This window comes from Panicum virgatum, chromosome 2N, assembly GCF_016808335.1.
Source record: "Panicum virgatum strain AP13 chromosome 2N, P.virgatum_v5, whole genome shotgun sequence".
NCBI classification, from domain to species: domain Eukaryota; kingdom Viridiplantae; phylum Streptophyta; class Magnoliopsida; order Poales; family Poaceae; genus Panicum; species Panicum virgatum.
This window is the reverse complement of record NC_053146.1, coordinates 51,945,565-52,075,143: the sequence shown is the minus strand read 5'-3', so window position 1 is coordinate 52,075,143 and position 129,579 is coordinate 51,945,565. Positions and strand designations below refer to the sequence as shown.

The 129,579-nt window shown below is 46.1% G+C and overlaps 11 protein-coding genes, 1 long non-coding RNA gene and 4 pseudogenes across 19 annotated transcripts; 11 read left to right on the top strand and 5 right to left on the bottom strand.

Annotated features, from left to right (window-relative positions):
• Positions 1–7,908: 7,908 nt before the first annotated feature.
• LOC120661145 (type I inositol polyphosphate 5-phosphatase 13-like) lies at positions 7,909–13,827 on the bottom strand. Its single transcript, XM_039939867.1, has 11 exons — positions 12,909–13,827; positions 12,520–12,772; positions 11,612–12,422; positions 11,001–11,125; positions 10,785–10,869; positions 10,196–10,349; positions 9,983–10,020; positions 9,637–9,904; positions 9,374–9,497; positions 8,930–9,290; positions 7,909–8,664 (listed from the first exon to the last, which is right to left on the bottom strand). Exons 1-11 carry the CDS (start codon positions 13,825–13,827, stop codon positions 8,245–8,247), a joined length of 3,558 nt encoding a protein of 1,185 aa, XP_039795801.1. The 3' UTR covers positions 7,909–8,244.
• A 2,585-nt stretch (positions 13,828–16,412) lies between these two features.
• On the top strand, positions 16,413–17,769 carry LOC120661144 (acetylajmalan esterase-like). Its single transcript, XM_039939866.1, has one exon. The coding sequence runs from the start codon at positions 16,444–16,446 to the stop codon at positions 17,653–17,655; it is 1,212 nt and encodes a 403-aa protein (XP_039795800.1). The 5' UTR covers positions 16,413–16,443; the 3' UTR covers positions 17,656–17,769.
• Positions 17,770–19,272: 1,503 nt separating this feature from the next.
• Positions 19,273–19,997, bottom strand: LOC120661143. Its single transcript, XM_039939864.1, is given in 3 exon segments — positions 19,273–19,551; positions 19,678–19,740; positions 19,743–19,997. Coding segments are annotated over 3 exon segments (312 nt in total). The 5' UTR covers positions 19,858–19,997; the 3' UTR covers positions 19,273–19,417.
• Positions 19,998–21,473: 1,476 nt separating this feature from the next.
• LOC120661142 (NADH dehydrogenase [ubiquinone] 1 alpha subcomplex assembly factor 2-like) lies at positions 21,474–25,103 on the top strand. The gene is made up of 8 exons (XM_039939863.1): positions 21,474–21,762; positions 21,920–21,979; positions 22,157–22,209; positions 22,345–22,396; positions 23,596–23,655; positions 24,033–24,083; positions 24,166–24,232; positions 24,772–25,103. The coding sequence occupies exons 1-8, from the start codon at positions 21,648–21,650 to the stop codon at positions 24,833–24,835; spliced, it is 522 nt and encodes a 173-aa protein (XP_039795797.1). The 5' UTR covers positions 21,474–21,647; the 3' UTR covers positions 24,836–25,103.
• Positions 25,104–25,895: 792 nt separating this feature from the next.
• LOC120661140 lies at positions 25,896–30,341 on the top strand. 7 transcript variants are annotated; one of them, XM_039939862.1, is made up of 4 exons: positions 25,896–26,241; positions 27,128–28,925; positions 29,046–29,202; positions 29,325–30,341. In XM_039939862.1, exons 2-4 carry the CDS (start codon positions 28,574–28,576, stop codon positions 29,614–29,616), a joined length of 801 nt encoding a protein of 266 aa, XP_039795796.1. In that variant the 5' UTR covers positions 25,896–26,241; positions 27,128–28,573; the 3' UTR covers positions 29,617–30,341. The 7 variants fall into 7 exon arrangements, 3 of the variants coding, with proteins under 3 accessions (XP_039795796.1, XP_039795795.1, XP_039795794.1); XM_039939861.1 differs by having other exon boundaries at positions 29,046–29,226; XM_039939860.1 differs by having other exon boundaries at positions 29,046–29,250.
• Positions 30,342–42,974: 12,633 nt separating this feature from the next.
• LOC120661139 (predicted GPI-anchored protein 58) lies at positions 42,975–43,826 on the bottom strand. Its single transcript, XM_039939859.1, has one exon. The coding sequence runs from the start codon at positions 43,680–43,682 to the stop codon at positions 43,326–43,328; it is 357 nt and encodes a 118-aa protein (XP_039795793.1). The 5' UTR covers positions 43,683–43,826; the 3' UTR covers positions 42,975–43,325.
• A 15,188-nt stretch (positions 43,827–59,014) lies between these two features.
• Positions 59,015–60,451, top strand: LOC120661138. The gene is made up of 2 exons (XM_039939858.1): positions 59,015–59,530; positions 59,795–60,451. Exons 1-2 carry the CDS (start codon positions 59,214–59,216, stop codon positions 60,237–60,239), a joined length of 762 nt encoding a protein of 253 aa, XP_039795792.1. The 5' UTR covers positions 59,015–59,213; the 3' UTR covers positions 60,240–60,451.
• Positions 60,452–65,949: 5,498 nt separating this feature from the next.
• Positions 65,950–66,618, bottom strand: LOC120662746. The gene has a single exon (XM_039941827.1). It carries the CDS (start codon positions 66,616–66,618, stop codon positions 65,950–65,952), a length of 669 nt encoding a protein of 222 aa, XP_039797761.1.
• A 433-nt stretch (positions 66,619–67,051) lies between these two features.
• Positions 67,052–67,324, bottom strand: LOC120662745. The gene has a single exon (XM_039941826.1). The coding sequence runs from the start codon at positions 67,307–67,309 to the stop codon at positions 67,052–67,054; it is 258 nt and encodes an 85-aa protein (XP_039797760.1). The 5' UTR covers positions 67,310–67,324.
• An 8,714-nt stretch (positions 67,325–76,038) lies between these two features.
• LOC120662744 lies at positions 76,039–76,734 on the top strand (annotated as a pseudogene).
• Positions 76,735–77,399: 665 nt separating this feature from the next.
• On the top strand, positions 77,400–80,263 carry LOC120658904 (annotated as a pseudogene).
• Positions 80,264–91,882: 11,619 nt separating this feature from the next.
• On the top strand, positions 91,883–94,142 carry LOC120661137. Its single transcript, XR_005669810.1, has 3 exons — positions 91,883–92,929; positions 93,067–93,104; positions 93,393–94,142. It is a non-coding gene; the product is annotated as an uncharacterized LOC120661137 (long non-coding RNA).
• Positions 94,143–96,954: 2,812 nt separating this feature from the next.
• On the top strand, positions 96,955–99,548 carry LOC120662743 (annotated as a pseudogene).
• A 2,289-nt stretch (positions 99,549–101,837) lies between these two features.
• Positions 101,838–109,884, top strand: LOC120661136 (centromere/kinetochore protein zw10 homolog). 2 transcript variants are annotated; one of them, XR_005669809.1, is made up of 14 exons: positions 101,838–102,465; positions 102,560–102,703; positions 103,812–103,985; positions 104,390–104,548; positions 105,428–105,658; positions 105,759–105,869; positions 106,121–106,213; positions 106,371–106,466; positions 107,888–108,016; positions 108,109–108,186; positions 108,753–108,907; positions 108,980–109,136; positions 109,245–109,327; positions 109,662–109,875. XR_005669809.1 is itself a non-coding variant. In XM_039939857.1 (14 exons), exons 1-14 carry the CDS (start codon positions 101,923–101,925, stop codon positions 109,743–109,745), a joined length of 2,241 nt encoding a protein of 746 aa, XP_039795791.1. In that variant the 5' UTR covers positions 101,849–101,922; the 3' UTR covers positions 109,746–109,884. The 2 variants fall into 2 exon arrangements, 1 of the variants encoding a protein (XP_039795791.1); XM_039939857.1 differs by having other exon boundaries at positions 101,849–102,465; positions 108,749–108,907; positions 109,662–109,884.
• Positions 109,885–112,404: 2,520 nt separating this feature from the next.
• LOC120661135 (protein MANNAN SYNTHESIS-RELATED 1-like) lies at positions 112,405–115,623 on the top strand. Its single transcript, XM_039939855.1, has 6 exons — positions 112,405–112,686; positions 113,506–113,650; positions 113,745–113,812; positions 113,936–114,021; positions 114,225–114,807; positions 115,070–115,623. The coding sequence occupies exons 1-6, from the start codon at positions 112,579–112,581 to the stop codon at positions 115,343–115,345; spliced, it is 1,266 nt and encodes a 421-aa protein (XP_039795789.1). The 5' UTR covers positions 112,405–112,578; the 3' UTR covers positions 115,346–115,623.
• Positions 115,624–118,466: 2,843 nt separating this feature from the next.
• Positions 118,467–123,707, top strand: LOC120662742 (annotated as a pseudogene).
• Positions 123,708–129,579: the final 5,872 nt, after the last annotated feature.

Here is a 129,579-nt window from a genome sequence, read left to right as displayed (position 1 = left end):
TCACCGGCCACATCATCATCCATGTCACTTGCCACATCATTGTCATTATCCACGTCACTAGCCATGTCAACATCCATGTCACTTATTGGTGATGTGGCTACTTTATCCATGACGAATATAATCTATATGGCAACCATTTGTGACGTTTATTTTTGTTATAAAAACTGGGCTTGGGCTGGACTTTGGGGGCCTGGGACATTTTATGACAATTTTAAAACGTCATAGATTAAGCTATTTGTGACGATTTTTTAAGAAACGTCACGATGTGTAATCTGTGACGCTCAATACATAACGAAATTTAATCGTCATGAATCAACAAATTTTTTGTAGTGGGAGGTATTCTCATTCCTAACCATATTTTTCAGCATGTGGCCCAGGTGGGACTCTCGCTAGATTACTTGGTTAAAGGAGTTACTAGCAACTCTTTCCGGACTCTCGCTAGATTACTTGTTTTGCATGCGAGATCCGATCTGAACCACGCCGGCGAGATTCGCTGCCGCCGGCCTGTCCTAAAATATGTAAATATTCAGCACATGGGCGTGAACTCTCCAGCTAGCTGACTAGCTCGATCCAGAGATCCAATCTTGACTCACATATGACCGGTGCCGTTGTTGTATTCGGCTAGCTATTTGCTGTGTTCGCTTAGCTGTGGCTAGTACTGATTTGTTATGAGAAAATAGTACTGCTGACTGGCTGGTAGCTGGTGGATGATGCTGATTTAGTATGAAAGAACAGTACTGCTGGCTGGTTGGCTGACAAGCCAAACATCTAGAGCGAATTCTCATTTCTACCTAGATTTTTTTTCTGCATGTGGATCGAAGGCCAACTCTTAAATGTAAGCTGAATTGAGAACCCACAACTGCAATCCCTCTGCTGCCGTTGTATTCACAGTTTTTTTAACAGTGTTGTATGCACAGTTCAGTGGAGCAAAAAAAAAAACCGTGGGCATGCATGAACCAAGTGCTGGCATGCAGCTGAGAGAGCAAGAAGGCACAATTTTGGTTACTGCTATATATGAAGTTTGCTAGCCTATGTTAATGGCCGATGTACTTGTGTGAATTTCTTGTCAGTCGCTATATTCGCCCAAGCTCTAAAAAAGAAACCCACAAAGTGCTTTAATAATAATTAGACCACAAGTGGAACCTGCTACTTAATTGTATGTTTAATTAAGTGGACAAAACAATTTGTCATCGTTCACCTTGTATACGCAAGATCCACCAATCTCGAACCAGTTCAATGAACCACACCGACGAGATTCACTCCAAGTCCTAAAATATAACATTCAGCACGTTGATTCCAACCTTTGGCATTCTGAGGGACTCTCTAGCTCCGATCCAGATCCTCTAGGATGATGTTTATATTCTACATCTTAGGTATAACAATTTATTCTACACCAATAACTAAAATAAGCAAAATTACTGAACAACTCAGTAATTCAATAATCGACGGGCAATTGCTAAATATTATTCAATGATTTGGTAAATTTGGTTCAGTATTTTGATGATTATTTTTTTTGCTAGTAATAGAAGGTGGATATATATGCTAAAGTTGAGCGCTAAACTTTAGCACTCATATACATGCTAAAGTTTTTAAGTTTTAGCTAAAGTTTAGCTCACCACATTAGCATTTCCATTTGGATGAGCTAGTGTTAAAATTTAGAATTTTCACCAATTAGCATTTGGATCCAAACGGAAGGTAGACAAGTGAATTTTATAGCAGTCGTCTGACAATGGATAGCCTTTTTTTCATTTGGCAAGGGGATATTAATAGACAAGCCTCCTCTGCCGTACTGCAAGTGAGTGGCACCGAGTCTCTAAGGAACCTTTTCCGATATTAACTATTCTTTTGAGATAAACACTTTGTTCGGGTGGCTTGTTAGCCAACCAGCCAGCAGTGTTTTTTTCTCATACTAAATCAGCACCAGCCACTAGCCAGCGAGCAATACTTTTCTCTTACAACAAACCAGCACTAGCCATCATCCACAGCCAGCCGAACAGAGCGAAAAATATTTAAGGATTTAACTTACCAATATGGAATGGTTCAAAAAAAATAAAAGATAGAAATAAATTGTCCATTGAAACAAATAGTCTCAAAATAACGATAGCACGGTGCCATAGTGAGCTCGTGGATATGAGGATGTGTGGATGTGCTAAAATAGGGTGCTAAAGTTTATCTCCAGATACACTAATGGAGCTAAACATTAGCTGATAAGAACTAATCACGGGCTAATGGATTGTAATAGCTAATTAGCCACCATCTGTGTGATTATGTTAACAATTAGCATATATTTAATTCTACTATTTGGCATGTAAATAAGTGGACTAAAGTTTAGCCTTTTGAATCCAAACACCCCCAAGCAGCAGTGGAAACCTTCCATTAAGATCTTTGGTTTTTGGGAAAAAAACAGCTCGCTATGAAAAACTTCGACGCTATAGGAGTGGCTGGTTGCTTACTTGTGTCTATGCAAACATGTTATGTTTGTTATTTATTCCCTTCAATGGGAAATAGTCATTTAAGAGATCTTATTAAAGTAACTTATTTTTCATAGATTTGACATAGTGTACAAGTTAACATTTTAATAATAATTTCTAAAAGATAATGATATCAAAATGGGAAAAAGCTTTACATTATGAAAATACTTTCAGTGAACCAAAGTGAAAAAAAAAGTTTGATGAGTAAGAATCTTACATGATTTTTATATCTACGACATCCGGACTGGGTGACGGCCCGGCCCAATTTGCTTCGGCTCGTACTTTCCTTGCAGAAAGGGTTGTTGCTGGCACAACACAGGAGTACGGCATGGAGCCCATTACTTCCTCAGTTTCATCTCCTCCGCTCGCGACTCTGGCCCTTGCTGCTTCTGTGGGTGCGGCCATCGACGTCGCGCCGCGGGAGCATGCCTTGTCGCCCAGCCTCAAGGATTGCACTAACACAGAGTTATCTGATCCGTACGCAACTCCGGCCCCCTGTGTCTTCTACGATAGCGGCTATCGACGCTGCGTCACGGGAGTATGATTTGCGGACCTGCTTCACCGAGGACTCTACTTCAGGAAATCCAGCTCCGTCCTCGGCTACTGCGGTCGTAGTCACGCCGCGGGAACCCGTTGTCGATGATGACACGGATGTTTCTCTTGCGCTGGCCCGCATGCTACTAGTCGCGGAGGATACGCCTCCGGCACCTACGACCACCGTTGATGGCATTCCCCCGACACCTGCGACCAGTTTGGCGGCGACCGCAGCGGCTGCTTCTTCCCCCGCTGCGGCGAAGACAACAACAGCACCGTCACGGGCGGCGATCACCACGGCCACCCTGGTCTGCTCTCCCCAAATGTTCTGGTGTCCTATGGTCGGCGCCAAAAGCAAACACACCCTGCTACTAACGCTGACGCTTCGCTGCCTGGGGACGCCATCTCACCAACACGCCCCAGCAGTCCCAATTCTGGCCAGAGGAAAAGAAGACAGCGAGGATCCTTCCTACGCCAAGTGTGAACAGGCTGCGTTCTCGCACTTGCGCTCCATGTGCTCCTCCGCGGCCTCCGCGGCGCAGCCGCCGCATTGCCGGCATGGAGCCGGACACTCCTGGTGGTGGTGCACCCTCAAGAACAAAAAAGAAGGTGATGCGAGCTCTGGGTATTATTGGGGAAACTGCTGGCATCGACCAGCACAGTTTGGAGGAGTACAGTAAGCTATTCACCGGTTCAGCAAGGCTCCCTGACTCTCAAGCTCTGGCGCTCTCAGCTCTCTTCGGTTGGGCTGCACCGGATGAGGAAGAATTGAGCAGGATTACTGGCTGTTGATCTGCTCTAGACAAGGTCGTACTTTTCTTCCTCTTTTAGTCATGAATCCCTCCAAGATACTCTGCTGGAACGTGCGTGGATTGAATTCCAAGGCACGCCAAGATATTGTAAGAACTTTGATCAACACTGGTCGTTTTGAGGTTGTTTGTTTACAAGAAACAAAAATGTCTGGGATTTCTCGTGGGTGCATTCTCTCTTTGCTGGGTTCAGATTTTTCTCACTGGGTGGAGCTACCAGCAATTGGCGCTAGTGGAGGTATACTGGTGGCTTGGCGGCAAGATTTGGGGCCGGCCACTGCCACTAGAATTGACACTTTCAGTGTGTCTGTACAATTCTCCCCAGCCAACTCGCATGCTTGGTGGCTCACATGTGTGTATGGTCCTCAAGGCAATGACAATAAAGTTCTGTTCATTCAAGAAATTAGGGATGTGAGAACTGCGTGTCCTGGACCATGGCTACTACTTGGGGATTTCAACTTAATAGAAAATTCTGAAGATAAGAATAGTGGGAATGTCAACAGAGCAATGTTGGGCAGATTCCGTCGCTTGATCAGCGACTTAGAACTAGAAGATTTGCCTCTGCTCGGTCGCAAATACATGTGGTCTAATCAGCAAGATTCGCCAATACTAGCCAAACTCGACAGAGTGCTTTGCTCATTGGAGTGGGAGCTTATGTTCCCTAACTGCCTTCTGCAGAGTTGTGCTACAGAAGGCTCGGACCATTGCCCTCTTCTCCTTGGCTTGAATGATGTCCATCCCGGAAAAGCTAGATTTCACTTTGAAGCTTTTTGGACCAGCATGGATGGCTTTCAAGAGGTAGTTGCAGCAGCTTGGACTTCTGAACCAGTTTCACACTGCCCCTTTGACACCCTAGCAAGAAAATTCAGAGCAACAGTTAGAAATCTTCAGAGCTGGAGTCAAAAGAAAGTTGGCCATGTTAACTCACAATTAGCACTAGCTAGGGAGGTCCTTCATCAATTAGAAATAGCACAAGACTTTTGTGGATTATCCAGGCTTGAATTATGGATAAAAAACAAACTCAAGCCGCATTGTTTGGCTCTCTCATCCCTACAGCGCACCATTGCCAGAAGTAGGTCTCGCATCAATTGGCTTAAGGAAGGTGATGCCAATACAGCCTTGTTTCATGCATAGGCTCGTCACGGTAAGAGGAAAAATTTTATTGCCAAGCTCACCACTGTTGATGGGACAATCCTCACCAAACATGAGGAAAAGGAGCAGAATATCTTTGAGTTCTACACCAACCTGTTGGGCAAGAACATTGATAGTGAAGTGACAGTTGATCTTTCAGAGCTAGGCATGCCATATATTGCCCTTCATGAGCTCGAGGCACCGTTTTCAGAAGAAGAAGTTTGGAAAACAATCAGGGCACTGCCTTCTGACAAAGCACCTGGTCCCGATGGTTTTACAGGCAAGTTTTATAAAGTTTGTTGGCAGATTATAAAGCTGGACATTATGGCTGCAATTTCTGCTGTGTGGAGTAGAAAGTTTGCCAATTTTGAGCTGTTAAACTCAGCTTTTGTCACTCTCTTGCCTAAGAAAGAAGATGCCTCAAATATCAAGGATTTCAGGCCCATTAGTTTGGTGCACTCTTTTGCCAAACTTGTAACAAAAATCCTTGCCAACAGACTGGCTGGTTTTCTAAATCAGTTGATTTCCCCTAATCAGAGCGCTTTCATCAAAGGTCGCTTCATTCTTGACAATTTCATGTTGGTTCACCAGACTACAAAATTCCTACACCAACAGAAACAGGCTCGTATTCTTCTCAAACTGGATATTAATAAGGCTTTTGACTCGGTTTCATGGCATTTTCTCTTGGAAGTATTGAAACAGTTGGGTTTTGGACCAATTTGGTGTGATATCATAAGTGGGCTGCTTCGAACATCCTCCACTCAAGTACTACTTAATGGATCTCCAGGAGAAAGGATACATCATCAGCGCGGCCTAAGACAAGGGGACCCATTGTTGCCCATGCTTTTCATCCTAGTCATGGATGTGCTTTGTCACTTAATAAGGAAAGCGGCAGATGAGCAGATGTTACAACCACTTGCTAGAAGGGCATTGAAACATAGGATCTCCTTATATGCAGATGATGTTGTGCTTTTCTTGAGGCCTTCGGCCAATGATATTGCAATTACTCTAGATATCCTACAGCTCTTTGGTAATGCTTCGGGGCTCACAACTAATCTCCAAAAAAGTAGTGTTCTCCCCATACAATGTACTGAAGATGACAATTCATTCTTACAAGAATCCCTGCCATGTCAGATCTCTGAATTCCCGTGTAAGTATCTGGGAGTTCCTCTCTCTCCTCACAAGATCACTAAAGCACAAGCACAGCCCATTGTGGAGAAAATAGCAGACAAACTCCCAAGTTGGAAGGCTGATTTGCTCACCAAAGCTGGTAGAATGATCTTGGTGCAGTATGTGCTCACTTCAATGCTCATCTACATTCTCTTGGCACTCGAGCTACCACCTTGTGTTTTAAAGGCAATCGACAAGATAAGAAGAGGTTTTTTGTGGAAGGGCAGAAAAGATGCTAGAGGAGGGGCACTGTCTGCTTGCTTGGCCAAAGGTCACAAGACCAATCTGTTTGGGAGGGCTTGGCATCTCTGATCTCCAAAAATTAGGGTCAGCCCTGAAACTCAGGTGGCTTTGGCTGCAGAAAACAGAGCCTGAAAAGGCATGGGCCTTCTTCCCCGTCCAAGCCCAGCCCCAGCTTCAAGCCTTCTTTGCAATGGTTGTTGAAACAATAATTGGAAATGGAAAAAATACTCGTTTCTGGTTGGATAGATGGTTGTTGGGGCAAAGCTTAAAACAGACCCTGCCACATTTGTTCAGTGCAATTGCAGTAAGAGCAAGGAGAACAGTCTATGATGCTATCTCTGGTAGAAGATGGATTTCAGATATTAAAGGAGCTTTGAATATGCAGGTTCTGATTGAATATCTCCACCTGTGGGACCTTCTTTCCAATATTGAACTACAGGCTGGGGTGGACGGCACACATATTTGGAGGTTCTCAACTACTGGGGTATACTCCACCAAATCAGCCTATGAGGCCTTATTCATTGGAGCCACTCAGTTTGGTTCATGGGAAAGAATTTGGAAGAGTTGGGCTCCAGGGAAATGCAAGTTCTTCATGTGGACTGTGGCCCATAATCGATGTTGGACAGCAGATAGACTTGCTAAAAGGGGCCTTAACCACCCACCGAAATGCCCACTCTGTGATCAGGTTGGAGAATCAATTGATCATTTGTAGGTCTCTTGTGTTTTCACCCGGCAATTTTGGTTCTGCATCCTGCAGCAGTTTGGGCTGCAAGCTGTTGCGCCACGGTTGGATGAACATTGTTTTATTGATTGGTGGGCAAGAGCAAGCAGCAGGTTTTCTGGTCAGGTTAAAGAGGGAGTTGATTCTATCATCATCCTAGGATCTTGGTTAGTGTGGAAACACCGTAACTACTGTGTGTTTGATGGGGGAACCCCTAGTTTATCCCGGGTCATGACAACTTTTAGAGAAGATGTTCAGCAGTGGTCTGTAGCTGGGGCTCGAGGAGTTTCTTATCTCCTTGCCCTACCTCCTACCTCCTAGATGCCCTGGGCAGGTGGTGTGTGGTCTGGTCTTATAGTAGTTAGTGTGTTGAGAGAGTTTATTTTCTTTTAGGGTGTGTTACAGACCCTCTATCCCTGTAACATTTTTTGTGTTTCGGGAGGCTCTTTCCCTCCTTTTTATCTTCTTAATATATTGATGCGCAGCTCTCCTGCGCGTTCGAGGAAAAAAAAAGAGGGAGTATATGATTAAATTGCAATTAGATGCATAAGATAAAATTAGGGATGCTAATTCATATAATATAGTTTGAAATTTACCTCCCTTTTTTTTCATTTGGCAAGAGAGCATCAAGCATCAGGTAGATGTTGTTTAAAAAGGGATATGCATACTGTTGTCCCAACAGGACATTCAGATATATTGACCCCCAATAAAACTAAACCAAAACCATAACATAGTAATTACCAGATGATTCAAAGGAATGAAGAAGTGGTCTCTTATTAACAAAGGCAATAGTCAAGTACAAGATCATTAGAACTGATGAGTAAAAAGATAACAAACCTAAGGTAATTCTATGGAGCATATTACATCCAGAATTGTGTTCGGACATCAACTATCTAGAGATCACCCCTTAAGAAACAAGAATAAAACAAAAAAAAAGTTATTAGCACGGTTATCTCATGACTCTAGACTCCTTGCTTGGGCTACATGAAAGAATGGCAGCTGATAGAGGTAAGTGATGCATATGTACAGAACCGGAGCAACTCCTCCCAGGCTTTTTTTTTTCTTTTGCGGGGTAACACCTCCTGGGCTTGATGTGAGAAACCTAAGACTTGCAATTCCCACCTCCTAGACAGAACTTCAGTATCCACATTCCTTTGTACATGTCTCATGGGCACCGCATACGGCACAGGTCGTGCACCTCCGAGCTCCCAAACTGTGGGTAATCCTGCTGCTGCTGCTGCTGTTCCCGGTGCTTGGACTGGCTTTTCTTGGAGGAGCGCTTCGAGTGCCCCTCACTGGCCAGGACGTTGTTCGGTGGCACGGGGGCAGCCGGCTGGTTCATTATTGCCGGAGGCGCCGCTGATGGTGGACAGCGATGTTGGACGTTGATGGTGTGCGTCTTGGTTTCGGTTGAGCTGCTGCCTGTTATGTTTATTCTGAGAACGGCTTCCTTGTCCCTGGTATCTTCGCACCACCAGTTCTGTGGTATTCCATCCACGAATTCTTCCTGCGTGTAGAAGTCTTCGTGATGGAGTGTAATCTCCACCGTTTCACCTGGTTTTATAAGACCGATCGCTGGTTGCACCTGTGTGATTATAGTAAATCAGCAACTGAAAAAAAATGATACAACAAAAGAACCTATGACAGACAGTAGATCAACTGTTTCCTGACACCAGAAAATACTGTGTCATATTCAGTCGTAAATTCTGGTCATATTGGCACATGCAGACAGAATGCAATATCTTCACTCGGTGGCTATGAATTAATCATAAATGAATCATAAGTTCTAGGTGTTGCCTTGTGTAATCCAGACTAGAGCTCTAATAACAAGAGTTCACAGCAGCGCTTACCTCAAGCCAAAGTGGAAAGCCAAATGATGCCCTTGGAAGAAGCTCTGATTTAGTTCCATCCTCCTTCTTGATTGTCTGCCCGTCACACAGGATTTCGAAAGCTGCTTTGCTTGTTTCACATTTATTGGTAATTTGGAAGACAATATTCTCCTGATTCTCCAGCGTGATTTCACTTGTACTAACTGTAGTTTCTGGAACAAAACAAGCTTCTTGGAGCAAAGAACGTACTTTCTCATTCGATTCGATTATTTCTCCATACTCCTGCCTTCTTATTAACTCATCTACTCTTGCAATATCAACGCTGAATGTACACCTCACGGGTTTATGGTCACTCTCTGTGACATCCATGCATGCCACATACCTATCAAGAAAGAAAAAATCAGTATGGGTCAAAGGAACTATTGATCATCTGAAGGATAAAGAAGAATCGTAATAGTATCTCACGATGTAATTGAAGCAACTACAGGGCACTCTAATGAGCATTCAGCTACTGATACAGAACGGCTGTCACGGTATAGCACTCTATCGCACCAAGCAGGTATCCGCTTCTTCTCACCCGAATCATACCCTACATGGCAGTTGATAATCAGTCTTCAGCAATATGCAGAACAATAAACAGAACTTACTACATTAGTCAGGAGCAAAATTAGATCATCAGATGATTAGGAAAAAGAAATAGAAACATGCAAGCAGCATCAGGTACATACCTCCGAGACCTGGCTGGTGCTTTTGGAACTTGTATGTTGGAGGAAATTTGATTATACCTTCACGCATTCCTTGAAACACCTTTCCAGCTTTCATTTCTGCTCGAAGCTGGTCCTTCTCTCTTAGCCAATCGAAGCTTCTTTGTGAAACCATGTCCCTTGCTTCATCATATGTGATACTGTAAAGCCGGTAGTTGAAATCACCGAGAAATACAACCATATCAGCTTCAGCCAGATCAGGCCTTACTTCTTCAACCTGATTTCCATTGACCTGACATCACCAGAACATCTGGACATCAGTATAATTTATAGGCATATATCAATAGTTTAAACGTTAGATTACACATACATTTACTGTTCTGTGCAACTGGACAGATGTAGCAGAAGCTGCATCACAACAAAACCAAAGGGTTATGACTCAACAAACGAAAGGATTATGACTTAGGGAATAGCTGAGGAATTAAAACAGTGTTTGCAACACCTAATGTTGAATTGAGAAAATACATAAATCCTAAAGCTCACTGACAAAAAAAAACTCTTCATAAAACGTGAAAAGACGAACATGTGGATCCATGTGGCTTGTTGAAAGCCATAGTCCGGTAAATGTGGTCAAAGTCAGCATTTCGTCGGCTCACAGCTTCCAGATGTGCAGCAAAATGATTGCTCACGAAACACATTTTCCGATCATATACCCTTATTCTTAATCCTACACCACCCTGCAGGAAAATGAAATGCCATCACATCAAGAAAAAAAAGAGAACTGGGAAGTATGACTAAAAACATGGAACAAAATATAAAACAGATTACTAATAACTACTATGTATCGCTGCTACATGCAGATTTTCTTTCTCTATTTCAGAGAGCCATTATGTAACCATCATTAGAATAAGTTCTCAACACAAGATATGCAGAAACCCTAAAGTATTGAGGGCAGAGGAGCCCAAATATTTTCTAGAGAAGTGACTATGGTGGCTTCAACTTTCAATTTGCCATGTTTGGTTAACTCGTCTATTTTATCTTTAGGAACTAATTCATCAATTTTAATCCTCTTAACTGAACAATTACCAGCAGCTGTAGATAAGATAATACCATTAGAAAATGGAAAAGCCAGAAGGGGAAGTGAATGCATGTACATCTATATGATAATATACCTTATTGCCGATAGCACGTCCAAGACCACATGGCACAGCAGCAGCGTCAACATCACCAACATATGGCTTAAGGCTCTTTCTTGCCCTTGAAAAGTTAATATTTTTCTATGTTATGTATATGACATGAGAATGGTAATTGAACAAACAGTTCATGAACAACTTATCATTATGTGAAAAGAAATTTGTGGTTTAATTCTTAAGGTGACAAGCTAATACCATGCAGCAATAAGCAATGCAGCCAACTGTCGAGAACCAACTCGGTGGAAAGATGTCCCCTCATCAAGCGCTTTGCCAATATTGTCTATCCACCATTGCCCATTCGCACTGCCCTCAAGTCCTACCTAGAACCATGAAAAAAGAAATGTTGAATCGAATTTTGATGTACAGTACTTAAATACAACACTTGCAATGACAGAAGACTATGTGATAGAGTTGATTTCTGAATTACACCACAGAAGGAAAAGAGGAATGAAATGTGTTCGTCTCTAACAAAAATAAAATTCTTATCTGTAACGTCAATAGCTCAGCAGCTATTTATTTAGTTTTATCACTCATATAACAGATATAATGACAACTTGCAACTTGCAAGTCACATTTCTCTCAAAAGTTGCATAATAAAATATTCATTAAATTTGAAAATGTATATAGTTAAGTCATAAGAAACAGTAGGGTATAATCATAGTGCAGTATTGACTGGCTACCAAAATACTAATTTCTGGAGAAAATGAAAAAGGAACAAACGTAGTGAATAGATATAGGTTTAAAGCAACAACCAAATGACTGACTGAATTGAATGCAACAGCTGGCGGTGAGATTAAGCATCTTACAGTTTCTTTTGCTGCAGAAATGGCAAGAAATCCTGCACCCATCTCAACCTCTTGTAATCCAACAACAACCAACCCTACATCGGATGATACACTACCCAACCATGATCTAAGTGATTCAGCTGATGCTTTCCCTTGTGCTACATTCCAACTTCCCACCATTATGTTTATCTTCTCCATTCTAGTGTATGACAGCTCTCTGTTAGACAATTCAGTACGGATAATATCATCAAGAGGTCCAGGAGAATTCAGTGGCCATCCCCGAATACCACCATGATGCGCCAATGTGTAAATGTAAGAACCACCAATAGCCATCCTTATGACTGGACAACTATGCCCGGTCCATCCTGCAAGAATGTTACCTTCGGCATCCATGACTTGAATCGTGCCACTGGCATAGCCCACCCACACCCTTTCTCCGAGTGCCTTTATACACTGCACTGAAGATGTATGGTGCTGGAATTCTTGCACTCGATTCCCATTCCCATCCCACTGAATAATGGAGCCATTCGTGCATCCTGACCAGATTGTGCCGTCCATTACTTGAGCCACTGCTCCTGTTCTACGGTTGTCTTCAACAAACGTTCCCTTTGTTGCAACCCTGCGCACCGCATCGGCTGCTCCTATTAACGCATTCCTAGATTTCTGGAAGAAGTTCAAAGAACCTTGCGACTTGTCCTTTTTTGAAGGTTTTGCTTTAGGGTTAACTTCTTCCTCCATAGGTTGTTCTGTCATGGCTGGTGTCTCTAGCTTCGCTGACTCAACTTGGCCATCCATCCCAAATACTTTAAGCAACTCCCTTGTACGCGCATCCCTGCAGCAATTTGTTCAATAGCATTGATAGGTTAAATCAACTACTGAGCAGAAATGACAATCTAACTAACATTTCATCTATGTTTGTGAAGGCATACCAGAGAGCAAATGTCATGCTTGTCACAGTCCAAACTTTAGCCCGGGAATGATCAGCTAGCATGTGTTTCACATCAGAAGCAGGCAAGGAGCAAACATTACCAACCGTGCAGTGGTTTCTGAGGTCAATGTAAGCTCTCTCAACCAACAAAGCAGCCATATGTCTCTCTTCTGGTGATAATGATAAGGACTTGGCAATTGCATCATATGGCCACGCCTTTATGACCCCACCCTCGGAACCCGACCATATCTCACCTGATAATTTCAAAAGATGCATACATTTTTGTCAGAACTCTTGAATTCGTAGTTGACATGCAGTGATGGCAATTGTGAGTTTGTGACAACAGCAATGCATCGTCATTGCATTGAAGATCGAAGATGGCATGCTCACCATAGGAAGTGACGACCATGGAGAGCACGGGCGTCCGGCCATAGGCCTGCCACGTGAGGGCTTCCCTGAACACTGGCGCGTTGTTGTTTCCCCCGGTGTGACTGCTCCCCCCAACGCTCCCGCCGGCGTCGCCTGCACCAGCAGCCGGGGGTGCAGGCGCCGTGGCAGCCACGTCGAGGTCCATGCGCCACGATCGGATCCTCCCGTCCTTGTGCCCCGTCCACAGCAGGCGGTTGGCCCTGTCGACGGCGACGCAGAGCGCTGGCGGCGCGGGCACGCTCTCGCGGAAGGGCGCGCTCTCCTCGTCGCCGCGGCGCGCGCCGGCGCCCCACTCGGCGAACACCTCCTCGAGCGCCCAGACCCTGATCCCGGACTCGGCCCCGGCCCAGAGCTGGCGGCGCTGCGGCTCGGCGGCGAGCGTGCGGAGGAAGGACCCCGCCTGCGTCTCGCGGAGCGGGTGGGGCCGCACCTCGAGCGGGGGCGGGCGGCCCGGGTGCATGGCGGCGCGGAGCGGGACGCGGAAGATGCCCTTGCCGCCGCCCGCGCCGACGAACTCCGGGAGGGTGCCGCTGCCGCCGCCGTACTCGGACATGGCGCGCTCGAGCGTCATGGAGCCCTCGCTGGCGCCGCCGCCGCCGGAGCGGCGGGAGCCGGCGGAGTAGGAGGCGCTGGGGTGGTGCTGGTGCGGCGGGAGCGGCGGGTGGTAGCCCGCGTGCGGGCCGCCGGCGGTGGGGTCGTGGTGGAGCGGGTAGTTGAGGGAGTGGGAGACGGGGAGGATGTGCTCGTCGTCGAGGCTGTGGTTCCGCAGCGCGGCGCGGCGCGCGGACGCGACGTCCCGCGACAGCGGCTGGCTGTAGGAGATCCCGCGGCGCTGCAGCGGCGGGGCCCGCGACACCGGCGCGTCGTCGTCCGGCTCCATGGCGATCGCGCGCGCTGCCCCGGCGATCGGCCGGCCGGTGCGGTTGCGGGTGCCTGCCTGCTGCGGCGTACGCGTGCCTCGTCGCGCGCGGGCTGCGGGTTTTTTGGCGTTCGGCCTGGGCGTGGAAAGGGGAGCGAGAGGGATAAGACAGCCAGAACCGGTCAAGATGGGGAGGGAGAAGAGCGCGGCGAGTTCGGCGCGGGAGTGAGAGGTCGGGGTCGGAGGGAGGGAGGAGCCGAGGTTGGCGGGCCGCGAAGAGAGAGAGGAGCGGGTGGGTCGTGTCGTGTCTCTCGCGCTGCGGATGGTCGCATGGACCGGGCCCGGAGCCAACGGCTACGACGACTATTATGACGTCACGTCACCGCGGTACACAGGTCACATTTGTGATTTGTTAGTGCAGGTCATGCTGGGCCGTTCGATCGATACAGTACAGGACCGGGCAGCAATCCTGATCGTTTGTTAAGTTTCCTGTTTATAGTTGATAGCGTAATGATGTCTCATTTGTTGTTGAATTTGAAAAAAAAAAATCTAAAGTGTTGTTTGGTTTGAGAAATGGTGAGCCTTGTATAGATCTCAAAATTTTACACCAAAAAAATGTCACATCGAATATTTGGACACATGCATAAAGTACTAAATAAAATCTATTTGTAAAATTTTTTGCACGGATGGGTTGTAAATCGCGAGATGAATCTAATGAGTCTACTTAATTCATGATTTGCAACATTGATGCTACAGTAACCATCCACTAATTATGAATTAATCATGGATTAATTAGGCTCATTAGATTCGTCTCGCGATTTACAACCCATCAGTACAAAAAAATTTATAAATAGACTTTAATTAGTGCTCCGAAATAATAAAATTCTCTTTCAAAAATTTACGCCAAAAAAATCTAAACACACCCACGAAAATCAAACAGAGCTGTATTTGTTTGTTCCGCCTCTTTCTCTCCTCTCTCTCCACCTCTCCCAGTTTTTCCCCCACCACATAGGAAAATTACGAGGCGCATGAAACAAACGTGTTTAATAGGAGATTAGATTGCACCACAATTTTTTTGAACGGTAGTGCTAGATAGATGAAGATCTAAGAGCAACTCCAACATCTGTAAAAATATATGGATCGGTAAATTTGAGGAAAAAAACAAAGAAACGGTGATCCAACAGCCTCTCCATCGATGTTGCCCAGCTATCCCGCTCGCAATCCCCTCCCGCTCGCTCGGCACAAGTAGCTAGGCGCTCCGCCTCGCCATCTCGTGGGTCCCACCTCGCCCCTCCCTCCAGTGCCGCTCCTCGCTCCCTCTCCATCCAGTGCACAAACCATCCAGAATTTCATCATTAGGCAGTAGGCACATCAGTGATTACCTTTTGAATTCATACAAATACTTCTTCTTAAATTTATTTTCAATAACCATTCCACAAAAGTATTTAAATATCTTCTGAGAAAAGATTTAATTTTCGGAGAACTTTCTCGTCAAATGCGCACCACTAAGTCCGGCATCCTGACCGCCATGTCACGGTAACGCCGCTGGAGCAGCCGTCCAACTCCTAGTCTCCTACCACTCACAAAGGCAGGATCAAACAGTAGTAGTATGCACCGGCTAGAGTTCGCCTGATGACCAAACCATGAACTGCTAGGTTATTCAGCACAATGTTAGCAAAATGACTCAATTTATGGGCGAGCTGAGAAACCAACGATTGAAATAGCAGAGCACAAAGCGTCTTGGACAAGTTTCATCACGAAACACTGTCATGATATCTTAACATCTTAATCTAAGAAAATGATACTGAAACCAAGGCTCCCGGTGCAAGGCCCCTGAACATCTATCTAACCTAAGGGTGTGTTTAGCTCGCGAATTTTTTGGATTCGGCTACCGTAGCACTTTCGTTTTTATTTAGTAATTAGTGTCCAATTATTGACTAATTATGCTCAAAAAATTCATCTCATCATTTACAGCTAAACTGTGCAATTGATTATTTTTTTAAACTACATTTAATATTTCATACATGTGTCTAAATATTAATATTCGATGTGACAGAGAATCTTGAAATTTTTTGGAAACTAAACATGGCCTAAACGTGGAGAGTTTTGCTCAAAAAAAAACGTGGAGGGAACCTTCGCCTCGATGTATGTCATAATAGCCACGATGTAGGTGGTGCCCAGCTCAAGGCGTTCCAGCAATGTCGCAGTCGCAGTCTCAAGGACATAGCATGCTAGTTCCAGAAGACCAGAAGGCTCTTCGCAGGGTAGGAGCCGGCGATCTGCACACGCTTGAGCCTGTCATGGCGATGTTCCGGGACCAGCTGCGAAGGATCTCCGGAGAACAAGCCATGCTCCACGCGCACGTGCAGGTACACTCGTTTGCTCCAGTTTCCCCCACGCTTTGGTGATTCGCGCAGCAAGTCGTGGGAGGGGGTTGACTCGGTCGGCGCGCTCAACTCCGCTCGCCGCCGGTCTCCGAGTCGGACACGCTCCGCCCTCGGCGATAAAATATCCGTTTCCTAATCCGAACTGCTCGCCGAGGAAGCGGCTCGCGCGCAAATAAAAGGCGCCTGCCAGCCTCCAACTTCTCCGCAGGCCAAGAACGAACCAACACCGCGTTCCAGTGCGCGACGCGACATGATGACGTCCATGGCTCGCGTCCTGCTCGCCGCGTTACTGGCGTTGCTCCTCGTCGTCTGCCCGTGCCACGCACGGCCGGCGCCGCAGCACGCGGCCAAGCAGCTGGCGGCGGTGGACGGCATCACGGCCATCTACAACTTCGGGGACTCCCTGTCGGACACCGGGAACCTGCTCCGCGAAGGCGGCGCCACCGGCATGCTGCAGCACACCACGAGCCTTCCCTACGGCTCCGCCATCGGCGGCGCCACGGGACGGTGCTCCGACGGGTACCTCATGATAGACTTCCTCGCCAAGGATCTCGGCCTGCCGCTGCTCAGCCCGTACCTCGACATGGGCGCCGACTTCACCCACGGCGTCAACTTCGCCGTCGCCGGCGCCACGGCCCTCGACGCGGCGTCGCTCGCGAGCAGGGGGGTCTCTGTCCCCCACACCAACAGCTCCCTGGCCGTCCAGCTGCAGCGGTTCAAGGACTTCATGAGCGCCACCACGCGGTCACCGCAGGAAGTCCGCGAGAAGCTTGCCCGCTCGCTCGTCCTGGTCGGCGAGATCGGCGGCAACGACTACAACTACGCCTTCTCGGAGAACAGGCCGGCGTCCGGCGGCGCGCGCAACCTCTACAACTTCGGCCGCGTGGCGACCGGCGTGGTGGAGGCGATGGCGCTGGTCCCGGACGTGGTGCGCTCCATCACCGGCGCGGCCAGGGAGCTGCTGGACATGGGCGCGGCGCGGGTGGTGATCCCGGGCAACCTCCCGCTGGGGTGCGTGCCGAGCTACCTGGCCGCGGCGAACGAGACGGACCCGGCGGCGTACGACGCCACCGGCTGCCTCGCGGCCCTGAACCTCTTCTCCCAGATGCACAACGTGCTGCAGCAGCAGGGCATCCAGGAGCTGCGCCGGTCGTACCCGGGCGCCACGGTCGCCTACGACGACTACTTCTACGCGTACGTGCGGATGCTGCGGGACGCCGGCGAGGCGGGGTTCGACGAGGGGGCGCGGACCAGGGCGTGCTGCGGCGCCGGCGGCGTCGCGTACAACTTCGACATGGACCGGATGTGCGGCGCGCCGGGCACGTCGGTGTGCGCGAGGCCCGACGAGCGCATCAGCTGGGACGGCGTGCACCTGACGCAGCACGCCTACAGGGTCATGACCGACTTGCTCTACCACAAGGGATTCGCGTCCCCCGCGCCGGTAGAGTTCCAGCGTCCTTGAAGGAAGATCGGCACCGCGTCCTCCGTTTAGAGTCTGGCTATAGCTGGTGTCTTGAATTTTATGTTCTAGAAGCCATTATAAAAACCTGTGTATAACTCGAGCTTAATATTATTAGTTCTAAGTTTTAGGTAGTATGCGATTTTCACATTTGCTTCACATTTGTTGTTGGGCATAACTTTGTTACCAAAAAGAAAATCTGAAGAGTAAATTTACAGAATTTGTATCCATCGCCGGTTTTTTTTTTTTTTTGCATTGTTCACGTGATTTTCTATGGTGGTGATGCCTTGGAGATTTGTGCAGCTCTTTGTTGGCTTTTTGTATGGCTGTTTTTTTTTCTTTCTATCGAGATGAAAAGAGCTGACGATGTAACTTGAAATTGCAAGACCAATGCCTTCAAGCCAATACCTGCTGCGATATCAGAATGTGATGAACTTTTTCACCAAGCCCAGAGTTTCCTTTCTGAAGTTTGGTTAGGATGGAATGTTCAATGGTGGAATAATAGGAGAGCTGTTCAATGGTGGAACTATACAAGCCCATTCTTTGAGCAGAAAAGCAAAAAATACATGTTTCAGAGAGTAGCATTCTATCTCAGGTGCTCTACATGGAGAGCACCACAACACTGCATTTGTTCCGGATAAAGATTTTGACGGCGCCCATACAGCAACATAAAGCTGTGTAGCAAATATCTCCAGAGGCCGCTACCTGTGATGCCTGTTCATTCAGACTTCGCAGTTGTATTATTGTGGGATAATGAAATGTGCTAGACAATAAGGGTATCACGCCCTCAAAAAAGAAAAAAGAATAAGGGTATCACGCCCTAAAAAAAAAAGGGTACCACAACAATGGAATGAGCTAGACACTAAGGGTATCATAACCACATTCGTATTAATTTGTCAACAGAAGGTAATTTTGTTTTTCCATGTCAAAAAATACTTTGGAGATTTCCTTCCAACATTTCAGGTTCCTGCAGCCTTTGAAATAAATCTGATGTTTTCATGCTGTCTTGAATGACAGAGACAGCACCATCAGAACACCGCATGGGTGACAGAGCTTAAGATGACAGAGCTTAAGGAAATGTCACAAGGTTGTCTACCATAAAGAAGAAAGTTCCTTTGACGCGGTGACATAAACTTCATACGTTCTGTAAAGAAATGGCTAGAACTATCACTTTTCCTTTGTCGACAGACACAAGGGTGTGTCCTGTCGCATGAAACGCCAGATAACAAACTGTTAATATCAATGTACTATATCAATGTAGTATGTATGAGCTATGGAAGTGAAAATGGTAACAAACAGAAGGGTAGTATCTGTGCTAGAATGCAACTCCATTCTGCTGTTCAAGCGGCCGATGTAAGAACCACCACACATCTTCTGACTACCAGGCAACAAGTATAGATAATTTTTAGTTTGCATTAATCCACAACATCATGCGCTGATGGCTGACGATGCAAATGTACAAATTGCACAACAATCTTCTTCCTGGCCGAACTGCTAATATACTAACATAAAGAAGAATTCCACTGTTGTCGTAACAAACTAACAATCCAACCAGGCAGCATCAAAGAGGGCAAATGACTTGTTGCTCAAATCGAAATTAGTTTGAATACTGGTTGTAAGTAGTCATGGTGCACTAAAAAAAGTAACATCTTCATCATTTATAAGTGTATCGAATCAGTCAAACAAGCAAGCACTCTGAGATACAAGAAGAGCTAACTAATCAGGAAATCAGCTAGTAATGGTATGTTTCTGACGATGCCCAGTCTCAAGGAGCAGTTGCAGATTGATTCTCGGTAAGCCAAAACAGAGAAACACTATCGATCCACACACTCACTAAATACCGGCCGTCACACCTCCATTGGGGAAGAAGCAGATCAGAATCAGATGAGCCCCTTGTTCCTGCAACAAGATCGCGCCGCGGGTCATCAGGGAACGCGAGCGCCGTGGATCTCACGCAAGTGGCCGCCGCCCACTCGGGGTAGATAGATGCGCGGGGAGGGAGAGAGAGAGGCAGAGCGAGCACACCTACGTCTGCTTGGAGAAGGACGAGGGCCCGGCGGCGGAGGCGGCGGCGGAGGAGGACGGCGAGCGCTTGCTGCGGAAGATCATGTACGCCAGCGGCAGCACCACGCCGGCCATCATGATCGCCGCCCCCAGCAGGTACCTCGCCGGCGAAGGCGCGCCCACCCCCGCCTCCAGCTCCATCTCGATCTCCTCCTCGGCTCGTGCTAGAGCCTAGAGGTGGGTTTGGATCTGGGGCGGTGGTGAACCGGTTGGGTGAAGAAACCAGATGAGACGAGACGACCAACTAGAGTGCGATGCGGTGCGGCACTGCGGCCCAGCCCGCTGGGCGGGTCAGCCGGTCAGGTGGGTGTGGCCACCTAGACTCTGCACGTGTGCGCAAAACGAAGGCGAAGACGGCATACCAGCATTTTACGCTTGCTGTGAGCCCTTAGCGTAAAGGCGATAAGACGCTTTCTAAGGGGACTTTGTATCCACAACCCCTAATTTTCCTCTATTCCCTATCATACCACTCACTCTTGTTATGAGGGCGAACCCTGCTCGTATGGGTGTATCATTACGTTTCTGGTATTCTCCCTCTCGAGAGGAACCATAATTGTTGTGGTCACATGTAAAACGTTAGGAATCTTTGTAAAAAAAAAGTCCCATACATACATTTTTATGAAAAAAAAAGTATTTACAGAAACTATCTTATAGGACAACGTATGCTATGGAAATATGAAAAAAAAAGTATTTACAGAAACTATCTTATAGGACAACGTATGCTATGGAAAACAGCTTGCTGTGAAAACCCATACAAATCACAATCAAAAGTCATCTAAATTTACCATAAAATTACACAAGCAGATGATATGATGATACACAGCCTTGTAAAATATCTTGTCCAAACTCGACTTCGTTTGTAAGATATAAAAATAACAATGTTATTTTTATATCTTACAAACGAAGTCGAGTTTGGACAAGATATTTTACAAGATTGTGTATCATCATATTATCTGCATGTGTGATTTCTTTGGTAAATTTAGATAATTTTTTTGCCGTGGTTTGCACAAATTTTCACAATAGACTAGTTTCCATAGCATACGTTGTCATCTCGTAGACACACTTGGAGATACTCTGAGCCACGAAACTACTAGTGTTTCATTGGACCTGCCTAAGGCTAGCCCCAACCCAAGACACTACTAGTAATTTCTATACTTGTCATGTCATATAGACACCACATATAGAAATTATATCTCCAACGCATGATTTCTTCATAATAAATTGCTATATAATTATATCTCTTCTCTCCCTTCAATCCTCTTTTTATTTGTCTTTGGTTTTCGTATAGACATGATTTCTTGCATGATACATGATTTCTTTTAGTTTATCTTTCTCTCCTTATTAATTTTCTTGCCATATCAGTTTTTTGCTTACATGGCGTCTGTTTAATGGTATGAAAACTAGCTGACTGAGGAGGGTTAGTACTGCTCTAAGAAAACTACCTGATTAAACATTTTATGGCAAAGATAAAAATAAGTCTACAAGGACCAATAGCAAGGATACCGCAGGCTTGGATTCGATGCAGGCGAAGACGCCGCCACCGCGATCGCTGTCGCTGCCGCCGCCACCGCCGCCGCATGGCCTCGAGAATCTCCATGGCACGATCCTTCCGACGCCCGGGCATCACTATCCGCAAATCTCCGGGAACTCGCTCGTCGTCGCCGTCCCACGATATGGGATCGGGCTGCAAGGCCTGTCCTGAAACGGCCCAAATATGGCCCAGCCTGATATTTTACCCACAGCTGAGCGACCCTGTCGTCGTGGGCTGTCTGCCTGTCTGTGGGTCAGTCACTGACACGCAGGCCGGCGGCCATCGGAGGCGGGGGCGGGGGCGGGTGGTGGAGACCGATTCCGGCGAACCGCAGGCGGCGAAGAGGGGGAAGCAGCGACCTGTTCCAGCGAGCAGGCGCTGGGCGGAGTCGGAAGCGGCGATGTCAAAGCGGCTGGTGTCGCGGTTGCTGGGGATGTTCCAGTCGCGGACGCAGGTCGGCGTAGACAAGGCCGGCAACCGCTACTTCACCCGCGTCGAGGAGGTCGACGGCGCAAGTACGTGTCCCCGTCCCCCCACCCTTCTGCCTCGAATTTGCTTCTAGTTTCTCCACTCTTGATCTCCTCTGAGGGGATTTGAATGCTGGCTAAGCAAATCTGGGTGCTGTTGTTGCTTCCTCTTCATGTCATTCTCGACGGCGGAATATGGGAAAAGTGAAGGAGAGGCGGTGGGTGGAGTTCAAGGGCGCCGACCAGGACTCGACCACCGTTCCAGGTTACCTACCTCCCCTCCTGCTTCATTAGTCCGGTGAGGATTTTGCGGTGTGACTGAAAATTCCCAATTAACTGCTATGCCACTACGTTTTTGCAGGCATGTATGGATTGTGTCCTTGATTCTAAATTCTATCGTTGAGTGTGTACACAGCATCTCATAGCTAAGTCGTGATTGTAGTCGAGTGGATTTGCTGGTTGAATGGCCAAAGGAAGAAAGCTCCAACACCAGAGGTAGGAACAAAGAGCATGACACCATGCACTGTTCTTCAATTTGTGATTTTACTCTTCTATTTCGAACTATGGGAGGAGAGAAAATTGACCATTGCATCTGACACTGATGTGTCGCTGCACCATTTACCTATTTAGGAATTGGCTGAGCTGGAGGCAAGGCGTGAACGTGTCAGGCAAAACATTGAACGTATGTATCTGATGTTTCGTACTTGTAAAATCACCTATGCTTTCATTAGTAAGCTTCACTGTACATTATACATGCCATTGAGCACTCTGACGTGTTTTAGAAGGTTTTTCATCTTACTGTGCAAGTTTTCAGTTATAACTGTGGTGTTATGCATATATTGCTGATTTAAATCAGCGGGGAAATTACTTCACTGCAAAAATTTGCAATCCATAAGGGGTTTTGAGAAATTGCAATGGCAACAAAGGACTTTATCCTATGATATCTGGCTGTGACACCATTTTTATTTTATCTAGGGTAAAACATAACATTTGATAAATCTATGTTACTTTTTCGGTGACTACTTCTGAATTATGATCTGAAAAAATATTCCCATTTGTCTAGTAGATATATGCTTGTTTTTCGTTTGGCTCGCTTCGTATATGATGGCATTAGCCATTTTTATGGTAGCCCATAGTTATGCTAATATGCACTCTGTGCTAAAAGTTTCTATTATATGCAATATGTCAGTGAAATGGAGAAAATTATTCAGATGCACTTATTCTTCGCTTTGGTAGTAAGATTTACTTGTCTTATTTCATAAATGGAAACTGTATCATATTTTGTACAAAGAGACCATCACACGAGACTGGATGGACATGTCACCTACGGACTTTGAATCCCTATTGCAAGCATTACATCAACAAATTAAAATGTTATGGTGATCCAGTTACCTTAGGGTGTAACTGGTTATCAGGAAAGTAATTAGCAATACCATGTCCCTTTTGAACTAGCGTGAACTTAAAGTTTAGCCTGCTAATCTCATGAACCTAATCTTGATGAAGCCTGATTCATACAGTTATATGGACAACATGTTGGGAGTACAATTCGTTTTGGCATATTTTGCCATTGGTTTATGGGCTTAACTTTTGTTTAAAAATCAGTTATTACAATATAAAATTTATTTACTGGATACATATGCATTTGTGAATTTTTCATTCTAGTTGCGCTGCAGTTTAAGATCTTATTTGTACCGGCATATGTTTCCTGGTGTTATGGTGTCACAGTCTCTTTACTGAAGTGTTGTTTCTTCAAGAATCAAGACCCAGCATTTTTATTCTACATTAGTTTTAGTTATTCATGAGTTCATCTTGTTGTTTACTTAATGATGGCAATAACTTGTGCATTTCTCCACTAATATATTTAATATGTGTTCTATCAAGTTCTCAAAAAGAAAGAAGAAGAGGAAAGAAAGGCTGGTGTCCGACCAGTCAAGAAAATTGGTATGTTCTTTGGTAATTGTTACTTCAATCCTTGTTTATCTGCACTTTTTGCTTTCTGTGGATTTTTCTCCACTGTATTTTTAGCATTCTTCCTGCACTGCAACAGGCAACACCACTTTTAGAACAATGCTGTGTTTCATTTACCCTTTTGCGTTGCTTAGTTTTTAATCTTGCCAATAGGAACTTGAAGAAAGGAAATCCAATATTTCATATCATTTGGCACCCTTTCATGATATTTGATAGTTATCCAATTTTATTATCATTATGTTTTCCTATGTAGTTTCACCCTGTGATGTTGGTGAAGGGGGGGCAATCTCATATGGTCGTTTCCTTTTTCGCCAATGATTTTTTGAAAACTAATATTCCTCTAAATGCAGGGAAATCTGAATCTCCAAATCTCCAAAGTTTTGTGAAGCAGCAGTTCCCAGGTATCAATTTGTGATGTTCTGTCTGGGATACAAATGCGGCTACTTTTGACATGCATGTTGACATTTCTGTCCACATTTTAAGGGCCTGAGGAGGTACCTAGGCCTAAGGATGCAACTGATACAGAGGATTCTACTGCAGATACTGACAGGTGAATTTCAGCTCTTCTCTGTGAATGCTGTAATTTGTGGTGACATGCTTTACTCCGATCCCTTCTTGAAGTCAATAGAGCCAACAAATGCCTAGTTTATTTTCTTCTCCCTTCTTTTTTGGTGGGAAGTGCCTGCTTTTTGCTATATCTTCCCTCAAGCATTCGGCATGGTGTTGCAATTTTCTGGGATCAAACAATTATGCTGTTCATTTATGTGCAAAATAGAGCATACTTTTTTTTCAAGGAACATGTAATGTAAAGTAAACTCAATTCAGAGATGGAAACGGAGTTCAACTTCTGGGGTGTTTGAAACTGAAGTTGGATATCATAAAATCATGGTAATCTGATACTGGATATGACCATATCTTATGGACACCTAGGTCAAATCTTCCCAACTTCTCCTGGGTATTGCAGAAGTAGAGGAAGTGCACTGACTTATGCATTGCTCTAGCTGATCTAGGAGCTAAATGAGAAGCAATGAACTGCTATTGTCTTCATCTGATTGCATGGATTGATCTTCCTTTTTTTTCTCTCAACAGGTCTTCCGAACCAACAGGAATTGGTGCCACTTTTAAGCCAGGGACTTGGCAGCCCCCAACCTGAATATCAGCAGATGGTGGTGCTATACCTGAGCATTTTTTTCTTTCACCTATTTATGTAACACTTTAACCTTTGCTCTGGAACTGGAAGAAACAGTCACTTGAATTTCTTCTTCAGCTGCTCAAGCATCCGTGGGAGTCGTTGGTTATCAGGACGCCATGTTGCCCCTGTATTTTTGCCGATTTCTCCTCTGTAATTTGGTGGGCCGTTGTAGCAACTACAATGAACTTTAAGCAAAGTTTGAATCATGGCTCTGTTATGCTTCCTTCTATGGTGGCTCTATCTGGTCCATTGGCCTGCGTATCCACGCAAATATTTTAGCAATGGTTCGGCGATTGCCCTTGCCATGGAACAAGTCCGTATTTTAATTTAACCTCACAATGTTATTAAAAATCTATATTCGCCTTCAACAGTTAACCTTTGTTTTGCCGCTACACAAGTTTTGCTCTTTTCAAAACCTTAACAGAAATTTAAAATTTTGCTATACGGCCTTCTAAGAAAAGAAGTTATATTTTATGGTATATTTTACAAGCTCCTCATCATTATGTTTTTCCATTCGACAGCCACTAGCAACTTGCATTTTTTTCATCCTCCCTACCATCACCCATGAGAAGCTCCCTCTCAATACCCTCGATATATTGTTCACACAATCACACCTAAACGCAACTCACTGATTGTAGACTGTTGTTCATCAGTGACACTTCCTTGATGTCACCATCCGCGGGCAACATTCCTCTTCGGTTGGCTGACAAGCCAATCAGCCAGCAGTCCAAATCAACACCAGCCGCCAGCCAACCAGCAATACTTTTTTCTCATAATAAATTAACATCAGCCACAACTAAGCGGACACAGTGATGCCTCTCTCTAGCGAAAACACCTCACTCCAAACTCTAAATTTAAACCAACTCATTGGAGGTTCATAAGAGTGGGACTGTTGGAGAGAGATGATCGCTATGAGCCAACTTTAAATTCGGTTGTTCGATGACCCCAAAACACTTGAACATTCACAACATTTACCTTTTCCGTTATACAAATGAGGAAGCGGAAATACTTGAAACCGTTTCCGCCCCGATCCTCGTCACGACTCACGACATCGGTAAAAGCCCCCCGAATGGAAACCGCCGTGACTGCAGCGGTAGCGGCGCCGGCGGTACCCGCCGGATTCCACACAAAAACTTTGCCCCTCTCTGCCGGTTGCCGCCACCCAGCGGCACCGTGACTCCGGCGACCGCAAACCCAACCGCACCGGCACCGCTGTGGATGGCTTCCGGTTTCTCGGCTGACTCCTCCCAGCTTCGCACCGGTTTCCCCCTCTCCCACCAGATCTGCCGCCTGGGGGAGCCCGGCACGAAGTAGGGCATTCGACCTCGACGGCCTCGACGGCTCGACCATTTGATTGCGGGAGAGAGGTGAGAAGTGTTCTCCAGTGTTCGATTCAGGTGCTTCCCAGTTTCTTATGTAGTACTTTGCCAAAAAGAAAACTGTTCGAGTTCGTAGTTTGGACTGGATTTAGTCGAAACCGGCCGGTTTTTATCCGTTCTATTAGTCATGTATCGCCGGTTACCATGCGGATTGCTTGCAAGCTCAGACGATCAGACCTTTTCCGTGCTCCAGAAGCCATGGAGTCATGGACTGTAATCTCGGCTGCATAACTGCATTGCTGGTTATTGGTCCTCGTTGGTTATTTGTCCTCGTTACAATGAAGAGCCTAAACCATCAATAATCAATTTGCCCCTTTTTTCCTTTTTTATCCTGACCTAGTAATAAAAGACGCATTGTCAACTGCGCAACCAAAAATCTGCACGATTTTGTGGGGCTCAAGATTTTGATTTTTATCCTGCATGCTAAGGTTGTGCAATATAACTGTAGAGAAGTCTTGTTTGCTTGCATCATCTGACTTTTGAGTAAAGTTTGAACCATAGTCACAAAGATTCGGGGTCGATGGGGTCGAGGGACGAGAAACGGTCCTCGTGACTCGTGAGAGGTTTTTACAAGACGGGAACAAAAACGACCCCGCATTTCCGGGACGGGATCGGTGTTTCCGGGTCGAGGAACGGTACCCTCGACCCCGAATCCTGTGACTATGGTTTGAACAAATATGCAGTAAAACCATGCGCAAGAACAAGTTCGAAATTTATTTGCTGTATGTACTTTAATGGAATTAACATGCTATGAAAAGTGTCGTGCTTTTGCAATTTCATTGATTATTCATGGAACAAAAGTATGATGATACACAATTTGTATTTGGTATAATACTTCTGGTAACAGTTTTTGTTGTTGTTGTCTCTGTATTAGTATTAGAACTGAGGTAGCTGGTGCTACTGCTGCATCAACAGGAGGCGTCTCCATGGCATCACCTTCATCTTCCTCAAGACCACTGGATCCTGCTTGGGTTCATGCAAAAGTGGATGCTGCTTCAAGAAATGCCATTATATGTCTTCATTGTGGCAAAAAGATTAGCAGGGGGCACATTACTCGCTTTAAACATCATCTTGCTGGAATTCCTGGGCAAGTTGAATCTTGCAAGAAGGTGCCCAATTATGTGAAGCGTCAGATAATACAACAAATTGATGACAAGTGGAAAAGTGAAGAGAGAAGGTATGAGATTAGAGAGGTCTGCGATTCACATGTCGAAGATTCTTCACATGCTATTTTCTCAACTGAAGGAGGCTCTGGAAGCCAATTAAGACCACCGAGGAAGCGAAAAACAGGGTACTTTCCTCCGCAAGCTGCCACAGGCTCAGAGCCTAGCAGTGGTGCATTTATGGCTTCAGAAGACATGGTTCAGCATGGCATGGGTGGTGGTGCAGAAGCTCCAAATGATCTGTCACACGAAGCTAGAATTGCTATGGCTAGATGGTGGTATGATGCAGATGTACCCTTTAGTGCGGCTAAATCTCCTTTCTATCAGCCTATGCTAGAAACCATAGTATCTGCTGGGCTTGGCTTCAAGGGACCATCTTATCATGACCTACGTAAGCCACTATTGAAACATATTGCTGAAGACATTCATGAATATCTTGATGATCTGAAGAGAGAATGGAGTATACGTGGTTGCTCAATTATTGCTGACAGACAAAAGAGTGATGGAGAGGGTTCCATAATCAGTTTTCTTGTATACTGTCCACGCGGTACTATGTTTTTGAAGTCCGTAGATACTTCAACAGAGAGAGCAGATTTACTTGCAATATTTGATCAGGTTATTAGAGAAGTTGGACCTAAAAACGTTGTTCAGTTTATTACTGATATAGACCCAAGATATAAGGCTACTGTTAAGATTCTGGAGGAAAGATATGGCACATTTGTTTGGTCTCCGTGTGCAGTACATTGCATCGACTTAATGTTGGAGAATTTTGCAGATCCTAGATATTTTCCTAAGATCGATGAAACCTTAGGTAAAGCCAGAAAGATAACAAAGTTTATATACAATCATGCTTGGGCTTTGTCTTTAATGAGGACAGAATTCACAAATGGTAGAGATCTGTGTCGTCCTTCCATCTCGAGATTTGCTACTCATTTTCTTAGTCTCCAATGCATTGCTAAGTTTGAAAAAGAGCTCCGCCAAATGGTTACCAGCAACAAATGGGTGAAATCAACTTATGCTAAAGGCAGTGTTGGAAAAGGTGTCGCATCTATTATTTGGAAAGATGTTGACTTCTGGGCCCAGTGCAAACATGTTGTTAAGGTTACAGAGCCGCTGTTGTGCATCCTGCGCTTGGTGTATAGTAATGAAAACCCTTCATGGGCTACCTTTTTGATGCAATGGAAAAGGCAAAGGAGTCAATAAGGGCAAGGATGATGCACAAGGCTTGTCTATATGAACCATATGTTCGAGGAATCGATGCAAGGATGGAGAAGCAACTTCATAGTCCGTTGCATGCAGCAGGATGCTTCTTCAACCCTGGTATTTTCTTCAGCCCCTCTTTTAAGATGCAAAGCTATGCATTTAGAGGGCTTATGAAGACAATAGCAAGTTTAGTCCCTGATGGTGAGGTCCAAGATAAGATATTTCTGCAGCTTGAGGAGTACAAGAAATCAACAGGTGACTTTGGCCCTCCGATTGCAATTCGTCAAAGACAGAAACTTAATCCAGGTAGGAATGACTTCCATGTTATGACTCAATGTGGCAGTATCTGAGGGTTTTAATTTTGCATAATTTTTACATCGTGATGTTTGCCTTTCTACCACACAATGTGACATCGTTGTTTATTAGTTGCATGGTGGGACAACTTTGGTAATGGAACCCTGGAGCTTCAAAGTCTTGCAGTCCGAGTCCTCAGCCAATGTTGTAGTGCGACAGGGTGTGAAAGGAATTGGGATCTCCTCAAATATCTCCATTCCACGAAGCTAAGCAGGCTTGAACGTTCAAGGTTCAATGATATCATATTTGTTCGGTACAATTTGAAGCTTCGAGAAAGGCATAAAAACTAAAATCATTTCATTTGTAATTCCCACCCTGAGTTTCTACTTACAGTTCACTACTGTCATGTAGGAACCTGCATAAGCTTAAGGACACCATCGATCCTATCAGCCTGGACAACATCAATGTTTTGGATGAATGGGTCAGGGAACATCCTAGCCTTCTCTGTATGGATGACCTGAACTGGGAGAACGTAGATGCACCATTTGCCGAACCAACTTCTGACAATGAAGAGCTCGTTGCTCTTGACGGCGACGAGGATGACCCAATGGCAGTACATTCCTTGTCGGCAGAAGATGATTTGTACTGCCCGCAACCAGATCAAGACCCCTACCTGTATGTCACCCAAGACGGCGAACCTTAACCTGTCCCATTAGACCAAGTATAAGGGTGTCAGTGGCAAGCCTTACCCTTGCCTGTGCAATAATGCGAGGAGACCACGACTCAAACCTGGGACCTTCCGGTCACAGGCGGTAAGACTTCAAGATGAGAATGGGCCGGGTCGACCCATTGGATCGCTGGCCCGACCCACAATAGCAATGCCAATGGGCCATCGGGTCGGCCTCAAACGAGAAATAGTCCATTTAGAGGCGAACCTGTTGAGCTGATGGGTAGATAGGATCGACTCGTGGCGTGACACTTCCCCCACGCGACACCATCCATAAGTGCGATCCATAAGTGCGCCGACAGGCTCCTCCGCTTTGGCATGAAGGCGAGTGAGCAGGCGGCAGCGGGCGCGCCATCCTCCCCTCGACAGCGGCGACTCGACAGCTCGCCCTCCTCTTCGGCGAATCTCCTCTTTGATAAGCTTCTCGTCTCTGCTTTCTTTCCCACACGATTTCTCTTGTCAGATCCATGCTTACTTGAACACGAGAGCTCGTCCGCCGTTCCAAGCCTGAATCTCAAGAGCTCGTATTGGCCTTATCAAGCCAACGTCTAATTGTTCTTTTTCTGTAGCTAGGATTTCTTGTTTCTTCTCAGATCTACTGTGATTTGTTCTAATTCAGCGGAAAAAACTTTTTAATATTTCTTTTAACTGTAATAACATAGCAACAACGATGCAATAACATATAGTGGGGTTATATAGCAGCAAAGTCTTCAGAGAAAAAAAAAAGAATTAATCTTTGCTGTTGTTGTAATGACCTTTTAACTTTGGAGATTTATAAATGTAATCGCTCTGTTCAGCTAACTTGTTAATCAGTCAGCAGTATTTTTCTCTCACAATAAATCAGCAGTCAGCCAGCAGTACTTTTCTCTTACAATAAATTAGCACCAGCTACCAGCCACGGCCAGGCTAGTCTAACGTTTGCTAACTGTAGAGATATCTATTATATAATGATGTCTGAAATGATTGCATATGCATAGGTTTGATTGGACTAACCCATGATGCCCATTGGACCATTAAGACCATAGTCAAAATGTTGATTTGGGTTGGCCCATGATCTTAGAAGTTGGCCTTGAGGCCAGGGGGCTAGGTTTGGGCCGGCCCATTCTCATCATGTGTAAGACTCTACGGCTTGCAATAGGCCCGCCCTTCTTGCACCTGGATCGTAAAGAGAGAGAAAAATTTGATCCAACTCAACATTGCCTAGAGCCTGTATGTCAAGCTAGGATGCATTCAATGCGCTGTGGAAGAACCATGAAAAGTGCTTCCAAATTCTACCGGGGCACCAGTCAATTGCAACATAAAACTGCAAAGAACTACGTGAACACTTCAAGCGTTGAGTCCCTTGATGGCGTGACTATTGCTGTCTAAAAGCAGCAGTTACTAATGCAGCTAAACAACAGTGGAAATAAAACAAAATCCCCGGTGCTAACATTTTACTCCCTCCGTCCCAGTATATTAGCATTTAGAGCATTCAAATTTTTTCTCAAAATGTAAGCATTTCTGCAGCTGTTGGGTCCCACACTTTGATTCCCCCGCACCCTCACCCAGGCAAAGCCACTGCGGATGAAAAAATTTCCCCACTCGGACTCCCTGCAGAGTGCAGACTGCACCGCTGCAGCACGCCTCCCCTCCCCTGTCGGACGACTCCGCTGTGCTGCTGTACTATCTGTTCGGAGAATGCAATATTTTATTTGCTCTTGTGTACCGCATCATCTCATTTCAAGGGCACATGCGTCATTTCATAACTCTACTATTTTTTCAATTTGAATGCTTGGAATGCTAATATACTGGGACGGAGGGAGTACATAAATCCTCCTTCTCCCGTCCTCGTCGCCGCCCGAGCGCGTAGCTAAAAGTCCAGAGTAGGCGAGGAAGACGGCGGCGGGGCTCTCTCTCCCTCTCCGGCCGTCCTCTCTCCCTCCCGTTGCGACCACTCGGCGGCGGCAGTCGGCCGGCTTCAGGGTGGCAGATCCGCCCCCTTCCGACATGCTCGCGGTCGGATCTGACCGCCAGTGGTCCGATTCAGGGGACATCAGCGACGAGCGTGCGGTCCGCGTAGGGGCGCCTCGGTGTGCATCGACGTGGTGCCATGAGGGGTCATCGCGGTTGGTGGCTGGCGTCGGCAAGCGTGCGAGCAGTCAGGCGTCGCGGCCGGTTGCGAGGACGGCGGATCCAGTTTCGCCACGGCCGGATCTGCGTGCTGCGGCGGTGCTCGGCGGCGGTCGTCGATGGCGTCGGCGGGCCACAGCGTCAGGCGTCAGCAGTCCTGTTTGGTGGCGATAATTAGGGTCGCCCGGGGCTTGCTGCCCGTCTTGCCCGGCGATCTCGCGTTGGCGGCTGTGTCGAGATCTGGTGCCTCCGTGTGCGGATCTGGCGCCGCAATGAGTGGATCCATCGTTCCCTGGTCGGGCTCCCGCTGCTTTCCATCGGGCGGGCTTCCAGCTTCGGCGACGCAGGGGCTAGCTCCGAGTTTTCTTCGTCTGGTTCAGCGGTCGCAACTACTTCTGGCGACGACATTTTAAGTTTCGTCCGTGTCTTCCATATTGTTCCAGAGACTTCAGTCACCTTGGCTTCAATTCGCGGAATCTCTTACTCTGGAGACGCATTTCATTTGTACATGGATCTGGTGGACTATGTAGGTGTACCAATTGGCTACTTTGCAGCATGGTCATCACGGGAGACAGGGCTACAGATGGTTTACAAGGCATGGAGTTCGTGGCCGATCGAAGTTGGCCAAGTCTGGCCTCTATGGTAGCATTGGACTGGTAAGAAGGGGGAAGCAACATTGAGTGACTTCATCTTTGTTGTACCAGGTTCGGTACTGATTCCTCGACTTCGGGGAGAAATTCTTAGGTTTGACCTTAGCTGGTTGTACCTGGCAATAGCCTTGCTGAAGGCATTGTTTGGATTCCGGAGAATTGCTCTCTTTGGGGTGAAAACCTATGATCTGGTCTTAATTGGTTGGATCACTGCAATGACGATACGTGTGCATGCCATTTCCTCGTTGGAGATGTTGTCTTTGGGAGCCTTGTTCGCAGTCCAGGTGTTGCTATAGGTGTGAAGAGACTAAAAATAATGTCGCATATTGTAGTTTGCCGCGTCATGATTTTTTTTGTCATAGCTTTCTTTGTTTGCTTTAATTTTTAAAGGCTGTGTGCATCCTAGTTATGCAGAGACCGGATTGGATCTTAGTATGATTGTATCACCTTGATGTAATTATCTAAGATTAATAAAACTTCCCATTACCAAAAAAACATAAATCCTAACTCAGACTGCAGTCCTCGTACAGTTGACACAGCGCTAGGGGTGTCTCGTCATTCCTCACGAGCGCTCATCTTTCATCTATGCCAATACTGCCCCGCCCTCACGAATGATCTGCCCTCAAGGCTCAAGCATGGTAAGCACAAAGCCAGTGATAACAAGAGAGAAATGAGAGCACCAGTCTCCTTTTTTGCAACACATCTCGACACATCTGTGATGTTTCATTTGTCCTTTTGATGCCAATGTATCAGACTAGAGCGAGTACTAGACTGATGCCAGGCACTGCATATGTGACCTGTCAGCTAGAATTCGCCCCGTCAGCTAGAATTCACCAGGCACTGCATATGTGACCTGCCTGCCAACACTCTGAGGCCGTTTAGATGTTTTGAAAAAAAAATTGCGATGAAATCTTGCTAATTTAAATTACTAAATGAAGTCTATTTATAAAATTTTTTACACAGATGGGTTGTAAATCGCGAGACGAATCTAATGATGCTAATTAATCCATGATTAATTAATAATTAGCGGATGGTTACTGTAGCATCACTGTTGCAAATGATGGATGAGGAATGTTGAGTACTCTATCCTACTTGTGATGAGTAAATTGTCAACCGTGCGGTGTGATCGTGCGCTTGGTCTTTGGATTGCAGGTACACAGGCGTCAAGTGTCGACGGGGAGCTGCCGTGGAGGTGCTGTGGCCGATGGACTGTGCGGTGGACGGCGGTGAAGGGCAGCCGGGACCGGAGCTCCAAAACCGCGGACTGGATCTTCATCAAGACGGCGGCATCGTGGAGAAGACTTCGTTCCGAAGAAAGAACCTCGGCCGTCGGATGAGATCGTGTACAGGGGGTGCTGCAGCCCAACCGGTCTGACCGGTCCCGCGGGTATAAATACCCCTTCACTTGTGTTAGGTCAAGTGCGGCTTTTGTATTGTGTCCGTGAATTGTTCTGTTCTCCAGGCCGTCGCCCCTGTGTTCCTCTCCCCCTGTTCATCTCTTTAGGGTAGATTTGAATGTTGTTTGTGTGAGAACTCTTGTGGATTTGATTGGGAAAGGAGGCCCTAACCTCCTCGTGCCCTCTGGGCGGTTTGAATCAATCCATCTCCTCGTTTTGTGCCTTGTTTGATGAAATTTTGATTTCGTTTTTGGTGCACTTGATTGCGAGGAGTCCACGAGTTCTTTGCTGTGATTCCCATGCCTCTACTTTGTTCTTGAACCCAAGGGAATCACTAGCTCGTTCAAATTCGATCTCTTGGAGACTTGAGAAAACCCCACCCCCTTTGATCTTATCCCGAAATTCTCGTGCTATGGATATCTTTAGGGTGAGATTTCTTAGGGATATACTCTTGGGGTAGGAACGAAGCTATCCTCCAAGTTTCATCCAATTTGGACGTGATTTGCTCTCGATTCACGGTTTTGGAACTGAATTTTCGGGGTTTTCTGGACGCTACCGGTCAGACCGGTTGGCGTGACCGGTCAGACCGGTCTGCCTGTGTTTGAACTGCTTGACCGGTCAGACCGGTCTTCTATACCGGTCAGACCGGTCTGTGCCTGAGCAGATTCGATTTGAGAAGTTCCTCTCGCTTTTGCTTCCGCTTTGCGACTCGGGTCTTTTGCTTCGAGATAGCTCGTTCATAGTTATTCTCGCTGACCTAGGTTCGAGGGTCTGCGATGGTTTTGGGATATAGGCCGACAATTCGATTTTCGACGAAATTTTGATCGGCTCCCATTCACCCCCCTCTGGTCGCCGGCTTCGGTCCCACAATGGATTAAATAGGCTCATTAGATTCGTCTCGCGATTTACAGCCCATCCATGCAAAAAGTTTTATAAATAGACTTCATTTAGTACTCCATCTATGCGTCAAAATGACGTTTTTTTTTTGTGTTTACGGATTTACGAGATGTGAACTAAACAGTGCCTGAAATTGATGGGCAGATGCTACGCGCCTATGCCTAATGCCCCCCTCTGTCGTCCCAATGCAATGGGCCAGTACTGTTGAGTGCTCAGCTAGTCTGAAGCACTGCGACTAGCAGCCCTGCATGGCAAGCTGCCGGTGTCCGGACCAGAGCTGAAAAATAGAATGCAGCAGTTGGTTGCTCGGTTGTTCAATCCACCGGAGACCTCTGGTCTGCCTGTGGTTTGTCTAGCCTTTCTAGTTTCTACTAGTTGATTGAAGTGTAGAGGCTCAAGTGTAGTCCCGGACGGACCAAGGAATGATTCACTACAAGAAAATGACTCATTCGTCCCCGCATTTAGTACCGGGCACATTTTTGTTCGGTACTAACATTGCCCCGGGGTCATTTTAGTACCGGGTCAAAATTTAAAGGTCACCTGAGCCATTTTAGTACCGGCCCAAGACACCAGCCAGTACTAAATGTCATCCTTTAGTACCGGCCAGTGTCTTGGGCCGGTACTAAATGGTCGCATTTTAGTACCGGTCCAAGACACCGGCCGGTACTAAAAGACGACATTTAGTACCGGCCGGTGTCTTGGGCCGGTACTAAATGACTCTCTACGGGTTATTTCAAAAGGAATGCATCTTTTACCCAATCACATGTGCATAGGTGGGATGGTAAGAAAGCTATGCGCGAGGCTGGAGGTTATGAGTTCGAATCCTCGCGACCGCGCACGGGCATTTACGTGTGAAAAATCCGCGCGACTTGTGACTAAACTTGAGTCCCGGGTGTTCGTCAATTTTTTTCTTTATTTTTTGAGTGGAAAACCATTTAAAATCAGTCCGTATTACCGACTGGAACTAAACTTCCACTTTAGTACCAGGCGTTTTGACCGGTACTAAATGACACCCATTTAGTACCGGCCAGTCGGTACCGGTCAGCCGCCCGGTACCAAAGGGGCTTGCTGACCGGTACTAACGTTGATTTTTCTAGGAGTGATTGAGCCGGCGTGTCAAAGGCTCATGAGTGCAGTGGCTGCTGCGAGTAACAATCATGCCGGCGTGAGCTTAGCCAGAATACGCAATTTGGCCATCGTGATGGTAGATACGGGATACGACCTCTTTCTTGTAAAAGCCTTGTCGATATCGTCGGATCGGATGCGTAGTCTTCACGGCTGCCGTACGGCCGGGGTTGCCCGTCGTCGACACGCCAGAGTCCTTTGCTCTCCATGCCGTTGCCAACACGAGACTTTATGCAGAAGGAAAAGGGTGTCCAAGTCCGGTGCACGCATGCTGTGTTCTCGAGTAGACATGCTTCAGGACGTCCAACTTCAGGCCGGGCTTCGTTCAACCAGCCGCATCAGGCAGGCTACGTCTTCAGACTTGAGGCCACGGTAGCTGCACACTGCACTCTGGTCGCAGCACACCGATCGAGCACGTACGCGCTCATCGTCCTTTGCACGGTTATCGCCTCTTGACTCCCCCGCCCGCCGGCCGCTCGCCCCGCTTCGTTTCCTTCTCTCGATCGATCTCGCCGCTCTGTCGGGCACTCGCACACACACGCCCCGGCGAGGCAGAGCATGGTGCACGACGACGGCGTCCGTCCAGAGGCGCGTGCGCCACGGACGCGCGCGCGGATCTCGCCGGGCACTCGCACACACACGGGGAACGCGGTCGCGCGCGGCGGCACGGCCACGCATATTCAAGGCGGCGCCCGGCCGGGCCTCGCTCGCGCGCGGGCGGGCACGCACGGTCACCCGGGTGATCTGCTAGCTAGCTCTTCGTCGTCCCATCACTCGCGCGAGATCATCGCGGGCCGTGCTGCGCGACGGCGGACATGCACGCGCGGCCGGTACTGGCCGGCCGGCGGCGAGGCGTGCACGCAGTGTTCGGCTTCGGCACGAGACGGCCGCCCGGCCGGTCTCTTCCGGCGTCAGCTATAGTTGGAGAAGGAAAAATTGCCATGGGTATCATCGTGGCCCTCAATGCATTGGCGAGGTGCGGGCCCCCAACGTAGGGTTTTTTTGAGAGAAACTACGGCAATCCAAGGATTGCCTGAACTTTATTGCATTATATAGACAAAATTACAGATTTCATTACACAGCTATCAAGCTGAAAGGAGAAAAAGGAAAGAAGAAACAAGGGAAAACAAGAAGACCTGCTTACAAGTAATTAGACAGGGAAAAAGTTACTCCACTCTACTAATCTCATTTTTCCAACGGAAGAAGAGCACCGGTGTGACCATAAGACAAGATCTTCGTGGCATCTTCTCGAAAGCTGAAGGTTACTCTCATCATCATGTCTGAAAACTTTCGCATTTCTGCATTTTCAAATGTTCCAAAGGACACAAGTGAGGATTGTGCTGGCAACTCTGCGATCATTTTCCTGGAAGCCCCAACGTAGGGTAGATAGGGGACGCCGCGCCCATGCGGAAAGCAGAATCTGTCGTCATCGCTTCGTCGCGAGTGCATGATCGGTCGATCGATCCACTCCAGCTCTAGCGTCGCGTCGGCATCCTGGCTACAATATTCCTACTAGGATCGGCTTCCTTGCTGTGGACAAAAGGCCTTCGAGCTGGTAGAGCGGTCAAAAGCCTAAAGGGCGAGCAGCATCACACACACGTTGCTTGCATGGCAAGGCTCGCACTTGCTTTTGCTGCGATCATCATGCGGCATGCATTCTCGTTGCTCAGGTTGTTGGACAAAATGGAAATCGATCGAGAATCCGGTTCGTATATAGCACACGAATGATGATGCATGCATCTATCTCCGTGCTTTACGCTTTCCTCTATCCAGTAGCATCCTATCACTATATACATTCACAAAAAAAATTGTAATAAAAAAACTTGTGCTGGTATCTTACCTCTTGAATCAATGGTTTAGCTGGTTGTGGCTAGTGGCTGGTGCTAATTTATTGTGAGAGAAAAAATATCGCTGGCTAACTGGTGCTGATTTAGTATGAGAGGAAAAACACTGCTGACTGGTTGGATGGACCAGGCAGGCGAACAGAGCGGAACCATTTCTCTTTCGTATTTTAGACCCTATTTAGTTGCCCGAACAGAGAGAAAAATACCACTTGCTAGCCAGTGCTGAGGGTCTGTTTAGTTGGTGAAAAAGTTTAGATTTTGGTACTGTATTATATTTCGTTGTTACTTGACAAATAATGTCCAATTAAAGAGTAATTAGACTTAAAAGATTCAGCTCGTGCTAATCAGTTAGAATGTATAATTAATTATTTTTTCAACTGCATTTAATGCTTCATATATGTGTCCGAAGATTCAATGTCTGTGCAAAAAAATTAGAAACTAAATAGGGCCTAATTACTGTACTAGTAAAATTAGCCCTGACAGAATCAGCTCCGTACGTTCCGATCTGTCGTCTTGGCAGATCGCATTGAGCGGCATCCGAAGCTAAGCCGTGTTTGGTTTGGGGTGTAAAAATTTTCGCGAAACTTTTTTGGCCCTTTAACCAATAATTTAAAATATTAAATAAAGTCTAATTACAAAACCACTTCCACAACCCTCTGTGTAAATCTCGTGGCGAATCTAATGAGGTCTTTGACCGCGTGATTATAGGATGGTTACTGTAGTATCACTGTAGCAATGATCGATTAATTACCATCATTAGATTCGTCTCGAAAAATTACACCCATCCCTGAAATTTTTTTGCAAATAGACTTCATTTAGTACTCCATGCATGCGAGATTCTCTTCTCGAAAAACATGCATGAAAAATTCAATGTAGAAACCAAACACCGCCTAGAAGAAAGGAATGGAAGCCTGACGCGCAGAGCCCAGAAAGCGACTGCCGCTCCCCGCTCGTGGATCTAGCTGATGTCTGTTTCGCTCGTCCCAGCCGGACCCGGGCCTGCTGTGAAGAAAGCACGGACGACTCGCAGCTTAGCTGCTAGTGCGCGCCATTTGGAGGAGCCCTGTTAGTTGTTGGCACCCTGCAGTTGATGACACAAAAGTTAATTAGGCGTCAGTGAGCATCACAAATATACAACAATAAATAACCTTCACCTCGACTTTCAAACTCAAATCTGAACTCCTTTGAAAGATGTAGTACAGTGCCAAACAATTTATCCCAAATCCTTTCACTGCACTCAGTCACTATATTAATTAATAGACTGGACAAGCACAAGCCAGGTATGAACAAATACTGAATTTGCAAGTAGTTTGTAGTGACCAATACATGCCCTCCATGCAGGGGAGGGTTGTCGTTACATTCCTTGCCCCCACAGCTACTGGTTCGTCCTAGCCGGCCACTTGGGCAGGGAAGGGTGGTGGTTACTGAAAATCAATAGAGCTTGTACTAAAGCAGCAGCAGTCAGCAGGGTTAGTCCTGGCCGTACCATCGCGGAGGACTGGTTGGTGCGGCAGGGGCGGCAGGGTTAAAGCGGCCATTTGGATCTGAAACTGGCAGTACCAGGTTACAACAAGCCGTGTCTGATCCACCCAAATCTTTGTTGGGAGGAGGAGTAGTCTTCATGTGAGCCTACAGTGCAGCTGCATTCATGCTCTCCTGCCGCAAGCAGCTGCTCTGCTGCCCAAAGCAAACCGGAAGGGAAAAGCCGTCGTCCTCGAGGATCCGGAATTAACTGTGCTGTTCCCTTTCTTTTCTGAAACGAAAACAGAGCATTGGTGGGAAGCAAATGCATGTCGACCCCCGGAAACGGCAGCGAGCGAGAGCGATCCCAGAACGATTCCGACAGAAGAAGGTGATGTTGTTTCCATTCCATTGATGATTGCCGCGCGCCCGCTGTGACGGTAGTTTCGGCACGGTTTGGGATGAATTTGGATTTTGATTTTTGAAATTTGGTTTTGGAGGGAGCTTTTCTGATGATGGAGCGAGCATAATTGGGCAAGTGGACACGCTGGCGGTGGCAGGACTGAGTGACTGGCAGCGCGCACATTTCTGCCAGGACCAATTTTTTTTTAAAAAAAAACTAGGATGATCTGAACAGATTTGATACGTACTACTGCATTTAAAGTTATTACTTTTTTACATTTCGTGCGTGTATTAAAGATTCCAGTTTTCAAGAATAATTACTAGAAAATTAGCGTCAGGGGCTGACTACCTGTGTGCAATGATAATTGGCATGGAAAACATACCATCTTGATCTTACAAATAAGTATAGTTCAAATCTACCTCCCTTACAAGTCAGTGCAAATACTCTATCCCACATCGTGCTGTCTTCTCTGCAGGGTCTACTTCATAGGTGCATGAAAGCAACTGCATTCAATTTTATGTTAAGTATTTCCAATTTTCCATCTGACTAAGTGTAACAAGTAATGACACTACAAAGTAAAATCTCACTCTCATATTTCATAGTTCTCACAATCACAAATTAATTAATTCGTGTAGTTCACACAATCACATGAGAATAAGATAAACATTAGAATGACATGTTTATTAGGTCACGATACTTTTGTTTCGGTCAAGGTCAATGGGTGGACTCATTCCCATACCCTCGCCTGCCGGTCAAAATTCATGCTCATATCCTCGCTCGTCAGGTAAAATCATCATTCCTAATCAAAATCCTATTTATAAATAATTACTACAAAGTTAGCTTCAGAGTCCGTCTCCCTCTGTGCAATGATAAATTAGATCACCTTGCCAATAAGTGAAAGGGGCAATGAGCTCCTTTTCAATTCTCTGAGCCAGCAGCTGCACTGACATGGCACGAGATGGAATTTAGAAGAAGAAAAATCGCAGGAAATATAATTGTGACATGGAAAACATAGCAAAAGTTGGGTAGATAAATGATTTGAATAGGGCTCGTACTACTGCATTTAAATATTTTTTACATTTCGCGCGTGTTCAAAAACCTATTTTTAAAAGCAATCACCGGAAAGTTAGCTTCGGAGGCTGTCTGCCTTTGTGCAATGATAAACTAAGATCATCTTTTCAATAATGCCGTGAAAGAGTCAATGAGCTCATCTTCCTTTTCAATTCATGGAGCCTGCAGATGCACTGGCATGGCACGGGATGGAAATTATAAAAAAGGCAGGGAAAATAATTGCCATGGAAAACTTAGCAGGCATTAGTTGGGTAAATAAATGGCATGGAAAAATAAACACGAGTCCTCCACACATTTACCTCGCCGCCAGTACACTACTAGCCTTGGATCCTGCTGTTACCTGGAGAGAAAAATGTTGAGAGCCAACAACGGTTGGGAGGTGAATTTACTCGCTGCAAGAATTTACCTACCGCTATCCGTTGAGAAGCCAGCCATGCAGGAAAACATTTACCGCTGGCGAAAGAATCCTAGGTTTGCATGCGTACGTGCTTTGCCGCTTGACATCACAGCCTCGCATTTACGTTTTACTTCTTTTTTAGGAGTACTGGAAATGCAGGTGTGTGTGCACACCGAGTTTCAGAGCCCAACGTGGCCATCACCCTAGCCATTCATATACCATTTTGCCAGTTGCTATTGTCTGGGCCCACATTCAAGTGACAGAGTCTAGTGCCTAACTAGGGTCCAAAATTAACCATCAAATCTGGAAAAAGCGGTATCTTTCCCGGGTTTAGTATCAGCTAGCCGGGACAATTTTTTACACTCGTGAAAAATAGTGGGTAGGTTTGGAGACATTCCTTGTGCCGCTGGTCGCAGATTCTACTGCAGGTTAAAAACTGAAGACGCAGCCATGCAGGAGTAACAGAAAGGGCTTTCCGAGCCCTGATCCCTCGCGTCATCCTGGGATAAAGTGCTCGGGTGACCTGTTCCTGAGGCAACAACACTGACCGTAACTGCAAGTAACAGCCCATGTGAGCCGTGAGGGGGCTTTTCCAGTTCCTCAGCTTCCTCTCCCTCTTCTTCAGGGCATCATCCTAGACTTTTCCCATCATAATCTTCTACAGACAATGGCCATGCTAGGTGAGCTGAACTGAACTTTCCTGTGGTAACTGCAAGAGCTTTAGATCCTGAAAAATAGTGTGCATGCAAAAGGGTTTAACCAATGTGATTAGAAGCATATATGTAGCTCGAGTTTTAGGCCCCCTTTCGCATAGCTTCTTGGATGGCTTCGCGGAGAGCTTCACTTGAAACTGTGCCAAACGGATATGCCAAACGGTTATTAATGCAACAGCTTCATCCATATAATTCCATAAAGCACCTTGTGAAGACGGAAACAGCTTACACTATTTAGGAGGAACCAAAAATACGAGCTTCACTGGCTTCCCTCTTCTATCTACTAATGAAGAATATGAATAAGCTGTTTCACCAAATATTTTTCTAAAATAGCTTCAGTTGCACCAGCCATTTTAGGAGAAGCCGAAGCCATGCCAAAATATGTTTTACAGCTAAAATCCATATGGGAGTTCTCAGTTTTCATCAGGATAGGACACTTTGAGTGTTTGCTACCTGAATTGTGGGTCTGGCAGTCGATGTATGTGTACATGGCTGAACTGTGGTACTACTTGTGAGCTAGATGTGGACTGACTGACCAATGTAGCACAAGACAAAAGACCCTGAGAGGAAAACTTGTTGCCTGGCCTTTTTCCCTGTCATGATCCATCCGCTGCATGTTCTTGAAACTTGGAAGCTTGGATTCTTCTCAGACTTTAAGTGGTGTCTCGGCTGTGAAGATGTGATACGACAGTTAATTTTACAGAGGTAGTAAAAGAATTACAAAAAAACTTCAGATGAGATAGAGTGATAGAAAGAGCTCAAACGACCTGTTTAATTGGTGTTTATAGGTAGAGAGTAGAGGGAGAGATCGGGAAATTCGGCGTTCGGAGAGGCTTTTACCCTGCAAAGATAGATGGAAATTGAGCTAGAGAAACAGAAAAATCATGTCGTGTCCTGATCAATGGAAGATTCGCTCTGTCTGTTCTCTCTCTTGCATTCGGACAAACACAACCAAAAGTACACTCACCATCAGAGCCATTTTCTTTTGCCGAATTGATTTGATGGGCAGGGTATCTAATCCGTCCACTGCCGGGAGCATTCAGTAAAGTAAGTTCGAAAAAATTCAAACTTGTCACAGGATTATCACACAATTAATAATTCTGTTCTGCCTTGTAAGAAATGGTGGATCTACCCAAATGAGCAGTTTGTCACCGTGCTCATGGCTTCATGTGCCCTGGTTTTTCCATATCCACTGAATTATGATCGACAATTAATGGCTGAATTTCCGAATTCTTTGCAGATTCAGCATCAAGCAAAACTGAGGCCATGATAAATAATTCAGGCAGGTATCATAATTAGCAGGATCAGTGTGAATTTTTCTTACAAGTTTTTTTTTGAACTGCTTCCATTCAGTAACAGAAATATCTTCATCTCTAGAGCTACAAATTCTCCTCACGCAAACACAACTAAAAAGAAGAAAAAGAAAAACACGCAGAAAATTAATAGCACGTTATTTATACGGCGAATTATAATTTATACCATGGCCGTGGGTACCAGTAACCCAAGGGGCAAAAAAAAAAGAAGAAGAAAGAAGAAGAAAAGCCAATAACTCGGAAGAATTCTCCAAGAAATCGACCAAGCCTGGGAGCCGGTGGTGAATTATGGCCAGATCGGAGCATCACGACACCCGGATCCGCTTCTTGGGCGGCAGCGACCGGAAGACGGTGGAGAGGTCGCGCGGGACGGCGACGAACACCCGCGCGGGCGAGGGCAGCGGCGGCTTCCGCTTCACCGGCATCCGCGGCGCCGGCGGCTTCCTTGGGGCCGGCGGGCACAACACGGCCGGCCGCAGCCTGCTCTCCTCCGACGTCGGCGTCGACGGCTCACGATCCTCCTCAGCCGCCGCCTTCGCGCCGTCCCCAGCCGGCGGCGTGGCCGACGGAGACGCTGAGGCCGAGGCCCAAGGCGGGGGCGGCAAAGGCGCCGTCTTGATGGGCGGCAGCTCCGGGAGAGCCTCGTCGGCGGGAGACGCCATTGCTGCCCCCTCCCCTCACTCCAATTACCGACGACGACCTCGCGCGGTGAATTGGGATCGAATTCTCCTCGGCCCTGTGGGAGGGGGGGGGGGGGTGCAATTGCAAGAACAAGAGGTGGGTAGAGAGAGAGAGAATAAGGTTGAACCGGTAGCGCGAAGGCTGTTAAATAGCGGTGCCCTTTCAATGGAGAGAGAGAGAGAGAGGCGCAACGGGAAGGGAAGAGGATTACTAGGGGCGTAATGGTAACTGCTGGGCTTTACCAGTAATTATTAATTGCTGGTGGGCGGTAATGCTGTTTACGTGGGTAATAAACCTCTCACAAAATCTACTTTAAAAGCAGGTTGAGGCGAGCGAGTAGCTGCATTCTAGCATTAGTATACATGCGCATCCCCAACTTGCTGATTGGATATAGGCGTCCGCCTATCTTTCTGTGCTCCGAAGAAGCTCCGGTAATCATGGTCCCAACCAGCTCGCAGCCCTCTGCCTCTAAAAATTTTACCACTTGGTATAGTAGTAGGAGCTTCTTGAGATAGTACTCCTAGTCCTTTGTTATGCACGTCCACCCTACCACATGTAAGTTAAAGCTCTGGCGCAAGGGATGGTTTTGCAGGAGCTCTATTTTTTATATCGAGATTATGCTGGCCACTATGTCCCATATATGGCTGAAATGAACATAGAAAAAAAAAATCCGGCACAGCACGTACAGCTGACATGTGGGGCCAGTGAGCACGACACGTACAACTGGCACATAAGAATCTGGAAGCGTTTTTTCGTATTCCAAATAAGGCCTGATAACGCAATTCGTTTGTAACTAGAGACAAGAAGTCCAGAACACGGCGGTGAGAAAGAAAAAAAAGAGAGAGAGAATGATTATGCAGGGGGCTAGAGGAGCTAAGGCACCGTTTAGTTCCCAAAATAAAGTTTTTGATTGTCAAATCGATTGTTTGACCAGATGTGGAAGGATTTTTTTGACACTAATATAAAAACTAATTTCAGAACCCGCTTGGAAACCGCGAGACGAATCTTTTGAGGCATTTGACCGCACCATTAGCACATGTGGGTTACTGTAGCACTTATGGCTAATCATGTACTAGTTAGGCTCAAAAGACTCGTCTCGTCGTGTACATCCAAACTGTGTAATTAATTTTGTCATTTACCTACATTTAATACTCCATTCATATGTCCAAAAAAAGAAGCAAAAAATTTTGGCAAAAAAATTTGGGAACTAAACGGCCCCTTAATTACTAGTTGCCTCAGCCTCAGCTTGCATGCAGTTAGTTAGCCCCTTCCAGCAGGTACGGTACAGAAAGCTGGCTGGGGGAGCATGCCTCTGCATGATGGAAGGCCGCCTTGTGCTCTCTGGCCAGCAGCTGGGCGAGCGGCAGCGTCGAGCAGTTTTGTTACAGCGCCGGGCCGGGCTAGAGAACAAGGAGGAAACGAACAACGCGGGGTGGCTTTTTGCTGCGCTTCTAGTTCTGAGAACCTGAAGCTCTCAGCCGCTGCAGTCGTCAGTCGCGCGGCGGTCGGCGGCACCCACCACCACTTTCCCTGGTCTGGGTGGCCTGCCTCATCACCCACAGTCACAGCGCTGTCGCGCCCATGGGCATGGTGCGGCCGGCCGTGCACACCGGCCCCTGTGGACCAGAGCCGGGCTGCATGCGTGGCCAGGTTCCGGCAGGACTTCATCGCGAGGAAACTTTTGGGGGGGTCATCGCCATGCCGTGGAGCAAATTTGCCTTAGTTTTTCTTTTCTTGGTTAGGGTATTTTTGGAATTTCCTCTAGATCTTCAGAGAAAGCATATTGGGGACATCGACTGCCCTGTTCCATGTGCAAGTTAAATAGTGTGTTTCTCAAATGAGGGTTTACCATTGCGTGAGGAGAATAAATCGCATACCGTTTTGATCCTGAAGAGCTAGAGGGCGAACAATGCCTGAACACGTTGTGAGACCAGAAGAGGAAGGACGCTGAGGGCGAACCAAAGGAAGTTATGAAGTCGATAGTGAACAATCAAGTTAAATTATGAGGTCGATATAGGGAGGACAGCAAGGACAGACGGCCCGCGCCACTGACAAAAAGGCGCGCGACACGCTTTGGCCGGTTGGGCCAATGCATTTTTAAGAAAAATGCGCGGGGGTCTTTTTTTTTAATTTCTAGCAACCTTTAAATAGGTGCAGGACTAGTACATAGAAGGAACTTAATTTCATTTGCAGCTGTCGTAATATCAAAACCAACAGAAAAAGGCAACTCATAAAATCGTGGCAAACCGAGACATTATTGCGTGCAAGAAACAGCATTGACGCTTCATTTTCACTATTGATGGTGCCTCGCCCGTGCAGTTTGCTCCCTTTCTTGTTGGGTTTTTTCAAGTGTGCATGTGTGTGGCGGTGAAGATAAAAGTAGCCTTCAATTATGGGAGAAATACTGAAGCTGCCACTGGCTTGCAGGGGAAGAACGGCCGGGGGGGTCCGGGTCAGTGGAAGAAGAGAGACGAGACGACCAGATCTCGCCTCCCGCCCCCACCGGATCACAAAGGTGGCTGGCACCAAGAAAAGCTGGTGCCGCCAGCCCACATGGGTCCTGCTGGGTTGGAAGGGTTTAGCCCTCCTAATCCCCTGTTTTTTTACCACTTTATTCCCATCCAAGATTAACTGGCTTGCACATTCTTTACATTGCAGCCATGCATGAGGATCGCCAGTGCACGCTGCCCAACACAAAATCTATCCCTTGTCATCCTGCAGAAGATTTTTTAACTCTTCTCGCGGATAATTCTACTGCAGTAGCTATCTAGCTGAAGAAAAGCATGCATGTCACATTGTCTATTTCTGCTAGTAGAGCTCAAACTATTGTTGGTGAGATTATAAATGGGCCTGAGAAAAAAATATCCAAGTTGAACAATAATAGCTTGAGCTCAAGCTATTATTATTTTTTCGTTTAAAAATAAATAAATAAATAGCTTGAGCTCTACTGCGGATACAAGTGTAGTAAGGATATGCATGGTTTTCGTATGTGCGCAGTAATAATATATGAAGTATGGGTGCAATTAATGCAAGTTGGTAGATAAGTGCCCACATATATAAATCGATGTAACTGAGCTGTGTATGGCCCCATACACGGTTACATACAACAATTCTAGTCACAAAACATCAAAATATCAGGAAATGCGCATCCATGCTGATCTATACGGACCTACAGAGACAGCGTGTGTGTATTTCCAAACAGGAGAGAGGGATTGATCCTAAATTAAGTTTACGCCGCCACATACACGGATCTAAACCATTTGTTAAAAAGATACACGCGCAGGCGGATCTACCAACTTGCGCCGCCCCGCGTACGTACGTAGCTAGTCTTTTTTTTTGTGACTCGTACGTAGCTAGTCTACAGCTTCATCCTACTCCGATCCTACCCTACCATGAGACGGCGATGATCCAAGAGGTGTACTACGTACGATTAGTCTATGCGCATAGGGTGGTGGGGTCAGTGGAAGAAGGATGCGGTGGGGCTTGGAAGCATTGCGTTGCATCGCACGGACGACGCGCGCGCATCACCACCGTCCTCGAGCCCGATCGAGCGAGCGCAGAGGGAGAGGCGAGGCACCTCGCGCGCTAATCATGGGGGCCATGTGCCTGGGTGTGCGATCGCCACGCATGTGTGGCCCGCGGCCCGCATGCGCGCCTGCTCGCTTCCGATGCAAGGATCCAAGGATCCGAGGCGCGCGCTTCGTTCTTCCATTCTAGTATGCCCATGTTGGATACGTGGATTACTTTTTTTTTCTATAAAGAAAAGTTGGATCGAGAGCTATCTGATCTGATGACGAGCTGAGCCAGCCAGAGCCAATATAGAAATGTGCTCGATCGCCATGTACACTGATCACGAACAGCGCCGCCGATGCGCGCCACGTGGAGCCGCGTGCGGCAGCCCCTGCGCGGTGATCCCACGGCACATAGAATCTGACTGCCGGATGCTGGTTGGAGCGAAGCTGCCCTGACGCAGTCTGGATGTCTGGGCAAAAGTTTTTTTTTTTGAAATCCCGATGTCTAGGGATCGAGGCACGGCACCTCTGCGAGCTCGGATTTTTTTTGAATAAAAAAACACGTGGCCGCTGCTGATTGGTCTGTTTAATTCGTTGGCATTGGCGAAACAAGGCATGGACTGTTTAATTCGAGGTCATCGATCGTCCTGCGTAAATTCCAAAGTTTAACAGCTCGCATGAGCTGAGGCTTTTTATCCGGATCCACGAAAGCCACAAGCAAGGGCATGCATCGCAGATTCGCAGGCGAGGACGTGCTCTGTAGATTTGCAGGGAGGGGCATCTTTTCTTTCCCTTCACTGTTGCTCTCGATAGGAGAAACCTAAAAAAGGGTCCAGTGGCCTGTGCCGCACACATGCATGGCCTTCGCCGCGCACAGTGGCGCACGCCTTTCATCCCGCTCTCTGGGCGACCGTGGCAGCGTGCACGACGCGTGATTCGCCGTCTCGCTAGTCGCCACTGCCCAATGATCGATGGTGCATGCAACGGCGGCTTCAATTCAGCCGACGTGTTTGCCGGCGCGGCGTGTATGTATATGTGTTGGATTGATCTCTTTCGTAATAGACCCAACGGTCTATTAGGACCTTCATTTGCGCCCTGATCGGGGGCGCCCAACCTTAATGGTTGGTGGGCCCCCGCTGCACAGCGCTAAATAAAGAGGGGTGAAGGGGCCGGGGCACCGGGACCGAAGTTCATCGCGCCGCCAGTACCCTCTCCCACATTCTAAACCCTAGCCGACCTAGAGGGTGCGCTGGAGCAGCGGGAAGCTACACCACCGCCTCCACCGACGTTGATCAGCGACACCACTGCCCTGCTCGTCGCTGCCTTAGAGCAGATCGTCATCAGCGAACCGGAGATGGCCGCCGGATCGAGCTCAAACGCTGGTGGTGATGGTCTCTCCCTCTACTGTCTCACTGCGTTCCTTCATATATCGTTTATGCAATAGATCTAGAGTCTTTTGTTCTTGATGTAAAGAAAAGGAAAGAAATCCTACTCGGTTTATGCACTGTGTCGATCCTAGAGGTCTTTCATTGGTATCAGACGCCTACACTAAGTGTAGATCGAGATGGGAAGTGTAGATTCGGTCACGGATCAAAGAATCAAAAGACAGCAAAGGCAAATCGGAGAAAAGAAAAGAAAAGTCGAAACCCTAACCCTAACCCTAAGGGAAAAAGGGTGGCGGGACCTTACCTGGGTCCAACCGCCGGCTCCACCGACGGCCACCGGCCGCGTGGGAGCCCAACAGAGGGCTGGCTCGCCGGCACACAGATCGGAGCCGCCGCTCGTGGACTCGGGACACCTTCTCCACGCGCGGGCTCGGACAGGGCACCACCACCGAGCCGCTCGACGGCGGCGTGCTCCCACACGGGGGAGCACGCGCGCCGGCGAGAGGGCCGGCGGCGGCGCCGCAGCTACCTTCCCCGGCGTTCACCTCGTGGCTGCCGCGTTTTTTCGTGGAGAGAGAAGACGGGGAGGGAGCGAATGAAACTAGGGTTCGGGGGCAGCCGGCGCTCGCCGGTTTTGATCCGCCGTGAAGGGCGGAGGGCCGTCGGATTCGATCCGACGGCTCACAGCGCTCGCGAGCGAGCAGGCCGGTTTAGGCCCAGGAGGGTGCCTCGCCCAGGCCGATTAGGCGGCCCAGGCCCACGCTGCGGCCTGTGCGCGGGGCGCCGCGCGTGTGCAGGCAGGCCGGGCGCCTGCTGGGCCGCAGTGGCGTGCTGCCGCCGGCCCAAAAAGGTAAATGCGCGCACAGTGTGGACATCGGGCCAATTTCTGGTCTGGGCCGTTTAAATAGTGACAGATTCAATTGTTTTTCGATTTTTCAGAAGCCCTTTTATAGTTTAATCTCTATTCAATTTTGCACCAACGTGTTTATTGTTTAGAGATAAAAGTTTACAGTTTTGCTTCTGGAAATAGAAATTACTACATGTTTCCGCTGCTAAGATTATATAGTTGCTTTTATACTTTAATTCGAACCAACGAAACAATTAAAGTTTAAGAGCATGGTTAAAAGCTTATTTTAAGGATTATGGTATTGTTAATTTTCTGACCAACGTTGTTAATTACAATACTGTAATTTCATAGTTTTTGTGCATTTATTTCTATTTCTGCCCAACGGTGATATAGATTTAATTGCATAAATAGTTGTATGTTCTATTTTGACCAACGTTGGAATTTTACATGCAATTATTGTTATTATGTTCTCACTATTTTTTGAAATTTTCAGCGGGGATGAACTTGATGGGATTCATCAGTCACATCCCGACTCTAAAAGGAGACAACTATGGCGAATGGATCAAGAAGGTTGATCTTGCTTTCGTCTGTGGAGAAGTGGATGAGATAATCACCACTCCAAAGCCCACTGAGCCACCGGCTCCAGTGAGAGGGGAATCTGACACTGATGCTGAGTGGCAGAAAAAGCAAAGGGACTATGCTCCCTTAAAGATGGCTTATGATCTCGAAAAGACAAAGTGGAATAACGCCAACAAGAAATATGTGGCAGTTATAAAGAACACAATTGATCCTAACATTTTGGGTTCAATTGGAGAGTGTGATTCAGCTGCAGAATACCTTGCAAAGATAAAGAATCAGTTTACTGGTTCTTCAAAGACTTATGCCACACAGATCATAGAGCAGTTGGTCACAAAAAGGTACTATGGCAATGCCGGTACGATAAGAGATCATATCATAGGGATGTGTGCTTTGAACTCCAAGCTCAAACCAATGGACTTGGATCTCAAAGAAGAGTTTATGGTGCACCTGGTGTTCGCCTCTCTGCCAAAAGAGTTTGCAACGTTTGTTGTAAACTATAACTCACAGCCAGAGAAGTGGAACATGGAAAAAGCAATTGCAATGTGTGCACAAGAGGAAGATAGACTCAAGAAACAGAATGGTGGGTCTGTCAATTTTGTGCATAATAACAAGAAAAGGCCTTTCCAAGCTGCTTCTTCCTCTAAAGCTAAAGACAAAGCCCCTATGCCACAAAAGTATCAGCAACAGCGTCAGCAACAGCGCACTCCAGCTCAAGATGAGTGCTTCCACTGTTTTGACAAGGGGCATCGCAAAGCAGATTGTCCCGCTTATTTAAAGATGATAATGGCAAAGAATGGTGAGAATGTAATTTCATTTGTTAATGAATCCCTGTATTTAAAGTTTTCTAAATTACTTGGTGGCAGAGGTGGTCGCTGTCCTCGTCGTCAGACAATGTGTTGGGCACGATAGAGATCGAGATGGGCAGATGGGGACGACGACGGCGATGGTCGGAGGAGGTGGCCTGGCCACTGGCGGCCAGCTGCAGATCGATCGGCTGCGCGCGGAGACAATCGGTGCCAGAGGACCACCTGGGGAAAGGCGACGCTTGCAGCTACCTGCTCCTCCTTTCCCCCCGGCGCGGCCTTGCTAGCTCCCGCGGCACTGTGCTGCCATGCATGCGCGCACGCAGAGGCGCAGCGGCGGTGGCAGCGCGTTCCTGGGCCGGCCGCGCTCTGCACAGTGACGGCGCAGTGCAGGGAAGGGATCGGTCGGGGCTCGGGCGATCAGCGCGGGAAAGCGAGGGCCTGCCAGTACTGTGAGGCCCTCCCTGCCATGTGCGACTGCGACTGCGAGAAAGGCGTCGATCGTCGAGGCTTGCGATCGATGGGTGAGGATCGATCTCTCAATTGCCGAGCGCGTGCCGTGCTTCGGAGATCGGCGTGGCGATGCAGCGACGACATGCCCGCATGCAGCTAGCTAGCGGCGGCCGGCGCCTGCAAAGCTGCCTGCTGCTGGCAAACTGCAGCGCTTGGGCCCTCCATTTCTCCGGTCGTCAGAGCTCGGCAGAAGCCGGCCGGTCAATCAGTGCTGACTGCTGAGGCTTCGTTTTGCAGCTAAACTCCTGACTTGCTTTGTGAGTAAGGAGCCAGTAAATGCCGGCTTGATCGACCCGCTCTGCAGTGAAAGGTCGCCGGTGCCGGTACATGTCACTGCCTGGGTGGTGAGGTTCTCCCGGAAGAATTACTTCTTGGAAGCTTGTTTGTTCCGGTGACTATCAACTGGCAATGGCCGCATCTGCAGCGGCAGGCCGGCAGCAAAAGGCTTCCTCAATCCAGCACAGAGTCTCGTTTCAGTAGTGAGTGCTCCGCATCTCATGTCTCGCGCCTGTCTGGAAGGGAAGGAGCAGGAACATGTTCCTGGCTTCCTGCCACGGAACAAGTGTTGGGCCGTCACGTGAGAAGTCGGGCCGGGTTTGCAGGAAGAATCAGGCCTAGGCGCATCCGGTTGAAAGAGAAGCATACCGCCTTTTTTTCATTTTTATATTTTTTTAAAAATAAAATTTCAAAATTATATGACCGTTTCAAGAAATTTCAAAAATGACCCATGTGGCCCATGTGGAGGGCGACAGGCCCCCTGTCGCCCAGGCAGGGGGGCGACAGGCCTTTTTTGTAAAAAAAAATTTACAAACCGGTCCTCGGTCAGCGCGGCGCAGGGGCTCGGCAGCGGGGGGCGGTCGCCCCCCCCACGGGAGACAGGGGTCTGTCGCCCCCCCCCCCTCGGGCGACAAGGTCCCCTCCTCTATATAAGCCCCCCACCCTCATTTCCTCCTCATTTGAGCCCAAAAATTTCACAAAAAATCCAGAAAAAAAGAGAGGAACATCCACCAAAAATCCTTAAAAAAAAGATAGGGGTGAGGAGAAGGGAAGCGGCGAAGCCCTGCCGGATTACGCACTTGTGATCTGCAGATAATTATATTTGAATCATTGATATTGTATAGCAATTTAATATAATTAATGCTATAGTAGAACAATTTAAGTACGAGTTCGAGGATATAATTAATTTTTGGATAGTGAAATATAGAATTGTAAATTTATAATGACAGTACCTTATTGATATTACAGCATAAGGCAATGTCTGCATCCAATTCTGGAGGATTTTCATGGACCGAAAAATCTAGTATAATACTTGATATCATGACACTTCTTTTAATCAATAAGAAGTTGGATCCATTAGCGGATGGTACGATAGAGATGGTGTTGTCCAAAATAGTACAATTTAAAGATTTCACAATGTTTCGAGGTATTACAACGCAAGGTGTAAAGGGACACCTGCTAGAACGTCGGAATATATACATGAGAGTATGTGAACTAGCGAATCATCCTAATGTCATTGGATTCTTACAAAGTTCTTGTAAGATATGGATGCGGCCAGAGGTGTATGAGATGCACATTAAGGTAACTCTTATTCAGTTCTAATTCCGTCCGTCATTTGGAATCTATATTTATGAAATAGTAAAATTGTTGTTTAATTATATGCTAGGATTACCCCGAGGACACGGAGTTGATTAACAAATCGATACCAATTTTCCGTAAATTGGTATGTATCTTCGGTGGACTTATGTCGCAAACTAGGCGAAGGAGGTGGAGAAGATCTTCGGGTGATAGTACTTGGCCTGTGGTCCGATGTTTTGGTTCTCTATCTCTTCTGACCCATCTTGTCCTCACTCCTCTTCTGAATCCGGTAGGTCTTCGCCGCTTCCCTTGTCCTCACTCTTTTCTTTTTTTCTGGATTTTTAGTGGAATTTTTGGCCTCAAATGAGGAGAGAATGGGGGTGGAGGGCTTATATAGAGGGGGCCTGTCGCCCAAGGGGGCGACAGGCCCCTGTCGCCCAAGGGGGGCGACAGGCCCCTGTCGCCCTTTGGGGGACGACCGCCCCCCTCCCCCGCCGCCGCCGAGCCCCCGCGCCGCGCTGACCGAGGTCCGGTTTGTAATTTTTTTTTAAAAAAAGCCTGTCAACCCCTGCCTGGGCGATAGGGGCCTTTCGCCCTCCCCATGGGCGATAGGGGCTTATTTTTTAAATTTTTTGGAACGGTCATATATTTTTGAAATTCTTTTTAAAATATAAAAATGAAAAAAAAGGCGAAGCATACCTGTCTAGGCGATTGGGAGATTATAGCAGCAAGCAACCCAACAACCAAACGAAAAGAGAGAGGTCTCTGAAGCCCGGCCCTAACAATGGTTGCAGCCCTGTTCTGCGGGTCTCGCGCCACGCGACCCCTCAAAAAAAAAAACGAGAGAGGATCACCGACCCGGCCCGTGAGGGGGGAAGGCTAAGTGGTGTACAGAAACTGCTAGGATTAGGAAGACGACTGGCCCGTGATGTCTCCCTCCATCGAGGCCAATCACAGCGGTGGCCAAGTCAAAGGCGGTGAGGCCTAGTAACGCGTGGTCCACCCGTCCGCGGTCCACGCAGGAACACTCACTTGGAAGTTGGATCATCAGGTGAGGAACGGGACCTTCCTTTTTCACCGCCAGGGGGGTATGGTCAAAGGAATTCGAGACGTGCTGCATTCGTCTGAATAACTCTGAAGCACCGTGAGCAGGAGTAGCATGCTTGGACGAAGGTCAGCAGCACAGCGCGAGGGGCAAAGTTAGAGCTGAATCGAAGGAGGTGCGTTAGAGCATTTCCAAGAAACTCTCTATATTTTTCCTAGTTTACAAGAATAGAGATTTTTGGTGGAAAAATATCTTTCAATAGTCTCTTCAATTGGATATCTAAATATAGACATGCTCTATTCCGGATTTCTCTCTAGCCAAAGATGGAGAGCAAAAATGATTCTTTAGACTAGACACAAGATATAGAAAAGTTGTTGGAAAGTACAAAGATATAAAAAATGATTTTTATTCAAATGACTCTCTAAATGATGTCTCTAAATGATGATTTAGAGAATAGATTTTAGAAAAGCACTTGGAGATGCTCTTTTCTATGGTCTACTGCTAACTTTTTAATTTATAAAATGAAAATTTGATAATTAATATTAAGTTTTCATTTCAGCACGGGTGTTCGGGCACCCTCCGAAGCCTACATAGCTCCGCGCTGAGTGGCCGGCTGGCGTGTGGTTCTTTTGTCCTTGCTCTAGGGCCTATGCCCATTTTTTTCAGCCGGGTGAACAACGCTAGGGAAATATCCTTCCTAGCTATAGTAGCATCTCCAAAGCGCACTAGTACCACGCAAAAGAGGTAAGACTATCCATGCATCCATGACTACTCCAAGAAATGCCTCATGATGCAGGCCAATATATATATTTATATATTCCCTAATGACCCAACGGCCTAACCTCTGCGCACGGCCCGTGTCTGTTTTATATGGAGTAGTTGTATACACGCTTTGGAGTTCAGACAAGATCATTGGGTGTGTTTAGTTGGTGAAAAAGTTTAGATTTTGGTACTGCAGCACATTTCGTTGTTACTTGACAAATAATATCATATTATAGATTAATTAGACTTAAAAGATTCAGTTCGTGCTAATTAGTTAGACTGTGTAATTAGTTATTTTTTTCAATTGCATTTAATACTCCATACATGTGTTCGAAAATTCGATTTGATAAGTACTGAGTAAATTTTTTTAGAAACTAAACAGGGGCTGAGTGTAGCGCACGTATAATACAAGAGCCGTACTTGCCGGCCTCTGCCTCCTAGTCAAGGCTTCTCACGAAGGACTCTCTCTCTAATTTTATCGTGGAAACAAACGCTTTGTATGTTTGGGCAAACCAGCTAGCAGTATTGTATTCTCATACTAAATTAATACCAATCACCAATTATCAGCCAGTCAGTAGTACTGTTTTCTCATAAAAAATTAGCATCAGTCATCAGTCATAGTCAAGCGAACACAGGAAAAAAAGAAACACAAAGCAGGATATCTCTCTGCCTGTGCCAGGAGGCTGGGACCAGGACTAACCGCGACAGCCACGCAGCAGGCACACGTGAAGACTTGTCTCTCCACCACTCCTCTCCCAGCAGCGGCAACGAAGCATCCAATGTCACGTCTCGTCCGGCGTCCACGCTCCTCCCATGCCCCCGTACTCGCGTGAAAGCTCCTGCTGGTCTGCTCGTACCCGGCCTACGCGGCCACGCCCCCGCCGGACACCGCGCCTGCCGCGCCGTGGCCCGTGGGCACGCCGACGATCAGCCCGGGTTACTCAAGTAGCATGAGTAGCGTAAATTTTGATTAAGAATTAGAGGTATTAAATAAAAATAGTTTACAAAATTAACTTCACAATTTCTGCGCTACTTCGCGAGACGAATCTAATGAGATCTTTGACCACACGATTAGAGATTGGTTACTGTAGTATCACTGTGACTAATTATCAATTAATTACCGTCATTAGATTCATCATGAAAAGTTACACCCGTCTGTAAAATTTTTTTGTAAATACTTCGTTTAGTGTTTCATGCAGGCAAAATTTCTTTTTGTGCTACTCATGCTATTGTCATCCAAAAGGGGCACCGGAGCTCGCCGCCATGCCACTGCCAGTAAGATGCTTGGCTGGCGTTGTCGATCATACGGGCCGGCTCGCTTGGACTCCGGCCCGGCCGGCCGGATGCACGCGGCGTGGCTGGCGGCGACCGGCAACCTCGGGCCGACCCCACCCGCCACCACGCGCGGGCTGTCAGGCGGGGGTAGGAACGTGTCCGGAGTCCGGATGCCTCACCACTCAATCTGCTAGTGGTTTGGCATCCCCAAACCATTACTCAACCGAACCATTTCATAATATATATTATAACACCCCAAATCACCCCACCTCACTATCTTCCAAAATTAAATTAAACCAAACTACATATAACATCTCAACCAAATTGGACCAGCCCACCTCCGAACCCACAGTTTCAACCAACCTCCAAACCCACAGTTTCAACCCACCTCAACCAAGCTTGAGGATGTTCCGATGCCGGACCTTGCCGACGATGGCCATCTCCGCCTCCATCACCCGTGCCGCATTGCCCTTCCACAGCAGCTTCACGGCCACCACGCCGCCGCGGCCCTTGAGCTCCAGCCGGTCCATGTGCCCCGTGCCGCCGGACCCGATCAGGCTCTCCTCCCCAACGCCGCAGATCTCGTCGGCGTCCAGCTCCAGCGGGTGGAACGACTCCAGCTTTCACTGCCCGCAGCCGCCGCGCACCAGGTTGCGACTCCTGAGCTCCTCCAACTTGAAGCTCCTGTAGCTCACCAATAGGATGCTGGCCACGAGCAGCAGCGTCGCGCCGTCGCGGCCATGAGGACCGGCATGAGCACGGCCAACCTCCTGGCGAGGCCGTCCTTGTGGCCGCCGTCCAGGTTGCAGACGCCGCCGAGCTTGGACCTGCCGTCCACGCAGAGCCCGGGGTTCCCCGCGAACGCCTGATCGCCGGTGATCACCAGTAGCCCCGGCGGCATGTTCCCGGTCAGCCGGTTCGAGAAGTCGAAGGAGCTGAGCTTGAGCGCCTGGAGGCTCGTCGGGATCGCTTTAATCCATGCTATTCATCATCATGCACTGCAAATCACAAGCTCCAGTCGCAACTTTCCCCAGCCGCTTCTTGTCCTCCTCCTTGCCGGCGCTGGTCCTGCCGCCTCCGCCCCTGCCCGCGGGGACCCGTTCGCCGCGCTCCTCTCCTCCGACCCTCCGCCGCCGGAGCCTCTCTGCTTGGTGCTCGCCGCGGGCGACGTCCGCTCCGCGCTCCGCAGCCTCCCGAGCCTCGTGCGCTAGCTCTTCTGGTGGGGCGGAGGCCACGAGCCAGACCACCGCCTGGTGGTCCCGCCCTAGCTCTTCCAGCGCACAGCCCATGAGCGGATAAGGGCGTCAGGGACGGATCATGGGGATCCATGGGCCAGACAAGATTGATCCATCTAAATTGGCAGTCTAAACCGAACCAACCCACTAGCTATTCTAGCCCGGTTACCACCAAATCATATTGGCCCAAACACAAAACCAGACCACAAAAACTGGTTTGAGCCCAAACCACTAGCAGATTCACTCACCACCTCGTCAGCGACCTGATCCGCTTCGCCGCAGGAGGAGGAGGAGGCGTGGGGGCCCCGGGTGCCAGCGAGAGCGGGGGGGCAGCTGGTGCGGGTGCGGCTCTAACAGTAACGGATAGGGTCGGCCTGCCGGAGGAGGGTGGAGGGCTTGGCTCGTCGGCTCGGACTCCCCGAGCCCACAGGAAGACGACGGGGGGCGGGGAAACCGCGGGTGGGCGCGGTCCCCTCGCCCACGCAAAGAGGGACGGGGACTCGGGGAGGCTCATCCGCTCGGCCACGGGACACCCGGTGGGGCTCGGATCCTCTGCGCGCCGGCAAAGACCGAGAGAGCCCGGCTGTGGCTGGAGATCCATGATTGATTACGTTGTCACGATGCTTTTGCACTCCAGTCACGGGGAAAACCGGAAAAGGACACGTAAAGCCCGCAAGAAAAACACAATGAAGTTCTTTGTTTATATATATCTATTTATCCGTTCAAAAAATACGTTAATTTCTCACTGGAAACTTGAAAAGAGTAGGTGGTTTAGATATTACGACAGCACAAAAATCATGAATATATGTTCTAAATTTGTAGGACCATCTAGTAAGTTTTTTATGGTTCCAAGACACATAGGTTTAATTTACAAGCTAAAGGTCCGTAAAATTCTATGTGGTAGAATCTGGTAAAATTACCTTATTTCTCATTACTATTTAAATGTAGTTCTTTGGAGACAATGCCAACATTCATGTGAGCATTAATACTATGTATATAATGAGATATAGGTCCAATACTCCAATTATATCGGTGCAATATATGTAGGAGTAACATGGTAAAATGATCTAAGATAATTTTCCAACTATGTATTTCTGATGCACAAAGATTATATACACTATTGTAGTATAGAAATATAAACTTAGATTTCCACCAGAGATATATCAAGATGTGCCAATTGACACGATATAATTATTATTGCCATATGTTATCTCCTAATTTGTAGGTTATAAATATGTTATCTCCTAATTTGTAGGTTATAAATGGAATGTGGTAAAGATATCGAAGAGATACATGCAAACGAACGTAAACACGAATTATGGCTTCCTTTCCTTTTTGACATGCTATATTTATTCCAAGATAAGGTGAGATACGACGATAGACTTCCACGGCTGATTAAGGCCAAGTTTTATTGCACAGTTTTTAAAAACAAAGAACTAGGTAATCATGTCAGGTGAGTTTTATGGGGATGAAATTTTTCTCTCATCTCATAAAACTCCCTCTCATCTCTCCTCATAATAATCATGCTAAGTCATCAAAAATACTGATTTATCATATAAAATTTAATGTATGAAACTCTCTGTGAAACTTCCACTAGCCTAATATGATGCGATAGATAGGAGATAGGTGCCGGATCACCAAGCCAATTGGCGTGCGTTTGACATGCAATCAATTTTGCCCAGTAGCACATGCAAGCCAATTGTGCTTCGTTGCAGAGGATCCCGGGCCTTGCGGCCTCCTTCAGCCTACAAAGACCCCGCGCACTCAAGTTGGCTCCTGGTCCTTGCTCTTATCCTATCCTGCGTTTCGCTTCTTCTTCTTTCCCCCATCTCTCTCTCTCTCTCTCTCTCTCTCTCTCAAGTTGTTGAGTTCCTGTCCCTGTTCTTGGACGGACACATATCCAATCCACCCGAGATTTGCTCAATCGCTCTGAGCGCACACTGGCACCGCCCGGGCCGTCTGATCTCGAGGTGCAGGCGACATGTCGACGGCGGTGGCGGAGGTGCGGCCGGCCTACGGGTTCCCCGGATCCGGGAAGAGGAGCGCCGGCGAGCAGGCGGCCGTGCTGGCGGCCGGGAAGAGGAGGAGCGACGGGTTCTTCATAGAGGAGGACGAGGCGGAGGAGGTGCTGACCGATACCTCGTCGATCGGGGCGCCGTCGCCGTCGGGCTCCTCGATTGGGGAGAACTCCTCGTCGGAGGCCGGCGAAGAGGATGGAGAGGAGGAGGTTGAAAGCAAGCTCAAGGAGGGTGATGCGCTCGGCTGCTTGGACGCCCTCGAGGACTCCTTGCCCATCAAGTGAGTGAATGAAGCTTTCATTTTTATCGTCTTGGCTTGTCCGTGCTTGTTTTACTTCTGCAAATCGATAACTTTTCCCGAAAGGAAATTTTTTTTGGAACCTTTGCTATGTTGATAAGCTTAGTCCTGGATCGCGCGAATGATGTGGGAAATTGCAATTTATGGATTTGCCCACTTTGTAACAGAAATAAAAATAGGAGCTTTGACCGTAAATCGCCTCAGATAGCTCACGGAATTAACTCGAGTTTAATTTGCTGTGATCAGGAAGGGTCTCTCTAGCTTCTACTCCGGCAAGTCTAAGTCGTTCACCAGCCTCGCCGAGGCCACGTCGACGGTGGCGGCGGCCAAGGAGCTGGCCAAGCCAGAGAACCCCTTCAACAAGCGCCGCCGCATCCTGGCCAACTGGTCCCGGCGAGCCTCCTGCAGCTCGCTCGCCACGGCCACCTACCTGCCCCCTCTCCTGGCCCCGGACCACGCCGTCGCCGAGGGGGACGAGGGCGAAGAGGACGACTCCGACGACGAGGAGGAGGAATGCAACCAGCTGCCGCACCGCGGCAAGAACGTCCGGAACGCGCTGGCATTGCCGTTGCCTCCCCCTAGGCTCCTCGGTGTTGGCATGCAGAGGAGGAATGGCCTTGGGAGCTTCAGATCTCCAAGGTCCTTCTCACTGTCCGATCTGCAAAATAGCAGGACTGATGGTAGTAATTAGCAGCTGCAAATTTGCTTCCGGCTTTGGCCCTTCTTTGGCCAGTAGAGATGTAGTAGCCACTTGCTATATAATTCCAGTGTATAAGATCCAACAGGTCTGTTGTGTTCATCCTGGCTTTCTTTGACCTTGTGTACTCCTATGAACTGACCTAACCTGGTATCATTAACTAATGATCATCGTGGTGGTTAGCTGCCTTTGATCCATTTGATTAATCTGCTGCTGTGCCATGATTTGCTTGATAAGGTATCCCATGATTGTACTATGCCGCCAGCTAACTAATCGGTCATCAGGCCATGCCCAATGTTTGTTTGTCGATCAGATGAAATCAAAGTCTGATCTGATCCCAAGAACGAAAGTCACTTTGCAGTTAGCTAACTTTGTTTTGAAAAAGCAGCAAATGGATCCATCCATCCCTGTTCCCCTCATCATTCTGCGTGGTGCGTAGATCGACAACAATGTGAAAAGTTTTTTTTATATAAAAAACCACCCTCTGTTTTAACCAAACATGGGGAGAACAGCAACGGGTTGCCACATAAACAAATTGAAATGCACTACAGAGAATAAAAGTGGTATGAAAGTGAAACTGTTTCGTTTTCTTGGGAAAGTGGTGGGTGAGGTAAAAGGGTGGTAAATCAACATCTTTCTCGACGGCTCTGCCACATCGTTTTCATACACAAAACACAGCACCAGGGCGTCGCATGGGGTCGTGACCTTTCTGATTGCTCATTCTTGTATATTTTTTTGGGTTTCCCTTGGCGAGTACTCCAGTTTTGAGTCAGAGAGGGGACAGACAAGGGGTGGTGATGAGGAATCCTATGCAGATTGGACTGGGATAATCCGCGACCCATCGCGCGTACGATGAAGTTCAGTCTCTCCTCAAAATCTGTAAATATTATTTTTGGACAGCAGTACATGGACTACATGAAGCTCTAACAACTTTTTTAACATTAAATTTTGTTCAAAAAATATTTTATCTCCCTCTTACAGGCTTCGTTTTGAATACCGATTGCACCGTTGTGTTCTACGTGATGAGACGAACAAAACTAGATCACACTTACATATATTTTGAAGATGTTTTAGGTTAGTGGCAACTTATGTGTAATTTTAAGTTTCATATTATTGAATGAGTTGCTACAATATGCATATATATTGTCGAAGGAGTATATACAATCTACATATATAAGTTGCTAGTGTGCCTATAATATCAGCTTACATAAAAATTATACAAATGAGTTGTCACAAACACAAAAATATCAATAAAAGTTGGCACCCATGTAAACCAAAAGTTGCCACAAAAACAAAATTCATTATACACATGAGTTGTCGCACGTTGTTACAGTTATAAGATAAAATTTGTCAAAACAAATATTTATAAATTGTCATAAGAATAATATTGCCACAAAGCATAATGTGCTATAAACACAAGTTGTCACAACAACAATATGTCACATGCATAAGTTTTTAAAAACACAAACATATAAGTAGTAGAAAAGGAGTAAGTTTTGGTACACATAGGTTTATATACACATTGTCATAAAAATAAAAGTTGTTACAAATGTAAAATAAAAGCAGCCAAAAGTTGTCACACATAAAAGGTGTGTGGTAAGTATATTTGCATTTTATATTTGTAACAACTTATATATGTGACAACTTATACCTTATTTGTATGGAAACTTATGTATATTAACCCTTCCGTTTGTGGTAACTTATTCAATAATATCTAATTTAAATTTACATATAAGTTGCTACTAGTGAAAAACATCGTAAAACATATACAAGTAGGGGGTCTAGTTTTGTTCACCTCATCGTGTAGAATACAATGGTGCAATCGGTTCTTGAAACAGAGGTAATATAGAGCAGGTAAAATATTTTTTAGAAGCTTTATAAAAATAATAATATCTATTAGTATGGATGGGAGACGGTACATAAATGCATATACATACAGGAGGGTAAAGCGTGAGCTGATTCGGTATCTCATGCGTGGATTGTTGGGCTGCAAGTGCTGGACAAGCCGGGGAGGAGGGGGGACGTGGGAGGAGCGGCAGGACGGGCCGGGCCGAGACGCGGGAGCAAGCGTCGGTCATTAGCTTTTTCCATGTAGATTGGTTATCCCTAATTGCTCTTTGATTGATGCACTAATCCTTACACTTGCCCCTCCGGTGTGAGCAATGTGTGATTGATAATTATATTAGGTTTGGTGGGTTAGGGAGGGGTGTGTGGGGCCGGGGTGACTGTGCATGTGCTATGTGATCTTATCCTGTTGCACAATTGGCATTGAAATAAAAAATTCTGCGTTCGTACGACGGATTAGCTTATCTTGTAGCATGCTTTGCTTGGACATTTTAATGCCTGGGCGCCTGGTAGTTGGGGGCCTGTCTTTCCAACCAGGGGATCGGAAAAGTTAGGTCAGCTCCAGCCTCCAATGGGACTAGCTGGAAGATTGGAAGAACCATACTGCTAGTAGATTTTTCTCCTTCTCCTTTTAATATAAAAAGGTTGCTTCTTCTTCTTTTTTTTCAGTTGTTATTATTAGCATGGTGGGTTGGCATAAAAGTGGATTCATCACAGGTATAGTCTTCCACAGAAAGTGTAACAATTTGTCGTTTTAATATCAAGGAAAGGCAAAACCTCTTCGTGTGCAAAACGAATGCTTAGATAAGCCTTGCAGCCACAAGGCGAATTTTTACATCCTTTTAATCTCCGTGAAACATCGAATCACCTTTGTCGAGGAAATGACGTTGCTGCTACTACACTGATAAAACAAAATATAAATATAATTTTGCGCATCATGCAAGCATGAGTGTAGCAATGGATAGGCCAGAAGCCAAATGCGTGGCTCATATTTGGACATGTGATCCATGTCTTCTAGATGCTAGAGACTAGGGCGATCCGTTGGGACGAGTACATCAGCATTCGTGATTAAAAAAAAAAGGAAACCGACGCTGAAAAGAAAGGCAACCCGCATCGGTTCACCATATGATCTTACGACCATATTTCCCCTCGAAATCAAGCTTGGTCACTGCTGACGGCGAAATCACAGGTCACGCCATCACTTTTTTTTTTGAGAATCGCTAGAAGCGAGCTTTATTGATTGAGGATAGTTACATCATTAGCTAAAGTATGAATAATAAAACTAGGGGGATCATCGTCCCAAATACAATTCTTCTTTGTGATCATAGCTCGTCTAGCTAATTCATGCGCTACTTGATTAGCTTCTCTGTTCAGATGTTCCATCGAAACCTCCTGAAAGCCACTCCAAATAATATAGCATTCATCATATATTGGTGCTGCTGAGTTGGCTGTAAATCCCCCCTTCATAATATCAACAACTTCCATGCAGTCAGACTGGACGATCAGGCGATTGGCTCCAATATGTTGTGCTAGCATAAGCCCCTCCTTCAGCGCATAGGCTTCCGCCATCGGTGCATCCACCAATTGAGATATGTGTGAACACGATGCCGCAACCATACCCCCCATGCCATCTCTTAAAATCGCACCACAACTTCCACATCCATTATCATCATCATATGAAGCATCAACGTTCAGTATCAAATACCTTTCAGGTGGTTTCTTCCAACCACGTCTAAGCTTAACTTCAGGTTTAGCCGCCAATTTGTAATTCTTGGCTAGGGAAACAATAAACAGACCTGATCTAGATGGAACTTGGACACTCTCCCCATGTGAGATCTGCCTTCTTTCCCACCAAAGAAACCATCCTCCAGTCAACACCAGCTCGGCCAGACCCAAACCAAGCTCCTGGATTTCTTCGCCTCTTCTAATGATTTCTTCTAGAATTGCAGACCCAAAACGGTCTGAATTCAGTAAATTGCTGATCTTATCCCAAATGCCTAGTGACCTCCATACTGCTTTGGCTCTATCACACAAGAATATTAAGTGTTTGATATCTTCAGCACCGGATGGACATACTTGACAGCCCCCTTCTGGAATAATGTCTGTTTGCCAAAATTGCTCTGCATGGCAACAGACCTTTGATTAATCTCCACCCAAATATTTTGATCTTCCCTGGGACATCAAGTTTCCAATGATTCTTCCACACCTTTTGATCACTAGGTCCACTTCCCTGAGGCCGCATGATCTTTGCCTCAAATTTTTCCTTCCATTGCCCATGGTAAGCTGATTTTACTGAGAACAGTCCATTCCTATTGTAGTGCCAAGCTACACAGTTCTCTCTCCCTAGAGTAATTGGGATCTGCAGAATACGATTAACATCAACACCCCAAAAAAATTGACTGAATCAGATCAACATCCCAGGTAAAGTCCACAGGATTGATAAGTTCATCCACCCTTGAAACTAGATTGTTTCCTCTTCGGGTCTGGACTTTCAGATTATGACTACCTGGGATCCAATTATCCTCCCATATTTTAATTTGTGTGCCATCCCCTACTCGCCATATATAACCAAGGTTAAAACAGTCGAGCCCAGCCAAGTGTAAGAACTCCCACTTTTCGCCCTTGCAGATAAAAGTTTCCCGTCTGGATAATACCGGGCTCTTAGAACTCTAGCACATAATGACTCTGGTTCCCTCAATAGTCTCCAAACCTGCTTTGCTAGCATAGCCAAATTAAATGATTGGAAATCTCTAAATCCCATACCTCCTTTGCCCTTGGGCATACACATCTTCCACCACTCCTGCCAATGGATTCTCTTATGGTCATCATCATCACCCCACCAGTAATTTGAGATGGCATTTGTTATTCCTTTGCAGATGTTATTAGGAATTTTAAACACCATCATCGCATATACTAGTATAGCTTGAGCAATAGACTTAATAAGAATCTCCTTACCTCCAAAGCTTAACAGCTTCTCCTTCCACCCATTAATTCCTACAGTTCACCCGATCAATCAGATGACAGAAACAGTCACTCCGGTCAACTCCCACCATCGCCGGTAAACCCAAGTAGTTATCATTAAGAGCTTCATTCAAGATATTCAGAGTTTCACATACTTCTGTCTTGACATGTACCTCTGTGTTAGCAGAAAAATGGATGCTAGATTCTGCCACACTAATTCTCTGCCCTGAGTTTTCACAGTATCGATGCAGAATAATCGCTAGGCAATCAGCATTCTTCTTATCCGCATGCATCAGTACAAGAGAATCATCTGCAAAAAACAAATGAGAAATTACTGGAGCTTCTCTACAAACTTTGAGTCCCTCTAACTCCCCCTTCTCCTCCGCTCCCTTGATCATACAAGACAGGCCTTCAGCTACCAATAAAAAAAGATACGGCGACAGCGGGTCACCCTGTCTCAGTCCCCTCGTTGGTACTATAATATCGGTTTCTGTAGAGTTGAACCGCACTCTATATTTAACTGAAGAAACACAGGCCATAATAATTTTCACCCATCTTTGATCAAAACCAAGCTTCAACATAATTTTTTTCCAGAAAGATCCACTCCACTCTATCATAAGCTTTCTGCATATCAAGTTTTCCTGCACAGAGACCCCTTTTCCCCTTCTTTTTCTTCATAGTATGGATACATTCATATGCTAACAGAATATTATCAGTTATTAATCTCCCTGGCACAAACGCACTTTGGTGGTGGCTAATTATATCTGGTAAGATCAGTTTTAATCTACTCGATAAAACCTTGGAAATTACCTTGTAAATCACATTGCATAATGAGATAGGCTGGAATTGAGCCACATTATCTGGATTAGCCACCTTCAGAATTAATACTATTGTCGTATCATTCCACCCTTTCTGGTATAACTGAATTATTGATTGCATATAGAACTTCATTTATCAATTCATCTTCCAATAATTGCCAGAATCGTTTAAAGAAGATAGCATGTAGCCCATCAGGACGTGGGGCTTTAAGATCACCAATGCTGGATAGAGCTTTTTTCACCTCCTCCCTAGAGAAGGGAGCTAATAAAAGTTGGTTCATGTTGGGAGTAACTCTACGGTCTACATCTGTCAATACTTCCTGGTCCACTACCTGCACTTCTGATGTGAACAGATTTGTATAGAAATCTCGTACAATATCCTTCATCGTCCCCAAATCCTCATGTTTCACTCCTTGATCATCCACTAACCCCTTGATCATATTTTTTGTTCTGCGAGCTGAAGCAAACTGATGAAAGAACTTAGTATTGCGGTCCCCATGCTTAAGCCAGTTTGCTCTTGCCCTTTGGACCCATTCCAATTCCTCCTGCTCCAGGAGTAACTCTATGCGGAGCAGAATCTCCTTTTGAGCTGCAGTCGATTCCTCAGAAATAGGACCACGCCTCAGATGCTCCAACTCCCTCTTTAATTTCTTTATTCTCTGGACCGGTCTCTTCAGAACTTCCTGATCCCAAACATGCAAATCCTCATGAACCTCCGTAACTTTCCTCATCAAGGGGTCCTGACCCATTGCCGAGGCACGAGCCACTACTGGAAAACCGGCCTTTAGAACCGGTTGAAAACGCCCATAGATACCGGTTTTCCAACCGGTACCCGCAAACCAAGACCAATGGCCTCGCTCTAGGACACCGGGTTTTTCACCCGGTGCCTTAGGAATCCATTGGTACCGGTTGGAAAGACCAACCGGTACCAAAGCATTTTTGGCAAACAAAAATAAACCCGTTCCCTCCCATCCCCTCTCGTTCCCCTCGCATCGCTCACCAGTAATGCCAAATCATTTGAAGAATCAACGAAAGTATATGAATCGATTGATGCAAAATCCATAGATCCCACAAATCATTCAAAGAATCAATCACAAGATAGATACAAGCCATACAATCCCACATGCATCTCTATATCAGAAAACTAAGAAAAAAAGTTGTTGTTGTTGGCCATTCAAAGAATCATGCGAGGAAGAAGAAGCGCTTGTTGTTGTTGGCCCGGGCAATGGAGTCGACAGCGTCGAGGTTCTTGGCGATGAGCTTATGTGCCTGGCGGCTGCGGATCTCCACTCGCATGCTGTCCGTCTTCTCCACCTTGTCATAGCCTGCCGCCGACGCCGATGCCTTCCTTACTGAGGTGCCACTGCCGCCCCTCTTCCCGGCACGCAGCCTCGACTTGATGCCGTCCACCAGCCGCCCCAGCTGCCCCATCATCACCATCGTCTCGGTCTCTCGCGGCTCGTGCTCTTCCTCCGCCAACAACCCTACGGAACAGCGAGAGGGAGAGACATCGAAATCAAGCACCGCATAATTAAACAACTTCAGTCTTCCAGGGACCGCTAGCTATGCAAATGGAGGCATGACCATGGGTGCGTAGCTGGAATGGAATCGGGTCGGGCATGTACCTTGGCAGGAAGAGGAAGTAGAATGGGGAGCCGGAGCCGAAGCGAAGGCAAGTGCCAGAAGAGACCGGCACACAGGACGACTCAAGGGCGGCTCCCGCGGCGGCGGCCGGCTGCGGCCCGCGCGACTCCGCAGCGGCGGCCGGTGGCAGCCCGCGGCCAGCTGCCTGCGAGCTCCCCCAACTGCCGCCAGGCTCGCCGGATCTAAGGGCCCCGCCGCCGGATCGAGGGGCCTCGACGAGGCACGACGACGGTGGGTCGGGCGAGTGTAGCGAAAATGGCCTCTCATGCCATATTTCAATATAATGTTTTGGTGATTGATATAGACAACACAACACTTGGACTAATATGATTGTTAAGATGACCATTCTCAGGCTTTTAGGTTCAAGTGATGACAAAGAGAAGATAGGCGTAGCTAGGCCCGAAGGAAAATTGTACTCACCGGTGCAACAGACTCAGAGAAGGCCAAATCAGTAGAGTACACCGGTTGAACCGACGTTGGTTTCTGGAGCGTCGATGCAGTTGTCCAGAGACTCCATTTTGGGGGTTTCTGAGATTACATGCACCGGTTGAACCGACGTTAGTTTTGAGAGCGTCGGTCGATTGATCAAAGTAGCCGTTGGAAGCTATAACGGCTAGAAGAAGGGAAAGTACACTCACCGGTTGAACCGGTGTTGGCAAACCTGGAGCGTCGGTTTAACCGACGTTAAGAAATTTTGTCAGCCTTTCCCAACGGCTCTTTTGGGGTGTGTGGCCTATATATACCCCCAAGGCCGGGTCATTTGAGAGTTCTGGAGTTGCTGAAGCCTGCTACACTTGAAGAACACCTCCAACCACCTTAGAGCTTCATTGTACATCATATAGGCTTAAGCACACTTGTGAGAGTGCTTAGTGCTTGATTAGGCTTAGTTCTTGAGAGAACTAGCTTGAGTGAAAGTCTTGCTGCGGCAAGCATCTTGTGTACTCGTCGTGTGACCCTCCGACTTGGTGTGGAGAGGCAACGACACTTTGTGCGGGGAAGGAGACCCTTCTTGGTGAGAATCTCCGATAGTGAAGACGGTGCCGTGGGTGACGCTTCGAGAGAGACGGTGGTGGTGGCCTTGTCTTGGTGACTTGGGGTCACTTAGCTTTTGCTTGCCGGGAGCCTTGGTGGCGAACGCAAGACGGTGATCAAGCGGAGAGACTCGGCATCACACTTGTTCGTATTGGACAAGTGGCCGTGGACGTAGGAGGGACTTGGTGTCCTAACCGAATCACGTTAAATCGTGTGTCTTGGTTTCTTCACGGGAGTTTGCATATTCTCTCCTTTACCTCTTTACTTACCGTATTACGTTTCCGCATTTACTCTATCTTGCGTGCCTTTACTTTCCTAGATAGTTTGATTAGGATTGGCTATAGGTTGCAAGTCTTTTAGGGGTAAGTAGAGAGTAGCATAGATAAACCTTAGTCATAACTAGCATGTGTAGGACGTGTTAGGTTTATCTTATGCAAATAGATTGAGCCCTAGGATAGAAAGCGATTAGCGACCCTATTCACCCCCTCCCCCTCTAGGGTCGGACACCCCGGTGATCCTTACAGCGAGGCACGGCGGCTCCCACGGCCAGCTCCTGCAGCGGCCGGCTCCCACGGCCAGCTCCCACGGCGGCGACGTCCCGCGCACCCTATGGCAGCGGCCGCCGGCTGCCCGCGCGCTTGCGTCCCACGGCCGGCGCCCGCAGCGGCCAGCTCCCACGGCCGGCTCCCGCAGACCTGCAGCGGTGGCGACCTGCGCGTCCCACGCCGGCGGCCGGCTGCCCGCGCGCCTGCGCCCCCCCAGCCGGATCCCGCAGCGACCGGCTGCCCTCGCGCTGCAGAGATAAGAGAGATGAGAGGAGGGTAAGAGAGATAAGAGAGAGGAGCCGTGGCCAGGACTTAAAATATCGAGGAGGGAGATCAGGCCGGCCATCTTTGGCACCGGGTGCTCATTTCAACCGGTGCCATTGTCCGCTCATTAGGCACCGGTTGGTGCCACCAATCGGTACCTATTCCTCTTTGTTCTTTTTCTACCGATTGGTGGCACTAACCGGTGCCTATACTGGGGTTTTGATGCCGGGTGATGTTTTAACCCGGTACCAAACCCCTTATCTTTGAGTGCCGCTGGCCAAAGATACCAGCAGCTGATATTGCAGCCGATACTGATTGCAGCCGGTACTGATGCGTGGCATCAGTACCGGCTGCAATAGCAGCTGGTACCTTTGGCCAGGACTTTGGGCCCATTTTCTAGTAGTGAGCCCAGGCAACCTGAACAATCTCTCCCACCGTCTCTTCCTTTAGCCATCTAGCTTCAAATCTTCTAGTCCTTTTCTCCACCTGAATATTGACCCTAAGTCCCATCTGTCTCTACCACTAATGGCCGGTGGTCCGATTTCACCATCTCCCCATTTTTTAGCTGGGCGCTTGGGAATAACAGGTTCCATTGAGTATTTGCAACACCACGATCTAGTCGTTCTCTGATCCACCCTCTTTGCCATGTAAAATTATCTCCTATAAACCCAATATCAACTAGACCACAATCCATTAAAGAATTCTGAAAAGCTTGGAGTTGAGCTTGCGATCTTGCTCTACCACCTTCTTTCTCACGATGAAACAAAATCTCATTAAAATCACCAAGCATCAGCCAAGGAAGATCGGAGCCAGAATGCAGGGAACGCATAGCCTCATACGTCAAGTGTTTATGCTCCCATCTCGGCTCCCCATAGATAACCGTTAATCTCCATTCCTCCTCCTCCTCTTTAGTCACATCAACATAGTAACGTGACACACCCTGACATTGAACAGATACTTCCTTCTTCCAAATCAGCAAAAGACCTCCGCTACAACCATCACTTTCATGAATGATGAGATGGTCGTAACCCAACCTCCTCTTGAGTTTCTCTGCCGTAGCTTTATCCAAATGTGTCTCAGACAGAAAAAACACTTCTGGTTTCTCCCGCCTCTGAATTTCCAGAAGCGCGCGCACTGCCCGGGCACTAGCAAGGTCCTGGCAGTTCCAAGCTAGGATTTTCATTGTGCCCGGTCACTCCCCTCAAAGGAGAGCGCCGATCTTGCATTAGATTTTGTTACCTCATTATCATCTCCATCACTCCTCCTTGGTCTTTTCTTCACCTGCTCCTGAAGAGGGCTTACGGCTGATCCCTGCTGGGTTGAGTTTTCCAGAATATTTTCCAGAATATTAACCTACATCGCCACTCTTCCCATGCCATCTCCCACCGTAGCACCAAGCTCCTCCTGCGCCAGTTCCATATCTACAGCTTCGTCATAATCGAAGCCATCACCACGGCCTCCTCCTCTTCCTCTCCCTCTATGTAACATCCCGAAAATCCACCCAAATAAACTACTCGCTAAAAATATTTTTCAAAATTTTTTCGTCGTTGAGCTCAAATCGTTTGAAAATCTTTTCTATCCGAGACCAATCTCCTGAAATCATTTTCCGATGATCCACCGTCCCGACACCAGTACCAATCATCATCCCGTCTATCTGTTCTTCCTCGATCCGCGTGCATCGCTTTCCGACCAAACGCCGCAGCTCACGCGCGTGGCCGACCGCCGCCGCGAATCCCGCCGGCATCCCCTTTTTCTCTTTTTCCCTTCTCTCCTTTTCTTTTTCTCCTTTTCCTTTTCCTTTTTCCCTTCTCCTTTCTTCCTTCTTCTCTTCTTCTCTTCCTCTCCCTGCTCACGCACAGCCCCTGCCCGAGCTATCACATCGCCCTGTGCCGCCTCGCCACTCGCACCGCCGCTCCGCGATGACAAACGCCATTAATGGCCGCCGGGAAGCTCGCCGGCCGCCGTCCGCCGTGTCCCGCCCGCTCCACCGCCTCTCCTCGCCTATAAATAGGCCCTCCACCACGCCATCCACCTCCACAACGCTGGCCACCCCCACTCGGCCCCTCTCCATGCCCACAGAACCGCCGCCACGGCCATAGCCGGCCACCTCCGCTCGCCGCAGTAGCCCGCCCTCCACACTCTGCCCCAGCCCGAGGTAAGGAGGGGAATCGATTTCCCTTGGCCTCCTCTCCGTTTCCCCCACTTCCCGGCCTCCCTCGCACCCAGGGCCGCCGGCCCCAAGGCCGCCTGCGCCCCCCTACGCCCCTCCCCTGTTCTGCCGATGGGAGGAAGAAGAAAGGGGCGACTTTTCCCAGAACCCCCTCTCGTCTTTCCTTTTTATTTAAGAGCCCTCCCACTCTCTCTAGTTCCTTTTAAAAGAAACCCCCTCCGTCTTTAATTCTTCCAAATAGACCCCTCCACTATACAAATATAATCACATCTAGATCCCTGTCCTTTCCAGAGTAGCCCAGATATTTTCCCGAAATTCTAATCAAGTCCTTTTCTCCCACAGATAATTACAAACAAGCCCCTGAACTCCCGTTTAGCCCTAACCACCTCTTTACCATATCATTTCATGCGCCAAACATCCTCCGTTTGCCCCGAAACTCGACCACGCCATTTCTAACATGATTTCAGCCGTGCCATTAGAAAACCACCCAAAAATATTACTCCTATCTCCATATCTTAATTTTTCCTGATTCGAGCTCAACAGTAAAATCTTTATTTTCTTTTTCTTTGTTGTGTGCTTGTTTGTGTGCACTGTAGACCACGGTGTGAACGAGGAAGAATCCATCGACGAGCAGTACCGCAAGCAAGTGTGCGAGGACCAGTACTGCGACCCTGAACCCGAAGGACAATACCTCGATCAGGACTTCCCGGAAGGCTTTGTGAACGACAAGTTCAATCTCATCTTTTGATGTATATTTTGTCCCAGTTTTATAAACACAACATATTGTCCTGTTTTCAAAATTGCATATTGTTTTGCTGCTAAAACCCGGTTGGATAGCCACTCCTTGATTGCTTTGACCATTCCTTGATAACCTGGGTTTGTCTCTGAATATGAGTTACTCTGTTTGGATGATAAACCTTGCTAGAACGCTTAGGACCCGGCTACTCATTGCACTTCAAATATTATTATAAAATACTTTCAAAACAAAGAGAGGTGTGAGTATCAAAATGGGAAAAATAGGATTTTTGGAAAATAAACGAAAGACATGCTTAGATGAGATGGATGGTGATTCCTGTGTGGGACGCCAAATGGTGTTCTCGTACCTGTGTGGTTGAGCAAGGTTGGGAGATATCCATATTTTCACAATTAAGGACCGAGTTGATGTGTCATCTTGCCTAACTCAACTATCGTGCAAACCACTCGACTGTTGTATGTGGCAACGGCTTAGCATAGACCCCACTAGTTAGTCTGATAGCCATCAGGAGAGCTGAGAGCAATGGGTGATCAAGGAGAAGGGATAAGGTCGTGGTGACTTATGCCCCGGTTAAACCTCGGTAATAGGTCAATGACCCCTTGGTGGATTCCATGGTGGCTAGTCAGGTCTAGCTAAGGTGGGTAATGGCTTTGTTGGGATCTACACCGACACTAAAGTGATCGTGCTATGGTACCCCGCTTGTGGGTAAAGTTGCACACCTCTGCGGAGTATAAAATCTATTCGAATAGCCGTGCCCACGGTACTGGGCGAGTTACGGTTTGGTCACACAACTAGTACTCTTCTGGGAATGAATGGGTTGGCGTGAGTTATTTTGGAAAAGTGTCCGGCAGCTGTGCCGTGTGCTACGGCGGATGAGGAGTCTGGTAGCAATTTAAAACTTGGATCCTTTGTATAGGATCAACCTCACTCAGTTGCTAAAGATTTGCTTTAAGAAAAACACAGATTCAAAATAAACCCCTGCATAAAAGTTAGCTTTCCGCAAATTAAACCCTAGTCTTATCCTTGATTTATCCTATGCATATATTCTGTTTACACCCCCTCTGTGGGTGTGGTTGGACTTGCTGAGTACGTTTGTACCCACCCTTGCTTAATTTTTACAGAGGAAGATCCAGACTTTATTCCCGATGACGTTGAGTAGGGGTTCCGTTCTGCACCCAACCTTGCCTGTGGATAGGGTCACCCGCAGGAAGCTTCGTATGGCGCAAAACTCTGATGACCTCTTCGTGGTTCACGTTCTTGTTTGGGTTTTAGTTGTTGTCCTCGCGATAGTGGCGCTTCATTGCCGATTACCGCGTAGAGTTGTACGGTGATGTACCATCTGATGTAATAAATGTGTTATCAGCCTCCTGGGACTGATATTTGTATCACATTTGAGTCACCTCTTATGAGGGGACGCTTCACTCTACCACGTCCCCTGCCCCTTCCTATTCGTGCTTCTTCCCTGCCAGGTGTTGCCAAGAAAGGAACTCTCAGCCAGTCACCCCATCCACAACTCTCCTTACTATGGATTCCATCGCCGCACTCTGTGACTTCGTGACCCAAACAACCACAAAAGAAACAAAAGGCAGGCAGCTTCTCATATTGGACAAGGAATTTCATTTTTTTTCTTTGAGTGTAACTGGCACCATACACACCAAAGGTTTCCGGAGCTCAACCCAAACCCTAGCTCGCAGATATGGAGTAGGATTAATTCTCCCGTCGTTTACCACCACAGTGATGGGCTCTCCCACCTTCTTCGCAACCCTTTCTGCCAAATCCTTCTTCTTCATGAACCCCTCTGGAGCCCCTTGAATTCTTACCCAAACTGGAATTCTGTCCAGCTTATACGTGTGTATATTAGAGAAGCCATCATATTCTTCCATCACAATTGCCGATCCCCTGAATAACCAAGGACTTCCTTCCATTACTCTCAACCAATCACTGAGACAGTGGAGTTGCACCAAGAACAGATTAGGTTCCAAAACCTTGAACGTCACTTCTTTCGCCGCCGCCCATGCGTTCCTCAAGGCGCTAAACAACGCAGCATGGCTGAAGGGTTTTGACGTATGAACCCTAAATATGGCTAGCCATCTGATCTCCTTCGCAAGCTCCTCAATTTCGCCCGACAAATCAAGTTCCTCCTCTTCTTCCCCTTGGAGCTTCAGATTCCCCAGCCGTTCCTCCAAATTGGGTGACCTTCCTTCCTCTTCCATGGCCTTCCCCTTCCCCTTCGAAGACTCCTGTTGTGCCGCCATGCAGGACCCCAGAGAGCCCGGAGCCTTGCGGAGGCAAAGATGTGGCACGATCTCAAGATTATTGGGGGGGAGATCACGCTGATCTCACCCTTTGACTGGTGGACTCCGGCGCCGCCGCCAGAGGAAAAAGAAACCCTAAAATAGGGGACGCTCTTTTGGTCACGCCATCACATTGTTAGCAACTCTCACTCTCGTGTGGCTGTACTGTACGTGTAAACCTAGGCTTAAGCCAAGACATTCATCAGCGATGTTATGGGCTACATAGGCCGAGAACTCCTCGATGGACAAAGGAGGAGAGCTCATTTTGCTGACTGTTTGGATGAGTGGGCCGAATAGAAGGCCCATTTCGCGGACTGGGAACATGATATCGCTATAATATGGGGAAATTTGATGTTAGGCCCTCAAACAAATGACATTTTCTCCTATGGTCCTGAAAAGTTGAAATTCTCTTCTTTCATTTTTTTTACAGAAAAATTCTTTCATTTTTTATCTTTCATCCCTTTCCACAGTTCCATGAGTCCGTGACCCTGCCGTTAAGATGGAAATACCCCTTATCCGACATGCATAACAGACGCTTAGCTCTGTTCCCATTGTTTCTTCCCCAAAAAGGTCGATTCATGCATCTACTGCTCAAACAGGAAACTAATTACTGTCGAAAGACAAAGAGGAGAAGTACTACCCATGCATGCAAAGATTTTGTGATCTATGTCCATTCAGGACATGCATGGATTACTTTTACTATAAACAACTTCCATTCCTGTTTTTGTTTTCTGGCCAGCCTTTTCCTGCAATGTTACCACTTCCTCATCAGTACACACCCATTCTCTTTTTCGGCCGAAAAATTTCATTGAAATTTTAACTATTATTTGACATCTGGAAACAGTTGAAATTAAAGTGTGGTTTTCTCATCTAAATAAGTAATCTTGCTCGATCTAGAACTTAATTAGTACAAACTAGCTTTAATTTTCTGATACAATCCTTGTGATAAATCTTACAGCCAAACCACTTTTTCTATGAATTAGTACATCCAACCATGTTTGGACGTATGACTAAAGAGATAAAAATGTTAGGCACAATACATAAAGGTCATTTATTTTTTTGCCAGAGAACTAATACAGAAAGATATTTGAGGCAAAGTAGTAGCACCGCATTTCTCTCACTCTCTCTCTCTCGGAAAACAAAAATCCACAACAGATGCAGCTCGAGCCCACTAAGAAATTATTAATTAGACGTGCGTGTGTTTCGGCCCGTACTAAACTGAGCCCAACTACCCAGTTGAACTGACCTTGTGCTGTTGGTTGGCAGGTACTTGGCGGCGAAGAGCGAGGCGGACCACTACAACCGCGAGCTGCAGCGCGAGCAGGAGGAGATCGACACCGTCCCCGACGTCGGTAAGCCACCGCCGGCCGGCGAGCTCCGCACAATCTCACGGCAATGCGCCATGACCATGGTTCCCTGACCGCCTCGTCGATCTCTTGTCAATCTCTCGCAGAGGCCGCCGAGTCGCCGAGATCGCCGACATTCTGTCGCAGTATGGGCTGGGCCCCGCAGAGTACGGCCCCGTGGTGGCCTCCCTCCGCGGCAACCCCGCGGTGTGGCTCGAGTTCATGATGAGGTTCGAGCTGGGGCTGTAGCGGCCCGAGCCCCGGCGCGCGCTGGTGAGCGCCGCCACCATCGCGCTCTCCTACGTCGCCGGCGGGCTGGTGCCGCTGCTCCCCTACGTGTTCGTGCCGCGCGCCAGCCGCGCCATGGCCGTCTCCGTCGCTGTCACGCTCGCCGCGCTGCTCTTCTTCGGCTTCGTCAAGGGCCGCTTCACCGGCGACCGCCCCTTCCTCAGCGCCGTCCAGACCACCATCGTCGGCGCGCTCGCCTCCGCCGCCGCCTACGCCATGGCCAGGGCCGTGCAGTCCATATGATCACCCATCATTATCGGCAAACAAGAGCAAGCCTGGCTACCACGCACCTATGTATGCGCAGCAAGGAAAATAAGTGCAGCAATGTACATGTGGCTATATACGGTCACTGCTGGTCAGCTGGTATGCAGACGGCACCGTCTAGTGTAACTCAGTAACTGTACTACTACTGGTAGTGTATTTTGTTTACTGGTTGCGTGTAGTGATTGCTAGTGTTCTGTTTGTGAGGAGGTGTGGATTATACTATATTTAGGGGCGAAATCAAGTGTGGCCTGCTGGGCTTTTGGATGGATTGTCAGCAAATGCATGACTGAAGTGGGCTGCATTAATTTGGCAAGCGGAGGCCCAAATTCAAATTTATCTGGGCCTTCTTCTCTCTATTTTTTTCTTATCCTAAAACAATATCTAAAAATGATTCCTGCAGATAATAATCTCTAAAAATGGTCCTCGCAGGAGGCCCGCGAGAGGCTGGCCCGGTCGCTGGTCATGGTGGTTGGCGAGATCGGCGGCAACTTTACTGTACTGAATCTCCATGGGGCCGACATCTTCGGCAAATCCACACGCTAACCGATATAGATCAGGATAGTTGTTGTAACTAGTTAGATTTGATGTACATATCTTTGTTTTAGATGTCCACGACAGATCCTCATGCTATATAGATGCAACTCGTGCGCCATATTCTGTGAGCCATCTAACAAAAAAAAAATGTGGCCGGAGGGGTGAACGGACCCCACCGTTTTTCATTAGGAGGAACCAACACGATTTCTCCCGGCCGCAGAAAAATCCCCGAACCCTAGCCCATGCCGGCGAGCACAACGAGGAGATTTTTTTACCCATGGGCGAAAATTCGTCTTAACTGGGATTTGAACTCGCGACCTCGTGGGGACGACCATATCTCAGCTCCTCTAACCAACTAGACTAGAGGAGCTTTGGTGTGAGCCATCAACAAGAAGCCGACTTAGATCGATGTCGTCGCGAACCCAGCATGTCCCTCTCGCCGTCCTCGTCCTCCTCGTCGCTGCCGCTCCTTTACTCGCCGGGGCGCAGCCGGCGTCGCCGGGCCCCGGCGACCGACGCCTGCGCCAACCCCTCCGTGGACGGCGCGTGCCACAACGTCCTCAAGGCGCTGCGCCTCCTGAAGCTGATCGCCATCCCGACGATCCTGGTGGCCAGCGTGATCGGCGTGTGCCTGCCGCTCTTCTCCCGCTCCGTCCCCGCGCTCCGGCCCGACCGCAACCTCTTCGTCATCGTCAAGGCCTTCGCGTCGGGGGTCATCCTCGCCACGGGGTACATGCATGTGCTCCCGGACTCCTTGAACAACCTCACCTCGCCGTGCCTGCCAAAGAAGCCCTGGGGTGACTTCTCCTTCACGGCGTTCGTCGCCATGCTCGCCGCCCTGTTCACGCTCATGGTGGACTCGCTCACGCTCACCTTCTACAACCGGAAGAGGAGCGGCAGCACCTCCGGCCAGCGCGCCGGCGCCGCGGTCGCCGACCAAGAGAGCACGGCGCACGGGCACTGGCACAGCCACGGACACGGACACGGGGACATCGCCGCGCGGCCGCGGCGGCCGCCAAGCCCGAGGACGACGAGGCCAGCAAGGTGCTGCTGCACCGGAACCGCGTCGTCGTTCAGGTAATCGTGTTGCCATCTCCACACTCCGGTAGTATATATGCATCTTCTTGCTTTGTTGGCCGCAGGCGATTGGCCTTGCAGTTCGTATATATAAGATAACAGAAACAAAATTGTCAAATGTCAAATCAACTACTCCGCGTCCGTACCTGGTTACGCATCTCAAGGACTATCGCCGTACGCGTACGTCCGCAGCTAGATTATGTTGTAACAAAGTCATCGCGATTTTTTCTTTCTTTTTTTTGCGAGATGGTCTTCTCAATTGGTTTATTTAGAGCCATCAATGCATCTCACAAGTCACAAGTACATCAACTATGATGCCATTGCTCTTATTTTATTTTATTTTCCAAATATGACAATGCTTTTTTGATATATGACATAGGACTGCATGAGAAAATGACACAAGTAGAATAGCAGCTAGTCTCTTTAAATTACCATTTTAAATATATAACACCGCACACAGCCAAACTCGAACCGTAAATTTGCCATATATAACATTGTTTGTTAGAGAAATTATCCAAGTTCTATAGTCATAGAAAAATACTTTCAAAAAAATCCAACAATATTATTGTTGTTTCAAATATATGCATATCATTAGACTAACATCTATTGTTGATAAAAAAAATCTGTACGCGATCTATATAAAAGGAACAGATGCATATAAATCAGTTAAATCATCTACCATATTTTTATGTATTGTTTTCTTCATCTACAGTTTATGATATGCACACATTTCTAAAGTCAAACACCTTAAGATTTTGACAAACAACAATTAGGCTAACTAATAAACATGAACTTAGTTACTCCCTCCGTTTCAAATTATAAGTCATTCCAAGAATCTTGGAGAGTCAAACCATTTCAAAGTTTGACCAAAATTATAAAGAGAAATATAAAGATTTATGACATCAAGTAGGTATATTATAAAAATATAACTAACAAAGAATCTAATGATACTTAATTGGTATCATAGATGTTACTATCTTGTTGTATAAACTTGGTCAAACTTAGAAAATTTTGACTCTCCAAGATTCTTGGAATGACTTATAATTTGGAACGGATGGAGTATAATTTATAAAGTAGTACAATTAGATTTGTAATTAATTCAATAATAGTGGAAATTTCAATGGCAATAGTTCCGTCCGTCCCAAAAGGAAGTAAATCATTCTGCGATTCAAATTTTGTCTTGTTATGTAATTTTTTTGCTAATGCATCAATAGTACGTTCAGCAGCTTGAGCCGGTCAAAGGTTTTTGGGGTCTTGGAAAATAGAACTGACATAATACAACACAATTGTCAATTAAGCGACGTGTTCCCGTGTTTGACTTATTTAATTAAACAAAGGATATATATGGATAATATGAGGTGTCCGCTAGGTGATGTGTGCGCATAGTTAACAAGTTTTTTGACTTATCAAACATGTCGGACACTCGACTTTGCTAAGTGCTAACCATGCGCCATCACTATCAGATTGAAATCCATGACTGATGCTCATGCTAAAATTTGTTTTATTTTCTGCTGGAAACTGGAAACGCCAATAATTAAAACATGGTCGCATATGCACTGCAGGTCCTTGAGATGGGCATCATCGTGCACTCGGTGGTGATCGGCCTGGGCATTGGCGCGTCGCCGAGCGTGTGCACGATCCGGCCGCTGGTGGCGGCCATGTGCTTCCACCAGCTGTTCGAGGGGATGGGGCTCGGCGGCTGCATCCTGCAGGCGGAGTACGGCCTCAAGATGAGGGCCGGGCTGGTGTTCTTCTTCTCGACGACGACGCCGTTCGGGATCGCGCTGGGGCTGGCGCTCACCAAGGTGTACCGGGAGAACAGCCCCACGGCGCTGGTCGTGGCCGGCCTGCTGAACGCCACCTCCGCGGGGCTGCTCCACTACATGGCGCTGGTGGAGCTCCTCGCAGCAGACTTCATGGGGCCCAGGCTGCAGGGCAGCGTCAGGCTCTAGCTCCGCTCCTTCGCCGCCGTCCTCCTCGGCGCTGGCGGCATGTCCCTCATGGCCAAGTGGGCGTGATTGACGTCTAGCTCGATCTTTATTCTGTACTAGGTTAATGCCCGTCGTTGCTATGGATGCTATGAGCGGTAAAAGATTTTTAGCACAATATATTAAATTGTTGGCAACATTGTTCATCTTAGCAACTCAATATTTTGAGGCAAGTTGAGATTCGGGAATATCAATTTTTTACTTAATAGTGTCATAGCAAGCATCAAATTCCTTAGATTTTTTTTGAGATCAAATTTCTTAGATAATTGTGTCAAACAAGCATCAACTTCAATGCATAGAAGAACCATTAAAAGCAATGGTGTTTTGCGATCATCGATCACTACGGCCACTTTCGTGTAATACAAACTAGCAAGGTGGCCCGCGCTAATAGCGCGGGTAGCTAGTATTTTTTAACAACTTTGTTTTAGTTTTTTAAGTTTACCGAAGAGATGTATTTCACATTTCATTTATCTTTGCTTCGCTCTCATAGAGTACTACCTGTAGCTTTCTATGTATAGGCGATCATATCAACCATCAATTTTAAAGTTGCTTTGTTTCATACCATGTTGACATATTTTAATACTTTAGCTTATGATATCTAAAGTTGAGGATTGAATTGAATATTAGGTCACCATAAATATAGATGCATATTGTATCACATAATACTAAATTTGATGATTAATAGTAATATATGGTCACCTTGAATACACGTTTGTTTTTTTTCTAATTTTTTATGTAGTTATTAGATACATTTATATATGTGTGTTAGTGTTATTTCCGAAGCCTACAACTTGTAACTTAGATGGTGGACTTCGTTTTGTGCCTTGCAATAATTTGATTTTTACTAAAGTCCCGTTTAGTTCCCAAATTTTTTTACACGCTATAGTAACTTCAAACGTTTAACCACTAATTAGGAGTATTAAATATGGATAACTGACAGAACTCATTCCATAACCCTCGGGTGAAATCGCGAGACGAATTTAATGAACCTAATTATGCAATTATTAGATAATGTCATGCTACAGTAAACAACATCTAATGATGGATTAATTAGGCTTAATAGATTCACCTCGCGATTTCCCGTCCATCATTGTAATTAGTTTTATAATTAATCTAAATTTAATACTCGTAATTAGTGTTGGAAAAGGTGCCAAAAATTTTTGCCCAAAAAAATTTTGGTATCTAAACGACGCCTAAGCGAAAGTATCTGCAACCTAGTTGGTCTAGTTTTTAGATAGCATCCAACAGATCTAGATTTCACTCCTCGTTACAGTGAATTAAAAATAGGCATAGATTAAATAAAAATTTATATTAAAAAATAAGTTGAGGCTCTCAAAAAATATTTTAGTTATTTATTTTCACCTACCGTAGCAAAACTTATATATAATAAATATGCTACATCAATATATATTAGTTTTTTATTTGGTCCAACCTGCTGGTATTTTTTATACTTTGGTTAATGTACATTTTTGGTATTTCGCCCATCTAACTACAGAAATTGTCTCACTTCAAAGTTGTGTCATATCGGCAATGGATAGTTCCACACATGTCTTTGTTGTTATCTCTAACTCTTTTCTTGACTTCCATTTTCTCTAGCTATTTTTGCCAATTTCACTCCCTACCATTTTCTTCCTCCACACATTTGAAATCGGTTAGTGTGTTTTGTGTCTGATACATCTAATAGAAAATTTTCCTGTGGAGTTCGACTCAGTTGGTGAGCTTAGATTGTGCGTCAGAGCTCTTTTTCTGAGCTCTTTATTATATTTATAGTGTATTTTGGATAATAATTTAGGAGAAAATTAAATGTTTTTATGGAAACACGGGATATTTAATGGAAGTAACTAAATATTTATATCTTTATTTGATATTAAATATTATCCTTTTAGAAAATACTTGCAATGTATATTTTTTCTTGAGTGTTCTAGTTATTGGACATGATAAACAAATTATCCCTAGACTTGAAGATGATTTAGTTAATTGATTCAATACATATACCACACCATAAGTATAATTTACTTATTTTTATTATCCTCCAACCACTCATTGATATAGCTTTGTGATGCATGTTCTCATATTGTCTTAGGCATAGCTATATATCTCCAGCCATTATGCTCCCAAAAATCTTTTCACGTTATACCACGATAACCACGATAATCGAAGACGCGTCATTGATAGCACACGACTGCACGTCATTATCTTTTGTTGAACACTACCTGTGGCATGCAATGGATGGGTGTGCATGTCAAATATCAATTTGCAAGTTGATTTGTTCTAGATCTCGCATAGCACTCCACCACAATGGTTGTCATCTATCTTTTTTTTCACTTGTAAAATTTTTTAGCTCTCGGTCATCAACAAATGACAAAGCTATATAGTTGTTTCATGTAAGTTGTTGCTATTATGTGGTGCTTCTCCATGATGGCCTAGCAATGTTGTTATACCTCCAAAAAAAATTCATAACACACTTTGTCCAACTTGGCAAATGTTTTCTTCCATTGCGCATCCACACTACAATGAGCTTACTAATATGCAAGGGCGGACGAGCTAGTTCACTCCCGTATTACTAAATTAGTTTGAAAATTTTAATTTAAAGTTATGGTAATGAACACATATTTACAATATTTAACCCTTAATTCTAAAATGTAGCAGCCCTTAATGAGATGTGCTCCCTCTAAATTTTAACCTAGGTCAGTGGCGACTTACTAATGTGTAAGGATGATGAAGTCTGCAATTAAATCTTCTTTATTATTGGAAATATATATGCTTATATCATTATTTAAGGTTAGAACTCGAGTATGTGACAATCATTACACAATGGTGATCTACACTGTAGCTATGTATATAATCAGTTAGTTTGTACATTGCACACTGGTAAGTAGGACTTGTGTTTATGGGTGGTAAGGTATCATAGTCCTAGTGGTCTCTTCACAATCTAACATGGCTCTTATATTTTGAGCTCAAATTATATAAGATAAGAGCTCGGCTCTTTTTGAGCCTGACATCTAGATTATCTAGATTAAATTGAGGCTATCTACCACCCTTACTTGTGATACCTTCCATGAGAATATGCTCTATGATAAAAATGGCTGGAGGTCGTCCTGGAGACAGGTTTTCTCTCAACCAATGGAGGTTTGGTTGAGGATAGCTATGTAGGTCAGTATTGCCAGCCAAGTCCTGCAAATGCATTCTAGTACCATATTGTTGCTGGCCTAACAAAATTATTATGGTAAATCATTAGCGGATAATTCAATAAATTATTATGGTAAACCATTAGTTGATAATTCAACTTTTGCCAAATTATGTTTTCAAGAAAGCATATAAAAATCTGAGACTATAGTGGTAGTAACTTCTTGCTTGAGGTGTGAGCCATCACAGTGGCACGTGAGTTTGGAATTTTGATCCTTCAAACAAATTGGCTGCAAGACCTGAGTTCAACTATCTAATGGGGTTTGTTTTCGCAATCAAATGCATGTACTTATTCTCTTGCCTGATTCTTCTTTCTTCTTGTAATTTCCGATTAGTGCAGTGGATGATGGCCACCATACAAATCACAGTTTATTCATCATAATTCCGTTTTCAACTATGCTCCAATATTTCTTTAGCATATAGCTTTGTTGGGACAGAGCACATGATAGCGTGATACTTTCCTCCTCAATAGTTTTCTGTCATGATTCACCGTTTCCGATTAGCGGCTGCACTCGGGCACATTGAATATTAATTCAGCATGTAGCTTGTTAAATAGCACACCCCTATATATTTTATTCAGCAGAGTTCATTGGTTTTTTTTTCACTTTGATTACTATACTTTTCTTATTTATTTTTAGCCCATTTGATTGACCGCATAAATTGGTCCACTTCAGACTTTTGTCTCATCGATGTATAGTTCCAGGCATATCTTTGCCGTTGTTTCCAACTCTTTTCTTTTACTTCATTTTCTTGAGCTATTGCGGCCAATTTCTGCATCTTCAATTTTTTTCCTCCATACATTTAAAATCGATTAGTGTGTTTCACGTCCGATGCACCTAATGGATAAATTCCCTATTTATTTCAACTCAGTTGCTGAGTTTAGATTGTGCCTCAAAGCTTGCTATTTTTTGTGAGCGAAGAGGAACAACAACAACGACTGATTTGAATAATTTGTTATGTACCGTAGATTCGTAGGCTATCGACTTAGGGCTATTTTGGCAGAGCTCCAGCTATGGCTGTAACAACTTTGGTTGTATATAATTTGCATATGAAGTAACAAAGTAATTAATATAATTATAGAGTAAATATTTATTTATTGATGAGAGTGAGCATATTTGTGTCCGGTGTTGGTTATGGATCAAAACTGATCGACCTGACCTTGATTTGCTAAAAAAAACAGGCATATCCTTTTTTATATTTCCTCTTTTATTTGAACCTAATTAGCAACGATTCGGATATGTTTTAAGATGTCAACTTTTCTTTTTTTTCTTTAAACCTGATCGGAGACATGATTACGGAAGATGGAGTCCGAGTCCTTTTCACATTAGAAAAAACTAATAATGTCTAATTCTAAAAGTAAATACCAATAATATGATGTACTCTTTCGAGTAATATAGACCATTAGATTTTCATAAAATCCTACGGTGCAAATTCTTTTCTTTTTTAAATTAATGTGGGAATTTCTTCGCCCTTTCAGCGAACGTGGTGACTTCTTCTAACACTCATATATATATATATATAGAATTGCTCGTGCTTGCCTCAGTCCTCACTGGAGTGAGCTGCAAGCAAATCTCTGAGGCCTCAAGGTCTCAGCTCCCACTGTCAACAAGGGGCAGAGAGGAGACATGAGCGAACAGCTGTCCAAGCCACCAAACTCGCCGGCCGGTGACCCACCGGCGGCCCGGCCCTCCCCGTCCTCACCGGCCGGCGACCTGCTGCCGGTGAGTGCCTGTGCGTCGGGGGAGGCCCTGGACCTGCATTACTGCTCTGCATCGGAGGACGAGGAGGATGACCTGCAGCTTGCGGGTCATGCATTCAAGACTGCTGGGGGTTCTGCGCCTACTGGATCCAAGGTTGGGTCGCCTCGGATGCCAAAGGAAGACGGAGGTAATGGCCGGCAGCTCCGTTCGGTCGTTGTCAAGCCTGCGGCACATCATGTCTCCTACAAGGATGCTCTGGTTGGGGTTCGTACTTTCCGGCCGCGCTTCAATGCGGCTGCGAAAGATGCAGATGGCTGGAGTGTTCAGCGGAGAAAGGCGAGGACTTCGCGGTCCACTGTTTGGGACCGGATGCAGCCCATGCACAGGAGCATTCATGGTCGCTTGGGAGGGAAGGTGAGCATTCATGGTCGCTTGGGAGGGAAGGTGAGCATTCATGATCGTCTAGGCGGGAAGGTGGGCATTCATGAGCAGTCCTCCACGAGTCTTGCCCTGCTTCTTAAGGCCACGGCGGCGAACCGGTGCTTCAACTGCCTTGCTCGTGACCACCGCATCGCCGACTGTAGAGACCCACCTCGCTGCATTCTGTGTTCCAAATCTGGTCACAAGGCTCGGTACTGCAAGGTCATTGATCGGACCAGCAGGGTTGTGTGGAGGGAGAAGGAGTCCAGGAGGAAAGAGAAGTATTCTCCTGCTGCGATGGAGTTCGTCCCGGGAGATCTTGATCTTCGGCCGTCGCGGGTGACGGCCTGCGCGGGCCGCACGGGGCTCCTCCGGGAGGCCGAGAGGGATCTGGAGCTGCACTCCCTCGTTGGTGTGCAGGTGGATGGCCGAAGGTGGCTCACCTATGACCAGGTTCATCGTGAAGCCCTGCGGCAGCTCCGCATCCCCGGCTATGCGCTGCGGGTCACGATGTTGAAGCCTGCGACCTTTCTTCTCCGTTTCGAGCAGCCGGCGCAGCGCAATGCTGCGCTCGGCCGCGGGCCTATCTCTGCTGGGGGCACCCGCCTCCACCTCATGCCCTGGACGCGCCAGTTCGGGGTTGCAGCTGCCAGCAAGCTTAACTTCCGGGTGCGTGTTTGCATTGAGGGCATTCCTGGCCATGCCGCTGCTGATCTTGTTGCCATTGGCAAGCTGTTCTCGTCCACAACCATTGTGGACCGGGTTGATCAAGAGTTGAGAAAGGAAGAGGAAGCTGCGTGTGTCTGCGTCTGGGTTACGACTCTGGATCCCGACACCATCGCCATTGCCGGGACTTTGAGGCTGGAGGAGCCAGTTCAGTTCTCTGAGGAAGAATATCATGACTTCTGTACTAGGATGGGGAATATGGAGCTCCCTGAGGTTCGTCCTGGGGCTGCCAGTCTGTTGGACTTTGACGTCCTGCTTCACATCGACGAGGTTATCGACTTCTCACCACTCACAAGTAGCCCTTCATGGAAGAGCTCTGACAGTGCAACTAGTGGACTTCCTGATGAATCTCTGGAGGCAGAGTGGCCGGTGAAGCATTTTTTCAGTTGGAGGCTGGGGGTACCGGACAGGGCTCGCTCGCCGCGGCGTGTTACCGTCCATGACAGGCTGGGCTCTGTTCGTCGTGATAGATCGCCGGGTCGGGGTGCGGGAGGGAGTCAGGGGCAGATGCAGGTCCCTCCGCCTCCTCACTCGGCGTTCCGTGGTGCTGGAGTTAGTGGCCACGCCGGCCGTCCTGGTGGCCACGGCGGTGGTGCTGGGTCTTCTGGCGCCGGGGGTCATGTCTGTGGTCGCGTCATGGAACCCAAGGTCGGTGATGGTGTTCCTGCCGGAGTTGGGGAAGACATGCCAGATGTTGCAGTGGTTGACCAGTCCATGCAGAAGGAGGCCGTTGTCCAGTTCCAGGAGGCGGACAAGCACGCTGTTGCTCAAGCAGACCTGGCTTTCCTTATTGGTGAAAGGTGTGATAACCATGCAACTGCCTGGGACCCAATGCTATGGGAGGTGTCGGGCCAGCATGCTTGGGCTCACAAGAAAGGAGGCGTTGAGGGCCGCAAGAAGAAACAAGAGGTGCTGCACGACCTGAGCGCGGTTCTGGACGCGCACTGCATTTCCCATTCTTGGGGAAGCGCGTGCATCGAGAGCAGCGTGCCTTTGCCGGACCTGATGCAGGAGGAGGCACTGTGCTGGGCGTCCATGGGGGTGCCTGTCTCTGCTTGCCATGCAACTGCCTCACTGGAGGGTGTCTTGGTTTCGCAAGGGGGTTGCGAGGACCCCGAGTCTGTTGATGTCTCCTTGCCTGATGATGGGCCGAACAGAGATACCGTCCATAGCTCCGTTCCTGGGCCTCAGCCCATGTTTCAGGCTGAGTTGGTCACTGATGCGAAAACACTGCTGCCTGATGTTGTGCAACTGTGCGACATTGCAGGGGACTTGGGCATTAAAACTTCTGAGGCCCTGATCAGTTCGTTGGATGTGGGGAATGGGATGGCAAGGTTTGTGGTACCTATCATGGAGCCGGTTCTGCTAACTCCGGTGTGCAAATCCAATTTTGCTAGTGCAATGGAAAAGTCGGCGGAAGCAGAGTGGGATCATGCCAAGGCAACGAGTGCAGTTCTACCCCAGAGGCGCAGCAAGAGGCTAGCCAGTAAACCACCGACTAATCTTACCCTGGAGGAGCAGGCTACAGCTCTGCTTATCAAGAAAAGTGGGATTGTTTGTGCCTTTAAGAAGCCGTCTGAGCAAGACAAGCACAGGTTTCACAGCAAGTTCGTTGACAATTTGGAAGGGGAGATGGTCACTGGGATGCGTGACATGTTTGGTTTGCCAGAGGGGGGTGCCATGGATATCCTGGCTCCCCTGATCATCGATGCTGAAGCTTAGTCCCAGGTGGTGGCCAAGGACCTTGCTGCCCTTGGCTATGTGTGTGTGTTTCCCGTGTCTTGTCATGTGTGCGTTTTTAGTTTCAGTCAGGTGTTCCTGTCAATTAAGGTCACCTTGTATCAGTAGTTCCTTTCTTAACAGTAGTTTCTACCGGAGTTGGGTGTGGGTTGTAGCTAGTAGTTTTCTACTTTGGTGTCCTCGTGCTGTGGAGTTGGTTGTGTGTTCCTTCATAGTTTGTTCCTTGTTTCAATGGAGCTGGCCGAGTTTTCTCTGTATTAATGTTAGAATACAATTGTAATGTTCTCAATTGGAATGTTCGGGGCCTCAACAATCCGGCAAGAAGAAAGGTGGTTAGAGATCTGGTGCAAGAAACAAGGGCAACTATTGTCTCTATTCAGGAGACAAAGCTACAGTCTTTCACTCCACAGCTTGTGACTGAAACTTTGGGGCCCAAGTTCGTGCAGAGCTATGTGTTCTTGCCAGCTGATGGTACAAGGGGGGGGGGTATTCTTCTAGCAACAGATGATGATCACTACAAGATTTTGCAAGCTGAGGTGGGAGTGCATACTGTCACAGCAAAAGTGGCTGCTATCTCAGGAGGAGAGGAATGGAGTCTCACAACAGTGTATGGCCCACAGGCAGATCAGGACAAAATCAATTTCCTAGGGGAGTTAAGATGGATCAGTCAGGCTGTGTTAGAAAAATGGTTGCTCATTGGTGATTTCAATATGATTCTTCACGCAGCAGATAAAAGCAACAATAATCTTGATAGAAGACTCATGGGTATGTTCAGAGATCTGGTGCATGACCTTCATTTAAAAGAACTCAATTTGAGGGGGAGAAAGTTCACCTGGACCAATGACAGAACTCATACAAGAATTGACAGAGCTTTTGCAACTACTGAGTGGGATTTGATGAAGCCAAATGTTCTTCTTCAGGCACTTTCATCACGGGTTTCTGATCACTGCCCGTTGTACATGGTCGGACATGCTACAGTACCTAAGCACGGGGGTTTTCGCTTTGAAGCTTTCTGGCCCAGGTTGCAGGGTTTCCATGAAGTTGTCTCCACGGCTTGGCAGCAAGATGTAGCAATCTCAAATCCATTCCTCAGACTTCACACCAAGTTAGAACGTACCAGCAAAAAATTACAGAAGTGGTCCAGATCATTGTTGGGCAATAATAGACTGCTCTTGTGTGCTGCAAGGATTCTGATTCAGATACTGGAAGTGGTGCAGGAATTCAGACAGTTGAGCATTTTGGAACTAAATCTCAAGCGCGATTTAAAGGTCAGGTTCCTTGGGATGACGGCAGTGGAAAAACTCCGAGCAAAACAGTCGGCTCGTCTCTCTGCAATAAAGGCTGCTGAAACTGGATCTAGACTTTTTTACCTGCAGACCAATGCTCGTAGGCGAAAAAATTTCATTCAGTCCATAAGGGTGGGATCACAAACCTTTTACTCTCATGAAGACAAAGCTGCTGCTGTGTTCCAGCATTTTAGCCATCATTTTGCCACGCCTCCCACTAGGCCGGCTACTTTGAATTGGGAGGAGCTTGGATTACAGCAACATAATCTCCAGGATCTTGACAATGAATTTACAGAGGGAGAGATGAAGGTTGTCATAGAGGATATTGCTGCAGAAAAAGCCCCTGGTCCAGATGGCTACATTGGTGTTTTCCTGAAGAAATGTTGGCAGGTGATCAGACAAGATGTTATGGCTGCTGCAACCTTTTTCTACCAACAGCACAACCAACACTTTCAGCAGCTAAATAAAGCACATATGGTCCTATTACCAAAGAAAGAGGATGCTCAGACACTTGCTGATTTCAGACCCATCAGCTTGACTCATTCTATTGCCAAGTTATTCTCCAAGCTACTGGCTACCAGGCTGTCTCTTCACTTGAATACAATTGTCTCAAGATCACAGAGTGCTTTCATAAAGAGAAGAAGCATCCAGGACAATTTCCTGTATACTCAAAATCTCATCAGAGATCTTCACAGAAGAAAACAACCTGGTCTCTTTCTCAAGTTAGATATTGCAAAAGCCTTTGACAGTGTACGCTGGGATTTTCTGTTGGAGGTTCTGCAGCAGTTTGGTTTCTCATCTAGATGGCGTGCTTGGGTATCCACACTTTTGGCAACCAGCTCCACTTCTGTGCTGCTAAATGGGTCCAAAGGGTCCTGGTTCAGACATTTTAGGGGACTTCGGCAGGGGGATCCCCTTTCACCAATGTTGTTCATCTTGGCAATGGAGCCTTTACAGCGCCTTTTCGACATTGCCACGGCCGAGGGTCATTTATCTCCTTTGGGGGGCAGAGTTACCAGGCTGAGGGCCAGTCTGTACGCTGATGATGCAGCTGTTTTTCTAAACCCTCAGCCTCATGAAGTACATGTCGTTGCAAATATTTTGGAAATGTTTGGGGCGGCGTCTGGGCTCATGGTTAACCTCAACAAATGCGCTGTCTATCCAATTAGTTGTGATGGCATCAATGTGTCTGAAGTCATGCAGGCCTTTCCATGCTCGGTCAGGGAATTCCCATGTTCTTATCTTGGCTTGCCACTACATACAAGACCCTTACGGCGTGTTGACATCCAACCTCTCATAGACAAGATTGCAAACCGGTTACCATCTTGGAAAGCTAGATTGATCAACAAAGCAGGACGTCTAAAGTTAGTGAACACTGTCCTCTCTTCTATGCCAGTATATTTCATGACTGTGTTTGATATCAAGAAATGGGCAATTAAGAAAATTGATAAACTGAGAAGAGGCTTCCTGTGGAAAGGAACATCTGAGGCAAAAGGTGTGCATTGCCAGGTGGCCTGGGAAAGAGTAAAGTGTCCCAAGCCGTTGGGAGGTTTGGGTGTGCTCGATCTTGAACGTTTTGGCAAGGCGTTACGGCTCAGATGGCTTTGGTTTGCCTGGACGGATCCGGAAAGGCCATGGGTTGGCTCAGAAGTTCCTTGCAATACTCTAGATCGCCAACTTTTCAGGTGCAGTACCTCGGTCACAATTGGGGATGGAAAAAAGGCTTTGTTTTGGGACTCAGCTTGGTTTCATGGACATGCACCAAGAGATGTTGCACCCAATCTGTACAAGCTCGCTTGGAGAAAACGCCTCAAGGTTCGAGATGAAGTTGACAATCAGACTTGGACACGTGGCTTGTGGAGAATGTCAAATGCAACTGAAATAGCAGAGTTCATTGTTCTTTGGGAAGCAGTGCAAGACATCCATTTCTCCGACAATCCTGACGAAATCATTTGGAAATGGACTGCTAATGGGAAGTACACATCAGCATCGGCGTATGCAATTCAGTTTGCCGGGAGAATGTGCCCTTTCAACGCCACTGCAATTTGGAAGGCTAAGACTGAAGGCAAACATCGTTTCTTCACCTGGCTTCTTGTTCAGGAGCGACTCCATACTGCAGATGTGTTGTTGCTCAAAGGTGTTCAGTGTAACCCGGTCTGCTCGCTATGTGATCAGCAGCAGGAAACGGCTGCTCACCTTTGCTTGCATTGCCCCTATGCCCGGGAGGTTTGGTGGCACGTACAGGAGTGGACAGAAGGACTAATTCACATCCCGGATCCAGGTCTCACGATACAGGAGTGGTGGAACTCATCCGTTCTCGCAGTTCCTCATCAGCTCAGGACTAGAGTTGCAGCCATCTACATGTACACATCATGGAACATCTGGAACGAAAGAAATCGCCGCACTTTCAGGGGGGTTTCGCTCCCTTCGTTGTCCCTGCTGCCCTTGATCAAGGCAGAAATGGAAGTGAGGCGGCAGGCTTGTGAAGTCCGCCAGGTCGGCTAGTTATCCATGTGTTGTAGGAGTATGAGCTTGAGTTTCTTTCTTTTTTATGTAATCACAAACTATGTAACAACCCGCTTTCTTCTCCTTATATGATGCGGCAGTGCTCCTGCCTTTAAGTTCAAAAAAAATATATATATATATAGTAGGTCTATTCACTACCTGGGTATGGAATAAACTATCCCATACCCGAGCCACCCGCGGACCCGACCCGCGCCGAGCGCTCCTTTCCATCCGGTTTTTTCCCCTCCTCCGCATGCACGGTTCTCTGTTGGTTTTTATTTCCCAGCTGGTTCCCAGCCCCGTAACAGATCGTGGAGGCGGTTTTTAATTTCTCGCGAATTCACCTGCCGCCATCGACGCTCTGGTGAGGCGGGGCTTCCCTCGCGCCGTCCCGGCGAAGCCCTGCGCCGCCGGCTTCCGTGCCGCCCCGGCGGGCTGCAGCCGCCGTTCGGAAATGTACCCCCGTCTGCCCGAATTGGCCTCCCACCGGCTACCTTCTGGTGAGGCAGGGCTCCCCCTCGCCGACCCGGCGGGGCCTTGCGCCGCCGGCTCCTGTGCCACCCCGGCGAGGCCCTGCTCCACTAGCTCCCGTGCCGCCATAACGAGGCCATGCGCCACTGAAGACCCCTTCCCGGCGACACCGGATCCCGCGGCGGCGGCGCGTGCACCGACCGGATCCGGCGTCGGCGCCCGCGGATCGAGAGGCAGAGGCGCGGATCGAGAGCAGCAGCGCCAAGGCTCCCAGATCCCGGCGGCGGCGGCACCTTGGAGCGCGGCGACAGCGGAGGCGTGCGACGGCGGCGAGGACCCAGCGGCGTGCGACGGGGCAGGGCTCCTGGCAACACGCGGTGATCCCCGGCACCCAGCGGCGAGGACCCCGGCTTCCCTGGCGTCGGCCGCTGCCCCCTGGATCTCGGCGGCGCGCGTCGCACCTTGCAGGCTGACGGCGGGCCATGCAGGCTGCACCGAGCGGCTGCGACGGCCCCTGCAGCAGACGACGCGAAGCTGCAGCCGCCGGCCAACGCGGCCACTCCGGCGCCGGTGTCGCCGACCCGGTGGGGCCTTGCGCCGCCGGCTCCTGTGCCACCCCGGCGAGGCCCTGCTCCACCAGCTCCCGTGCCGCCATAGTGAGGCCATGCGCCGCTGAAGACCCCCTCCCCCCATCTCGGCAATGGCATTGGGAACTATCGGCATGCTCCACTCTCATGGACAGAACTGACACTATACAGGCGCGCAGATGAAGGTGCATAAAGTGCATCCCTACATCGCAGCTTTGTCCCTGGCCTGATTCATTCAGGTTGAGATGCGTTTTTTTATCTGCTAGTTGCCTGTTCTTGATCTCGCATGTGTAGGAGCTTAATTTTATTTTCAAAACTCCTTTTCCATTTAGTTCTAAAAAAACTCTTTTTCCTTTTCTATTTTCCATTCGCACAGATAGATCTTGCTGCAATTGAGATCGAGTACACATGCAGGTCCGTCAAACAATCACGAATTCAGCTTTTTACTGCAATATCGATAAGTAATATATGATAGAAAGCTGGATTATTTCTTTTCATGTGAAAGCACGTTGAGCTCAGATCTCATTTAGCCTTGCAGCTTGCTATTCCTGCACAGCTATTTAGATGCATAGGTACTTGAATCTGGACTATTTTATTTATCTACTCTTAATTTATCTCACTTCTACGCTATCTGAAACATCAGGAGCTGTTGCATCTCAGTGTTGGTTTTGGGCCTAATCTTCCAGGGCATTGTTGGTGCAGTAATGAAGCTAACTGCTGGTGCTGGTACCATGGTGTGGATATCTATCATCTGGGAAGATTGGCTAGAAGTAGAAGTATCTTGTGCTATGCTGCCTTTTGTTTAGGTGCCATGGTGCTCGTCGGCAAGCTTGGCTAGGCATCAAAGGTGAACTCTATTCTTTTGTTGAGGCAAAGTTGGGATCTTGAGCTGGATCTTTAGCCCTGCTATTTGCGAGCCTTCGATTCGTGTTGACTTTTTTTCCTTCTTAACAAGCATTTTTAGTTGGCAATTTACTATAGGATATTAAGGTACCCCTGATTGAGTTCAGATCTTCCTAGAAGGAACAAAAATGGTTTCTTTATTTTTGTTACTCCTTGCTCATTCCAACTTCTGTTCGATAATGTTTTATAGCTTTATGAAGTCAATCTATAAAAATGATGCCATCATGTTCAAGTGTTTTTTTTTTTGTTGTTGTTGTTTTCAAGATTTGAGGTGGACACCATGATCTCCACTGACAGTGCCATCTTTTGGCAGTACACCCATCACCATTAGATGTTTAGGGAAAATTTCCCTTGATCATCACTTGATGGATTTCTCGCAGAGAGCATCTGTTGTACAATAGATTCTGAGTTTTATGAGAGGATGGTATATTATAGAGCTTTGTATAGATCCTTATGAAAATGTAAGTTCGGAGTGGCAGATAACACAAATATGACTCCACCTTGTGTGTTTATGGTAATTATGTACCGTCTCGGAAAGAATTGTGTGGTGCTTGTATGCTCGTGGTCCTGAATCACATTTTATGTTGTCTCATAGTTCCTGATGTAAAGAACATTTAGTTTAATCAAGAGTTGACGCATTCACCAGCCAATACCAACAATTTGCTTTTCAATTGGCCCTGACATTTGTGACATGACCGGAAAATAATCCCCCTAAACTGGAATTTGACCGGAATCTCCATACCATGAAAATTTAGTTTTTTTTATAAATCCCGCAGAGCACATGCCCCAACCTGCCGCCATGCTACCTGAGCCCAACTTGGACACGATGCTGATTTTTTATTCAAAAATTAATGGCGGGGTGCGGACTTAAGAATCAGTTGGGCGAAACCGGGCGCGCTCGCTCCGGTGCGGGGCGCATGGGCGCGCGGTCGGCGGACGGTGGGTGGGCTGACTCAGGTATGGAATAGGCTATTCTATATCTAGGGTAGGGATTAGCCCTGTCATATATATATAATAGATGAAACTAAAGCAAAGGTTACTTCCATCATCAAGCAAAGATGAGAAGAGATGAGAGATAGCTGAATTATAATAAAATGAACATTTCGGTTCAAGTGTTTATGATGATGAATTAAGGGAAAATTCGATTCATGCCACCACAACTCCGTGAAATTGGGTTTCATGTTCAAAATCATGCCACTCAATGGCATGGATTTCAACATGAAATCCAATTTCAAGAAGTTGGAGTGGCATGGATCCAACTGACCCATGAATTAAAGAAAACTAGTGTAAGGGTGCCCTAACGCCGCGGCATTTCTGAAGTTCAAAAAACAACACGATACATGGTTCAAAATGAAAAATATATGCTTAACACAAAGAAAATGTAACATAAAATTATTATATGTTGATGCTAACACTACGGGTGACACTTTGTCCATGCATATCAAAACGACCAAAACAACAAAATATGTTTCCAGAGTAAGAATAAAGGAGCTGATTGTTCCCTGCATATCGTCTAGCCTGGCCCGTGGGTAGCCCAACAAATGGGATCAAAACCAAACTATATCCACACCAATCCATTCTCATTAGAGAAATTAATATTACTCACACCACTCCAAACCACCACCACAAACCAATCCAACCCAAATATTTTAGCTCATAATATAATAAACTATTAACCAAACTATGGTTACAACCCAATAAAAACTTGTTTCTCCAAAACAAATTATAGTGTAGATTTTGCCACACCGTTTTGTACAGAGTAGCTGTTAGTTATACTGAATCATCTCCAACAAATTTCGGTTAATTTTGATAAAATTTTATAGTGTGAACGCGATATTTTATTTCTAGGGTCCGGCTCTTGACGTGGGACCCACGTATAATTCTAGCACACTGCTTTGCAGAAAGTAACTGCTAGTTATACCGAGTCATCTCCAACAAATTTCAGTCAATTTCGATAAAATTTTATAGTATGAACGCAATGTTTTATTTTTAGGGTCCGGTTCTTGATGTGGGACTCACGTGTAATTCTAGCCACGCTGTTTTGCACAGAGTAGCTCTAGTCATACTGACTCATCTCCAATAAATTTCAGATAATTTCGATAAAATTTTATAGTGTGAACGCAATGTTTTATTTCTAGGGTTCGGCTCTTGATGTGGGACCCACGTGTAATTCTAGCCATGCTACTTTGCACAGAGTAGCTCCTAGTCATACTGAGTCATCTCCAACAAATTTCAGTCAATTTCGATAAAAATTTATAGTGTGAACGCAAGGTTTTATTTCTAGGGTCCGGCTCTTGACGTGGGACCCACGTGTAATTCTAGCCACGCTGCTTTACACAGAGTAGCTCCTAGTCATAATGAGTCATCTCCAACAAATTTCAGTCAATTGCACAGAGTAGCTCCTAGTCATATTGAGTCGTCTCCAACAATTTTCAGTCAATTTGATAAAATTTTATAATGTGAACGCGAGGTTTTATTTCTAAGGTTCGGCTCTTACGGACCGACATTTATATATAATCATACTGTTTTGCATAAAGAATCCATTTCAGCCCACCCGGCCACCCCAAACCACTCCATCCATATTTACATAGAACTCACTCCATCCCACCCTATTAGTTCATACAACCCATTTGAATCCACCCAAACACAATACATATCAATACCCAATACATTAAACCCATTTCAACCCAAACCATTAGCAGAGCGACCCGTGGGATGAAACATTGGTATGATTGGTTTGGTCGTGCGGTTCCGGTTCCGAGCTTTGATCAGAGCTTGGTTGAGAAGAGGAGAGGCAGCCGGCGGCGCCACGGGCTACACTGCAGCGCGCTGCAGGGTGAGGGCGCGAAGTGCTGCGAGTCGCCGGTGGCAGCACGTGGGCGCACGCACAGGCGCCACAGGCGCGGTGCACGGCGTGAGCGGCAGCGCGAGGTGGCTTGGAGGGCCGCGACATGGCGTGCGCGTGATGCACGCTGGTGCGGCATGCGCGCCGGCCAGCGGTGTGTGCGGCCGGGGAGGCAGCGGTGGCTCAGCGCGGCAAGGAGCGCGCTGGCGGCGGCGAGGCGAGGACGTCGGGCTGTGTTTCGGCCTGTGCGTGGTCGCCAATGGTGGCACTGTGGCAGTGGATTGTGTGTCGATCCTGCCCGGCCTGATGCGCTCAGCGGCGTGTGTGTCGCCGGAGCTAGAGTCGCGACGCGTGTCGCCGGAACCGTAGACGACGGCGTGTGTCGCCGCGGCGTGCATGGAGCTCGGCGTGTGTCGCTGAGGACGAAGATGGTGGCAGCAGCGCGTATGGCGCTGTCCATGGCCACATGTCGCCGGTGGAGAAGAAGCTCAGCGTGTGTCGCCGGAGCCGGAGACGATGGCGTGTGTCGCCGGAGAAGATAATGAAGCCGTCGGGTGCCTATAGAGGCGAATGCATGCTGCGTGGTGTGTTTGATCGTGTGAGAGGAAAACCGCTACGGGGGCTGAAAAACCAGCGACTGGGCTCGATGGATCGGTGGGTGTGGGTTGACTCGGGTATGGAATAGCCCTGCTCTATATATACACGTTTGCGCAAAACAAAGGTGAAGACGGCATACTAGCATTTTATGCTTGCTATGAATCTTAACGTAAAGACGTTAAGACGCTTTCTAAGGGTGTGGGTGTTTAATTTTTTTCTCTTCCATGTGATACCACTCTTGTTATGAGGGCGATCCCTGCTCTTATAGGGTGTGTTATCACGTTCCCGGTAAAACCATAACTGTTGTAGTCACATGTAAAAGGTCACGGATTTTTATGAAAAGAGTCTCATATAGATATATTTTGTAAAAAATTTAGAAAAGGCATCTTTTAGACACTCTGAGCCATTAAACTGTCTCATTGGAATTGCCCAAAAAATATCCTATTAAACATTTTATGGCAAAGATAAAAATAGCTCATGAAACATTTTTATGGCAAAGATAAAAATAAGTGTCGAGTACTGGAGAGTCCCTACTATGCTTCTGTAATGTGTCACATCACCAACACTCCCCAATGAACGTACACAGTTTTTAACTTGTGCACATATGAGTACTAACTGGTTTGCATTCTGCCATGTTTACCTTTTTGAACAAAACCTGAAGCATATGTGTCTTGACTCTTGACTGAGAATGATACCATCTTGCACTTTACTTCAATGCCCAAGAAATAGTGCAATTCTCCTAGATCTTTTAAGGCAAACTCTTTCATCAGATTATTCAGAAGACCGACCGTAGCTTCCTGAGTAGAGCTCGCCACTATGACGTTTCTGGCATCATAGTATCCATGCGTGCAGCAGACCTGATATTAAGGCACCGACCTAGCAAAGAAAGCATGATGCGTGGTCTCTCTCCTTTATAAAAGGACTGAACGGAGGCGCCACCTGACGAAGCAGTGTGCACTAGTGTTTAAAATAGCAGGCTAAGATATTTAGAGGTTGGTGTTTGTAGAGGCTAAAAAAAGACTATAGCGAGCTATATCTTAGCTAATTTATTTAGCGGTTCTGTAAATACCATGTGTTGAGAAATCGGCACCCTACCACCTTCACTTAGGCACTAATACGAGAGGCCAACTCTATATGGGAAATCAACTCACCATAACTTAGTACAACACAATACTCTTACACTCTTCATATTGCTACCCTATCATGATACTATTACACTACATGACAATCTTGTCATCTTCTACTTGAGACCTCTTATGCCATGGTATGGCAAGAGGGGGAGGGGAGCACCCCTATTTATAGGACTCGATGGCTCATATGGTTTTGCCATGTGTCCATCTTATTGTTGGTTAAAATAATTTAAATATGATCTACTTATAATAACAATTTGATTTGTTGAGCTTTAATAATATTATGTATATTATTATTATTATTTTATTATTATTTTGGTTTATTATTGCTAGCTTTAGCTTTTATTAATAATATGTTTGCGACTGATACATAGCTAAATGATATTTTATATTTAATTTTTTATAATGATATTGGTGGGTAATTTTTAATTAGGCACACGGGTATTTTAGACTATTTTTATTGTAATGGCAGCGGTGGATAATTTTTATTTTTTTATTTTCTCCGATTAACGTGTGAATTTCTAAGTCTTGAGAGGGAACGTGGAGGCTACATAGCTAAATGATATTTTATATTTAATTTTTTATAATAGTATTGGTGGGTAATTTTTAATTAGGCACACGAGTATTTTAGACTATTTTTATTGTAATAGCAGTGATGAGTAATTTTTATTTTTCTATTTTCTCCGATTAACGTGGGAATTTCTAGACCTTCAGAGCGAACGTGAAAGCTCCGTTTATTAACCAAATAATAAGATAACAGATGTCCACGCACAACACTTGCAGCAACAGCAGCAGCAATGTTTTGGTTAGCTGTTTCTTGATGTGTGCGCGACGCAGGTGGCACATCGAGACGCCGAGCATCATCAAGGGCTCCGTGCTCGTCATGTCCAAGACCGGCGTTGGGCTCGCCATGTTTAGCATGGGTAACGAGAACGAAGCAAATTAAAATCACTTGATAAAAAGGAATCTGCAGTCGTCTGACATGTATATGTACGCACTGGTGCGTGGCAGGGATGTTCATGGCGCTGCAGGAGAAGATCATCGCCTGCGGCGCGGGGCCGACCATTCTCAGCATGGCGCTGCGGTTCGTGGCCGGGCCGGCGGCCACAGCCGCCGGGGCCGTGGCTCTTGGGCTCCGCGGCGACGTCCTGTGCCTCGCAATCATACAGGCCGCGCTCCCCCAGTAGTTCGTCTTCGCCAAGGAGTACGGCCAGCACAGCGTAGGTGGTTTTTGCTCACTGCTCAGGTTATTTGCTTGAAGATGTCTCGGCTGTCCTCACGCCATTCTGACTGAAACTTTGCAGGGTTATCTTCGGGACGCTGGCGTCGTTGCCCGTGCTGATCGCGTACTACGTTGTTCTAGGTTTGGTCAGGACGCCTTAGCACAACCAACGGCCGTGAGCCCTTGCGCGCACTGACTTCGCGCTGCGCGTCCCTGGCTGCCGCCGCGCCCGCGCGCGAGCCAGGCTGCCGCACCATGGCCTCCAAACTTTTTGCTTTATTTTTGCTTTTGTTCGTGACCAAAGAAAAAATTTAAAATGCAATGCTATAATAATGGAACTCAACTAGTGTTTGGCCAAATTCCTGTTGGGCGTATTAGCTCAATGGCTGAAACGTGAAGTGATTCCCATTTCCCAAGTAACATCTTTGAAGAGACTCGACAAAGGGGGTTGGTAATATGATTGCTATTATTATCACCTTAGTGTTGTTGAATGATATATTGCATCTGAAACTTATTTGGTGCCTGTTGGAAAGATTCTGATAAAGGGAAATGCAGTGTAACATAGGCAATAACGAAAGCATGTTTCGTTTGTTAAGCTAGTTCAGCAGCTTATCATGTTATTTGAGCATGCTAATTAAGTATCATTCATATGTAATGAAACGTCAACATCAACATCGTGTTGATTAACGTATGTCCTCTAGCGAGAGGTGTCTGATCCTGCTGAAGTATGGATGTTGCTGGCTTTTTGATGTTGCACCTTTCTTGAAATGTGTGACAGGCTGCTGCAAGAAATGAAATAGGTAGCGCGGATGGGATCCCACATATACAAGGAGAAGGTTTTGGGCCAATTCCTTCAATGCCATTAAAATTTTAGCCAATTCCTTGATTGCCATTGACCCCACATGTCATAGATACAAAAAAAATTTCTTCAATGCCATTTAGTGGCATTCAAAAGATTGGCGAAAATTTCAATGGCATTCAAGGAATTAACTCGAAGGTTTTTCCCATTTTGGAGATCAGTGTTACGAACCCTGTGTCCTGTGAGGGTGTATCCAAGCTATGCAAGAAAAGAATATGCTAGGTCTGGGCTTCGTCTCGACCCGCTCCGTATCTCTCTGAGTACCCCGTTGGTCAGTGGATCTACTCCAACTCCAAGTCATAAGCTTGGTTCGGTGGGAGCCTGGGAGGAATCTCTGCACTTACAAACAATCATCAGCCCAAAAGGAGCTTCAGCACTGCTGCTATTGGTGCATCCAGGGCTCCAGGCTCTTGAGAGTACTAAAGCTTGCATGAGAGGAGGGCCCGAGTTTTGCTTCCTTGTGTTAGTTACAATAAAAGTGCTAAAGCTTTCTTCCGATCAGTTGTGATGTGACATGGCCAAACCCTGTGCTAATATGACCTCATGTGTTAACATAACCTTAGGTGTAACCATTGTGCGGGACCAGGACCCAGACAATGTAATAGAGTCTAAGGGTAATTAGCTTTTGTTCCATTGCAGATAATAGTTATTTTATTTTATTTTTGCGAAGATTGTAGACAATATTTATTTGTTTGTTGGTGAAGTCTAGTGGCAGGGCAAGTACAAGATCAATATCCCCAAAACAGGTTAACCAAGATGGCATTCTTTGACTGTTTTTGCAAGGATGTTAAGGTAGTGCACATTTGCTCCTAGAAATGCGAATCTTTTTTTTTGTGAAAATGTCCATACTGAATTTTCGGATTACCTTTGTTTGACATAAAATGGTACCATATAATCCTTTTTTGCAAGAAAGTGCCATATAATCCTAGATGTGTCATTTTTATATAGCAGTGTTATATTATACATCTAGTGCAATGAAGAAGATGACGCACAATGACTGCAGACATATGAAACTGATGATCTTGGACTCTTTGTCAATTACCTTCGAATGAGTAGTTATTGTTTATATTTTCAGTTGTATGTTGATCAAAAACATAAATTGAAAAAGACAATTTGTATGGCTTGTAACCTCACACAAACTTTTTTTAAGAGTGAAATGCACCCACGGTTTTCTTTAACTTGCCGTGGCGTATCATCTGGGTCTAGGAACTTGGAATCTTCATATAATGATTCATAACTTGTTAAATTGTGTCATTTAGATCCACTATAAATTTTCACTAGTCAATATGAGAAACTACCAAGGTAATTTGAGAACTTTTGACCAAAATAGCACATTCGATAAGTTATGGACTGATCTTACAGTTACAATTGCTTTTCCTCTAATCTCACCGGAAATAATTGTTTTAATGGTACATATCTAAAGTTTGGATCTTTTGATGGTATGAATCTAATTTTCCTTTATTCGAAACATAGATCAAGTTGAATGTGAAATTGATTTCATCCAAAAATGTCAAATCGAACTGAAACAAAATGAAATTGTTAGGGCAATACAGTAATTCCAGCAAAATACTTGGGAGTAGATCTCAACACGAGCTCGCAGACAGCAGAGCCTCGTCAGTTTGGATCCGCGCGCGGCCGCCGAGCACCCCCGTCGCCGCCACTGGTCGCCGGTGGCGATGGCCGCCGACGACGTGCGCGAGCTCCTCCTCTCCACCACCGCCGACGCCTCAGATCCCTCCACCCCGCTCTCCGCGCCCGACCTGCGCCTCCTTATCGACCGCCTCCGCCTCCGCTCCGACCGTCTGCACGCCTCCGCCCTCTCCTTCGCTGCCTCCCACCGCGAGGCCCTTGCCTCCTCGCTAGCCCGCGCGGCCTCCGCTGCTGACTCCTCCGCCTCCCTTGAGTCCTCCCTGGACTCCGCCCTCGCGCCGCTCGCCTCCTCGCCCGACCTCTCCGACCTCAGGGCACTCGCCGACCGCCTCCTTGCCGCGCGCCGCGAGCTCGCCGAGCGCCAGGAGCACCTTGCCGCGGCCTGCACAATTGCTTCGCTCGCCGCCCGCCTCCGAGAGGCCCGTGCGGCAGCGAATCCCCTTGACACTGCTGCTGCTGCCGCTGAGCTCAAGCCCCTACTGATTGATGCTGGGCGATCCGGATCCAGTGAAGACGGTCCTGTCGTGTTTGGGCTCCTCAGGAGCGACTGGGAGCAGCTTGTCGACGAGGTGAGGAGATTATGCTTTGGAGTGATTCAGCTTATGTTAGGTTTGCGTTTGTGCTAATTATTGTTTCCGAATTGTTATTATGGTGATGACGCAGCTGCAAGTGGGACTTGCGAAGAATGTGGAGGAGTGCATGGAGTTTGCACCTGAGGGAGGGAAAGTGGTGGTAAGGGCTACTCCAAAATGCTGTTCCAGTCGAAAGCAAAGTGTTCAGCTTTCTGTGGCGCTGCAGTCATTGGAGGTGAGATTTACTGAGAAAATTCAGTCGGTGCTTTTGCATTATGGTTTGAGAGCTCCAATCAATTTGGCCATAACCCTAAACTTGTAAACAATTAATGGAATTGGTAATGAAACTTAGATGGGAGCTTTGATGGACTCATGGACATCAAGCGGAGCTTAAATTTCACATTGGCTTAAGCTGCATCACTATAGAAATGATGAATACAATTTTTTTTTAAAGATAGCTATTGTCCAAGGATTATAGGCTGTTGTTTTGGAAATTTTGAACACTGTTCTAATCATTCGTCAGCTAAATTCATGATAGCTTTGGAAAAGAAAAACACATCTGCTGCTGTAGAAGCTCCACCAGCCCCTTGTGTTTATATGATAATCTTCTTTTGATATGTTGCAGACTAGATTGGAATTGAAGCTAAGGACCTCCGATCTACATTACTTGTTGTTTTAGCCTTGGTCACAAGAACTAAGGAGTTCAAAAAATATGACCACTGAAGTGTGCATTATTATGCCAGAAAGCACACACTCGCTCTCTCCATACTCGTTAATGATTTGAGGGGAATATTGGAAAAAAATAGGTCAAAGTTACCTTGAACTTGTAGAACAATTATTTTAGCGATAGTAAATGAGGCTAAAACAACAGTTATTGTGAATGGGAGGGAGTATGCGGTAGGATGTTTTGCACCCTGGGGCTATTCCCTGTGGAGAAGGCGGTGGTGTGGTTAGGACTGGGTAGACCTGTGTTGCTCAGAGCAAGAAGAAGGTTCTAATCCATGTTTGCCATGTATTGATAATTTCCTCTCCTGTAAACAGAAAGGAGTTTCCTGACAACAAACAGATAGCTGATAGAAGGATATATCTTAAAGGCAACTAAATCCTAATTTATATTTCCATAGCTGATAGAAGGATATATCTTAAAGGCAACTAAATCCTAATTTATATTTCCATATCTCTAATTTAGCTTACTTAGGGGATAAGACAACAGACACCATCCTTCTAGGCTTTGTCTGATGGGCAGGTACTGCCATGGGTACCTATCATAGTGTTGAGTCCACATTATACGGTAACATTGAGCTTCTCCAAATGTATCACTTTGTCATTTCTTTGTTATGCAGATCATTGACGCCCTAGACTATGGAATGGCAAAGATTGCGGACTCGATGACGAAACATATTCTGGTCCCAGCAATCAGTAACATACACGTTGCTGTTTCTGTAGAAGTGCTTCAAGAAAGTGGCCCAGAACACTCTGTATCAGTCTTGAGCATAGTACCTTCAGAGGAGCTAAAAGTAAGCCTTTCATATTGGTTCCTGATTAATAAAGAACAATGTTTGTAGATTCAAGTGCTATCTTGACTTAGTTCATTGTCAGCTGTGTGCTTTTGTCATAGTTTTTCAAGACATTAGTATATACTCCCTTTGTTTTTAAATATATGACGCTTAGGACAAGCTAATTTTGTTTAAAAATGAACTAATTAGCTTGTCCTAAACTTTATATATTTAAAATTGGAGGGAGTATCTGCTGAATGTGTATCTTCATTTTAAGGAAAAAACTCAAGTAAAACTATTTTGATTTTAGCAATATTGGAGAGAATTAGATATTTGTACCTCTCGAACCACAAACCACAATTAGTCTGCTGACTATGTAAACTTATTTCTTGTTTGCTTTATGTAACTGGCTATTATTGTTGAAGGACAACAAAGATGGTTCGAGTCTATACTCAAGAATAATTGATGTCATCAAGTTTGCATGCAAGTTCATTTGCATGGAAAATAGCAAGTGGGTTCAGTCTTTTGCAAAGTTAACTTGGACAAGAATTTCTGACATGGTTATCACACACTTTCTCTCCAAGGTATGGTTCTTGCTGATTTCCTTTGCTTCTCATTAGCAGCCTTTTTAGCAGCGTGCTTGGATCTTATCAACTACAGTATTGTCATTGTGAATTTTGATTAGCTTCGCTTTCTACAACATCTACTTCTAGCTTCTGCTAGAACGTATGTTTTTTTTTTCAGCAAGTATAATTTCTTTGTTTAGTGCTGATTGAACTGAATATCTTTCTTTTGCTGTGTATAAACCAAATCTTTATTTGGTTCAGTTACAATGAATTGATTTGCAGCCATCATCCTGTGTGTATCGTTCAATATAGCTCTAGAGAACTAAGTTATGTTATGTTAGCCCTCTAATTTGCTCATTATAGTATTGTACTTTCCACCAATTGAACACTTGACTGAGTCCTATAGTAGGAAGAATCATTTTTGTTAGGAAAAAGAATAGAGTGACCTAAACTAAAAGTTACTATCGTTACAAACTACAATCAACTGTTTGGATTTTATGAGCTTCCCATTCAGTTCTGTTGTTCGTAGACATTTGCTTGGTAATCCAGTAATTGCTATCCCAGAGAGAGGGAGAGGGAGAGGTACACTATATAGTGAGCTTATTTTTGTTGAATATATTCTCATTAATTGCATATTGTTCGGTTCAGAAACTGTATATAGAATAAGTAGAACATATGTTATCCCACTAATTTGCTCATTGTATTATCACTTACCAACAATGGAATTTTTTGACTCAAATATATCTTTGTAGTTCCATAATGGGAAGAATCAAAATTGTTGGAAAGGAACAGAGTGATCTGAGCTAACTTACTAACTATCCTTATTGACTACAAGAAGCTTAGGGTAGTTGCTCTTTCAGATTGTTTTGCACTGATCCTTCACTTATGTGTTTTTAGGCTGTACCAAATGAGGCATCCAAGCTAATTGAGTTCCAAGATGTTGTGCGGAGTACAGCTGAATTTGAGAAAAAACTTAGGAGCATGATGTTTCTTTTGCCTGATAGAAAGGATGGCAAGTTGACCCAATTTGTTGATGATGTTGAAGTTCATTTTGCTGTACGGAAGAGAAGTGAGATCTTGGTGAAAGCAAGGAACATTCTTGTACAATATGATTATGATAACCCTCTGGTGAGTTGCTTTGGTTAACCCAAGGGTTTCCATCGGCAAGACAGTGAGCAGGATAATGTGGCCATTTTTGTATACGCGCTAAAGAGGCTTATTATTGCAGGAATCTGGTGATCAAGGTGATTCTGTTGTTGATCTACTTTTTCTGCCGGAGAAGTGTTTTACATCTAAATCAGTACTTCTATTAATGAAATTGGTTCATGGAGCCCTCAAGGTATGCCTACCGACACATTCTTTATTTTTTGTTGTTTTGTTCTATACATGTATCATCACCGGCCAGAATAACTACTGCTCTGTTCGTTGTGGCATGTATTCTTATCATTAGTTGCATGTATCAGCCAATGCGTATTGCGTTCACCATTCCATGCAAATTCACTCTTACAGCTTTCAGTGTTCATGAGATGTAAGTTCTTATTGGATGAGATTTGATGTACACCAATATTTCTTGTTGAATAACCAGAGCAGGATGCATCGATGTCATCCGCAAGAGTTGCTAAGGAATTTTGCTTTGCTGCTAGGGATGTCTTACTCCTGTATAAGGCTATTGTGCCAGTTCAGGTTCGTGCATGTACAAACTTTGAATGATAGTTTTAGTCTTCCACATTATGCCTACCTAAAGCAGATTATAGAATATTCTAGTTTCAGTTCTATTTTTCAGGCACTATTATTATTTCATAGTAATTGACCTTTGTCAATTAATTTTTCTTTCCTGAAGCTAGAGAAGCATCTTGATAGCATAAGCCAAGTGGCTGCTATTGTTCACAATGACTTCTACCATTTATCCCAAGAAATTCTTGGCCTTGCATTTCAGGTGTGCATATCCAACCTTGCTGTGTGTTGTTATGCTTCATCTTGGGATGTGGTTGATTTATGTAAATGTGTGTCTTTTAAGAATTCTTGCTAAAAAAATGCAGATCTGTAACGAATTATGTGTTCTATATCTCTCATGTATAAAGCCCTGTTCCGCTAGGCGCTCGCCTAGGCGCGATTCCACGCGATTAATCGCGAGGCGAGGCCCGTCGCCTGGCCTAGGGGGGTAGGCGGACCCCTAGGCGGGCGCAGCTCGGCGGCGGCGGCGGCGGCGGCGGCGGGGCTGGAGAAGCGTCCGGCGGAGGTCGCCGGTGGGGGAGGAGCTGCGGGTGGCGGCGGGCGCTCGCACGGGCTTTTTCCGGCGGCGGCGGGCACAGGCGCGGGCAGCGGCGGGCGCGGGCGTATGCTGGCGGCGGCGAGCGCGTGCGGGAGAGGGAGAGATACGAGAGAAGCAAAAAGGATGCGGGAGAAGGTCTGAGGGAGAGTTGGGCCTTCAAATGGGCCTTTTTTCCTTTTTCTCCCTTTTCATGACCACTCATATCTTTTTTTTCTTTTCTTTTAAGTATTTATACATGTATTATTCATCGCCTAGAAAAACGCCTAGTAGCGCCTAGGCGCGATTACTCCCGACTAGGCGCTAGGCTGAGGGTCAGCGCCTAGAATCCGACTAGCGCCTAGCGGAACAGGGGTATAAAGTTGTGCTGTACTGTTATCCTATACTCTCTTGTTATTGAATCAGTATTCTTTTTGGGTTTGGTACTAGAGATAGCCTTAGGATTGTACTGGGTGACACTTAGCCATGCATCACCTATGGCCTCAAGCCCTCAGTAGTCAACATCACTACAACAACTCCATTTGCTACATCTCTGGCACTCTGCCATCCCTTGTTCCCACTACCGCCTCCCTTCCTGTGATACCACCTCCCTTCGTGCAATCAGCGTGAAGGGAACCTCTCTGGTGCCATGTTGCCCAGGCTCCTCATGTACTGCCTCCAGCACCAACCATCATTCTGGTGCTCTTGCAGGCAGCGGAGCCCTTGCCACCACCCACCGCTTGTCAGGGGACTTGTGGAACCCAAGACAAGCTTAATCCATCCAAGTTGCCGCTGTTTGTTGTGTCCACTAACACTGGCTATGGGTGATACGACAACATTTTGGGGTGTCGTAAGATAGAGTGTTTACTTTTTCCAAAAAACTAGTATACACATGGAAAACCAAAGATCCATGTATTTAAATCCTGGATTGATCTTCTTGTTTAATTCACGCAAAATAAAAAAGAACCAGCCTCATGCTGCTATAAATCTATTTTTCCTCTTTGGGCAACCAAATTGAATAGTACTTCTTAAGAGACATTTTTCGTTAGACATATTGTGTTTACAAAAGGAAATGCATTCTCCTAACCTTTCTGGATGCTTTTGTCCAGTACCGTGCAGATTTTCCTATTGATCTACAGAAACAGGTTGTGTTTGTTGATTTAGCGCCAATCTTCTCCCAGATGGCAGATGTTGTATTGAGAAGACAAATACAACTTGCTATTGATACCATAAGCGAGGTCATCAGATCTTTCTAAATATTTTCCACACATAATTACTTCTAAATTTGAACTCTTATTTAAACTTTCTAGTTCGTTGCATTGCTTTTCAGGCTATAGATGGTGCTGATGGTTTTCAGAACACACACCAACCTCAGCATTATGAGTCAGCAAAATTTAGTATTGAGCAGGTTTGTTCAATTGTTAAAGAATATGAGCTGTTTGAACCCTAAGAAATGGGTGGGGACAAGATTTTCATACATATTTGCTTTTTTGCTTGTTCATCGAGCCTGTAGCCCCAATTGAATATCACTTACACAATGGAGAAACAAAACAACCATGGTTTCAAAGTCCAAATTCACGTTTTCAGCAAGGAAAGTAACAAATTTTTTATTATAATTGTGAAATTGGAAAATCAATCGCTAATCAAAATGAGTGGTGTGTTTCTTTTGCTTCTTTTACTTGAATTTGGAACTACTATAAATATCATATTGTGAAGCTTGGAAAAGCTTTTGGTCTTTTTGCTATCTTTTTTTACCAGAATTCATGCTAGCCATTCAAAGAACATTTTTTACTTGAATCTTTCCTGGACCTCCAGTGAAATTAAAATTGTCTTGTTCATGCTGTGCCAAATCCTAAGCAGCAATCAATTTCAGTTATCGAAAGTTTGTCTCATTTATCCATCTAACTGGGCATTGGGATTATTAATTCAACATCATTGTTTCACTCTAATGATCTGTGGGTTCAATTCAGGCAGTGTTCATTTTGGAAAAGATACGCATCATGTGGGAATCAATACTGCCAAAATCAGCTTACAGGAAAAGTATGTGTCATGTCCTTGGCTCTGTCTTCTCCAGAATTACAAGAGATATCCTTCTGATAGATGACATGGCAGCAGAAGAGACATTGCAGGTGATACATGTTATGCCATAATGGTTTAGGTGATCAAATCTTGATCTTCACTAATATATTGTATGCTTACAGCTGCAAGGCCTTATACATTTGGCTCTCGAAAATCTCTCTTCGCTATTTCTTTCTCTTGTTGATAACGATGATGGCAGCACAAAATTCTTAGACCATGACACTTGGATTCAATTGGATGGAACTGTCCCATCTTTGAAAAAGTTTCGTAAGCTAGCAGGTACATTTTGTTGGTTCTAATTATGGATTCTTTTTAAATCTTTGACTGAGCTACATATTTTTATTTTTTATCCACTGAAATAACACTGAAAATAATTGTGTTGTTCAGAGTTGCTTGATATGTCATTGAAGTCCATCACAGCTGCTTGGGAAAGTGGAGACCTGGTTAGCTGTGGTTTCACATCATCTGAGGTGAGCAAACCCAGTCCCTCTCTGTTCTTTTTAAGTTCACATAGGGTTTGCTATACAGTGTCAGAGGCTTAGCACTTTCTTTTTGGGCATTGTCTTATCTCATAGGCCCTTAGATTATCCATAGCTATAGTCTACGTGGTCTGTCTTTTGGCAGGATTTATGCCCTCATGCAGTCCTGTGTATCTCAATCTGTGATTTGGAAAGTACAGTATCATGTGTCCCTAATTCAAACTGCTGCACGACAACTTTCTGAACCTGTACATGTTGACCAAGTATCCTAAAATTCCAAGCCTCTTTTCTGATTTCAACCCATCTGTTTGTTAATCGTGTGCAGGTGCAAAATTTCATCAAAGCAATATTCGCTGACTCGCCTCTTAGGAAGGAATGCCTTGGATGGATCATTAGGACACCATCTTAGAAATACCACTTTTATGTTTACGCACTAACTATTATTTTTCCTCTTTTTTCCCCCTTGTACACCATATACAGTAGCTACTGTCAATTGGTATGTGAGTTCAATTTGCACTGAAGGAGACTTTGTCATCCCCGATGACCCAGTTCAATCCTCACCCGACTGCATGGACTGACCAGATAAGCAAATGTGCATGTTGTTTCTGACCTGATCAAAATTTGAATTCACACCATTACATGTATATTTTAGGAAACATTTGCAGCCGTGCTGAGGGGCCTGGAAGCAAATTTAGGCGGTCCTTGCCAAGAATTTGATTAGCTGCTACACCCTCTCGCGGCCCTGCGCAGCTGCGCTGTTTCTTGCTGGGTGTGCCTGCTGGATCGGGTTAAATGCGGATAATTGATAAAACTCATTTCACAAACTCCGAGCAAAATCGCAAAGACGAATCTAATAAATTTAATTATGGAATGATTAGATAATGTCTCGCTACAGTAAATATATCTAATGATGGATTAATTAAGCTTAATAAAATTCATCTTGCAAATTAGTTTTATAATTAATTTATATTTAATATTCTTAATTAATGTTGTAAACATTGTTAAAACTTTTTGTCCAAAACTTTTTGGGAACTAAATGCGTCCTTCTGTCTTTAGTTGTCGGAGTATGCTACTCGGCGGCAGTGCGGTCGCCCGTCTGCTCCGAGTAGCGATGTGGCCGTCGCCCGTCGGCCACTCGGCGGCAGTGCGGCAGGAACAGGCCGCGCGCGTCCGACTGTCCGAGGCACTAGGTAGCCTAGGACCCTAGGTGACGTGATGGCGTGAGGTGTCGGCTTCGGCTAGCGGTGGGAATGGAAACCGCAACGAGATGGGTGGTCGAAAAAGTTGTTTGGACTAGCCGACTTCGGGTGGGTTTAGATCCTGTAAAATTTTAGGCGAAATTCACTGAAGCAGTTTCCAACCGAAGATTAGAAGGACTAAATATAATTTAATTATAAAACTAATTACACGGATGCACGGTAAATCGCGAGACGAATCTATTAAGTCTAATTAATCTATCATTAGAGCTTGTTTACTGTAGCACGACATTGTCTAATCATGATCAAATTAGGTTTAAAAGATTCGTCTCACAATTACACCTAGGGGTTATGGAATGTGTTTTGTCAGTTATCCCCATTTAATACTCCTAATTAGTGATCAAACATTCAAAGTTGCTGTAGTGCTGTAAAATTTTAGGTATCTAAAACACACCCTTCACCTCGCCTCTCGTGCGAAGTACTATGGTAGGTCGCCCTCGTCCGTGGGCACAGCTAGGGGTGGAGCCAGAAATTTATTTTTTTTATTATTAGAGAAGGCCAACTATATTAATTTATATAAAAATTTAATTAAATTTCAAATTTATAATACAAAATTGGGAACATAGCGGCCAACCCCTGCCCGCGCCCACCTAGCTACGCCCCTGGGCACAGCCACCCAAGGGCCAAGACGCCCTGCCCGCGACCGCGAAGTTCCCGCCCCCATCCGGCCATCCCCGCGCGCACTCCCGGCCCAGCCGTTGACTCCCGAGGGCGCGGAGACACGTGACGTGCTGCGTAGTGGTTTGCCCGCGCGATTCCCCGGCCGACGGCGCGCGGCGGGTGCTTCTCTTCTGCTGCAGGCCCTCTCCTTCCTCACTCCCTCGCCGGGCCGGCCGGGAGCTCTCGAAATGCACATTGTTTTGGCTCTTTGATACGTCAAATGATTCCATCCGGGTGTAGGATGACTAGAGTCGTTGACACTAAATCATGGTGGGTATACGCATCTGCAAAGATAGAGCTTACGTTACAGATATATGCTTACATCGAGTGTGTTGGCAAACGAGCGGAAAGATGCAAAAAAACGAGAAACAAAAAAGCTCAACTCCCCAAAGAGACGTCAAGAGTTAACACTACTGTAGCTATGCGTCCATGGAGCCATAGTTGCCGCGCGCCGTTGTATCCCCCCTCCTCCCCTGTTTTTTTTTAAGACAAAAATCTCTCGAAGACTTGCTTGTGAGAGCCAAATATTGTCGGCAAGGCAAGCGCACAAAGTCGCCCTACAGTGTGTTCACTATCTTGAGATCGAACTACACTTCACCGTAAGCAAATTGTCGAATCATGTGATTGTTTAATCTCAGCGTCTTCATATCAACGCGCAGACTTCTTTGTTATCCAACAGCAAAAAAAAAAAGGAGAAAATCATGCCCGGCCACAGCCGTTATTTTGGCTCTGTTTAGTTCCCCCAACTTCTTCTAAAATTTTCAAAATTTCCATCACATCGAATCATTAAATGTACCAAAAGATGTATGCATAGAGTATAAAATGTAGGTAAACAAAATAACTAATTTCATAGTTTAGATGTATATTTCGAGACGAATCTTTTGAGTTTAGTTATCCTATGATAGAATAATATTTACCACAAATAAACGAAAAATGTTAATTTTGTAGGATTTCCCACGATCTAAACACAGCCTTTTATCAGGACAGCGCGAATCACAGCCGTGACTGCAGCCCGTGTCAGATGCCCGGCCTCGCCACGCCGGGATGCCCGCCGGCCAGTCCGCCACCAGCCAACCGAACCCAAAGCCAAAGGCCAAAGCCACCGCGCTGGTACAAGAGCCGGAGGCCGCGGTCCCCATCTTTACTCGCGCCGAGCCGGCACCACCGCGCGCGGAGCGTGCTTGCCTCGCCCTGTCCCCATCCCACGTTCCCTGTCGGTGGCGCCTCGCTTGCTTCTTCTACCCTCCCCATCCCCCTCCACTCCACTCCACTCCTCCCCCCTGTTTCCGGCAGCCTTGGCGGCTCGGCTCCGCAGGCTCGGACGCAATGGCGGTCGACCCGCGGCAGGTGGTGGCCGGGTTCCTCACACTCTCCATGTTCGTCATGCTCGGCAACATGATCAAGCACGACCACTTCTCCTCCCCCGGCACCGAGGTCTGCTACTCTGCTCTCCCTCCAAGGATCTCCCCCGTCCCTCTCTCGGTTCCCTCTCCTGGGGTCCGTCCGGTGGTAGCTTTGCTGCTTCTTGATTTGGTCGTGCGTGGCAGGCTCGCTGCGACTGTGAATCAGTCGCTTGCCGTTTCTTCTACTAATCTGTGTTGCCTGTGTGTGGAGGGGCCATGAATGGGGGCGATGCGATTGGTTCCCTTGCTGGCCTGTGTAGAGTGCGGAGCGTGATTAGGATCTCCACTTCCGTTTGGTTCTTGCCAAATCTCAAGTGATTTGGGGGATGCAATGCTGAAGGGGATCTTGCACTGCTCAGTGACCTTGACTTCCGGGGCTTAGCTAGGGTTTATCTTATTCAATTCCACTCCACTAGCACGTTGCCTAGAGGCTATTAGGTGCATAGTCAAAGGAATCAGAAGCTCGGTATCTGTAAACAATACATTATTGTGAGCTTCCTCAGAAAAAAAAAAGCATGATGATGGGCCGCATCCTTGACCGGAAACACCAATTGGGAGGTCATAAAGCAAAAAGGGGGGAATCACTATTCTTAAGTCTCTTTACGAGCAATCTCTATCTTACATCACATTTTAAAATTTAAGAAAGTTCCATCACACATTCACACTATCCATCAAGGAAAAGCAAAGAGGTGTCCTCTGTCCTGAACTAACCGGCTGCATCTAGTTTTCCAAACCGCTGAATTATTTGTCTCACAAAGGGATCTCATATAATTATCTGATAGATCAGGGTTATTGGAAGGAATTTTTTTATCAATTGAAGTTTGTAACCGGAATCCATGTTTGCGAACAGCTGGGCTTGGGGGCAACAGGTGCAGAGTTTAACACGATGAAGCTTGATGATAATGCTGAATTGAACAATATCAATACGTCTGGGGTAGAGAGCCTAATAGACACTAACGAGGAGGTTAAACCTTGCTGGACCAAACCAAGTCCAAGTAAGTAATTCTGCATTCTTAAATTTCATAAGTTCTTCAGATCTGAATCTTTCCCATCAAAATGTGAGTACTGATACTAATACAATTTCTGCAGAAACTCAACCGTCTAATGGTTTTGTGACATTCTCCTTGACTATGGGACCAGAATATCACATCTCACAGGTGAGCCTTCAACTCTTAACTTGTTGGCATGATTAGTCATATAAGCAAAACAAGCCATGTGTCTGAATATTCTGTTTGGCCGAATTCTTTGAATGCATGCCATTTCCCAATTTTCACTTGCAGATCACAGATGCTGTGGTTGTTGCAAGGTATCTAGGTGCGACACTTGTACTTCCAGATATCAGAGGAAATGAATTAGGAAATAAGCGGTATGTTTCTTTGATAAGATGGGAATTTTCCATTTCCTTAAGATAAATACTATGCAGATATATAAATGATGCAAATTTGTATGCATGTAGATATACTGATATAGACATATAGTATGAGCCTTTAACCTCCAGGAATTCACAATTGTTTTCATAAATGTGACAATTTTGTCCATCTCAACTAATGGCATAAGTTTTTTGAACAGAAAATTCCAAGACATGTACAATGTGGATAAATTCATGAGGAGCCTAGATGGTGTTGTCGAAGTAATAGAGGAACTACCTGATGAAGTGAGTGCTAAGAAGCCAGCAGTTATTAGAGTACCAAACCGGGTGACTGAAAGCTTTATCACAGACACTATCCAGCCCATTTTCCAAACAAACAATTACTTAAGACTCGCGATCATTTTCTCTTCAGTGAGTTTAAGACCAAGAGAGACTAATAACAAGGACTTGGATGCGACTGCTTGCCTCGCAATGTTCAGTGGCCTCGAACTGAAGCATGAATATTCTGAAGTGGCCAGGAAAATGTCAGATAAGCTTAAAGAAATAAGCAAGAAATCAGATGGGAAGGTCTTGGCAATTGATTTGCGGTCTGACTTGCTAGAAAAGAAGGGTTGCAAAACAACCAGAGGCGCTAGAAGAAAGGGCTGCTATAATGCAGATGAGGTTCTGGGTTTCCTGAGGAATGTTGGCTTCTCTGCTAATACAACCATCTACTTGACAGAGACGCGGTGGCACGAAGGCCTGAATGACCTGAAGGAAGAATTTCCAAACACTTATACCAAGGCAAGGAACTTACTGCACATCCGATCAATGTCAAATATGTTATGTTTTATCCCAAGCATTTCTTCCTAATCCTAAATGTTAAACAGTAAACATAATCTCTTGTTTCCTTGGGGTAATGCATTAAACTGACATAAAAGGTAGTCTCATGATGCATAAGCAACCAAACATAGACCCAATTGCATCACTTTTCGTGTTGGACTAGATGCGCACAACCATGTTTTGCCGGTTAACTGAATGCCGCTTTTTTTTGGCCATTCCACAGGATGACATAATACCAGCTAAGAACAAAGGTGAATTCCTGAAAGCCAGCAACTCCGACCTAGCAAGGGCTTTGGACCTCGAGATCTGCTCGCAGAGCGACGTGTTCATCCCAGCTATCGCCGGTCTGTTCTATGGCCATGTGACCGGTAAGAGGATCGCGTCGGGCCATACCCAAATCCTCGTGCCCTCTCAGTCCAGCGCCTTGACTCAGGCCTCAGACTTCATCTCCACCTACATCTCCAACAAGAATCACCTTGCCTACAAATGCTACTGCTAGCAATAGCATGGCATTTTCTACTATCATTAATAAGATCCGCTGACGTGAGCCGCGGGGCAGTGCTCTGGGTGCGTATACAACGTGTTGTACACTAGTTGAAGTTTTGTTATGAGTATTAATTAGCATATGTTGTATGTTGGTTACCTTGCTTAAACATTGAAATTTGGCGCTACAGCGAGGAGCAAACAATTGCAAGTATGGTGTAAAATGAACATGAGGTTAGGCATGTCAAAAGGGTGAGGGGTCATGTGCCCAGTAGCGCCCATCACCTTCTGTCAGCTCACCTGTTGCTGTAGAAATTGCTCTGAAGATGTCCATGGAAATTGCTCGAAGGAGTGCTCATCGCCTTCTGTCAGGTCACCAGTAGCAAGATTTGCGCAGAAATTGTGCACGAATGGCCTTGAACTTCAGCTGATCGTGGCGGCAGGTCGATGCCGCGACGGGCGACGCCTCCACGCCGACGGCTGGTGTCGGCGGGTCCGGGGGCGTTGTTGCATTGTCAAATTGGGCCCTGGGAGAAACGCCGCGGTGAGCCCGCTTGCTCCGAGTAGGGAGATGGTCAAATGGACCGTGTCACATGGGCTGCACGGGCCTTTTTTCATTTTTATATTTAAAAAAACAAAATTTCAAAAATATATGTCGAATAGGGAAATTTTCAAAAATGGGTGCCTGTCGCCCCCCAATGGGCGACAGAGTGCCTGTCGCCCATCCAGTGGGCGATAGGACCTAAATGTAAAAAAAAATTACATTTAGGTCCCGGCGCCGAGGGCGCATTAAACAGTGAACTTGTAAAATCGATATAAAATCATAATAAAATCGGAAAAATACAAACTCAACTGTTATGGATTCTATGAAATAATATCTATAACTTTTGTTACATAACGTTTTTCATTTGATCAATGTATCTAAATCAAGAAAAATAGTTCTTGTACCTAGAAAAATCTGAAATAATTCATTTGGTCTAGTTGTGCTTATCTAAAATTTACTAAACTTTTTTTATAGCTCTTAGGAAATAAAATAATGGTACTGTAAAAGTTATGGCTTCTAATACTCAGTATATCAGTATGGATAAATAACCCATTTAAACTAGACATATTGCAAGATCTAATTTAAAAACTTATTCTAGAAATGTTTTCTGGGCCTACCAATTTTGTACAAGCCTATGCTCAACATATGCAAAACTCTGGCCAAAGATGACATGCATCCAATGGATGGATGTTGAGATTTAAATAAAAGCGCATTAAACTGGTATTTAAAATAGATCAAGGTACATTGATCAAATGAACAACTTTATGTAACAAAAGTTGTAGATCTTGTTTCATAGAATTCAGAACAGTTGAGTTTGTATTTTTTTATTTTTCTACGATTTTATATCGATTTTGCAAGTTCACTATTTAATGCGCCCTAGGCACCAGGATCTAAATGTAATTTTTTTTACATTTAGGTCCTGTCGCCCACTGGATGGGCAACAGGCACCCTGTCGCCCATTAGGGGGCGACATGCACCCACTTTTGAAAATTTCTCTGTTCGGCATATATTTTTGAAATTTTGTTCTTTTTAAATATAAAAATAAAAAAAGCACGGCTGCACGGAAGATGGCAATTAAAACACGACATGAACGTGATCCGAGACGGTGGTCTTATGTAACATCAGAATTCAAATTTGTTTGAAATTAAAAAATAGATTTATTCAAATAATGTTTTTTTAAAATTACACAGTACAACGAAGACGTCCACAATATGAACGCACACTCATCCTATGAACACACGTACACAAACTCTACCCTATGAGCACCTCCGAATGACTGAGCATATTTGTGCTTGAAAAAAATAAAATAACAAAACTTTCTTTCTCTCTTAGCTCTGGGCCGGCCCACCTCCTTTTCTTTTCCCCCTCTTCCTTCAGCGTTTTTTTATTTTTATATTTTTCAAAATCATTTTTTACATAAAATATATTTTCGGTTTCATAATTTACAGATTTATACCCCTACTGCCCGGCTGCGGGGCGGCCGGCCCCCTGCCGCCCTCCTGCCGGGCGGTAGGGACCTTAATGTAAATAAAATTTATTTTTAATCGTATTTTGGCCTCTGGGGTACCTGCCGCCCGGCAGCTTTTGGCCTCTGGGGGAGGCTGCCGCCCGGCAGCCGGGCGGCAGGTACCCGCCGCCTGGTGGCGGGGCGGTAGGCCTACACGCCGCCCGGCAGGGGGGCGGCAGGCCCCTCCCGTAGGTTAAACCTTGACCGTCAGTGCGGCATTAGATGTGGTTTTAAATATTTTGGATAGAAATAAAAACCTATAGTAAAGTAGATGAATATGAAAAGTATAACTTAGCAATTCATACACATACGCAACTGAGAACGAAATAGGTGAAGCTAGATGTTTCTGTATTTTTGTTATGGACATGTCGTCATGTTATACTTATTTCGTTCTCATGTATCACCTATTTCGTTCTCAGTTGCGTATGTGTATGAATTGCTAAATTATACTTTTCATATTCATCTACTTTACTAACGGTTTTTATTTCTATCCAAAATATTTAAAACCACATCTAATGCCGCACTGCCGCACTGACGGTCAAGGTTTAACCTGCGGGAGGGGCTTGCCGCCCTCCTGCTGGTAGGCGGGTAGGCCTACCGCCCCGCCACTGGGCGGCGGGTACCTGCCGCTCGGCTGCCGGGCGGCAGCCTCCCCCAGGGGCCAAAATGAGATTAAAAATAAATTTTATTTACATTAAAGTCCCTACCGCCCGGCAGGAGGGCGGCAGGGGGCCGGCCGCCCCGCAACCGGGCTGTAAGGGTATAAATCTGTAAAATTATGAAACCGAAAATATATTTCTGTAAAAAATGATTTTGAAAAATATATAAAAAAAACGCCTTCCTCCCTTGCCTAGCCCAAACTCCCTGCTTGGCCCAACCCCTCTCTCTACCGCTGACAGGCGGGCCCCACCTGTTAGGGTCGTCCCCTACCTCCGCCCGCTTCCTCTCCCCACGGCAGGGCATGTTGCCGGTCTCTCTCTCTCGTCCGCACACCTCCCTTCTCCTCCACTTCGGCGCATCTTTAATGCGCGGTGAAGTGCCGCCATCACCCCCCCCCCCGCGCGCCTTCTCTCCCTCGTTTTGTAACCGCCGCCGCCATTACTTTCTTCATGGCCGGCCGCCATCCAAGCGTCACGCCCCTCTCCCTTCCCTTGCCGGGGTTCAGCTCCCAAAGGGCCCGCCAGGCCCACCCGCTCTCCCCTTTCCCGCTTTCCCTTACTTTCTCTGGAGGACAATCTTTCTCCCAGTCAGAATTATCTGGATTACATCTACAAGCTTACCCATCTGTTGTGTCTGCCTGAAATGGTTTGTGTCACTCTCCTCCCTACACAAAGTACTACTTTTGCAGCATGACATGTAAATAAAAGGTGTGGTCTTTCCTTAGATCCCTGAGAATTGTCAAATTGAATTTGTGATATTAAGGACTGAACACCCTTTTTATCTGGACTCAGTAAGGGAAAGTATAGTTTCCCATTGTTAATCTTTTGCCTTCTTCATATGTTAGTGCATGTTCTTACAGTAAAAAGATAAGGAATTTTCAAAAAAATATACAAAAAAATGTTTCTATTAACTAATTTTATTTTGGTTACCCTGGAGCATAGTCACAAAGTTCCTGGGTCGACCGGGTCGAGGAACGGGGTCGATGGTCGAGGGTCGTCATTTTATAAAATTGTGGTACGAAGGGGGTATACATCTATGGAACGATAAATTATTATGTGGAACGCGACCCTAATTCATCGGGGTCGATATCTTTGGGTCGATAAAGACAAAAACTATATGTGCTACTAATGAAGAAATTAATCTGCACAAGCATATAAGAAACATATAAAAGAGTACATTTAGACCGTGCTACACGTACTCAGCTCATTGTCTAACAAAAACCACACCAATCCACTGTCCTTAACCTCCTTATCCCAATTAAATCTGATAGCAATGGGGCTGCGACCCCTTTCAAACCGGGACACGATCCAACCTTGAATGGGACACTGACCCTCTTCGACCCCGACCCTCGAATCGGAACGACGTTCCCGGGTCGAGGGACGAGGCATCGACCCCGAATCCTGTGACTATGCCCTGGAGATTGTCACTAATTCATATTTACTTTGATTGGAGGAAACAAAACGATGTATAGAAAGTTTTTCAGCACTACTTGCTTGCATAGCAATGCTAAATAACACTTCTAATTTTTGTTCCTTGCTATTTTGCAGAAGATCTTCTTGGATACAATTAGACTGCTTGCAGAAAAAATAAATAATCTACTTGAAGAGCCTATAATTATATTAAGAATGGTAAATTTATCCAGTCTGCAGTTTTAATGCTGGCTGCTCAGGAGCAGATCCGTGGAGGCTGTTCCTCTGAGATGAATGGCAGCAGTAAGATGGATGGGTTTGACGTTATCTACAAGCGTATACTGAGGCTTTCCCTTGCATTAAGATGGGAGAAAGGCTCAAATGGAATGGCACAAAAGCTTCTGGAGGAAAGGACACTTATTGATTGTGCAGGGATGCTTGTTGATGTAATTTCCTATGCTGGTGAACCTCTTTCTGCATACATTCAGGCACATTCGGAGGTAGGCAATTTTTTAAAAATTTCAGCTGCAGCGCCTCAGATCCTTGTTTCTTAGTATTTTAATTTATTTTTCTGAAGTTACCTCTGTTGTTTAGATTCTTTAGAAATACATGACCTAATCTTAGTAGCATAAGAATGTTGATAATGCTCATGTCGACTGAAAAGAATAATATATGTTATATTTGACATACTTGTAATAAGAGTTCGTATCTTTGAACGAATCTATACATAAATGAACTTTGAAAACCTAAGACTTTTGCAAAATCACTGGTTGGTTTGCAACCTGTAGTCTGGTTGCATGGAATTTACATAGCCGGCATAACTTTGTTGTATTTTGTTCAGTTACAACTTCACCTTAAAAATATCTAAAGATTATACTTCCCCAAAGTGTTGTGGCTTCTCTTTAAAGCTTAGAGGGGTTGCGTTGAGAAGCCGGAGGCCTTCTCATTTAGTGCTTGGACCATGGGCTTAGCCCATAGCTGGAGCTGTCATGTACTCATCCTTAAGATAGAATAAATCATACTCTTGTCTGGTCGACTTGAGATAGGATTGCATTAGTTATGAGATACTGTCTAATACAGGCTATTCCATCCCTACAATCTTCCTAACTAGCTTCTCAGAGAAGAAAGATTGTGAAAGGAAGGAACTCAACCTTAACTGATGTGTTTTAATACCTGAATTCCATAGTTGGTATCAAGTAATAATAAGGTTGTAACATATTTATACTAATCATATATATGCAGTACTTCTGTCATGAGGCTTTCTTTGGTATAATTTGGAGTATGGAAGTGTTATATTTGTTGAACTTGTGCCGATTTCGTTTATCCTCTTGCTGCAATGTTTCGATAGGTGTCTTGCTTAAACCAATAACTTTACTGCAAATATACATAAACTAAGCCTGTTTTTTGCATAATTTGGAGAACTACACTTCCGAGCTCAAAATTGTAACTAAACTAACTAATTCTTTTCCGAACCCTTATTGTGCTCATATTACCACAAAGATGCGCATTTTAGCAGCTGATGACAATTGTGACCACATGTCATACATATATGGCCCTGTTGACCTTTGAATGGTTGACATGTAGGCCTAATATTGCAGCTCATGCCAAAAAAGGTCTAGTTTTCTGATAACATGTGCAAAGAATGCATAGTTTGTGAAATGTCATTTTCAAGAAGTTTAGTTTCTGATAATTTTGAGCAAGTGTAGCTCACTGAACATTCTTTAGTTTCTGATAATTTTGAGCAAGTGTAGCTTAGCTCACTGAACATTCTTTAGTTTCTGATAATTTGAGCAAGTGTAGCTCACTGAACATTTTTTCTTGATGTTTTATGTTTGTGCACCCATAATTGGGGAAAAACATGACATATGCCTCCACTAAAGTTATGTCTCTTGCTACCTCATTGAATCAGTCTGTCTCAAGTCTCAACCACCCACAGTAAACAACGGGCAAAGAGACCGAGTAAATTGTCACTAGCACTAAATAAGGTAGTGATAATTTGAGAAGAAGTAGCTATTTCTCTTCTTGAAATCTTGTGTCAGATAAAAAGATCACTTTTCATCTATAAAATTAATAGAATCAGAGGGAGTGTCTGTTAAAACCGTCTCTGTTTTTAGTGAACATGAACTAGAGATAGCAAACCTTTACAATTTCTATTGTAAGTCATAACTTACCCTCATATACAAGTAACTATTAGTAAAACTTTTAAACATCTTGTAACTGCTATATAATTATGGAAGAAAGAACAAATATATATTTTTCAGTTTGTATCAAATGCTATATGTAAGGCAGCTAATGATTTTGTATTAATCTCATTACTAAATTGTTACACATTCAAGTTGTGGTTATGCATACACAGAACATTCTATGTGGGGGTACAGATAGTGCTGACCTTGTTTGTTTACAATTGAGTATAGATTTATAAAGAGCTTCTGTAACTATGCTAGATGGTCACTGTTGGTGCCAAGTTTCATATTATATAATTTCTAAATTTAACATATTTTCTAAAATTTCTGTCCCAAAATTTGTTCTTGTTAATATGTGTATTGTTTAGTTTATAGAACAAGTAGTAAATTGAATGTGATTGTATGTATGTTTTTTGTCGCACTGTTCTATTGCCTTCGAACTCATATTGCAAACAATTCTTGCCATCATCTCTCTGCTCCCATTTGCTATATGATTATTGTATATATAATAGGTTTGTGGTGTATGGCCTTTTCTGTTTGTACCTTATACAACAGTTTGTATGTCATGCAGGTGCCCCACGTGGAGGTCTTGGAACATGTTTCATCTATCCTCAAAGAGTATGGGTTTTGCCCTACTGAAGGAATCATGGACACTATAAACCTGTACCACTCTTTGTATTGCTTAACACAATAATTGTATATGCAAATACATGTTTTTTTTACTATTTTATTTTGTCTTCCACTTTTTCTTGAAGCCGGCCTTATGACTACAAAATGACAGACATCAAAGTTTTTTTAAGTGCAACTATGCACTTGGCTGATGGGGTAAAGACTGCCTCCACAGTATTGTCTAAGAAGAGCTCAACTGGAGCCCGCCTGAGAAAGGTCAGAAAAGCTGCCCACCCCCACCCCCATACATTGGGATGCCTTAACCTGTGCTTTGAGCACTAACACATTTTGTTATTTTTAACTACTTAGTGTTGTTGAATGGTTTGTTACATCTACAAGTGTAATATAATGTTTAGAGGCAATAACAGAAGCATGCTTCACTTTTTATTTTGTGCTATGCCTTGTACTGGTTCAACAGCTTATCATGTTATTTGAGCATGCTACATAAGTATCATTCATATCTAATGAAACATCAATACCATGTATTGATTAACATACAACATTTAAAGCGAGAGGTGTCGGATCATGCTGGAGTATGGATGTTTCTGGATTTTTGATGTTTTACTACATTGAAATATGTAGGTTGCAAGAAAGGAAGAAGATAGAGGATGGGATCCCACATATACAAGGAGGAGTTTTTTCCCATATTGGAGATCAATGTTACGAACCCGGTGTCTTGTGAAGGTGTATCCAGTCTATGCAAGAGCAGATGCTAGGTCTGGGCGTCATCTTGAACGGATCAGTGTCTCTCAAAGTAGCCCAATAATCAATGGAGCTACTCCAAACCATAAGCTTGGTTTGGTGGGAAGAACCTCAACACTTCCAAGCAATCTTCATGCCAAAAGGAGCTTTAGCATTGCAGCTATTGGTGCATTCAGGCTCTTGAAACTGCTAAAGTATGCATGAGTAGAAAGGTACGCCACTAGTTTTGTTTCCCTGCCCCAAGTTTACTGAACATGACCACATTGAACTTGCTTGATAGGGTTTGGTATTATTTTACTTTGCCTTATTTTCCTCTGTTTAGGTTTGTATGACAAATGACCACTTGGAACTTGATTGATAGGAATTGTGGTGCAGCTTACACATTGATGTAATTGCGTAGATAAAGAGTACATGACGCCAAAATGTTTTTGTTTGAGCAGGTGCCTGGTGGATGTTACTCCGTGCATGTTTCTCCAAGATTGGGCTGGTTGCTCATTGTGTTGCGTTTGTTGGTGGATGTTCCTGATTAGATGACATCGATGTATCGCTATGGTCGCATGTGTTAATGATTGTCTAATACTTGAACCTTGGGTGTAACAAAGCTGATAACAAATGTGTGGGGCCTGGACCCGGACAATCCATGTGACATTTTGTTTCCGACTAGACAAATGTTTTTCCAGCTCAGTTTGGCATTGGCGTAGGCACATTTGACATGTCATGTTAAATGCATGTTCTTTTAATCTCGCTCTCAGACCTTTGACGTGCTCCGTTGGAATCTTCAATGTCTCGTGCGGATTTTGCACGTTTCCTCATGCAGTTTGAAAAGTACCGAAACAAATAAACCCCAGGTGCGCCATGTGACCCCCTGTGATTAGTACGGTGGTTTCAATTGGTGATGGTAAATTAGCAAGCAGGTTTTCGCATTGCAGCTGAATTAATGGGCGTGCACCCAATGTGTACAAACTACTCCCTCCGTATCAAAATTCCAACTTAGAGTCAAATTATTTTTATGTTTGACCAAAATTTTAGAAAAGATTGTAAAGATTTATAGCATTGGATAGATATACTTAAAAGTATATTTTATGAGAATCTGATGATATTTATTTGATGTCATAAATGTTAGTATACTCATAAATATAGTCAAATTTGAAAAAATTTGACTCAAGAAAGTTAGAATGACTTACAACTTAGAATGGATGGAGAAGCTTGCTCAAAAATTATCTTGAGCAAGATTTTAGAATTGACTTACAATTTAGAATGACTAGCAGGTCAAAACTGGATGGACGAATGTAAGTCAATTATTCAAGTCCGTGGACCTCCTACACGCCAAGACATTTTTCGCTAATATCTTGTACATAGCAAGATTTTGACCGCATACACAAACTGATGCCAACATGCAGCATTCTTGAGTGCCTGGAACATTTGTGAAGAAAGAAGCACACGTTTGAACGAGGCAACACTGAGCTTCCTTTGTCAATTTATGTTTTATGTAATACAGTAGAACCAATGTAGCCTTAGGAATCAGAAGAGTTTAGCATCCACGGGTTCAAACTGTTACATTCTTATTCAGGACTCTGCCCTATTGTCATTACTTGACAACAACAAAATTATGTCCTGGTTCACGGTTTCGTTCCGGAGCCAACCCACATCAGAGTTTGAAATCTCTCCCTTTACAACAGCACAGAGGGCTGCAAATGACACCTTGATCTCCAACCTAATCATTAACCACAGGCTACCTAAAACACAGAACACACGCGAGAAGCCACGCACATTTCCTATGGACTTCTATCACATTCATGAGTTGTCAACCTCAAGACAGCAGAACCATAGTCGTACAGAAGCATGAGTTAAGTGGTGTTGCTAACTTCCTTACTCATTGTAGCTGCTTTGATGGGTGTATTGGATGGCAGGAGTGTCAGGTTGCATTGCCTCAAGACAGCCGAACCATTCCATTGTCGGCAGGAGTGTTGGGGTCTTAGGTTCGATCCCCAAACAAAGGAAACAAATTACAGGCGAAGGTAAGAACAGACGGAGGGATATAACGCAATAGTCATTGCATTAACGGTCAGGCAACATATCATCCAATCCGTACAACGTTGGGTAGGGGGGGTATTTATACCCCCAACCTTATTACATCATTCCAGAAATGCCCCTCTAGTCCCCACGAAGGTTTAGAGATTACAATAGGGGTATTTGGTAATTTCCCTAGGTTGGACAGTCCGATTTGAATACTCCTACTCGGATCACGTGTTTCTTGCCCTTCGAGTACCTTCGGTGGCAGCCTTGGACAGGCTTCGTATGAAGTTGCCTTCATGATTTGCCACTTTTGAGTTGTAGTCCATGCCTGAAGGTTCCCGTCATGATCTTTGCGCATGACTCCGAGCGATCGCCGGAACCTTCGGACTCCGTAGTGCGGGGCGTCCTTCAGTGGCGACCTTCGTCATTTTCGCTAATCTTCGGTGGACCTTCGCGGTGCCCGAGGCAACCCGAAGGTCAAGGCATCATCTTCGGTGCCGGGTCTAGGCGAGCTCTCTAATGCTTCATCAGTTTGGTGGACCTTCGGCACACCTTCGGGTGATCCCACCTTCGCGAGGGGGGTGATCCCCAACAGTAGCCCCTCGCGGGCGAGGTCCGACTCCGGCCGGCCGAACCCTCGAAAAAGACAAAGATCGGTTAAGACATCAATACGAAAGCGTCTCCCCCGAAGGCCGGAGGTGGGCGATACCCGAAGGTGTTATGTTACACGTGTCGCGTTATGATTTGCGGTCGTTCTGACTTCTTCTCGATTTTACCGCTGAATGAACAGTGCGAAGTTACCCCCTATAAAAGGGGCCGGGGGGAGATGTCGCTTTCACGCTTTAGTTTTTTACGAACTTTCGCTCGCCTGTCGACTTTGACACGCGGCGCTTTTGATTGGCCCCCATCCTTCGGGCCGTGAAAGCGACCCATTGCGACCCATTCTTCGCAGCGTTTGTGGAAAGAGAAGGAGTTTGCTGCTAAGCCTTTGTAAGTTGTCGTTTCCGCCTTTTGCTGGGACCTTCGAGATTCTGCTTGTTGCGATACTGAGTATTTAGTTTGTTTAGGAATGGCTCGGTTGAAGCTTACTGCCAGGCCCATTGGATCCGAGGATATAGAACCTTCGGAGGAAGAGAGAAGGCAGCTATCAGAGGGGGAGGAGGATTTGGCCAACGTAGAGGCTGATCCTTCGGATTTGATGGGATCACGGGAGAAGCCCCCTCCTACTCTTATTTTTGGTCAGTCTTGGGCGACCCAGGAGTTGGTCGAGAGTTATGAGCAGAAGGGTTATTTTGGTCCCGGAGTTTGTTGTGCTCCTAGAGAAGAGGTTACACCGGACCCTCGCGAAGGAGAGTGCGTGGTGTTTAGGGATTTCTTTGCTGCTGGTCTTCGTTTTCCGCTGGACCCCATTTTTCCGAAGATCTTGGCCCGGTTTGGCCTTCGGATGCACCACCTTACCCCCAACGCTATCGTGCAGTTATCGAAGTTTTTCTGGGCAGTTAAAACCTTCGAGGGGCCAGTTAGCGTGGATGCTTTTTGTAGGCTTTACGAGATGCATCCTCAGACACGGAAGGTTTCTTTTGAAGAGGACCCGCAGGTGTTTTCTGCTCAGAGTGGGTGTTGTTCGTTCCATCCACGAAGAACTAACAGGACCCAAGGGATTGAAAGGGTAGAGCTGTCTTTTTGCCAGAAAAACAAATGGGAAGATGATTGGGAGCAATACTGGTTTTATGCCAAGATTGGTTTTCCTGGTGCCGATCCTTCAGAGAGGGTATCCTATCCCCTTGCCGCGAAGGTTGCTGAGTTCAGGCACATTACGAAGGCAGACTTCCGGAGGACGGCTGCTGGCTACAAGGAGTGTTGCTCTGCATTTACTTCTGCAGCGCGCGTCGTGAGCGGTCGCGACCTAATTGAAGAATATCTTGCCACGAAGGTTTGGCCGTTGACAAGGGATTGGTTACCGGGGACTTTTTCGAAGATTCGGGTTGCTGGTCTTAGTGACCAACTTTCTTTCCCAGATTTTCCCTTGCGGAAGCCCGAAGGTGTTTCTGACGATATGATCGTCGAGGAGGCCGAGCAAGAGGCAGTTGTTATTGCCGGACCTTATTTGGCGAAGGAGCGTGATTCGTTTGAAGCTGTTTGCTCCGAGAGGATTAGGGTGAACCGAAATTTTCTGAAGATGGGTGTTGCGTATGGTCCCCGCGAAGCTCCTCGTGAGAGGAAGAGAGGGGCCGGCACCTCTTCTCCCTCTACCAGGCCGTCCGAAGGTCCAATCGCCAAGAAGGCCAAGAAGGGCGAGCTCGTTGCTGCTCAGTCTTCGAAGGCACCAAAGGTGGCTTCTGAGAGACCTTCGCGTGTCTCCACAAACAGGCCTGCGGCGGGCACGGCGAGAGAGTCTAGAGGGAAAGGTATCTTTCCTTGCGGTTACTCTTTTCATATTGATAAAGAGAATTTGGGTAGCGAAGCTTTTATGCGGGAGCTTCGCGCTACAGAGAGTAACGTTCCCTAGCGATCGCGCACTGGTGAGAGGGTTCACCTTTATCTTGATCAATTTGGTTCGTTCCGTGCAGAGCCAGATACTGTAGGTGCTGTTTTGACGGCGGTGCAGAAGGTGGTCAAACCTTCTCTTCGGGTTGTGAACCTTCTGGACGAGGATAGCGATGATGACGCACCTTCGGTTTTGGTGGATGTTCCGCCCCATAGAAGAGTGGAGCACCCCTCTCAGCGTTTGCTTGAAAAGGCTTCATCCCCGGAGACTGGAGTAGCCGATGGTGCTGATGGGAGGAATGATTTCGTGGCAGCCCCTAGCGATCCGGTTGGTTTGCGGACCGGCAAAGTTGGTGAGGTTCAAAGGACGACGGGGGGTGACGACCATGTGGTTGAAGTGAGAGATCGTTTTTCTGATCTAGGTACCTTCTCGATCTCTAAACGCCTTGCTTTCCAAAGGCCTGATTCTGACCCTTATTTTCGGTATCCACTTGAAGTAGATGTTGCGAGCGTGATGAAGGAGCTCAGGGATTTGCTGGGGCTAGGACCTTCGGAGGCTGATACTGCTGGAGTCGCGTCTGTGAGCCAGCCCGCTCTTCCCGAGGACGTCGAGAATTTGATGCTGGGGGTACGTTACTCTAGCCTTGTTTCCTTTTTGCTCCTGCGTGTTGTGTGGTTTTGTCATGTGCTTTGGTGAGTGCAGGATTTATGAAGAGTTTGGGAGTTTATGGGACCAGCAGCCTTTGTCGTATCACGGCGTCGTTGTGCGCGAAGGTTTGTGCTGTTTGATATTGAGTTGTTTTTGATTTTGTGAACTTGGTTTTGAGGCTGGTTTTTGTTTCAGGCTCTGCTTGCTAGCCGCGCCGTTGCTGGCAGCGCAAGGAAGGACGAGCACGATTTCCTGTCCCATTCTACTGAGAGGGCTCGCTTGATGGAAGAGATTCGCATTCTGAAGTCTGAAAGAGAAACTTCGGAAAACCTTCGGTTTACTTTGAAGTCTGAGAATGAGCTTCTGAATGGAAAGGTACTAGAACAGGAAGAGATCATTTCGAAGATGCAAGAGAGGATAAGCCTTGACGAAGGTGTTCTTGAGAACCTTCGAGGTGTGGTAGAAAGGGATGCTGCGAAGGTTACTCACCTTCAAACAGAGGTTCGCTAGCTCAAGGCCGATGTCGAGAAGAAGAATGACAAGATTTCTGATCTTGAGAAAGAGGTTGAGGTGGACCGCGCGCTGTGGGAGTCGGCTTCGCAAGACATCTTGAGCAAGAGCACGGCCATCCGCGAAGAATACCGCAGGGCTTTGGCATCTTTTGGTGCTGAACCCTCGCCTTTCCCGGAAGACTCCGAAGGTGGCGCGTCAGGGCTTCTTGACTGGCTGCAGAGTGAATTTGAAGATCTTGGCCAAATTTTGACGAGTGTGTCGGACAACACCGCAGTCGTTGCCTGCGAGAGTGTTTTTGCCATTCTTGCCCACGAAGGTTGCGCGGAGCTTGAGAGGATTGGTGCTCAGGACTATGTCTTCCTGGAACCTTCGGATCTTGTCGAAGACATCGCGAAGATCCAGGCTGTAAAGAAGTCTTTCCTTCGCAAATTTTGGAAGGTTTCTGGTCGGGAGATTGTTCGTGAAGCCGCTCAGCAGAGGCTAGAAGCTGTCAGTGTTTTTTTTGCAGTATAGACTCCTTGTAGAGGGATATGTTAATGATTGTTTTTGCGATTTTTGTAGGCGAAGCGGGCTCGGGAAGCGGCTAAGGACATCGTGGAGGGGTTGCATCCTGAGGATGTCGGCGGATGTTTTGGAGCCAGTCCACCGAAGGACTCCATCGACAGAGAAACTCAGGTGTAGATTGGGTCCCAAGGGGTAGACAGTATGTTTCTAAAAACTTTTGGAAGTGACAAGCTGCTGCTACTTTGTTTAGGCTATCGTTTCTATCGGACCTGCCTTGGTTGTCTGTCCTCTGCGAATTCATGACGGTGATATTGTTGCGAGTGGTTGGGACTGGGAGCAGTTTAGTTTTGCTAACCCTGGTGCCAGTGTTGTGGAGTTTTTGCAATCGCATGGCCGAAGTTTGTAAT

Excerpts from the sequence above, each read along its gene's own strand:
- LOC120661142 (XM_039939863.1), top strand. The coding sequence starts at position 21,648 with ATGTCAAAGCGGCTGGTGTCGCGGTTGCTGGGGATGTTCCAGTCGCGG. Across the intron at positions 22,210-22,344 it reads AGAAAGCTCCAACACCAGAG|GAATTGGCTGAGCTGGAGGC; the intron begins GTAGGAACAAAG and ends TTACCTATTTAG. Across the intron at positions 24,233-24,771 it reads TCTACTGCAGATACTGACAG|GTCTTCCGAACCAACAGGAA; the intron begins GTGAATTTCAGC and ends TTCTCTCAACAG.
- LOC120661136 (XM_039939857.1), top strand. The coding sequence starts at position 101,923 with ATGGCCGCCGACGACGTGCGCGAGCTCCTCCTCTCCACCACCGCCGAC. Across the intron at positions 102,704-103,811 it reads TGGCGCTGCAGTCATTGGAG|ATCATTGACGCCCTAGACTA; the intron begins GTGAGATTTACT and ends TTTGTTATGCAG. Across the intron at positions 105,659-105,758 it reads ATGATTATGATAACCCTCTG|GAATCTGGTGATCAAGGTGA; the intron begins GTGAGTTGCTTT and ends TTATTATTGCAG.
- LOC120661135 (XM_039939855.1), top strand. The coding sequence starts at position 112,579 with ATGGCGGTCGACCCGCGGCAGGTGGTGGCCGGGTTCCTCACACTCTCC. Across the intron at positions 113,651-113,744 it reads CTGGACCAAACCAAGTCCAA|AAACTCAACCGTCTAATGGT; the intron begins GTAAGTAATTCT and ends CAATTTCTGCAG. Across the intron at positions 114,808-115,069 it reads TTCCAAACACTTATACCAAG|GATGACATAATACCAGCTAA; the intron begins GCAAGGAACTTA and ends GCCATTCCACAG.
- LOC120661140 (XM_039939860.1), top strand. The coding sequence starts at position 28,574 with ATGGGCTACCTTTTTGATGCAATGGAAAAGGCAAAGGAGTCAATAAGG. Across the intron at positions 28,926-29,045 it reads AAGACAGAAACTTAATCCAG|TTGCATGGTGGGACAACTTT; the intron begins GTAGGAATGACT and ends GTTGTTTATTAG. Across the intron at positions 29,251-29,324 it reads AATTTGAAGCTTCGAGAAAG|GAACCTGCATAAGCTTAAGG; the intron begins GCATAAAAACTA and ends ACTGTCATGTAG.
- LOC120662745 (XM_039941826.1), bottom strand. The coding sequence starts at position 67,309 with ATGGTGATGATGGGGCAGCTGGGGCGGCTGGTGGACGGCATCAAGTCG.
- LOC120661138 (XM_039939858.1), top strand. The coding sequence starts at position 59,214 with ATGTCGACGGCGGTGGCGGAGGTGCGGCCGGCCTACGGGTTCCCCGGA. Across the intron at positions 59,531-59,794 it reads GAGGACTCCTTGCCCATCAA|GAAGGGTCTCTCTAGCTTCT; the intron begins GTGAGTGAATGA and ends TGCTGTGATCAG.
- LOC120661145 (XM_039939867.1), bottom strand. The coding sequence starts at position 13,827 with ATGGAGCCGGACGACGACGCGCCGGTGTCGCGGGCCCCGCCGCTGCAG. Across the intron at positions 12,773-12,908 it reads CATGGTCGTCACTTCCTATG|GTGAGATATGGTCGGGTTCC; the intron begins GTGAGCATGCCA and ends TGAAATTATCAG. Across the intron at positions 11,126-11,611 it reads TTTCTGCAGCAAAAGAAACT|GTAGGACTTGAGGGCAGTGC; the intron begins GTAAGATGCTTA and ends TCATGGTTCTAG.
- LOC120661139 (XM_039939859.1), bottom strand. The coding sequence starts at position 43,682 with ATGGCGTCTCCCGCCGACGAGGCTCTCCCGGAGCTGCCGCCCATCAAG.
- LOC120662746 (XM_039941827.1), bottom strand. The coding sequence starts at position 66,618 with ATGGGTCAGGACCCCTTGATGAGGAAAGTTACGGAGGTTCATGAGGAT.
- LOC120661144 (XM_039939866.1), top strand. The coding sequence starts at position 16,444 with ATGATGACGTCCATGGCTCGCGTCCTGCTCGCCGCGTTACTGGCGTTG.